We start from the raw sequence: 144,179 nt of genomic DNA, 5'->3' as shown, positions 1-144,179 counted from the left end.
TTTTCGTTAGAGAATGGAAGTTGAGGCAGAGAGAAATCTGTACAAACAGACCTTGTTAAAATAACGCCGATTGTCCTTTAATCTCCCATACATTTCAGTTACTTTTCTGCAATTGCTATTCTTTGTTCAACATAAGGTATATATATATATATATTTATTAATTAATTATTATCATTATACTTTAAGTTCTGAGGTACGTGTGCAGAATGTGCAGGTTTGTTACATAGGTATACACGTGCCATGGTGGTTTGCTGCACCGTCAACCCGTCATCTACATTAGGTATTTCTTCTAATACTATCCCTCCCCAATCCCCCACCCCCGGCAGACCCCGACATGTGATGTTCCCCTCCCTGTGTCCATGAGTTCTCATTGTGTTCAATGTAATATACAAGCATGTAGGCCTAGTTGCTTCTTTGGGTCTTCATCTTTCTTGTGAGGGCTCCCACGTGCACACAGGTTGAATTTGTGTGCTTTTCTCTGATTAATCTGTCTTATGTCAGTCCCAGCTGGAAGTCCTCAGAGGGTTGAGGAACATTTTCCCTCCCCTATAGGTGGATGTCCTCGTGCTGCCAGGAATGACACCTGGAGACAGTGTAGGTGCTGCCGAGGGTAACCTGCAGCTCACGACTACATAGGACTCATGCCCATCTATTGTTTTGCTTGCACAGTTCTCTTTTAAAAATTTTATTTAGTTGTCAACATTAAAAATTTTTTTCACAAAAAATCTGAATTCTCATGGAAACCTGGAAACCTGGCAGCGTGGGATCTGAATAGTTCCTGGTGGAAGTGAAGAATGTAGCTGTGTTGAACATGCACACACATCTGCTTCACTCCCTGACTGGGAGCCCTGTGGGCAAAGGCTGGGGGAGGCATTGCTGGCGTAGACGAGGGGCTGCCAGGCAACTGGAGCCTGGTCCATGCTCAGAGGGAGCCAGAGTCTAGATTTTCTGCTCAGAACCTGTGTGCCTGGAATCAAAAGAAAGTGACAAACCGCACCTGAGTAAATATGGTTGCACAATGAAGCCCATGTCAACACTTTACCAACTCAGAGGCTGTGTCACTCAGGAAGCTCTTCAGAGAGCCAGGGACAGTCAGTGCAGGGAGGTGGGAGGGTGGAGCTCAGGGCCAGCCTCACGGGCCTGCGTGGAAGAGCCTCTCTCGTGGTTTAATGGTCAGCTGATGTTGTCTCAAACTCACTGATACTTTCCCAAAGAGGGTCATTTTACACCGTGTACCCTCCCCAAACTATATAGCCAGTCCTGGCAAAATTTAACCAAAGCAGAATCTCCTGTGTTACCAAGAAGACAGCGTTGCATTTGGATGCTTTAAAGGGACTTAAATTGGGGGCTGGGCACGGCGGCTCACGTCTGTAATCCCAACACTTTGGGAGGCCGAGGAGGGCAGATCATGAGGTCAGGAGGTAGAGACCATCCTGGCTAACATGGTGAAACTACTAAAAATACAAAACTCTACTAAAAGCACAAAAAATTAGCTGGGTGTGGTGGCACGCACCTATAGTCCCAGCTACTCGGGAGGCTGAGGCAGTAGAATCACTTGAACCCAGGAGGCAGAGGTTGAAGTGAGCTGAGATTGCGCCACACACACACACAAAAGAGGCTTAAATTGGTGGTGGAGGCTGTGCAGCTCTCGGATTCTGAGCAGAGTGATTTCTTTTTTTCTTTTTTATTTGTTTTTATTTTTTTGAGTTGGAGTTTCACTCTGTTGCCCAGGCTGGAGTGCAATGACACAATCTCAGCTCACTGTAACCTCCGCCTCCTGGGTTCAAGCAATTCTCCTGCCTCAGCCTCCTGGTAGCTGGGACTACAGGCATGCAGCACCATGCCCAGCTAGTTTTTGTATTTTCAGTAGAGATGGGGTTTCACCATATTAGTCAGGCTGGTCTCAAACTCCTGATTTCGTGATCCACCTGCCTTGGCCTCCCAAAGTACTGGGATTACAGACGTGACAGAGTGATTTTGTGTAATACTGTCAGTGAAGTTAAAGAACCAGTCAATGGATGAGAAAGCTCCTAGGAGAAAGTGGGAACAGCTGGCCACATCCGTTGTTAAGTGATCAGAATGTTGCTGCCCTCACACGGAGTGAAGTGAATCTCTTCTTTGCTTTAAGGAAGTTTTGTGGACTGTTGGATGGGCCGGCCAGAGCCAGCAGGGACCACAGGTAGAAGAGCGCTGGCATGAGCGCTGTGAGGCCCTCAGATTGCAGTGAAAGCTTGGAAACCTCTGGGGAGAAGTCAACTTGGAGTTGCTGCTTTTCTTCTGAATTAATACAATGTAAATATCTGGCTACTGCTGCAGCAACTCAACCACATACTTTGAGAACTAAACTGAAAAAGGGAATATTTATGCAAGTATGTTATATTGGAGTCTTTGGTTAAATTTTAAAAATAAATTTAAGATAATTTTTAATTGACAAAAATTGCAAGTATTTATGGTCTACAACATAATGTTTTGAAATTCGTATACATTTTGAAGGGCTACATTAAGCTATTAACATATCCATTACCTCACATACCTTTTTTTGTGGTTGAGACACTCTTAGCGATTTTCAGGTGTACATTACATTGTTACTGTTACTAACTCTAGTAGTGATTGTACACTACGTCTCTTGAACTGACTCTTCCTAGTTGCAAGTTCGTATCCTTTGACCAACATCTTCCTAGACCTTCCCCCTGTGCAGCCCTGGTAACCACCATTCTATTCTCCGCTTCTGAGTTTAACACTTTTATTTATTTATTTATTCGACACAGAGTCTTGTTCGGTCACCCAGGCTGGAGTACAGTGGTGTGATCTCAGCTCACTGCAACCTCTGCCTCTCAGGTTCAAGTGATTCTTCTGCCTCAGCCTCCTGAAGAGCTGGGATTACAGATGTGTGCCACCACACCCAGCTAATTTTTTGTATTTTTAGTAGAGACGGGATTTCATCATGTTGGCCAGGCTGGTTTTGAACTCGTGGCCTCAAGTGATCTGCCTGCCTAGGCCTCCCAAAGGGCTGGGATTACAGCGTGAGCCTGAGTTTGACTTTTTTAGATTCCACATATGAATGAGATCATGACCTAGTTTTCTTTCTGTGCCTGGCTTATTCCACTTAGGTTAATGTCCTCCAGGTTCATCCATATCACAAATGACAGGATTTACTTCCTTTCTAAGGCTGAATAGTGTTCCATTGTGTATAAGTCACATTTCTTTATCCATTCATCTGTTGAATGGATATTGAAGATGAATATAGGTGTGGGAGTATAGATATTTCTTTATACAGATTTCGTTTCTTTGAATATATACCTAGAAGAGGGATGGCTGGATCATATGGCAGTTCTGTTTATAGTTTCTTGAAGAACCTCCATACTGCCTTCCATCACGGCTGTGCATTCCCTTTCCTCCACATCCTTCCCACTCTCGTTACCTTTTGTCTTTTTAGTAACAGCCATTCTAGCAGGTGTGGGGTGGCATCTCACTGTGGTTTGATTTGCACTGCCCTGAAGAGCAGTGATGCTGAACATCTTTTCTTACACCTATTGGTTCTTCATATGTCTTCTTTTGAGAAAAGTCTATTTAGGTCCTTTGCTAATTTTTAAACTTTTAACTGTTTATTTTTATGGGTACATAGTAGTCATATGTTTATGGGGTATACAAGATACTTTGATACAGGTATGCATGCATAATAATGACATTAGCATAAATGGGATATCTATTTCCTCAAGCATTTATCATATTTTATGTTACAAACCTCCTGATTATACTCTTTCTGATCGATTGATTGATTGATTGATTGAGACAGAGTCTTGCTCTGTCGCCCAGGCTGGAGTGTAGTGGTGCAATCTCAGCTCACTGCAACCTCTACCTCTGAGTTCAAGTGATCCTCCTACTGCCTCAGCCTCCTGAGTAGCTGGGATTACAGGCATGTGCCACTGCGCCTGGCTAATTTTTGTGTTTTTAGTAGAGATGGGGTTTCACCATGTTGACCAGGTTTGTCTTGAACTCCTGACCTCAAGTAAACCACCTGCCTCAGCCTCCCAAAGTTCTAGAATTATAGGCATGAACCACTGTGCCCGGCCTTCTTTCTGTTGTTTTTAAATGTATAGTAAATTATTGCTGACTGTGGTCACCCTGTTGTGCTATCAAATACTAGATCTTATTCATTCTACCTACCTATAGTGTTTGTATCCAGTAACTACCCCCAACTGCTCCCACCTTCATCACCTTCACTACTCTTCCCAGCCTCTGGGAGCCACTTATGCTCATTTTAAAAATCAGGTTGTCTTCTTGCTATTGAGTTGTTTAAGTCCTTTATATATATTGGATACTAAATGTATGACTTGCAAATATTTTCTCCCTTCCTGTGGCTTTTCTTTTCACTCTGTTGTTGTTTCCTTTGCTGTGCAGAAGCTTTTTAGTTTGCTGCAGCCCATTTGTCTATTGTTGCTTTTGTTGCCTGTGCTTTTGGGGTTACAGCCAAAATATTATTACCCAGACCAATGTCATGGAGCTTTCCCCCATGCTTCCTTCTAGTAGTTTTAGAGTTTCTGGTCTTATCTTTCAGTCTTTAATTTATTTTGAGTTTCTTTTTGTGTATGGTGTGAAATAGGGGTTTAATTTTATTCTTCGGCATGTGGACATCTAGTTTTCCTACACCATTCATTGAAGAAACTGTCCTTTCACTGTTGTATATTCTTGGGACCCTTATTGAAGATCAGCTGACTGTAAATTCATGGATTTATTTCTGAGCTTCTTGTTTCATTAGTCTTTATGTCTTCTTCATGCCAGTACCATGCTGTTTTGATTACTATAGCTTTGTAGTAGATTTTGAGATCAGGTAATGTGATGCCTTCAGCATGGTTCTTTTTGATAAAGATTGCTTTGGCTTTTCAGGGTCTTTTGTGGTTCCATATACATTTTAGGATTATTTTTTCTATTTCTGTGAAAAATGTCATTGGAATTTTCATGGGAATTGCATTGAATCTGTAGATTGCTTTGTGTGGTATAGACATTTAAACAATATAAATTATTCTAATCCATTAGCACAGAATATCTTCCCATTTATTTGTGTCTTCTTCAATTTTCCCTTTCCTTTTTTCCTTTCCTTCCTTCCTTTCCTCCCTCTGTCCTTTCCTCCCTCTCTCCCTCCTTCCCTCCCTCCCTCCCTCCCTCCCTCCCTCCCTCCCTCCCTCCCTCCCTTCCTTCCTTCCTTCCTTCCTTCCTTCCTTCCTTCCTTCCTTCTCTCCTTCCTTCCTTTTGAGATAAGGTCTCACTATGTTGCCTAGGCTGGAGTGCAGTGACATGATCATAGCTCACTGTAACTTTTAACTCCGGGGCTTAAGCAATCCTCCTGCCTCAGCCTCCTGAGTAGCTCAAACCTCAGGTGCACAACACCTGGCTAATTTGTTATCTTTATTTTTATTTTTTATTTTTGTAGAGACAGGTTTTCACTATGTTGCTCAGGTTGGTCTTGAACCCCTAGACTCAAGCAATCCTCCTGCCTTGTCCTCCCAATGTGCTGGAATTACAGATATGAGCCACCATGACTGGTCTTCAATTTCTTTCATCAATATTTTATAGTAATTAGTGAACAGACCTTTCACCTCCTTGGATAAATTTATTTCTAAATAATTTCTGATGCTCTTATAAATGGAATTATTCTGTTGATTTCTTTTTGGAATAGTTCATGGTGTATACAAATGTCACTGATTTTCATATGTTGATTCTGTATCATGTGTTGATTTCTGCAACTTCACTAACTTGTTTACTCTTTCTTTCCTTCTTTTTTTTTTTGAGATGGGGGTCTTTGTCACCCAGGCTGGAGTTCAGTGGCATGAACTTGACTCACTGCAACCTCTTCCTCCCAGGCTCAAGTGATCCTGCCACCTCAGTTACCTGAGTAGCTGGGACCACAGGCTCATGCCACCATGCCCAGCTAATTTTTTGAACCTTTGGTAGAGATGGTGTTTCTCCATGTTGCCCAGGCTGGTCTCAAACTCCTGACCTCAAGTGGTCCACCCACCTTGGCCTCCCAAACTGCTGGGATTACAGGTGTGAGCCACTGTGCCTGGCCTCATTTATTATTTCTAACAGTTTTTTTTTTTTTTTTTTTTTTGAGACAGAATCTCACTCTGTCGCCAGGCGCCAGGATGGAGTGCAGTGGCACAATCTCGGCTCACTGCAACCTCCGCCTCCCAGGGTTCAAGCAATTCTCCTGCCTCAGCCTCCTGAGTAGCTGGGACTACAGGCGCACACTACCATGCCCAGCTAATTTTTGTATTTTTAGTAGAGATGGGGTTTCACCATGTTGGCTAGGATGGTCTTGATCTCTTGACCTCATGATCCATCCGCCTTGGCCTCCCAAAGTGCTGGGATTACAGGCTTGAGCCACCGCACCCGGCCTATTTCTAACAGTTTTTTATGGAGCCTTTAGAGTTTTCTTTATATAAGATTGTGTCATCTATACACAAGACAATTTAACTTCTTCCTTTCCAATTTTAATGCCTTTTGTTCCTTTCTCTTGCCTTAAGGCTCTGGCTCAGACTTCCAGTACTGTGTTGAATAGAAGTGGAGAGAGTGGGCATCTGTATCAGTCTGTTTTCACACTGCTATAAAGATAAGTGTTTATCTTTCACACTGCTATAAATTACACACTGAGGCTGGGTAATTTATAAAGAAAAGAACTTTAATTGAATCACAGTTCTACAGGACTGGAGAGGTCTCTGGAAACTTACAATCATATGGAAGGCAAAGGGGAAGTAGGGCACACCTTACATGGCAGCAGGAGAGAGAGAGAGAAGGGGCAAGTGCCACGCTCTTAAACCATCAGATCTCATGAGAACCCACTCGCTATGAGAACAGCAAGGGGAAACCTGCCCCCATGATCCAAGCACCTCCTACCAGGTTCTTCCTCTACACATGGGATTGTAATTTGAGATGAGATTTTGGTGGGGACACAGAGCCAGACCATATGAGCATTCTTGTCTTGTTCCTGATCATAGAAGAAAAGCTGTCAACTTTTCACTGCTAGTTGTGGGCTTCTCATATATGGACTTTATTGTGTTGAGGTACATTTCTTTTATACCTAATTTGTTGAGAGTTTGTATCAGGAACAGATGTTGAATTTTGTCAAATGCGTTTTCTATATCTGTTAAGATGATTATACAGATTATGTCTTTCGTTCTGTTAATGTGGTGATGACATTTATAGACATGCATTTGTTGAAACATCCTTGTGTGCCTGGGATAAATCCCACCTGATCATGCTGTTTAATATGCTGTTGAATTTGGTCTGTGATATGGTTTGGATGTGTGTCCCACCTGAATCTTATGTTGAAATGTATTCCACAGTGTTGGGGGTGGGGCCTGGAGGTGATTGGATCGTGGGGTGGATTTCTCATGATTAGTTTAGCACCATCTTCTTGGTGCTGTCCTCATGACAATGAGCAGTTACAGCTTATCAAGATGATATTTCTATATCCAAATAGCATTTGGTGTCCAATTATCTTTAAGCTTTTTAAACAAATGAAAGGAGTCACGTATTTATTTGCTAAACCTTCTGCTTGCCAAATACCATGCCAGCCACAGGGGACACTGAGCTAATGTCATAAGCCAAACCCATTCTCTGTTTTCTTCTGAGATTTTATCATCTAAACCCTGTTGTTTAAAAACCTTCTTTTCAAGGCCGGGTGTGGTGGCTCACGCCTGTAATCCCAGCACTTTGGGAGGCTGAGGTGGGTGGGTCACTTGAGGTCAGGAGTTCAAGACCAGCCTGATCAATGAGGTGAAATCCTGTCTCTATTAAAAATACAAAAATTAGCCAGGCATGGTGACACATGCCTGTAATTCCAGCTACTCGGGAAGCTGAGGCAGAAGAATTGCTTGAACCTGGGAGGTAGAGGTTACAGTGAGCTAAGATCACACCACTGCACTCCAGCCTGGGAAACACGGCAAGACTCTGTCTCAAAAACAAACAAACAAACAAATCATCTTTTCAGCCCACAAATTTTCTGAAACCACTTTGACTTTATATTTTAGGTCTTTAAACTGTTATAAGTCAGTCTTTTCTTTTCCTTCAAGACGCTTCTCTAACATTCCTTCACCTCCACCTCCATACTGGGTCTAGGATCCATTAATAAGAAACCAGCTGACCTTCAGTCAGGCTCAAGTGATCCTGCCACCTCAGTTTCCTAAGTAGCTGGGACCACAGGCTCATGCCACCACGTCCAGCTAGTTTTTTGAACTTTTGGTAGAGATGGTATTTCTCCATGTTGCCCAGGATGGTCTCAAACTCCTGACCTCATGACAAGTGAGTTCTCATGAGATCTGATTGTGCAAAAGCATGTGACACCTTCACCTGCCACCCATTTCTCTCTCCTTCCTTTTTTCTTTTTTGAGATGAAGTTTCACTCTTGTCACCCAGGCTGGAGTGCAATGGCGTGATCTCAGCTTACTGCAACCTCTGCCTCCTGGGTTCAAGCTGGGATTACAGGTGTGCGCCACCACCATGCCTGGCTAATTTTTATATTTTTAGTAGAGACGGGGTTTCACCATGTTGGCCAGGCTGGTCTCGAACTCCAGACCCCAGGTGAACTGCCAGCCTTGGCCTCCCAAAGTGCTGGGATTACAGGCGTGAGCCACCACGCCCAGCCCCATTTCTCTCTTGCTCCTATTCCTTCCATGTGATGTGCCGGCTCCTGCTTCTCCTTCTGCCTTGAGTAAAAGTCCCCTGAGTCTCCTCCAAAGTTAGGCAGATGCCAGTCCCATGCGTGCACAGCCCGCAGGACCGTGAGCCAATTAAACCTCTTTTCATTATAAATTCCCCAGCCTCAGGTATTTCTTTACAGCAATGCAAGAACAGCTCACCACGCTTTGATGGTTTTTTTTTTTTTTGAGATGGAGTTTCGCTCTTGTTACCCAGGCTGGAGTGCAATGGCGTGATCTCGGCTCACCGCAACCTCCGCCTCCTGGGTTAAGGCAATTCTCCTGCCTCAGCCTCCTGAGTAGCTGGGATTACAGGCACGCGCCACCATGCCCAGCTAATTTTTTGGTTTTTTTTTAGTAGAGGCGAGGTTTCACCATGTTGATCAGGATGGTCTCGATCTCTTGACCTCGTGATCCACCCGCCTCGGCCTCCCAAAGTGCTGGGATTACAGGCGTGAGCCACTGCTCCTGGCCTTTTTTTTTTTTTTTTTAGAATTTAAGCCTCTGTGTCCATCAGTGACATGGGCCTAAAATTTTCTTTTCTTACAGTGTCCTAAAAAGAAGTATGTTTTCTTTAAAAAGTGGCTTAATAAGTTTTTATGGGTTGAATGAAGTCCCACCAAAAAATATGTTGACATCCTATTTCCCAGTACATCAGAATGTGGCCTTATTTAGACAGCATCATTGCTGATGTAATGAGTGAAGATGAGGTCACAGTAGACTTCGGTGGGGCCTTCGTCCAATATGGCAGGCGTCCTCATAGGAAGAAGAGAGGACACACAGCACTCGTGGGGAGACAACCACGGGACAACTCCGCCAAGATGGAAGTGCTGCAGCTGCAAGCCAAGGAATGTCCAGGATAGACACGCACCAGACGCCAGGCAGAGGCAGGGATTCCGCCCTGCAGGTGCCAGAGGGAGGGTGGCTCTGTGGGCACCTTGATTTTGGACTTCTGGCTTCCAGAACTAAGTGAGAATAAACTGCTATTGTTTAAGCCACCCAGTGAGTGGTACTTTGCTATAGAGCCCGAGGAAATGAATATGCAGGTATTTCTCATATTTTTTTCCTTCTTAAGTAAATCAAGTTCTTTCTGGATGTCAACATTTCAATTTTATGAAACAAGGCACCCCACATTTTTGGTTATCTGGACCTCATTTTAAGCTTCTGAGGTTTTTGCCTCACAGGTAAACTTCATTGTTTTTAACAGATACTGTGGTATACAGTACTAAGAAGTGATTCCATAGTGTTCTATGATCATTCCATTAAAAATCAGCTGTCATTAATGACTGTGTGGCCATTTCAACATTTGGGAATCCTGGCCTGGTATATAAACAGCAGCATCATTTTTGTCTCTTGTGGCCCTTAAATTCCTCTGTGGCCTTACCCCCATCCCCTGCTCAAGGAGAAAGCACTAGAAGCTTTCCTGGTCATTTTCTGGTTACTTTTAGCTGACCAGGTTCAATGCAGTACTTAATATGCTCAGATCAGTGTAATATTGAAGCTTGACTCCTCCTAAACTTCCTCTCTTCCTGCAGCTCCGACCTGCCTCGGCTCGGGACTGCCAGCTGTGATGGTGGTGGGACTGGCAGGGGTGTGGGGTGGGCTTCGCCCTCTGTCTCCACGCTGGGCTCTAGCTCTCCTCCCAGTTAGCTACCTCTGGTGTTTGGAGTTCGGGGCAGGAAGAGCAAGTAAGAGAAACCAGAAAGTTGACTTTTCATGATTAAAATGGCAGCTCCACCCGCTTGTGCTCACGGCTGCCTTTTCTCCTTAGAACATCACCTTCTCACACGCCTTACAGCCTACTCCTGTTCATTTGTTATGCTCACTGTTTAATGTCTGTCATCTCCCACTGATACAGAAGCTCTGCCAAGGCGAGGCCTCTGTTTTGTTCACTGATGTGTCCTAGGTCCCTAGAGGATGCTTGGTGTAGGAGGTGCTCAGAGAAGTTTTTTTGGAAGAATCCGAATTGAACAGAAAGATTGGCAGCACCTTTCTGGGCTTGGCAGGATGGAAAAATGAGTTTGTTCCCTGTGCCCTTTTGTGAGTTGGTGGAAGTCTCCTTGCCCAGCCCAGTGCCAAGTTCCTGTCACTGGGATCTCCGTTGTTGCTCTCTAACATGGGTGAAGAATCTTGATCGCATCTGGCTGGCATCGACTCCATAACCTCTGTCACCAGGAAGGCCTTCTTTAGCTGCTTTGTCTGAACCCTCCCTGGGGCCCCTTCGATTGGGATCCATGAGACGTTCTTTTGCTTTGCCCTCTCCCGGCCCCATCTGGTTCTCACTGGGGCTCCACACTTGGTTCCTGGGAAGCACTGGGAGGTGGCTGTCCCCATGCAGTGCCTCTTCTGCCTCTGTTGGCACAGCCGCCAGCCTGCCAGGTTTGTCAAGGTTTTCAGGCCTGGGTCAGACACGAGCTCCCTGTGCCCCCAAGTGCTATTGTTTAAGGTCCCCTCACAGCCTTAAAGTCAGGCACCTCTAACTCACCTCCCCTGGGGGTAGGACAGTGGGATGCCCAGCAGCAACCCTCTTCTCCCAATTCCTCCCAACTCATACCCTTAATGGGAAAGAGGGTTTAAGAGTAGCCTGATATCTCCCCACCACCTTTCATTTTGCATCTTACATGGTGGTCTCATGCCTTACTTCAGAAGGTGGTATCTATTGCCATTTGGAGTCTCAGTGAAATGTGGTTTGATTCCTGTTCTCAGGGCTTGCTCTGAGCCAAGTCCCATGCTCATCACTGTCATATACAGTCCATGTGCATCTTCTCATTTAACCCTTAGGCCACCTCCATGAGACAGATACTATTCTTGTACCCATTTATATCTAAAGAGACTGAGGCCAAGAGAAATTAATATCTTGCCCAGATCAACCAGCTACAAAGAAGACAGAGTCCAGATTCAAATCCAGGTTATCTGACTCCAGGGCCATACATGGATTACTGGAATACACACAATTTTTGTCTGTGAGTTTTTTATTTGTCCAGAATATGCCTGCAAAAAGAATTTTAAAATATTAACTATAAGGCTTCCTACAGTCTATATTGTCCAGAATAGTATCTTTTTATTGAAAGTGGGGAATAAGGTTCAGATTTCATCCATCATCTCATATCTCATTATGGAGCAGAGACTGCTAAGGGATCATCAAATCCATGTTTCCCCATGGCTGAGCTGTTTCCCAGACCCCTTGCCATTAGGAGTGGCCCATGGCCCTGAGTCCTTCCTACCCAATAAAATGCATGCAGAAGGGACAGATACCATTTCCTGACCTGGCCTAGGAAAACCCACCCATGCTGTTTCCGGGGCTTTCCCTTTAGTGAAGGCTTGATTTCAACACCCAAGGCTACCTTGAGAGTCACTTGACTTTCAATTTGAAGAGTTACAAGAACATTTTCCACCTGAAAAGGTGACGATAGCAGAGCTTTCCTGAGCCCGGGCCTCTTTGTAAGTGACTACATGGAGGAGGGCTGTGCACCTGTTTAGAACTAATATGTGAGCACAGAATAAACGTCTATGGTGGTGGAGCCTTTAGAGATTTTGGGTCTCTGCCATGGCAGTTAGCTTTTTCTAACAAATGCACACTGTGTTATGGACACAGAAGCAGGTGTATAAGCAGAACGTGGCCTGGCTTCCAGGCCAGATGGAGGTAAGCGCCCCATAAAACTGGGGCATGATCTGCTGATGCTGCTATTGATTTGCCAGAAAAATGAATGATTTTCAAATGTTTATTCAGAAATAAATGTTGAGCCAAGTTTTTCTGAATAGCTTTCAGATATTACTGAATGCAAATAAAGGGTCAGCTACCTAGCTACAGCCAGGGAGGTGTCCTGGGGGCAGTTTTAAGAGTCCATGAAAAATAGGATCCACATATTATCTTGACCACATCAGGTAAATAGTCCTATTAGCAAATTCCTTAAATCCCATTCTAATTTCTTATGTACACACAGAAAATATACTGTAATCTCTAGGAATTTTGGCTAAAGAAATCGTATTAGGCCTTTTTCACTCTGCTATAAAAAAGTACCTTTGGCTGGGTGTGGTGCCTTACACCCGTAATCCCAGCACTTTGGGAGGCCGAGGTGGGCGGATCACCTGAGGTCAAGAATCTGAGACCAGCCTGACCAGCCTGACCAACATGGTGAAACCCTGTCTCTATTAAAAACACAAAAAATTAGCTAGGTGTGGTGGTGGGCACCTGTAGTCCCAGCTACTTGGGAGGCTGAGGCAGGAAAATCGCTTGAACCCAGGAGGAGGAGGCTGCAGTGAGCCAAGATTGCACCTCTGCACTCCTGATTGGCAGCTGGGTGGCAGAATGAAATTCCATCTCAACAAACAAAAAACAAACAAAAAAACAGTAAAGAAAAAATGAAAAGAAACACCCGAGACTGGGTAATTTATAAAGAAAAGAGGTTTAATTGACTCACAGTTCTGTATGGCTGGGGAGGCCTCTGGACACTTACAACCTAGAGTTCTCCCTGCTCTTCAGGAGGAAAGGGAGTGTTTGCAAACCAATTAATTTAACTTATTTTAAAAGCTGAACTGCTTGTTTACTTAGATAGCTATCTTATCAGATGTCAAAATTCCCCTGGACCTGGCTAGCATAGTTGGGATTGAAAGGAACTGTTAACCACACAAGCAAGAGGACAGCAGTGATGGCTGTTTGCAGGACAAAGATTGATGACTTCCCGAATGGTGGAAGGGGAAGCAGGCACGTCCTACATGGTGGCAGGTAAGAGAGAGCATGCAAGAGCAGGAAAACTGCCTTAAAAAACATCAGATCTCCTGAGAACTCACTATCACAAGAACAGCACAGGGATTACCTCCATGATCCAATCACCTCCCACTGGGTCCCTTCCTCAACACACGGGGATTATGGGGATTACAATTCAAGATGAGATTTGGGTTGGGACACAGCCAAACCATATTGGGAAGTCATCAGTCTTGGTCCTGCAAACAGAGCCACCACTGCTGTCCTCTTGCTTGTGTGATTAACAGTTTCTTTCAATCTCAACCATGTAGCCAGGTCCAGGGGAATGTTGACATCTGATAAGATAGCTATCTAAGTAAACAAGCAGTTCAGCTTTTATAATAAGCTAAATTAATTTGTTTGCAAACACTCCTCCATTTCCTGACAACTCTAGGTTGCTGTCAATTACACCACAATTCACATCTTTTTGGGGGTGCACTTTTTTTTTTCTTTTAGAGGCAGAGTTTCACTCTGTCACCCAGGCTGGAGAGCTGTGGCAATTATAACTCACTGAAGTTTTGAACTCATGTGCTTAAGCAATCTTCCCACTTCAGCTTCCCAGGTACCTGGGATTACAGGTGTGAGCCACCACACCTGCCTCCGTGTTGTGAGTTTGATGATTCCCTGTAGCTGCCGGACTTGGGGAGAGACTGGGTGAGTGAGAGCTTGCTGAGTGTGAAGATCGGATTGAGGGAGGAGGCAGTGGAGGGCCAGAATTCAGGTTTGGAGGAATGTGAGGGGCCATGACCAGGAAGAACTTTCTGAGGAGCCTCCCTGGTGCTTCTTTGTCTCAGTGTGATGGCAGATGGGGGACTTGCACACAGTGGGCTCTTCGTAGACGCTGACTGGAGGAGCAGCTTCTGAGGAGAGGCTGCCTGGCACAGGGGCTGCCCTGGCTGGCTCTGCCCTCACCAGCTCTGTGGTCTGGGAGAGTTACCTGACTTCTTAGTGCCTCTATGGCCTCGACTGCAAAGTGACGTGCTGTCCTCAGGACTGAACAGTAGTGGATGTCAATAGAGCAGGTGTGACGGAGGCTGGCGTTAGGGAAGGCTGTCTAAGCATTGCCACTGTCCTGTGCAGAAGGATTCACGCCTTCCTTGAATATCAGCTTTCAGAATGCTCAAGTTATTCTCAATGTCTTCCTCTTAATAAACTGAGTGGAAAAACAACATTGAGCAGTTACAGCTTATCAAGATGATATTTTATGTCCAAATAGCATTTGATGTCCAATTATCTTTAAGCTTTTTAAACAAATTAGCATATGGAGTCACGTATTTATTTGCTAAACCTTCTGCTTGCCAAATACCATGCCAGCCACAGGGGACACTGAGCTAATGTCATAAGCCAAACCCATTCTCTGTTTTCTTCTGAGATTTTATCATCTAAACCCTGTTGTTTAAAAACCATCTTTTCAAGGCCGGGTGTGGTGGCTCACGCCTGTAATCCCAGCACTTTGGGAGGCTGAGGTGGGTGTGTCACTTGAGGTCAGGCATTCAAGACCAGCCTGATCAATGAGGTGAAATCCTGTCTCTATTAAAAATACAAAAATTAGCCAGGCATGGTGACACATGCCTGTAATTCCAGCTACTTGGGAAGCTGAGGCAGAATTGCTTGAACCTGGGAGGTAGAGGTTACAGTGAGCTAAGATCACACCACTGCACTCCAGCCTGGGAAACACGGCAAGACTCTGTCTCAAAAACAAACAAACAAACAAACAAATCATCTTTTCAGCCCACAAATTTTCTGAAACCACTTTGACTTTATATTTTAAGTCTTTTAACTGTTATAAGTCAGTCTTTTCCTTCAGGACGCTTCTCTAACATTCCTTCACCTACACCTCCATACTGGGTCTAGGATCCATTAATGAGCCAGCTGACCTTCAGTATATTTGTAGAAAGATTAATAATTCCACTCAAAAGAAAAAAGGCTGGGTGCAGTGGCTCACAGCTGTAATCACCGTCACTTTGGGAGGCTGAAGCAGATGGATCACTTGAACCCAAGAGTTTGAGACCAGACTAGATGGTGTTTCACATGGTGAAATATTAAATAAAAAACATTAAATTAAAAATAGACTTTTAGATTACTGGCATTTGAAAATGATTACTCCTCATTTAAAGTGTGCTATTTTGTAATCATTTTCACTTTCTTCTATAAAATGAAAAACAGAAAACATTTCAACATGGTAGAAGAGTGGGTGATTGTGGGAGCCACCCCTAGAATGTGGGTGTGAGGCTGTGGGCCTTGGGGGGCGCCCCCAGGGGGCTGGCAGTGCAGGCCATGAGGCTGTAGCTCTCTGCTCTGCGCTGATGGTAGACAGCAGTAATGGCCGAAGCCTGCTTCCTTCCTCACCCTGGACACGGCCCCAGAGCCCCTCTCCACACAGAGAGCTAAGTGGCCCCTGCGAAGCCATGTGAGTTGTCATTTGGGATGAAACTTATTTTCCTTGCCAATCTGTAGGTGGCCACAATGAGTAGCTGGGTGCACATGGCCCTGTGAAGGCTCTGCTCCCGGGGCTGGACTCACAAAGCACCACAAACTGTGTGGCTTCAAACGACAGAGATTTATCCTCTCATGGTTTGGGAAGCCAGAAGTCCAAAGTCCAGGTGTCTGCAGTGCTGCGCTGTCTCTGAGGACCCTGGGCAGGTCCTTCTTTTCTCTCCAGCTTCCACGGCTTCCCAGCAGCCTTGGTGTTCACTGGCTTGTAGACGTGTCACCCCCATCTCACCTCTGTCATCCCATGACACTCTCCACGCCTCATCACATTGCCTTCTTCTGTGTGTCTATGCTTTTGTCCCTTCTCTTCTGATAAGGACATCAGTCATTTGGGCTGAGGCCTCCCTACTCCCTGGGACCCCAGCCTAACTGATCACATCTGCAACGATCCTCTTTCCACATGAAGCCACATTCTGAGGTTCCAGGAAGTCATAGATTGTGGGCTGGGGGACTGTCCAACCCAGCCCAGGCCTTTGTCTTTTGTCATCATCACATCACTGGGTTAGCCCATTGCTAGGTGCCGCCTTGGTCCTGGAGGAGAAGGAAGAGGGCTGGCAAGGGGTGGAGAGGGCAGGGGAGGAAATGCGGCACTGGGGGCCCCTTGGGAAACTGCCGGCAAATGGCAGTGGTGGAGGGGCGGGACACCTGGAGTCCGCACCTGGGGAGGTGGGTGGCCTGGAAATTAGGAAGAAGGACATAGTTCACCCCCGGCCACTCAGCTCAGGCCAGAAACCAACCCTCAACTGCATTCCAGCATTGGCAGCTGCAGACGGCCCGGCTTATCCTCCCAGGTGTGGGGTCTGGCTTGTTCTTTGCGCCGCCTGTCTGATTTTAATGGACCAAACAGAAGAAGTAGCATAATAGGTAAATTAAACTCTTACTCGGTTTTTTCAGAAAGACTCCATATTCTTTGGTTAAACAGAATCAGAAACTTACTAGACTTTTTATTTTCTGAAGGGATGTCTGTGGTGACAATTACATTTCTACCATCACTGCAGTGACAGCTTGGGAGGTACCTTGAGGCTTATCCTCATTCATTACATGCTGTCGCATTTCTGGGTTTTCAACTATAAATTCTCTTTCTAAGTTCATCAGGGCTCAGACAGCCAAAGGGCATCTGTGGAATATTTTATAATATTCTTTTCCTGTGGGTTGGTTAGTTGGGGCAGAGGAGGTTAATGACACCTAGGACTTGAATCAATGGCATATTGCTTTGCGTCTACATGAGATACACCAGGTACGCTTAATGTTTGGTTTGTTTTCTAGGCCATAACGTTATTACTGTGCCATGACTTACAATGTTATAATGTAGTCTGTTTTTTCTCAACAGTATGTATGCAACACATATCAATAGATTTTTCTTTTATTTTAATTATAAAAGTTAAAAAGAAGTGTTTGGGTCATGGGGGGCGACTCCTTCATGAATGGCTTGGTGCTGTCCTAGCGACAGTGAGTGAATTATCTTCAGACCTGGTTTTTAAAAGTGTGTGGCACCTCCTTTGCCTCTCTCCCTCTCGCTCTTGCCATGTGAGATGCCTGTTCCCCCTTCACCTTCTGCCATGAGTGTTAGCTTCCTGAGGCCCTCACCAGCAGCAGATGCCAGCACCACGCTGCTTGTACTGTCTGCAGAATCGTGAGCTAATTAATCTCTTTTCTATATAAATTACTCAGCCTCAGGTATATCTTTATAGCAATGCAAATCAGCCTAATACAGTACTCTTAAGCTGTGTTTTTTTAAATTAAGTAACCAGCTTTCTTGGTGGCATGAGAGATTTACTCATTTACACAATTATATACTGAGATCTGATCCCTTTATTGTTCTATAATGAAGATTTTTTTTTTGCCTGTCAATGCCCACTCTTAATATTTTAAAACAGTTGGCAAATTGCTTTACCCATTTCAAATGGTGAGTGAAATCTGCATGGTGGCAGAAGAGTGTGTTTCTGTGGGACTGAGGAAGCACTGACTGGGGGAGCAGCAGCTGCTGGTCCTGAGGTTTCTGTGGACAGAGCCCAGAGGAGACAGCAGCTGGGTGTGGGAATGCGTGAGAGAGGTCTGGGAAGAGAGGGCAGAGCTTGCCGAGTGCACTTGTCACCCTTAAGACTGTTCCCAAATGGCCTGGAACAGTTGTCCTCAACTCTATCTGCACAGTGGGATCACCTAGGAACATGTATTTATTTATTTATTTTTGAGATGGAGTCTTGCTCTGTTGCCCAGGCTGGAGTGCAGTGGTGCGATCTTGGCTCAGGAGCAACCTCTGGCTCCTGAGTTCAAGTGATTCTCCTACCTCAGCCTCCCGAGTAGCTGGGATTACAGGTGCCCACCCCCACTCCCTGCTAATTTTTGTATTTTCATTAGAGATTGGGGCTTCGCCATGTGGGCTAAGCTGGTCTCGTGACCCTAGGTGATTCACCTACCTCGTCCTCCCAAAGTACTGAGATTACAGGTGTGAGCCACCATGCCCAGCCTCTAGGAACTTTTAAATAACATCAGTGCCCAGGTGAGACTCCCAGAGACTTTGACTTAATGGGTCTGGGATGGGCCCAGCATCAGATTACATCCCATGTGACAAGGGACACGGTACTGAACATCTGCCACATGCCATCTATTATTACCAATTAATTGTAGAGGGTTTCGGTTCTTAAAGCTGAGAAAAGGAAAGGATGAACCACCTTCATTAATTAGAACAAATTTGGCCTGTCCAAAATTGGAACTGAAATAGCAATCTTTGTGAGGGGAGGGCGAAATGTTCCTTGTGAGGCTGTCTGTACCCTGAGGCTCTCCTACAATGTTCCCAGACTCCACCAAGCCAAGCTAGAATGGAAGGTGGGGTGACAGGTTGCTACGTGCCCATTTAACCCTGCCATCAACACACAGCCCTGCCCTAAAGACCCTACCCCAGGACTGAGAGGGGGCACAAACATATAAGTTAGATTTTACAAACAACTAGGCCAGCAGATGAAAAAGGTCCCAGCTCCACTACTCATAAAATTTCAGGGTGGTGTTAGGGGACCACATACCTTCTAGTAGCTTGGTTTCCTTATCTTGCAAATGAATATAAAAACCAACCTACAGGTAGATTATCTTACAGGATTGTGGGAAAATTTAATGAGCTAGCATTTATAATAAAGTGCCTGACACATAAGAGGTGTCAGTGATGGGCAGCTTTTGGTATTATTAGACCCACACTGTTATCAGCCTGGGTCATCTGCTCACATATAAGCCCAGCTCAGGACCTTCCCGCCCTTACAGACCCTGTAAACCTCAGGATCTAGCCCTGGGTGTGGGCTGACTTCCTTGTGGAGACTGTGCACAGGCATGGTTGGGGCTAGACATCTCCTGCGAGTCTAATCACGAGGCCGCACAGTAAAATCACTTCTCCCACCTCCCCTTGGTGGTGCCTAAGGAATTCCAGCTTCCAGAAGGCCTCTTGCATCTCTGTATAATTGACACTGGCAATATCAGGCCCTTCATGGATACCCAGCACCCTGTTCCCTGGGACAGAGTCCACTGTAGCACCTCAAGACGGTGCCACCACCCCAGCAGCCCTAAGAGACCTAGTAGAACAAGGATGTCTATTTCAAAGGGTTCTTGAGGAATCCTCCAGACCACATGGCTGCAAACAGTGGGAAAACCACACAGCCTCAGTCAGAAGGTTCACATCTTTCTGGGTCACTGGGATCAGTTCTATTTTAATAAAAGATTTCTGGAGGAGGAAATCAAAATCAGTGTCTCATTTTCTCAAGCTGGAGGGCAATGCCCAATTATTATTGCTATTATTATAGTTATTAAAGTTTATAACCAGTTGTAAATTACACAATGAAAATTTTAGCACAGTGCTTTCCAGAGAGTGTGTCCTGAACTGCTGCTAGTTGGTGAATGGTTTATAATTGGTCCATGGTGAAGTAAGTTCATAAATGGAGAGTAGACATTCAGAATGTTTTAGAGAAATGTGACATTGTCATGAGACCAGTAGTATAGACTGGTCTCACAGAACAGGGCTCAGACCAGCCTGAGTGTTGTAGACTCACATGGTAGGTTGCAGGAGGCACAAGTCACACTTTAATGTTGTGCTCTAGGATCACGCCCTGCTTCACAATGAACTGTGAAACAACAAAACTGGTCCTTCGCTACAGATGGCCTTAGGTGGGAGCCTTCAGAACCATCCCTACTTCTGTGGATCTGAAATGACTGCTCACAGCCAGGTGAGAGTAGAGCTGGAATTACAATTTCATTTTATACCTGACTTCTCAGCCACTGTCTCATGAATGGCTCAAACCCACAAGGTATTGCAAAGCTGAAACTAAATACTGGAGGAAAAGGTGATCAGAGATTCTCTCAATCTCTCTCTCTTTATTGTTTTTGAGACAAAGTCTCACTCTGTCACCCAGGCTGGAGTACGGTGCAGTGGCACAATCACAGCTTACTGAAGCCTCATTTTCCTGGGAACCACCCCACCCAGATAATAAATAAAATTGTTCAGTAGAAGTGAGGTCTTTCTATGTTACCCAGTGTGTACTTGAACTCCTGAGCTCAAGTGATCCTCCCACACTGGCCTCCCAAAGTGCTAGGATTATAGGTGTGAGCTACTGCATCTGGCTGAGATTCTGCTCACGTGTAGGGCCCTGGAGGAACTGATGACAGTTGTCTTTTTGTTTACTAAGGAAACATAGTCAAACCCCAGAGCATCTTGGTAGAGAGAAAAAGTGTGACTTCCTATGATTTAAAATCACTACCACCCCAAGATCAGACCTATATTGGAGAGAGAGGAAAGAGATCTATATTTTTGTATATTTGCACTGTAGACTCAAGAGAAGAAATGTGTGCAGTCAGAAGGGAAGATGTCTTGCTCATTCACTAATTTAGGAGCACCTGCTTTGTGCTAAACACCATTCTTCTTTCTAAAATTATAATCAAATTAGTTGCATTCTGGTCTTCAGGAGTCTGCAATTTAATGGGAGGGACAGATGACAGCCTCCTTCTGTCCACAATGAGACGCTAGGTACCACTATTTGTCTCACACTGTTTTAAGAAGTGGAGATACTGAGGTGAACACTGACATCCCTGTCCTCATGAAGTTTGCCTTCTGGGGAGAGAGTAAGACAATGAACAAATACATATATAGTTTCCAAGATGTCATAAGAATGGGAAAGAGAAATAAATTGGGCAGGAGCATAGAGGGTGCAGATAGAAGGTCTGGAGGTAACATTTGAGCAGAGACCAGAACACACACAGGTTTCATGGGTGCCAGGGGTGGTGGCCAATAAGAAGCATGAGGGGGAAACCTCCCTAAAACTAGGGATGTCAAGAGAGAGTTTTGTCAGGGAGGTGAGGAGCATGTTCAGCCTGGGAAGATGGGTGTCAGTCCATTTGTGCTGCTATAAGCAAATACCACAGACTGGGTGATTTATAAAGAACACACATTTATTTCCTCATGGTTCTGGAGGCTGGGAAGTCCAAGGTCAATGTGTTGGCATTTTGTGTCTGATGAGGGCCTTCTTGCTGTGTCCTCATGAGGCAGAAAGGATGGAAGGGCAAAAGGGGAGAGGCAGCTCCTTTGCACCTCTTTGATAATGGCAGTAATCCACTTAGTCACCTCCTAAAGGTCCCTCTCTTCATCTGATCACATTGGTGATTAAGTTTCAACAGATGAATTTTTGGAGATACATTCAGATCATAGCAATGGTGATTTACATTTGAGTTGCTTTAAGTTTGAGGTGACTGCAGTCATTCAGGTGTTGGTGCCCTCTGAGTAAGCAGTTGGACATAGGCGTTTACCCCCCATTAACTGGGGCTTGTTAATGGGAGCAATAATTGAATTTGTTGCTTGGAGAGTTGGAGCAGGACCCCCATGGAGATGGTTTCCACTGTTCCCTTCCCATCCCTGAAGTCAAGTTATGCCCTTGGCCATAATTCCTTTGAGACGTTGCTGGAACCATGGTGAGCCAGTCCTCTTTTCTGTGTTTGTGGTCCCTCACCAGATAACAACAGGCATTGTCCTAGGTGCTTTATTCCCAGTAACTCACTCAGCCCTCACATACACCCTCACACCCAGGTACCACTGATCACACTGCAGCTGGAGAAGTGGAGGTACAGAGAGATTCAGTAACTTGCCAAGGTCACTCTGTGCCTCAGTGGCAGAGGGTGAATTTTATCTAGGCAGCTGAGATCTGGGTTTGTACTGGTGACCACCACAATACATTTTTTTCTCAAGCTGGAGTCTCTCTCAGTTGCTGTCTTCTCATCTTCACCCTCTGGGCACTCTGGAGGGCATTCCTGAGGGAGGGTGGTGACCCAGCCAAGGTGCCTCTTAATGTCAAGAATATATTTTTTCTTTGGTTATTCTGTGGCACCTCCAGGAGGTAACATGCATGCCTCTGTCAGTCATTTGGGGTCAAAGTTCTTCACCAGAACCCTGAATAACTTAATAATGGTAGAATGAGAATGCCTGGGGTGCTGGGCATGGTGGCTCACACCTGTAATCCCAGCACTTGGGACGCTAAGGTGGGAGAACTGCTTAAGTCCAGGAGTTCCAGACCAGCCTGGGCAATATCGGGAGACCCTATCTTTACTAAAAGCAAAAAGCAAAAATTACAAAACAAAAAATTTAGCCAGGCATTGAGGTGTGCACCTTCCAGCACTTTGGGAGGCTGGGAGGTGAGAGCTCGCTTGAGCCTGGGAGTTAGAGGCTGCAGTGAGCTATGATCAAGCCACTGTACTCCAGACTAGGTGACAAAGCAAGATCCTGTCTCAAAAAAAAAAAAAAAAAAAAAAAAAGAAAGAAAGAAAGAAAGAAAGAAGAATGTCAGGGTTATCAAAAACCATCCTGGAGTGTGCTATTAAGACAAAGGAGAACCAGGATTCATGTTATAGGTGCACTGACAGCTGCCAGCAGTGGTTTGAACAGTGAGCTTTTTGCAAGAGTAAGTCGAAATCCTTTTGTGGGTTAGGACTCACTTTAGTAGGCTGGGACCAGCATTCTTTAAATATAAAGACACAGGGTGGATTGCATAGGAAGTGTCAGAGTGTATCACGTATGGTGTGGCTTTGCATCCCCACCCAAATCTCACCTTGAATTGTAATCCTCAGATGTTGAGGGAGGAACCTGGTGGGAGGTGATCAGTTCCTGGGGGAGGTTTACCCCATGCTGTGCTTGTGATAGTGATTGAATTCTCACAAGATCTGATGGTGTTATAAATGTTTGCCAAGTTCCTCCTCTCATTCTCTCTCCCACCGCCTTGTGAAGAAGCTGCCTTCTTCCCCTTCTGCTATGATTGTAAGTTTCCTGAGGCCTCCCCAAGTTATGCGGAACTGTGAGTCAATTAAACCTCTTTTCTTTTTTTATTCTATGGCACCTCCAGGAGGTCACATGCATGCCTCTGTCAGTCATTTGGGGTCAAAGTTCTTCACCAGAACCCTGAATAACTTAATAATGGTAGAATAAGAATGCCTGGGGTGCTGGGCATGGTGGTTCACACCTGTAATCCCAGCATTTGGCAGGCTGAGGTGGGAGAACTGCTTGAGTCCAGGCGTTCCAGACCAGCCTGGGCAATATAGGGAGACCCTATCTCTACTAAAAGCAAAAAGTGAAAACTACAAAACAAAAAATTTAGCCAGGCATTGTGGTGTGCGCCTTCCATAGTATGTCACATGAAACATGGGTGATATGGTTTTTAATTTTCCTAAATTACTCAGTCTCAGGTAGTATCTTTACAGCAGTGTGAGAACAGACTAATACAATGGGTAAGTATATGTGTGCAGGCATCTATTTGAGTCATGACCTAAAATGTTTGAAAAACATTGTGCTTGAGCACTATTTATTGTGCTAGCCACCCATGACATATATATACATACATACATATACATATATATATGAACAAAACATATATATATATACATGTTTTATTTTTTCATGAATTGTTACAGATATGTACTGATTTACTTTAAATATAAACATGTTTGTACAGTGTGTTGGCACTATATGTGGCATGCCGCAGATCTAAAGCTCCTGCCATAGATCTGCTTGAGGTCATGATTTGAGGAGTGTGTGGCAGGTAGGTGGGAGTCAAAGCTGCAGGATGTTGGAGCTCTGGCAAAAGCACCTAGGGAGGCTGTGAATGAGCAAGGAAAGAGCCCTGGGCAGAACTTGGGAACCACCCACCTTGAGGGCAGGGATGTAGGAAAAAGAGCTCACAAAAAACACTCACTGTGATGCAATAGATCAAGGGGTAGGAGGAAAACCAGGAGGGTGTTGGTACCTGGAGCCAAGGCAGGAGAGAGTTTGAGGAAAGGTTCAAGATTGTTAAATGTGGCAGGAGGTCAAGTTAGATTAGCACTGAAACTCGCACCTGCACTTGAGCAACATGGAGCTGGCTGGTGACCTTGGTGAGGGCGCAGGGCTTCTTGATGAGATGGGAAGACCTAGAGACGTGGGGGAAAGGACATCTCCTCCAGAATGTTTGCTGGTAAAAGCAGGGAGCACAAGAGGCCATTGGCTAGAAGGAAGGATAACTTGCTCCTCTAGAAACAAATTTGAACTTAGTTTTCCAGAAGGACACAATACGCCCCACAGGTTAGGCTTGCTGAAATGGGCAGAGATATTTAATCTTTGTTAAAGGGGATGAGATAAAGCTATGGATTTTTTTTTCCAGCCTTTTTTCAACCTGTCTGAACAGTGAGGTGAGAACTTCTGTTAGTTTCTGAGACAAAATTTTAGGCTTGCAACAATGACTGCTGTTGCTGTTTTTTTTTTGTTTGTTTTTTAATGCAAGCAATGACAAAGTTATTTTGGAATTGTGATCCTAAATTGATCACAGCCTGATACAATCAAAGGTCCAGAATTAGAAGGAGAAAAAATAGAAGACGAAACAGTAGCCAAAAGAAAAACTACATTGATATACAGTCAACAGCTGTGCTGTTACCACTCTGTAAAGAACAATGAAATATTGGCATGAAAATGGAAAATGCTGTGGGTAACCGTTAGAATCCCAAAGGTCAGATCAAATTTCTTCAACATTTATAATGAAAACCAGACTGAAAATCATTTTTGATGTGTCTTTTTGCTTTATCAAATCTTGGAGAGAATTCGGATATAGGCACCTTATCATTTGACATTTGTTACTCAAGATAAGAAGATTGTGTTCTGGTTTGTGGGCCTCCAGGACGTGATTATAACATTGTCAAGGTAGATTATCAGGTGTTGCATAATTATTGTGACATTTAGTCTATAAGAAGTAAGGAAATTTGCATCTGAGTATAAACATGTGTATTTAATTATTTTCCTGGGGGGCGACAAAAGTTCTGGGGCCCCTGATTAAGTCACCATGGTGTCTAACAACCTTTAGGCATAAAGATCAGATTCAGAGATAAAGGACCTATATAATTCCTAAACAAACAAAAAACTTTGTCCAAATCAGGAAGCAAGTAGAAGAAGAAGATACTGACAAATGAAACAGCCTTAGGTTGCTCTCTCACAGCAGGGAGTAATTGCCTTCAGGTGAAAGTGCATCCCAGCCCATTCAATTCACTGAAAACTATTCATTGTCTTAAATTAACCGGCATCTAAAAACACTTGTCTAAATAGGCTAGCAATGAAAGTGTTTTCCTTGAACAAATGTATATATTGGTCTTGTAGATGAGAAGTATCACTGGTTTTGCCGAATTTAGATAGTCAGCTATGTAAAGGGTCTCTGGACTAGGAACATTTTTTTATTCCTAAATATTTTGGCTTCAATATTTGAAATTTGCAAAACCAGTATTTCTAGCTGTCAAAAAGAGGACATTAAGTTTTAATTATTCAAACCTGGAATGAAGTGAATGAGAGAGAGAGAGTGTGTGTGTGTGTGTGTGTGTGTGTGTGTGTGTGTGTCGGGGGATAGAGGAGATGATATGGAGTTCACTTTGAATATAAATTATGTACTAAGTGGAGCAAGTGGGACCCTGGTTCAACTCTACTTGCCAGTCAGGGTGACTCACTTGAACATCTGAAGACCAGCGTACCTGTGGAAGAGACTATCCTGGATATTCTTCTGTAAGTTAAGATGCCTAAAACCTATGTCTTTTGGTATCTGTCATTTTTTAAATTGTAAGGGAAAACAGAGTTTTAAGCATAAAGAAGAAAGCATCTTATGCAGTGAGAAAAAAATTGACATCAGAATTTCTCAGAAAGAACTTAGTGAATTTTTGTAAATTCTTTGATGTTATCCTTGAACGAGTGATTTCATGGTCCAAAGATTCAAAGGAAGAAGTCGGAATTCCCCAGTCTTTGCCAAACTGCAGGATCGCAGGCACGATTTTCAAAACAATAGGATTGTCAGGTCCCAGGGCCAGAATGAGGTAGAGATTTTATGTAGTTTCTCCTTTGTTAATAACATTTAAGCTGTTTTCATTTTGATTTGCATTCTCCTGGTTAGTGCAGTTGGTCAAAGCTGGTGCTAGCAGACTTGGCCAGATATCTGGAGCCACACAAGCTGATTTTGTGTAGGAGACGCTGGGGCTGGTTGCCATGCTCCCTTCCCTTCCTCCTTGCAGACAGAGTCCCATTTCATTGAGGCATTCACCCTCTTGACTGTCTGTTCAGGGTTTACAATGACCCACCCTAAGGGCAGAGGTGGTGCACAGACTGGTCATTGGTCTTTAGGGGCAATGAAGGTAATTCTGTCTCCCTTGTTCCTGATAGGCTTAATGTAAAACCTACCTTCTGAAGGACAGCTGGCCTCCTCTAGCAGGCAGAGATAGTCCAGCCTTGACCAATGTAAAACCTACCTTCTGAAGGACAGCTGGCCTCCTCTAGCAGGCAGAGATAGTCCAGCCTTGACCCCCTTGCAATTATGGCAGGAGTCCAGGGCCCACACCAGTCACCCTATTTCAACAACACAGATCCTTCCCTTTCACATTGTGAGGCCTGACATGTCCCTATGAAGAGCCGCAGGCGTGGAACACTTTGGGAAAATCCCTATTGAGGCTCTCACGGGAAAACCCCAGACTGAGGGAACAAAGGCGTTCCTAAGCCTGGGTAGAGCAGAGCTGGGCACTGGTGGATGGCAGAACCTGAAGCCTCAGGAGAAACTGGCTGGTTACTTTTTTTATTTTCTGTCTTTATATGTGTCAGTCTAGAATCCCATACAGGATCTTCATCATAGGAAAGTGTTTCAAGGAAATTGACTTTGTATCTATTTTGTCTCTAAGAAACTTCTTTGAGTAGCTGCCAGTAACCTTTATGGCTCTTTTATAAAAAACCGTTCATAAGAGCTGCTTCCTTGTATTTGGACGTCTCTGTGGTTTCTGTCAGTTGCTGAACAGGAATGTGTTGTTATGTACAAGAAGACTATGTTACTGTCTCCCTAATGTTACACAGGCAGCTTTCTGTTTACAACTTCACTCCTCACCTTATTGCCCTAACCCTTCTGATCAGCTCCTTCGTGTGTAACTAACTACTCGGCTGTGATGTTTTACAGTAGAGTCAGGCAGTGCTGTTGCCGTCCTGGGCAGAAGGGGTTGTTTGGAATGGCACTCAGAGAAAGCCGGCAGTGCAGGGAACGCAACACCAGATATGTGAAACCAGGACCCTGTCGCCGACCCTTTTAGAGAAATGTTTACTGTCTGGATGCCCCAGCCGCCTTGCTTGAGCGGGCTTTCTGCCCTCTGGATATGAAGATATCCGAGTGCGCTGCCTATGATTAAGCAGATGCTTAGTAAGGGAAGAGACACTGGTCTGGAAATAATTTCTCAAGCTCCGTGACTCGCTTATTGCACAAACATCGCCTCGTCGATGTTTCTCACAATCCAGGGAGGAAGTGGCATCCATCGTGGCATGAATAGGAATGTGTGTTTGGAGCCGCGGGGCGGGGCTAGGAGGGAAGGGGACACTATCCAGCCACCCGAGGAGACGGTGGGGCGAGGAAAACCTCGGCGGGGAGCCTGCTGCGCGGTCCTTTCCCGCGTACCCTTCGCGGCGGGTCCTGCCTGGGGCTGCGCCAGGTGGAGGCCCCGAGAGGCGGCGCGTTTCCTGCGCTCGGGGACTGTGGGAGACGCGCGAGTCCCTGTCTCCGAGACAAGAGGCCACGGACACCCGCGCAGAGGAGCATCCCCTGGCACCCCGCCCCACGCCGGTCCCTCCGGAGTCTGCACACCGGCGACCGCCCGTGTCTAGGCGCACACATTCCCAGCCACGCCGCGACTCCCACGCCCCGAGCCTTCCGCCACCGGCGCCAGATCCCGCCTCCGGGGGCTGGACCGAGAGGGTCCTCGGCGGCGTCTTTAAGGCTGCGATCCCCGCCCAGCCGTCCTCCCCGCCCTCCTCCCTCCCGCCGCGGCTCCTCCCGCCCTCCCAGAACAGCCTGGCGGCCGGGCGCGCGCGGCGCGGAGCAGGTGCTGGGGAGCCCTTCGCATGCGGCTGCCGGGCCGGAGGTGGTAGCGGCGCCGGGCGCGCTCCGCCCGCCCCTCCTCCGGGCCGCACTCGGGCTCGGGCGCGCAGGGACATGTCGGTGGCGACAGGCAGCAGCGAGGCGGCCGGCGGGGCCGGCGGCGGCGGCGCGCGGGTTTTCTTCCAGAGCCCCCGGGGCGGCGCCGGTGGCAGCCCCGGCTCCAGCAGCGGCTCGGGATCCTCCCGGGAAGACTCGGCGCCCGTGGCCACGACAGCCGCTGCCGGGCAGGTTCAGCAGCAGCAGCAGCGGCGCCACCAGCAGGGAAAAGTGACAGTGAAATACGACCGTAAAGAGCTTCGGAAACGGCTGGTGCTGGAGGAGTGGATCGTGGAGCAGCTGGGACAGCTCTACGGCTGCGAGGTACCTGGGCGCGGGGCAGGGAGGGTTGGGGACTTCTCTTGCCCTTCTGTGCCGGCGCAGGAATTCTCCTGGGCTCCAGCTCCGGGGCGCCCGTGGCCCTGACTCCCGGGAAGAACCAAGTGCCAGGAGCGAGGCGCGGCGCCTTCTCTCCCCTCCCCTCCCCCGGTGCCCTCTGGCGTCGGGCTCTGAGGTTGGGACGCCCCTACCTGGGTTCAGCTGCTGGTGCCCGAGGAGCTGCGGGCCCTCTTGGTGGCCATGGGGAGGGTTGGGTACTGCGGAGCGCATTGCTTTTCTCCGAGCTCCGGGCTCCTCTGGGCTCCAGCTGCAGCTGCGCGAAGCGGGGCTCAGAGGGGCTTACTCCAGCTGCGCCTCAGCAGCGGTTGAGGAAACAGCAGCCTAAGAGAACAGCGCTCACTGCTGGGATCCGGGGAGCCCCGATTTTTGTGGAGAGCGAGCAGGGAAGGGATCTCTTTGAAGCTGCCTCGTGAAAAGGAGAGGTTCTGGATATCTCAGAGGCTCCCTTGGTTCCTAAAATTTACCGTGAAAATCCTGAGATGGAACGCTTTCCCCTTTCCAGCCAGCCCCGACGGTGTCTCCATAATTCATCCCTGCATTATCAGAACTGCACACGTTGTGCTTTGTTGAGGCTGTTGTTTTTCCTCTCCCAGCTCAGTTACTCCCATTGATGGGCGCAGAATGAGCATCTGGGTAACCTCGATGGGTGCCTCAGTGGAAGGGCGGGAGCCCTTCAGGGAGCCTGCAGGATCCTGGGATCTGTCAGCTTCAGGCTCCCAGCTCTTTCCTCCACGACATCATGACTTCCCACAGTCCAGGGACTAGGACAAGTCCCTGGACATACACAAGTCTCAGGGACGTGTATACAGTTGATGTAGGAATAAATCTATAGAATAAACTGCAGCAAACATATACTAGAAAAACGACCGAAGTCAAAATGATCTCTCATGAGCATCTTGAATAACAGTAATTAATTCTAAATGAATGCCCTCCTCTTAAGGGAGTGGAATTTGGAAAGGGTGGAAGCATGAAAGGGTTAATAATTAAGGATGTGGCTTCTAAGCTAAGGCTAGGTTTGTGTCCATTCAACTGTTGTGCCCTTCAACAATGATGATAACCAGATGAACTCACGGCCTTTACCATTAATGTTGGGTATTCTGTATTTGACACATTTCATGGCCTGTTGTGAAGACACATTTTCTTTAACATTCTCATTGCACAAGGAAATGGCATGCTCATTACTGACTACTGATGAATGATTATGATATAATGAAGCTTGACTGTATGACTAATGGGCTTGTAAAAATGTGTTGTTTCTCCAGCCCAGCTCTTACAAAAAGCCAATTTAATTGCCTAAATAAAAACTGGCAAACATAAGAAGTGCTCATGAGATTTGTATAGGAAGTTGGCAAAACTCTGTAAAGAAACAACATATTTGATGTAGATGGGATTACTGTTGGATGAATGGATGTGCTCAATCTTGCCTCTATAGAATCCAGTGAATTTTCATATATTTTATACCGTTCCCCCTCCCCCCCATTTGGTGTTTGGAGAAGATTTGAGTTAATAGAAAAAGTATTGTTGAAATTAACAATACTCCAGCATGGTTCTTTTTGTAGGAGACTAATTAGACGTAGCTTGGGAAACTGGAAAGAGCTCTACGTACTGAGTAGGCTGATAAATAATATATTTTAAAAATTCTTAAGAATAATTAGAAAAGATGGAGGTTTGATTGTTGCCTATGTTGAACATGTAGGTTAGGTATGTATTTTAAAGGGTAAACATGACCTTGAATCTTTTCCTTGTATTGTACTTTCCTTCTTGGCTTTTAAATCTTTAGCCCATAGCAAACAGCTAGACATTTGAAAGAGAGGTTTTTATGGTGAAATAATACAAGATACTATGCTGCCTGCAAGTCATTACATGTGGCAAACATTTCTCTTCAAGTTGTTTGTTCAGTCATCGTAGGCTGAAGGAATATAAATCATGAGAAGGTTGTTGGCAAATTGTAATCACTATGCTGGTGGTGTACCTCCATTTAATAATAAAGAAATGTGGGCAAGTAAGTAGCCAAATAAAGGCTTGTCCCTTTGCATCTATTTCTCTGCTGATAGGGCTCTATTTTTAGCATTGAGTTCTCTTGTTGAGTAACCTTTCTTTGTTGATAGCTTCAAGTATTTCAGCCTCTGGTTTATGAATCAAGAAGGACCTACTCTGGCTTACAGCTCTGAACTTCATGCATATGAAGATTAGGAAATGTCCTTTTTACACGTAAAAGTGGTAATTCTTTCAAATGTTTAGCACATGAAACTGACAGGTCCAATTTCCCAGCCTTCAAACTTCAAACCTGCCAAAGGCTTGAGTTATCTGCTGAGTTGGTATAGAATATGAACACATCTTTAATTTCAGAAGAACTTGACCCAGGCAGGTCAGCAGTCAGATGACTTGACCTTTTCAGAATAGAAAATAATCTTTTGGAGCGGCATACAGCAATATATTTAAAAGGAAAGAGGAAGAGGAAAGAAGAAATACAGAACCACTTTCTATCTGTGGTTTTATCTGGAAGTGTGCAGTGACTAATCAGTTTTGTATGAGAATAATGTCACAGGGGAATTTATTACCTACCTATTAGGTGACTAGGTGCTGTTCCAGGTACTTTGGGCTAATTCATTTAGTCTTCACAACCCAGTAAAGAAGATGTTCTCTTTATCCTTGTTTTAATGTAAATGAAGAAATGAAGACTCAGAGAGGATTAAGAGGCTTCTTTAAGCTCATATATAGCTGGTGGGTGGGTTGAGGTTGGGGATGAACCCAACCTGAAATCTGAGTCCACTGTGTAACCACCAGGCCTGCCTGTACCGTGCAAGAGAACAAATGAAGGTCTACAGGGCTTCTGTCTAAATGTTTAAAACTTATGAATTAACAACATTTATATAAAGTTTCTTCTACCCACTGACCTTGACAGCTACAGCTTCATACTGACTTGGAAGGCTAGGTTTGACTTTTGAATTCAAAATGTAGCTTCCCAGAGTCGTGAGCTGAAATGCATTTGGGAGATCCTGCCCTGGCCCAGGTTTCTTCCCTTTTGCTTTCCATCCTTGGTACAGTCCCACCTGGTGAAGGGCACTGTGTCCACCTGCACTCCCAGTCTTGGTATGCACCTGCCACTCCTTGACCAAGATGCCTCCGGCACACACCAGTGGTTATGTCCCCTTGGGTAGGACAGATCTGAGAGGAGCTTGTTCATGTCCTAGAAGCTACTTGGGATTTGGGGAGGGAATTCCAGGAACCTGAATCACAGACTAAAACCAGGTGGAGGGACACTGGTTCTGGATAGGTAGGTCCACTTGGTACCAGGAAGTCTTCAGGAAGACAGGTGATGGCAGGAGTGGGGCCCGGGGATGTGATCCCCTCTTACCCAGTCTAAAGGCAGCATTGTAAAATACCATGTCAAACAGCCTTTTGAATACATAGGTAAGTGCTTTTACTGGAATCTGAAATGATTAGTTATGTGCTTATAGTTCTTTTCCATTTCATCTTCTCATGGGAAGGCTTATACAGGCAAATTTTCAGCTAGGAATTTGGTTATAATGTAACCGTTAGACTAAATGTACATCCACATTTAAGTATCTCTGTTTAAAGATATTTTCATATCTCTTCCCAACCCTGGTGGTTTTTAAGAGCATTTGAAATCTGGCATAATATCTACTTTAACAAGTACTACAAGATGACTTACTGGATAAGTCATATGAATATTTCCAAGTTTGCCCAGCATCAAGATAACATCTGTACTTCCAGTTTTGCAATTCGATTTGCTTTGGAAATAAAAACATGTTGCTAAGCTCAGATGATTGCAATGCCAGTAGCGTCCTGGCCATAAACAGACTTGTGTACCTCGGGTACTTGCTGTGTTATCCTGTCAACTTAGGGGGTCTTTCCCTTTGCTTCCAGTGTCTGCTTTTTATAAAATGGTTCCTGATTTATTACACCTTTCAGTCTTCCCTGATTCCCTACCATCCCCATTTTATAAAACTGTCTTTTGAGAGATGTTGGTGGTGACACAGACAGAAATATCCTGTTGATTGCTGCCTGTTACATGTGGATATATAGATTGCTGTCTGACACATGGATACACAGAAACAGAGAATCATAGGGCACCACTTAATCTTACTGTCTGCTAAGGAAAAATATAAAAGTAATCTGAAATGTAATGTCATTAATGTTTAAATACAATGTTTTATTCTTCACTTTCTGAAAAATGATAATTTTATTTTTCTAAATTTGTCTCATAATGCATTTATGGATTGTGACCTGCAAATTTAAAAAATACTACTTCCGAAAGGGAGAAGCCTAAACATATGTAATAGAGTTAGCAGATACTGGCTGCGTACCTAGCATGCACTAGGCAAGTTTCATGTAATCCTGCCAACAACCTCTGAGAACCCCATGTTGTGAAGATGGAATCTGAGGCACAGAGAAGTTAAGAAGTTGCCCTAGGACTCTCAGCTGGGATGTGACAGAGCAAGGCTGTGGCCAGGGAGTCAGGCACACCTTAACCAATGCCCTGTCCTGCCCCCTGAGACAGGACAGAGCCTGGCATTTATGTGAACCTCATGGTTCACCTGTTCCCAGATGCTGCCGTTGTACCTTGTAAGTGGACTGTTAGTGCATGTGGGGGACCCACTGTCAGCGGGTTAGTTCTTGTACCTGAATGAGGCCCCTCCTTTTACACAGAGGTCCTTCTTTTACATATACTTTCCAGGTGCAGCATCACATCAGCCGGCTTTGCTACTTTGTTAGCGCCCAAGCTGGGAGGTAGAAACTGCTGCTTAGAATTTGTCTTGTGGATTGTTTGGTAAATCACCATTTGTTCAAGTATTTGAGGACGGGCTTTTACACAACAACAAAAACCAAAAATCTCCATAAACTCAACCTGTAAACTACTAAGGGATAAATGACATAGGCGAAAAGTCAGTAGATAAGGCCAGGTATGGTGGCTCACGACTGTAATCTCAGCACTGGCAGATGGCTTGAGGCCAGGAGTTGGAGACCAGCCTGAGGAACATGATGAAACTCTGTCTCTACAAAAAGCACAAAAATTAGCCAGAGATGGTGGCATGTGCCGGTGGTCCCAGCTACTCAGGAGGCTGAGGTGGGAGGATCACCTAAGCCCAGGGAGGTCGAGGCTGCAGTGAGCCAAGATCACACACTGTACTCCAGCCTGGGCACCAGCCTGCCAGAAAAGAAAAGAAAGGAAAAGAAAAGAAGAGAAGAGAAGAGAAGAGAGGAGAAAGGAGAAAGGAGAAAGGAGAAAGAAAGGAAAGGGTCAGTAGATAAAAGAATTCTAAATTGTCAAAGGAAGAAAAGAAAACTATTTAACACATTCCCTTTGGAACAGTGGTTAGGGAAATGTGATGTGGAAGCAGTGGTCACAATGTATGCTTTGAAGGAGATGAATCTGAATTCACATGTGGCCCTGTCATTCAGTGGGTGTATGTGATTAGGCAATTTCCTTCACTCCTCTGAGCCTCACTTTCTCCATATATACCTGGAGAAATATATGTATATATATATAATATTTATATAATATATAGAAATACATATTTTGAATAGATATATATTTATATATCTCTCAATATTTGTATATATATTTGAGACAATCTCAATATTTCAAATATATGTCTTTCAAATATATGTATATTTTTGAAATATATATATTTGAAATAATTGAGATTGTCTCAAATATATATACATATATTTCAAATATATATACACACACACACACACACACACACACACACATATATATATATATATATATATATTTTTTTTTTTTTGAGACAGTCTCACTCCTGTTGCCCAGGCTAGAGTGCAGTGGGGCTATCACAGCTCATTGCATCCTCGACCTCCCAGGCTCAAGCGACCTTATTTTATTATTATGTTTTTTTGGTTGAGACAATGTCTCACTATGTTGCCCAGGTTAGTCTCGAACTCCTGGGCTTAAGTGATCTGCCAGCCTCGGCCTTCCAAAGTGCTGGGATTATAGGAGTGAGGCACCACGCCTGTCGGCTTTCTCTATATGTTTCAGGGAATCATCCTGATGCCTTTGCAGGACTGTCGGGAGGACTGACTGGTGAGACACCAAGCATAGTACTTGTGGCAGGTCAGTGTTGTGATTGGAGCCATAAGCTGCCACTAACTGTTGGTTATTCTCTCTGATGTGGAGAGGGAGGAAAAAGGAGAAGAAAACAAGGTATTCACGTCTGTTTGGTGCCAGAATTTGGGGAAGAGTATATGGTTACTTTAGGGTTGGGGTGTTGGTGTGTGTTTGAACTTGAACATGGGCAAATAGTCTCTGGACTGTCTCCTGTTTCTAGAGCCTTCCTCATTCTCACTGTTTCAGTGGATTTTCACAGATGTGTAGGGAAGTTAAACTGTAACAACATGAAGGCAATGAACTGTTTTATAATTTTCATCATTTAAAAGTTCCTAGCAGGACATAATTCTTCAACCTTTAACACATTTGCTTGAATGAATGAAAAAGGATTAATGTTCAGCAAATGTTTAAAATTCATTGATGTTTTCGTATCTGAATTAGTTGGTGGTATTCCTTTATCATAGACATGGCTAAGGAAAAAGTCAATCTGTATTTTTGTTACTATAATCACATCATATCCTGCATCCTTACAGTTTTATGTCAGTGCCGTTGGAAGATACACCTTTCTTCACTGACTGACTTGCTGCACACGGGAACTGAAAGGTGGTAGTGGTAGCCAGTTGACTTTGAAGTTTAGGTTGAGAGAATTCCTTTGCAAAAATGATCTTCCCTGAGCCTGTCCACTGTCTTTTCCTTCACTCCTAACGCGCCCCCGCCACACTGGTTCGCCTGCCATTCTCGTCTCTGTGGGTTCCTGTGTGCTTTTGCTGTCTTTTTGCTTTTCCTCCCAGCCTAAAACAACCTGGCAGCCCCTGGCCTCCCTTGTTTAGCCCACAGCTCTGCAGCAAGAAGTCTATTTCTAGAAGAAGGAAAGAATAAAATCTGAATTTTGTTTTCCATGTGGCACCTGCCTTGGTCGCCTGGTCTGGTTTGCAGTGCACACTCTTGCTCTTGTTTCCTGCACTGGGCTAGTTCAAGCCTTCCCCTGACCATCCAAGGCACCTCTTCTGTTCTCTGCCCTCCATGGTGCCCTCAGAGCAAGCTAGACCAGCCACCGTCCAGGCACTTCATTCATGACACTCTTCTCCTGGTGGAGTTTTCAACCTCTCTGTCCCATTCATTTCAGCATATACACAAGTTGAAGTCTTTCTCTTCTGTTTAAACCACCACCTTCCTCCACTACTACACAAATAGCTTCCCCTCCTCCGCCCTGTATTCCCCCACCCCACGTGGCACCCTGTCTTTCTCCTTCCCTCAATGGCTGTTTTCCCAGAAGATCTTTCTCCCCGAAGGACACACTCCTCCTTTACCCGCCACAAGCTGTGTCTGCTCCCACCAGCTTCCCTGAGGACCTTCTTGTTTCTCAATTCCGTGGTGATGTTTGCATCTTTCTTTGACCCAACCTTGGCAGCCTTAAGCACTCCTCACCCTCTCCTTTTAAAGCCCTGTTCCCTGGCCTTGGGGGCCATCCAGTCTCCTGATCTCCTCCTCGACTCTTTCTACCCTTCCCGTCCTCAACTTCTTTCTGGGTTTCCTTTCTTGCCTGCTTGTCAATGATGAAATTTCTCTGTCTTCTGGTCCTAGCTCTCTTTTCTGTTTTTTTTTTTTTTCTTTTCTTTTCACTCCTGCATGCTCTTTCTGGATAACAGGACTCTTCCTGCTGTCCATATGCTGACAACGTGTAACTCCATATTTTTAGCCCTGATCTGTTTTCTGAGTGCCAGATGTATTCAGACAGCTTTGAAATGGACAATGCCACTTAGTGCCTCAGGGAAACCTCATATTCAACTGGTCTGAAAATGAGTTTCTCATCTTCCTCAGCAAACTTGCTCCTCTTCCTCACTTCCCTCAGTGGGTGACAGGCACTGCTGTCCACAGTTGTCCCAGCCCAAGATTACATGGCACGCTTATCTCTCGCCTCCTCCTTGCTGTCACACCCAGGAGTCACGAAGTCTTGCTGATGCTCCTGCAGCTCTGGAATCTGAGTCCCAACTGCTCCCACTGCCTTAATCCAGTTACTTGTAACTTTCCACTTGTATTACAGCAATGGTCACTGCAGTCCAGTTTCTTTCAAATTACGGTGGCTACTCCTTCTGCCACTGCATCCCCCACCACTGCTGCTATTGTTTCTGCTGCTTCTGGAACTAACATAGCTCTCAGGTGACAGCCAGATTTATGCATCTTACCTCATACCATCAATCCTCCCAACAACTTTATGTATGAAGGAGATGGTATTATTTTCATTTCTTCATTTTTTTGGAGCAAGCAGCTGAGATCCGAGAAGTTGTCACTTGTCCTTGTCCAAGGTCACACTGATTCCAGAGTCACTTAGCCGTGCTGCTCCCATTGCTCCCAATAGCTCCATTTATGAAGTGCTGATTGCAAACCCCGTTTTTCATGGGTGCTAATTTAATCCTCGCAGTGCCTCTGCAAGGTAGGTGAAGAAACTAAACTACAGAGAGCTTGAGCTGCAGGCCCCCATCAGAGGCCATGTGGCTGGCAGGTGGCAGCGTCTCCGGTTCCTGGGCTGGGCCTCCCCCTCTGTCCCTGCTCCAGCTCCCCACAGTGCTTCAGAGCCACCTCCATGTGCTGCAGCTGGTGTGTTAAATCCAGATGGGATCTCGTTCCCCACAGCCTTTAGGATAAAGCAGGAGCCCCTTAGCACACATCCAGGGTTCAGGGGTTTCCTTGCCACCATCTCTGGACTTGTCTCTGGCCACCCTGGCCCTGCTGCTTTAGCTGTCAGCTGAGTCCCTAAGGCAGCTCAGCAGGAATCCCTCTGCCAGAATCACCTCCACCCACTCTCCCGCCCCCACTCCCTACCTGTCTAGCTGGTACTTGTTCTTCAGCCTGGCACTTGGCAGTGCCTCCCTGGGAGCTTCTCTGATCCATCTCCTGCTGTCAGGCTGGCTCTGAGGCCTTTCCGAGGCCCCTCTTTCTGTAATCCTGTCTCCCACCCTCGCTGCAGCCTCCTGAAGGCAGAACCTTGTACCTTTGCGGCCCTGGTGACTCTCACACGCCTGGCTGCACTTGGGTGTTCCTGCTGTGGACTGAATGTTTGTGTCCCCCCAGGTTTACAGGTTGAAACCCTAGTCCCCAGAGTGATGGTATTTGGAGGGAGGACTTTGGGGAGGTCATTGGTGTTAGATGAGGTCATGAGGATGGAAGGCTGTGATGGGACTAGTGCCCTTACAAGGGGAAGAAGGGACCAGAGCTCTCTCTCACGGCCATGCAAGGGCACAGCATGAAAGCACAACAAGAAGATGAAAGATAGCCACTGGTAGACCGGGAGGAGGATGGCCGGCACCCTGATCTCAGACAACCAGCCTCTAGAACTGAGACAGAAATGCTTGTTGTTTGAGCCACTCGGTCTGTGGTATTCATTTGACTGTCACTGAGGGACAGCGGCTGCATCTTCTGGTTTCGTGATGTGCACTTCAGAAATATGTTCCCAAAATTAAACACATGAATATAATTTGGCTCTGCTTGTATTGAAAACCTGCTCTTTCACTGTCAACTTCAAGTTATGCTTCTTCTTCCTGGTTATAAATTAGAACTATGGAGTCCTTTGAACCTCTGAACTAAAAGGAAGTTGTCGTGGCATCAGGCACAGATGTATGGGGTAATGAAAGTCTTTAAAGAAAAGGATCACAAGTTACTGCCATCCTCTGTAATTTTAAGTCTTCAGCATGTCCAAGAATTTTGTTTGCATAGGAATTGCTTATTTCTATGGGAGTAGAAAGGTTTGTGCAAGGAAGTAGTGAGTGCTTTTCCATCTGTGGAGAAGACTCGGAGCAACAGGCTCACACAAGTCTTCATAGAACAAGAATGAAAGCCTGGATTCCTGCCTCTGCTTCAAAGTTGGGACCAACACATTCTCACCAAGTTTTTCTTAGTCAGCACTGGCATTTTGGAAATCTGTTCCACTGAGTAAAAGCTTAGAAAAAAGAGAAGACCAGAGTGTGGGTGGGTGTCTAAATCATCACTTTATGGTTGAGGAATAAAATGATTAAGAAACAGCTTCTTCATTTTGAAAGAACCCATGGGGACAACTGTGGAAGGAGCTGTGTAGGGCTGGAATATTCATTCATTCATTCATCCGTTTGTTTGTTCAACAGATATTTACATAGGGAAGAAAAGGTGTTATAAGAAGCTTCACCCTTTTAAACTGTGTAAGGGAAAAGTAGAAAAAGTAAAGGAAACCTTCCCATTATGGCAGAATGGAGGAGTCCATATGATTGAAAGCTCTTTGGGGCAGGGATTCTGTCCTGTTCACAGTTGTATTAGTACATTCAACACAGTTATTTAGTACATAGTGGCCACACATTTCTTTACTCAAAGCCTGTGTTCAGGAAAGGATATGGTAACTTCACTGACATTATAATGCAAATGACTAAAAACAATTTAGTTACCTTTCATTTTAATAGGAAGTCAGATCTTAAGTAAGAGAAAGTAATCTCTTAAGAGCTGGGCTTCAGGAATGAATAAGCCAGGGCAGGATGTATGCTTTGCGGCTGTGGGAACCTTGCTGGCATCTGTGAGATTAATTCCTGTTGGCCGTTCCCAGTGTGAGGTAGTGGGCATGGCCCTTGCCTGTGAGCTCCATCCTAGCCGGGCTAGATGAGTTTGGCAAGTCATTTTCACCATCGGAGTTTGTTTTCAGGTTTTCTTTCTTCATCTGAAAAAAATGGAGGTCTGGGGCTTTCCAGCTGTCACCTTTAGCAATTCTATGCTAAAGCCAGGGCCACACTGGTGAAAGTGAGATATATCAAAGACAGAATGATATTGAAAGCAAGAGAAGTAGAAGTGTCTTCCCCTTTGAAGCAAACCTGAGACAAGGATTAGACCAGTTCACCAAATGGCCAGCGAATTTGCGAAGCTAATTTCCTGTAGCTGAAGTGGGAGTGTATCCATCCTTCCCTGGGCATAATGTCTTGTGTGAGTGGCTTGGGTAGGGACTAGAATGAAAGGATTAGATTAAGAACCCTTTTAAAAAATCATCTTTTCCTCCCTGGAAACCCCTCCTTAACTGTTGGCTTTCAAGTTAAGTTTGAAATCTGACAGCACAGATACTTACAGCCACCATAGCTGCTTTTTCTTTGCATTTAATTGGGTTAACCTTTAAGAACTGGCCATGTTTGACTTAAGATTTTTAGGCATATAACCTATAATATTGGCTTTGGGGGGTGCTTTTCTGTTCTTACTATTTTTCCTTTACCTTGGCACCTCATAATTAACTAATGGTGGTATTTGTTTTAACTTGAGGGGGGTTCGTGTTGAGATAAGAAATGAGCATCTGGGAGGGAAAATCACAGCAGCTTTAAGGAGCAAAGTTTAACAAGGTGAAATGTACAAATTAGCCTGAATAAGAACATAACTAAGTCTATACTAAGCAAATTACTTTCCACTGGGAAGTTTATTCCTGGAATGTTACTTTATAGTTAGTTTTAGGACTAATAGGATGGGATAACAAGAAAAATATAAGATTTTTCTTTTTTTATGGACAGTTCTGGCAGGAAGTGAAAAGCAGAATTTATTCTTTGTAATATTTGTTTATTTTGTATAATGACAGAATCATAAAGCACCATCAGATAATCCCATTTGACCCACATGAATACTCTGTGATATAAGTAGTTACTCCATTTTAAAATGAGAAAAGGGGGAGGCTCCAGGAGGCTTAGTAACATGCCCAAGTTCAAACTGCCAGTAGGAAGAGGAAGACTTGCTTCCTGGAAACTGTGAACATCAGTTGCACCATTTCCCCAGATACCTTCCATGTATTCTAGCATGTTTGGTCAATAGACCGAGCAAATTGTTTTTGTTTGATTTACTTGATACATTTTCAAATATGCTTCATCTTAGTTAAACAATTTACAGGATTCTGTTATTTCTTAAGTGAACCATTTACAAGATTCAGCCACTTCTTAAGAAAAATGCAAATCTTGGCCAGGCGCGGTGGCTCACACCTGTAATCCCAGCACTTTGGGAGGCTGAGGTGGGCGGGTCACCTGAGATCAGGAGTTTGAGACCAGCCTGACCAACATGGTAAAACCCTGTCTCTACTAAAGATAAAAAATTAGCTAGGCGTCGTGGCAGGCGCCTGTAATCCCAGCTACTTGGGAGGCTGAGGCACGAGAATTGCTTGAACCTGGGAGGCGGAGGTTGCAGTGAGCTGAGATCATGCCATTGCACTCTAGCCTGGGAGACAGAGAGAGACTCTGTCTCAAAAAAGAAAAAGAAAATGAAAAATTCAAATCCATTAGCTCTGAAGGAGACACCCCAGTGAGTGTTCTTTCTTTCTTTCTTTGCCAGGTTTGCATGAGCAGTTGGTCATGGAGTGCTTGAGCTCTTGGTCTATCCATTTAGATGTAATTGACTCCATGCTCAATCTCTTTTAAAAGTTAAAAACTCACTTTAAATAAGCCAAAGGATACAGAGTATATATTTTATCTTACATATTGGAAGGCAGCAGATATTATCATTGACATGGTGGAAGTAACATAATGCTTTTTCTAAATACAATGTAAAAAACTCTTAATAATTTGGTTTGCTTATACTAAATGATGTTTTCGCTCAAATCCTTAGCTGCTGCAGCTAATCTTTCTCTTATATTTGTGTGTCAATAGAACAACTGGCATAGCCATTTCATTCATTTCTGCTAATATTAATGGAATCAAATCTGTTTCAATCCAGGTAGGTAAGGTGTTGAGTTTTCAGATTGGCAGGGATGGCTTTTTTGTTTGGTCCTTATGAGCTAGTACTCTATATTACAATTCAAATTAGGCAACTGTTTTTTCTCATGTTTGTCTTGGGATGTGGCAGCTCTCTGACAAGTCAAAAGAAGGTGAGTCATTGATTTGGTGCTAAAATATGATTATGCTTGCTTTAATGAAAACACCCTAGAAATATTACAACTAAAAAAAACACCACGTACTACCTCTGGTTAAACAAGTGCCTTTTGTTATGGTAAGATATTCCGTGTCTTCATCACCCCAGATGGTTCAGCATTTACTGATCTTATACCAGAAGCAGTTTACATGGGGAGATGTTTAGATAATGAAAACTTGTCTGTATTTAGGTAAATAGAAAGGTTGTCACCTAAACTAGCCAGAGATGCCAAAGCATTTAGCTGCCAGTCATGCCTAAGATCTTGGGAACATCCCATGTTAGACTTAGATTAAGAACTCTTTTGGGGGTTCAGAGGTGATGGGCTGTATTCAATGGTGAATGATACCAAGGTTAAGTCATCACTCTGAAGAAGAACAAAATAAGGAATTAGCTTACTTACTTTACTATTGACACCTTACTATAAACTCTGAAGGAGGGCAAAGAATGAGATACAGAAAATGTATAAAATATTTAGTAAAATGAAATTCTCATGACAGCTGTTACAACTACAACTCCAAGGATGTGAGAGGGTGTGGTCTACACAGGAGGGGTGGGGTTGGTGTGGACCTCAGCCTTCTGCTCCAGGAATCCATGCTTGTGAATGTCTTCCTACCTCTAGCCCCACTTTACAAAATCAAAACAAACAGAAAAGCTCCTAAGCGTGGCTTCTTACTGGGTGGTAGGAAACAATTTGTCTCATTGTCTCATTTCAGAGATACCTACTGGTTACACTCACAGGTCCTTTTCACATCATTTATGCCCTGATTGAGAGGATATCGTAGTCCATTTTGTGTTGCTGTAACAGAATACCTGAGACTGGGTAATTTATCAAGAAGAAGCTTATTTGGGGCTTGATTCTGGAGACTGGGGAGTCCCAGAAGCATGGCACTGCATCTGTTTGGCTTCTGGGCTTCTAGGGAGAGTCTCATGCCATGTCATAACATGATGGAAGGTCAAAGGGGAAGTGGACACATGTGAAGAGGCAAAACAGAACCTGCCCTGGTGGGAACTAATCTGTTGCCTCCAGAGCTAATTTAGTCTCACAAGAGCAAGAACTCACTCACTGCAGTGAGAACTGCACCAAGACACCCAGGCCCAGAGGGTGGAGTCTCTGTGACCCAAACTCTTCTCATTAAGTCCCGCCTCCTAAGTTTGTTTCCACCTCCCGACATTGCTGCACTGGGAATTAAGGTTCCAACGTGAGTTTTGATGGGGACACTCAAACCGTAGCAGAGACATTGCCTTCTAATATAGACCCTCCCATCTTCCTGGGGTCGGGGAGCTGGCTTGGTCTGCCTAGAAGGATGAGCAGGCTGCCCACTACCTGCCTTTATTAAGAGTAATTGTCAGTCGTCATCCTTGGCTAACCTTAATTTCCACTTTTAAATCATCTAATCTTTTCAGAGAAATTTTGAGGATCAATAATATGAAAAACCATCCCCCCAAGCCCAGAATATTTATGAAAGTATTGTTAGCAATATCTACTATGCTTTTGCTGTAACGAACTCTGCCTTGTTAATCTATGTATTCAAATTAAAGGTGTGTTCTCTGACCAATGGGGAGCAGAGGCTTATGAGATTTTTTTTTTTTTATTATGGAATAATTTTAGTGGAGTTTCTACCTTGATTGCAAATTTGGCCACACACCAGGTTTTAGGAATACAGAATAATCTAACCAGCATACCAGAATGAAAAATCTTGTTGGATTGCTTCAGGAGAATTACCTTTTTGTGACATAAACTCTATCACATTTGAGTAAAGTAATAATAGATAACATGTATTCTAGGTAAAACTCCTTTTTTCATAGGATATCTTTTATATGTACCTAGAAAAGAGATTTGAATGATACAGATAACTATTAGCAGTGCTTTTTTAGTATCTTTATGGGTAATTAATTTTGTTTATCTGTTTTGTGCAAGGCACATGTATTTCTCCTGTAAGAGAAGAACTTCAAAGTTGTTTTTTTAGAAGGGGTGGGCTTGGGTATCCCACCATTTTATTGTCGTGGGTAAGAAAGGGGTACAAGCCCTCTCCTGCCACAGGGCTTTACAATGTTTGGAATAGCTTGACTGGTGTTTCTTCCATCTTCTCTTTTTGAGGAAGACAGACTTTAAATTTAAAAAAAATTATAAGTAAGGGGAAAAAAGCCAGTAAATTTGTTCATATTAGATTTTTTCTATTTTCAGAAGAAGCAGCCATAACACTTTGGGTATGACACATAACATTTTGGAAGATTCCTTTGATGTCTTCATTTTTAGGGGGCAGAAATGACAGTCTCTGAAGGGGAGGATGGTGCTGCCACCCACAGGACAGAAGGAAAGTAAAAAGGAAGATTGGATGACCCTTCAACTTCCTTCTTGAGCACAGCCCCTTCCACCTGTTCAGGGGCTGATGTCTCCTGTATCGTCAACCATTCCTTTGTTTTAAGAGTCATAAACTGGATACTGAAATCTGTGCAGTTTATGATATGTAAATTACACCTCAGTAAAGTATTAGAACACAAATACACACAAAAATCTTTCTCTCTTTCTCTTCCTCTCTTCAGCCAGATTGGACAGAGAGATTGTCTATATTCTTTGTTCCCATTTGTCAATTTCTGTGCCCGTCTTAGCCACTGCTGCGTGACTTGTCCTTTTCCACCCAGAAGGCTCATGACCTCCATGTTACTAAATTCCAGTTTTTTGTCTTGTGCGCTCTCAGCTTTCTAACCCACTCTATCAATTATCCTTCCATCAGCCATCCCAGCATCTGTCCATCCTTCCATCAGCCAACGTGCTGTCCTTCTGTCCCTCCTTCCAGTATCCACCCACTAGTCCCTTCGTCTACCTCTGCCAGGCATTCTTTGTTTTTTTTTGAACAAATAAGTTTTATGTTTTAGGTGGTTTTAGATTTACAGAAAAATTGTGAAGACAGAATAGAGTTCCCATATACTCTGCAACAGGTTTTACCTGTTAGCAACATATGTGAGACTTATACATTTGTCACAATGAATGAACCAATATTGATACATTATTGTTCTCTAAAGTCCATACTTGATTCAGATTCCTTAGTTTTTGCATAGAGTCTGTTTTCTGTTCCAGGGTCCCACCCAGGACACCACATTGCATTTACCTGGCAGGTCTCCTTAGACTCTCTTGGCTGTGCCAGTTTCTCAGACCTCCTTTGTTTCTGATGACCTTGACAGTTTTGTGGAGTAATTTTTAGGTATCTTGTAGAATGTTCCTCAAATGGCATTTGTTTGATGCTTTTCTCAGGATTAGACTGTGTTTATGGGTTTGAAGGAGGAAGACCCAAAAGGTAAAGAAACATTTTTATCACATTCTGTCAAGGTACATCCCGTCAACATGGCTTATTACTATTGATATTCACCTTGACCACCTGGCTGAAATAGTGTCTGTCAGGTTTCTCCACTGCATAGCTACTCCCTCCCTTTCCACACTGCATTCTTTGGAAGAAAATCACTATGTGTAGCTCATTCTTAAGGAATGGGAAGTTATATTCCACCTCCTCATGTAGCTACATAATTTACATGGAATTATTTTGCATGGGAGATTTGTCTCTTCTTCCTCATTTGTTTATTTAGTCAATGCTTTTTGTCAGTAGGGCTCATGGATATTTTGTGTGCTTTTTTGTGTGGATATTTTGTGGATATATTGTGTGCTTTGTGTTATAATTCAATATTACTTTATTTTATGGCCCATATTATTCCAGCTTTGGCTACTGGGAGCTGTTTTGATTGGCTCCTGTGTTCCACATACTTCTATGACTCTGTGTGTGTGTGTGTGTGTGTGTATTTAATACTGCTTTACTTTCTAGCACTGCAAAATACTCTAGGCTCATCTTGTATGTTTCCTGCTCCAGGTTCAGAGTCTGCCATTATTTCTCCAAGGATCCCTGGCACCTTTTATTAGAAAATGGTATTAGAAACCAAGGTATCGTCAGGCGTCGTGACTCGTGCCTGTGATCCCAGCACTTTACGAGGCCAAGGCAGGTGGATCACCTGAGGTCAGGAGTTTGAGACCAGCCTGGCAAACGTGGCAAAACCCTGTCTCTACTAAAAATACAAAAATTAGCCAGGCATGGTGGCTTGTGTCTGCAATCCCAGCTACTCAGGAGGCTGAGACAGGAGAATCACTTGAACCCATGAGGTGGAGGTTGCAGAGAGCCAAGATTGTGCCATTGCTTTCCAGCCTGGGTGACAGAGCAAAACTCCACTTCAAAAAAAAGAAAAAAAAAAAAAAAGAAACCAGGATAAGGGATGCCAGGTGTACCTGTTGCTACTGAAATGTCATTGTTTCTAAGATCTCTCATGTGACAGCAAGAAAATATATGTGTGTATTCTAATTTGTGTATATATACATATCTACAAATATATCCATATGTAACCATCAGCATCTATATCAAGCTAAACATCAGCTCGTCTGATGTCTTCGATTCTAATCCATTACCACGTGGGTCGTGCTCGCCTCCTTTCTTTGCCTGTCTTTAAACTCCTACTCCAACAGAGACAAACCTGTGGTTCCCACCATCCATTCCCTTAATTGTTCAGTTGTAGTATACATGTACAACAATATCAGAATTGTTAACTCAAACCCTATAGGAAACAACTTTATCAGCTAGAATACAGTGCTTACGTGCGCTCCTTTTGCATTTGGTTTTAACAGACTCTACTTTTCTAGTTACTTAGGTCAGTAGCCTTTTCTCCTATACCCTTCAGTGAGATTGTTGCATGTATTTGTAATATGGGTAGATTGTTTTGTCACATTCTGCATTCTGTCCTGGGACCCCCCAATCTCCTAAATGATTTTTCAAATTTGCATACATTGGGATTCGTTCTTTGTGCAGTCAATCCTATGGATTTTGACAAATGCATAGTGTCATGTATCCACCCTTACAGTATCATACAGAACAGTCACACCCCCTAAAATATGTCCTGTGCTTTACCCATTTAACCCCCTCAATTTCTTTTTTCTTTTCTTGCTGTTTTTTTTTTTTTTTTCGAGATGGAGTCTCGCTCTGTCTTCCATGCTGGAGTGTAGTGGTGCGATCTTGGGACTATGGGAATGCACCACGATGCCCGGCTGATTTTTGTATTTTTAGTAGAAATGGTTTCACCATGTTGGTCAGGCTGGTCTCGAACTTCTGACCTCAGGTGATCCACCCACCTCGGCCTCCCAAAGTGCTGGAATTACAGGTGTGAGCCACCAGGCCAGGCCAACCCCCTCCATTTCTTCCTGAACCACTGATCTCTTTCCCATTGCTATAGCTTTGCCTTTTCCAGTATGTCATATAATTGGAACCATACAGTATACAGCATTTTCAGACTAACTTCTTTCACTACACAATATACATTTGAGATTCATTTGTGGTTTTTCGTGACTTGATAGCTCAATTCTTTTTATGGCGGAATAAGATGCCATTGTACAAATGTGCCACAGTTCATCCATTCGGCTCTTGAAGGACATCTTGGTTGCTTCGGTTTTTGATGATTATGAGAAGGCCTGGTATAAACACTTGTAGGTGGACTTTTGTTTGGATATAACTTTGAAATTAGTGAAGTCAAAATGCCAGATACACTTTTAGGTGCTGGGGACACAGGTGCTTGGGATACAACTGCAAAAGAGTCCCTGTGCTTCTAAAAACAAACACAAATTAATAAATCAGAATGGCCTCAGCTCATGAGAAGTGATAGTAAAAACATAAAACTAACAGGATAATGAGCGAGAGAATGTGGCCAGGTTAGTGAGGCCAGGAAGGGCTTCTCTGAGGAAGTTCGTTGCATGTGAATCTGGGCCTGTGTGATAAGAGATGGCACCAGCTGTGCAAAGCCCTGGGGGACCATACTGGGCTCAGTTAATTCAAACCCCCTCAGGCAGGAGGAATCTTGGCATGGCCAAGTGACTAGGAACAGAAATAACTGTGAGGTAAAGACATGAATGAGATAATTTTCTTAAAAACTTTGTATTGTAGGCTGGGTGCGGTGGCCCACGCCTGTAATGCCAGCACTTTAGGAGGCCGAGGTGAGTGGATCATAAGGTCAGGAGATTGAGACCAGGCTGGTCTACATGGTAAAACTCCATCTCCACTAAAAATAAAAAAATTAGCTGGGCATGGTGGTGTGTGCCTGTAATCCCAGCTACTCAGGAGGCTGAGGCAGGAGAATCACTCAAACCCTGGGAGGTAGAGGTTGCAATGAGCCACTGCACTCCAGTCTGGGTGACAGAGCCATCTCAAAACAACAAAAACAAAACCCAAAATCTTTTTATTATAGTATATCATACAACATCTATAAAACCGAAGTGCAAGTGCACAGTAGATGGATTTTGTCAAATTGAACCCACCCACCTTCCAGATCAGGAAATGGACTGCAGAGGTCCCTCGTGTGTGCTTGTCCCATTATTAGCCCCCTGCTCTCCCTCCAAGGTCATCTGATTAATTTTGCCTTCTTAAAAGCTTTTATGTCTGTTTTGTTTGTTTGTTTGTTGTTGTTCAACGTTAGATGTGTGAGATACACCCACATTGTTGCATGTCATTTAAGGTTTGATCGTTTCAGTTGCCACATAGTACTCCACGTATGTGTATACCACAGTTGTTTTTTATTGATTCCACTTTTGATGGACATTTGGGAGGCTTTCAGTTTTGAACTATTCTGAATTGAGCTTCTGTGAATATTATTGTATATGTCTTTTGGTGAACCTGTGTCTGGATTTCTGTTGTTTACATACAGAGTGGCAAAATTGCTGGCTTATAGAGTATGTATATATTTAGCATTGCTAGGTTCTCTCAGATGATTTCTTAGCACCAATGAAAGTTCTGATTGTTTCACATCCTGACCTATACTTGCTATTTTCTGACTTTTTCATTTAACTGTCTGTTATGTAGATAGTGGTGTTGCATTATGGTTCAAATTTACATGTACCGGATGACTTCAAGTCCTGCCCCTTTTCATGTGTTTATTGGCCTTTGGGTACCCTCTTTGTGAAGTGCTTGTGCAGTTCTTTTGTTCATTTCAAAGAGAAAAACAACAACTTTGGGTTTGGGTTGTCTGTTGTATATCCTGGACATTGGTCTCTGTAGAGTCTAGATATGAGTCCTTTGTCAGAAATATGTGTCCCACTTTGTAAATTGCCTTTTTCACTCTGTGAATGGTGGCTCTTGATGCACAGAAGTTTTTGATCTTATTATTTTCCAATTTGTCAGCTTTTTCCTTTATAGTTGGTACATTTTCAACCTGTTTAAGAAATATTTGTCTGCTCCAAGGTCATGAAAATGTTTTTCTATTTTATCTTTTTGATGCCTCATTATTTTACCTTTAATATATAGATCTGTAATCCATCTGAAATTCATTTTTATGTGTGGTATAATGTAGAGATTAGGATTCATGATCCTTTTGTAGTTCGTGGGCATGATGATTGGGTGCTCACGCACATGTGTGAGCTGTGCCACCCTTGAACCTTGTTACTACATTGGCACATTACCCGTCTGACCTGAATTTGGAAAAAAAAAAATTCATTTTTTTCTACTTGGACATCCAGTTGACCCAGCACCATTCCTGTAAAGATCATCCTTTCTCATTGCACTGTAGTTACAAATCAGGGGATACCACAGACTGAATGTTTATATCCCCCTAAAATTTCTATGTTGGAATTCTAAGCCCCAATATAAGAGTATTGGGAGAGGGGACTTTCCGAGGTGATTACGTCATGAGGGTGGAGCACTCATGAATGGGATTAGTCCCCTTGTAAAAGTCAGAAGAAAGCTCTCTTTCTCTGCTCTCCATCATGAGAGAACACATTGTGAAGTTAGCCATCTGCAAACCGGGAAGCCAGCTCTCACCAGACATGGGGTATGTGGCACCTTGATCTTGAACTTCCCAGCTTCCAGAACTGTGAGAAATATATTCCTGCTGTTTAAACCACCAGTCTGTGGTATTCTGTGAAAGCAGCCCAAACTGACTAAAACAGGAGACCTTGTATGTGTGGCTCCACATAGATTCTAGTGAGTATGTTCTAATATTAGGTGGAGCCTTTCTGTCTTGCTCACTCCATCTGCATTTCCTGGCAGTGGCCCCTGTGCTGTAAATATTCAATAAATATCAGCTGGTTGTGGACAGGTCTAAACTTGCCTTTAGGCAAGAGTTTTAAAATCTTTGGGCTCCCATTCCAAGAAAAGATACTCAGATTTCATGTTAGAGAAGACTTGACTTGCTTAGTTAATTATATTTCTTCTCCAGGCCCAAATATGTTTCTGGACCAGTTCTGCGGGCTTAAGTCCTTGGGGAAGGCTGGTTGACCTCAGATTGTCTAGTTGGCAGAACTGTATCTATTTAACCATCCAGCCAGTCACACAATAAATATTTTTTAGGAGCCTACTATGTGGCAGGCATAAAGTAGAACTAAAATAATAGGATTATTTCCAGAGTTTCTATTTTTGGATTTAGAGCATTTGTTGTTTCTTTCTGTACAACTTAAACACTCAGTGTAAGGAGAGTAATGTTGAGAATTTTCCTCTGTTTCTGGGGTAGCTTTATTTTTCTATTACAGTTATTTAAAATTTTTGTGACAGCCTGGGTAAATAGGCAACAGGCCTAAGAATTAGAGCTTTTATGTTGCTATCAGACTATTTTAGAACAAACAACACCCTACAAAGAAAAAGAGATGTAAATAAATTTAAAGTGCAGCATTTCACACAGTGATTTCAGTGAGCAGTTAAGTACTTTTCTCATTTTCAAAATTTAGTGCCAGACCAAAGACCAAGTTTAGAAAAATAGACGAATGAATTTTCAGGAGGTTGGTGTGTACTCTGGATGTGCCAGTCAGTGCCAGCACACCAGATGGCATAGTGAGGGGGCCACGTGCCACATACCATGTGTCACATGCCACGAACCAAGTGCTGTTCTTCTTGGAAACTGCCTACTGGGGGACAAAAGAGCCCTAGAGACTTCTCCCATGGTGCCATCTTGCTTGGTGACACCAGGGCCTGGGGTCATGTCCCAGGGTCTCTTTGTTCCTTCTTCCCTCTCAGGTTGTAAACAAAGAGGGACAGAGGATGAGCAGATCCCCAAAGTGGGGCCAGCTCTAGGCAGTGGGGCTGCCTCTGCCAGCACTTCCTATCCACCGCTGCGCATGCCTGGTGGTTGCAGTTTGAGCTGCTCCGAAGCCTTCTGAGGCCACTGGGAGAGGCAGCCTCGCAGCTGGCCCGCCTCAGGAGGAAGAAGCAGATTGCTAAGGGAACAGGGTGGCTGGTGCTTGTGAATGTTACTTCTGTGATCGGACTATGATTCCCTTTCTTATTCAGTTAATGTCATCTCCATTTTCCTTACTTTTCAGCTTGTTTCAGTTGAATATTTTATATATTTAGTGAGACCTCACCAACCTTGAAGTCATGAATTTTGTAAATCCAGTCATTTGGAACTGAGTGAGAAGCCTGAAGGAAATCGGAAAGAGGCTGGGCACAGGGGCTCATACCTGTAATCCCAGTACTTTGGGAGGCTGAGGCAGGCGGATCACTTGAGGTCAGGAGTTTGAGACCAGCCGGGCCAACATGGCAAAACCCCATCTCTACTAAAAATACAAAAAAATTAGTTGGGCCTGGTGGTGGGCACCTGTAATCCCAGCTACTCAGGAAGCTGAGGCAGGAGAATCACTTGGACCTGGGAGGCGGACGTTGCAGTGAGCCTAGTTTGTGCCATTGCACTTCAGTCTGGGCGACAGAGCAAGACTCTGTCTCAAAAAAAAAAAAAAAAAAAAAAAAAAAAGAAAAAGAAAAAGAAAGAAAAGAAAGAGAAAGAAAGAAAGAAGGAAGGAAGGAAGGAAAGCAGAAAGAGTAGAAAGAGTAGCTCTGAGACCCTAAAGAGATATTCTGGGGCTGTGTTTTGATTCATTACAGAGGTCCTTGGGCTTTCACGTACTGTGTGTGCTCTTACGTTAGCCACATTTCTAAAATGTTTGGTTTTCTGCCTTCTTAGTTCACTGGATTTAGAAGCAACAAACTAGGCTGTTAGGTATAAGTCCTGGGAGAACATCTGGAAGTGACAGCTGCCAGCCTGACAGTAAGGGAGGAGACAGAGCATCTATAAAAAGCTCGGAAGACCAGAGCCGTCTTACACACTGCGTAAGGCGGAGAGAGCTCTGAGCCTGTCTGCGGTCTGGAGCATGTCCCAAGAGGCAGTGCCACAGGACGTCTGGCCACGGGAGGGATCTGAGCCATTCAGAGCCCAGAGGCAGGCAAACGAGGAATCCCCTTAGAGAGATTTGCAGACAAAGAGTTGAATACTAATTATCTGAAATAATTTACCTATATAGAACCCTTGTTTTTCTCGGGATACTAACCACATAAAATATTTCCCCCTTCTCTCCTTATCTCCCTTCTCTCCTCCCCTCTTCCTCTCCCCCTTGCTTTCCTCTCACCCTTTCTCCTGCCCCTTCCCTCCCGACTCTCCTTCCCCTCCTCCTCCTTCCCCACCTTGCTGTCTCCCTTTCTCTTTTCACTTCCCCTTTTCTTTCCTCTCCCTCTCTCCTTCTCCTCCCTAACACAATACAGTGTCCCATTGTTTTTTTTTTTTTTTTTTTTTGTCTTTGAGCTTCACATATATGCAGTGAGTTGCTGGTGAAAGTTTAACAACTGGCTCTTATGAGAGAAAAAAAACCTTGATTCACAGCAGCCCGATTTCCTTGGTGTAAGTCCTCGCCATGGTTGATTTCTGGTGACCACTGTGAAGTCCCTGGGGAGGAGCAGGGACGAGTACTTCCTCCATACAGATGCAGGAGATGGAAGTAACCTTAAGAGCATAAGGATAGGAAAATGGCATCAAATAATTAGAAAGTGATGTTTTGAGTATTTACAACTTTATTATATAATTACTTTTCTTATACAATTATATAATTTAATTAAAAATTTTAGTAACATATTTAACTCAATATATAAAAAATATTATTTTAACATTTGATCAATATAAAATTATTATTATTATTTATTTCTGTTTTTTTGAGACAGAGTCTCACTCTGTAGCCCAAGCTGGAGTGCAGTGGTGCAATCTCGGCTCACTGCAACCTCTGCCTCCCGGACTCAAGTGATTCTCCTGCCTTAGCCTCCCAAGTAGCTGGGGCTATAGGCGCACGCCACCACGCCTGTCTAACATTTTGTATTTTAGCAGAGATGGGGTTTTGTCATGTTGCCCAGGGTGGTCTCGAACTCCTGACCTTATTATGATCTGCTCGCCTTGGCCTCCCAAAGTGCTGGGTTAGAGGCGTGAGCCCCCGTGCCCGGCCTCTAGTCACTGTTCTAACAAGACTTCAGGGAAAAGGAATATAGATTTTACCTTCTGATGGGAGAAAAGTCAGGGGAGATCACCTTGTGAGGAAGGGAAGTGGAATGGGAAATATCGTTGAAGCCAGTTTTGGAAAATACAATCTGCCACACAAGAGAGAATAAGAAAATATGGGTGATGAGAACTGAATTCAACGCATGTTCGTTACACTTTTGTCATGTGTTAGTTACCTTTTAGCCACCTGTCATATAGACGTAGACAAAAGAGACGAGCCACTTCCCTTGCTTGTGGGTTTTACATTCTAGTGAAATGAGAGAGAAGAGTGATAGGTGATGAGGTTAGAAGAAACAGACAGAGCCTTGTAAGAAACAGTACGACTTTTTTTTTTGACGGTGAGAAATTTGGATTTTGATTCCAAGTATGATAGCTTTTATGCAGGGAAGTGATGTAGTATTTATTATTATTATTATTATTATTATTTGAGATGGAGTCTCACTCAGTTGCCTAGGCTGGAGTGCAGTGGCCCTATCTCAGCTCACTGCAACCTCTGTCTCCCAGGTTCAAGTGATTCTCCTGCCTCAGCTTCCCGAGTAGCTGGGACTACAGGTACCCACCACCAGGCCCAGCTAATTTTTATATTTTTGGTAGAGATGGGGTTTCACTATGTTGGTCAGGCTGGTCTCGAACTCCTCACCTCATGATCTGCCAGCCTTGGCTTCCCAAAGTGCTGGGATTACAGGCATGAGACACTGTGCCTGACCAGTCTTATTATTTTTTCTGACTACAAAAGTTAACTTTTGTTTAACATGTTTTTTTTTCAAAATACATCTAAAAATTTTTAAATTTGTATTTTAGAGCAGTTTTAGATTCACAGGAAAATCGAGAGGAAGGCATCTTTCCTATGTACTCTCTGCCCAGTCCCTCAACACGGCCTCCCCACCAACTCCCCCGGCGTGACCCCCCATCGGGGTGGTACATTTGTCACAATCAGTGAACCTATGTTGACACGCCATTATCACCCAAAGTGCATAGTTTACATGAGGGTCCACTGATGGTGTTGTACATTCCATGGGTTTGGACAAATGTGTAATGGCATGTATCCACCATGGTAGTGTTACAGAGGAGTTCCACTGACCTGAAAAGCCTCTCATTATTGTGTTTGACAGCTGGCTTGTAAAATTCCTGAAAATTTAACAGTGGTCTCCAGTGAGCTGGTACAAACCAGCTCCATCTAGCATACCATTGTACATACCTGATATGTTACAGTTGAAGGATTCTCTGTAATTTTATTTGAGCATAAGAACAATCTAAACTCTATTATAAGGAGAATCCCAGAAGCTCACAGTTAAAAGAGACCTGAGAGATCTTCTGTCCTGACCGCTCTGCCTGACGCATTGATTCCATCTGCAGCGTGGTAAAAGGATCTTCCAGGGCTACTGCTGCTCAGATTTCTCATGTCTCCACACAGAATCCGTGATTGACGCACACATCTGAAAGTTAAGGGATTTTCTTCAGGCTGCAAACTGGGACTAGAATTTCATCTCCTTCTCTTGTTCCTCTCTATTTTATTCTCATGCAAACACCCTGATTTCTGATTTCATAATTTAGCACAAGACCTATTTTATTTAAGTAGGGATGAATTTAAAGATCACAGAACCACGTCATTAAATAAAATCAACAAATGTTTAGCAGCATTCAGAATCTCTCTTTTTCTTTGCTGAAGAACGTATTCTATGGATTCATCACCTGTCTATAAAATGTGTCCATTTGCCTAATGAAAGACATCTTGGTTGTTTCCAAGTTTTGTCGATTATTATTAAAGCTGCTATTTATATCCAAAGAAAAAGAGAGTTCTAGATGGTAACCCTTTGCAGATGGGTACTTTATCATTAGATGGGTTATAGATAATCACTCTCTATATTCATTATGTGGTATTGACATTTAGAACTAATGGTTAAAGTCACTATAGATGGGAAATATTAGATTTGTTCCCTAGGCCAGGGAGACTAGACAGTTTTCTAGAAGATCTCTGTAACCCCCCATGTTGGTGCTTTTATGACAAGGTGAAGCTCTTTTGTAAAGCTGCGCTTTTATGTGTGTTTATTAATGCATTAGAGCATTCCTGGCCTACTGTGTGAGGCCCTGTGGTGCAGGTGGGGAGGAGGGTAGAGTTAGAGAGCAAGGTACAGCTGAGTGTACAACCTCAGCTTTGAGCATCACTAGGTGTGTGACTTACTCAGTTCATCATTTGGATACTGAGAGCTGATGTTGGACATAATTTGTCTTTTCTTATGAAGACTTGGTTTATCTTGGGCCTCAGAATAGAAGCTTTTTGGCCTGAAAATAAAGTTCTTTGGAAGTGATATCTGACACCTCTCCTGGTGGGCAGAGTTGCTAAAACCGGAAGCAGGGGGTTTAAGGGGTGCTGTAACTGGCATGGGGAGACTGACTGGGGAAAAAGAGTGAGCATGGTAACAGGAGATGACTTCTCCTCCCCAGGAGACTGGATGCATCCAGAGGCCTCACATGGCTGGATATGGGTTACAAGGTCGCTCTTGCAGTCAAGGTGTGAGCATGGCCTTGGTCTTGCCATCAGCTATGCTGCCTTCTAAGCTGCTCAGTCAGCTCCCCATCTACCCCCAAACTGCTGCCTGCCTGGCCTCCCTCTTCATTAATGATGTGACGAGTCACCCAAGTAGACCTGGAGTTTTTTTTTGTGTTTTGAAATAATTTTAATGCAAAGAAAGCAGAGAGTTTTTCCCATGTACCCTTTGCCCAGCTTCCTCCAATGTTGACATTTTATATAAGCTTGTGCATTTCTCTAAACTAAGAAATGAGCAATGGTACAAGGTAGCTAATGACAATCTTTATTGAGATCTCCCCATTTTTTCTAAAATGCCCTGTCTCGTCTAGCACCTCTTCCAGGAAACCACATTGCATGAGCGGAGTGCGTTTTTAACTCCTCTCATTTTCTCCCACACTTGGCGCCACCTAATCCGGTCTCTTATCCTCACTGTTTTTTTCCATCCCTATGATGAGTGTCCACGCCCAGCCTTTCCCACTCACCTGAAGCCTCTGGCACCCTCTCCTGGACCCCCTTTCCCAGATTCTCCCACCTTGTTGTGTGTGTGTGGGCTGCTCAGAGAGGCCACCATTAAAATGACTCTTCCCAGGGGGCTCGGATCTCTCCCTGAATGAAGTCTGGGCTCCCTACAGCCCTCCTTTGTAAATTTCCAACTTGGTCTTGCACTACTTTCTAATTTCAGCCTTCTTCTGCAGACAGGTGGGTCTCTTGGCAGACAGATGAGTCTTATAACTCTGCTTGATACCTGGTGATGGCTGATTCTCCCTGTGTGTTCCTTACATGCTTTATCTTGTTTACTCTCCAGAATAATGCCGATGCCAGCCAGCACTAGGAATTGAGGCCCGCAGAAGCTTATGGAACTGACCCACAGTCATTCAACCAGGACGTGGTAGCCTAAGACTGAGATCTGAGGCTCTTAGGCACCCCACTCTCTCATCTTAAATTCAGGATAGCGTCGAGAGTTCTGCTCACGCCATTCCCAGGATCCCCTATCCTCAAGGCTTCCTTTCTCTCAGTCCTGCCCATCATCCAAAGCCCAACTTGAATCCCATCTCCATGAGGTCTTTTGTTTCAGGCTGAAATCAATTTGCTTACTCAGCACATCTCCCTCCCAGATTTATTAAGGTATTATTGAAAAATAATAATTATATATTCTTGCAGTGTACAGGCATGATGCTTTGATATGTGTATACATTGTGACATGATAAAATCAAGCTAATTAATATATTCATCACCTCACATGCTTACCATTTTTTTTGTGAGAACACTTACTAACTTACCCAGTACTTCTTGGTATTTGTAAATCAATTAAAAAGAAATGCTATGGCATCTTGGCGGGCACTTGCCATAGTTGCCTATGGTATGGTTTCTTACGTGTGTGCATTTTTGTCTTCTCAGTTCTACTGTAAGCTCCTAGAGGGTAGGAACATTGGCTTATAGTGTGTCCTCTGGGAAACCTGGCATTCAGTGTTCAACAGTGTGTTTTAAGTAAGTATAATTTCCTGGAAGATCATTTAACAATAAATAGTGAAGAGGATGTTTCTTTTTTGCTCTTGTATTTGAAACATATGATCAATTGGCTTGAACATTGTTTGTGATACCTCTATGACATTTAATCCCTGTTGACCAAATAATAAACCAGAAACAACAGTAACAATAGTGGCTCACATAGTGCTTATTATGTGCTGGGCTCTATTCTAAGGCTTGCCCATGTTAACAAAACCCTTCTGGCCCAGGGACACTGATCCACAAATCCACAAAATAGCAGTAGAAAAGATGCAGATCACGAATTAGACCAACAGTAGAAAGACACAGATCATAGACTAACAGCAGTTCCTTCAAATAAGCTCAGGAAGTTCTCACCTTTATTGAACCCTGAACTTATCTGGTATTTCAAGTAAGACAGCAGCAAGATGCTCCTTCTCTGTCCTCTCTTTGCCGCTAAGACATGAAGGGGAAAGTTCAGCCTAATCCGAAAGGCATTGCCTGGAAGCAGGATTTAACCTGCGAGGTGGATGCCATTTCTGGTCCCATTATAGGGATGGAATCAGGCAGGAAGAGGTCCAGTAACTTTCCAAGAGCCGTGGAGAAGGTGGTGGAGTTGGAAGGGGCCTCTTCTGAGCTGGGTCTCTTGGGTCCACTTCAGTGGGATCTTTGCAGCAGTGGTCACACGTGGACCCAGAGGTTGCCTCTTTTTTGTGTGAAATTACAGTGTTCATTTACTAAGGATGCAGAGCTTTCATATGCTGAATGTGTTTTTGGGAAAGGGAGTCTGTTAATATTGTGAGTCCTTATAAATATTTAACTCCCTGCTCTTTATGACTGGTTAGTAATTTCCTTTGTAAAATATTGCTTCAACAATAAAAAGCACAAATAAAGATGAACTCCTGAGCATGGAGCTGGCGAGGCCATTTCCAAATGCAAGGAAGTGACTTTGACATCTCCCAGGTGGTGCCTCGGGCAGCCCAGGTACAGACGGTGGGTAATTACCAGAGCTGTTGCTTTGGGTAATTTCCCTAGTCAAAGGCTTAATATTTTACAGCATCTAACCATGTGTTATTGGGTAACGTAACCCGTGGCTCTTGACTGGGCTAGGTTTGAGGCTGGTGTTTTCTCAGCAGAACCAGTTAAAATGAAACCTGGATGTCACACCCCAGTCTGGCCTATTTTGGAAAATGCAGTTTGAACCACAAGCGCAACATACCTGTGGTGTTTTCTAACACTGTTTGGTTGGCCAGTCTTATTTTCTTCAGTGGGCCCTGAATATCTTGTACTTCTCTTGCTGGTAACAGGATCTCTAAACGGCCACACCTGAGTCATAAGTGTCTCTGCTAAAGGAGAATTCAGAACTCCGTTGGGGGGTATCTAGAACAGTGGGGGGATAGGGTCTTGTGTTATTTTTCCTTTCTTATGGGGTTATTCCTTGATTAATTACCTGTCTTTTGGAGAGAGAGTGTACTTATAATGGGGTGAACAGGAGGGCCCTAGTGGGCACCACGGGGTGAGGGAGCGTGGGGCATTGCAGTGGAGCCAGACGGCACTTGCAGCCAGCCCTACTGGCTATCTGGACAGGCCAGCCCTGGAGGGGTTCCCATCTTCTTCTCAGCGGGGAGTGCCCATGGCTTCCTGGAGTTACCAAGCTGGGAACTGCTTCTAAAAGTCGAGTTGGAGGCAGGGTGCCCATGGCACAATCTGTGTCCGGCTTTCTTGGCAACTGCCTCTTGTCTTGTTTCCTGCTTCCAGGCAATGCCTTTCGGATTAGGCTGAACTTTCCCCTTCATGTCTTAGCGGCAAAGAGAGGACAGAGAAGGAGCATCTTGCTGCTGTCTTACTTGAAATACCAGATAAGTTCAGGGTTCAATAAAGGTGAGAACTTCCTGAGCTTATTTGAAGGAACTGCTGTTAGTCTATGATCTGTGTCTTTCTACTGTTGGTCTAATTCGTGATCTGCATCTTTTCTACTGCTATTTTGTGGATTTGTGGATCGGTGTCCCTGGGCCAGAAGGGTTTTGTTATCATCTTGAAGCAGTCCACATTTAAACAAATCCCTTTTGGCTCACAGAAGGGAGATTTTTTTCTTTAAGCTGTTATGAGTGAGGCCCAGGTAAGGGCAGTGCCCTGCCGTTGCTGCAGGTGTCTGGGTTTTGCAGAGGGCTTGAAGGAGTGGCTTCAGACGGGACAATCCTGTTCATCGTGTGGGAGACCCCGTGGGCAAGGCGATGGGTTTTATACGGATAAGGCCACTCCAGGAAGAGGGAGGAGAGATCACTAGGAAAGGCCAGTTATTTAGGGCCGATCCCACCCGCCGGTGATCTGGCCCCCCGCCTTGTGTCTCTCTCTGCCTTCTGGCTGCCTGTGTCCTAACTCCATGTCCTGTTTGCCACCTTCGCCTTACCAGAAATCCCAATACCTACAGCTCAGCCTGGCTCTGGTTCCAGGCAGGTGTCTTGCTGGGTAGGTCTGTGGCAGATGCTGAGGACACTGAATGGCTCTCTGGGCACAATTCACCCAGTCTCTGTTCTCAGTGGAAGTGGCACAGCCCTTCCCTGCACCATGTGACCATTTGAAAACAGGGGTGCACTTGACAATTCCAAAAAAACTAAGATAGACTATGTCTTTACCTGTCGTTTCTGTGAAAGGATCTGGGGAGAAGAGAGGGAAAAAATGAAGTGATAGTTTCAGAGCCATATAAGGGTCTCAGTGGAGTGAGTGTTGGGGCCAGGTTTATACTGGGAAGGGAACTATCTTGGTAGATAAGAAGTGAACATTCTTGCTGGTGTGACCAAAGTCTGGCATCTGTCTGTTGACAGCAGAGAAGGCAAGTGAAGGGTCATGTGTAGAGTGTCCTCAGACCTGGGCCTGGGGCCTGTGGAGCTTCCATGCAGATCCAGTGGTCACAGATAGCCCTACCGTCCTTTCCCCCCTCAATCCTTCTCTGTCTCTCTCTCCCCAGGAAGGTTCTTTACACACATGTCTGTGGGTGCAAATACACAAGCAGCTCTGAGTCAGTCTTCTTTCCCTCCTTGCTGTTCCCAAAGCCCCACAATCTTGTGTTCTTCTTGGAGACCAGTTTGATTTAGCACCCTGTGAGGCCTGGGGTTCAACTCAGGACAGGTGTCAGGGAGGCAGGGAGTGGGACAGGAGCCGCTTTGTCTGGGCCAATCAGAGCTGCAGCAGAACCGCAGCGACTCTCCCAACGAGAGGCTGGGACAGACTCATCTCCTGAGGCCGTGTCGCCAGGCGAGGAAGATGGGCTTCCCTGTGGCACGTGTGTTTTCCCTCGTTACTGTGTGGTTAGCCCCAACTGGGATATAAATACTGTCCAGCTGCTCGTTGGTTCATGTTTCACCTTGCATGAGAATGTGCTGTTCCCAGGCAGCTGTGTGTCATAGCCACAGTCTCTTAGAGGGCTTGTTCGTGTGTCTCCTGGAGCCGCAGCTGGCCCTCACCCCCCATGCATCCTCCGTGGGGCCTTTTGTGCAGAGCCTTGCCCTTGTGTGTGCCCTCCTACTCCGTCTACACCCTGTCATCAGTTGCTGGCACCACATCAGCAGAGTTTACCGTGTCCTTTCTTGGGCTCATCTGGGAGTGGTGGTAGGAGGTCTGGACCTGGGGTCCCACAGGTCTTTCCCACAACCCAGCCTGTGTAAGAGGCTGGAGGAAACCCCAAGTGCAGGCAGAGCAGCCTGTCACAGAAGCCCCTGGGGACAGTGGCCGCTGGCCGTGTGGGCTGACTGAGGAGCAAGATCAGCTGGAGCCTGCCAGGGGATGGTGGGTGTGACTGGGAGGAAGGGGTCACAGCAGGGAAGGTTGTGTCCCTCTCCTAATACGCAGGGCCAGGCTTTAAAGTTCATTTCTTCAGTTCAGGTAAAGGCAATACCATTGATTTCTAGATCTATAGACCTACGCGAGGTATCCCAACTAAAGAGATGTTTGTCTCCAACCGAAGCACAGCTCCAACTATTTTATTTCTCCCTTTGGTTTTTGGAATCATTAAAGATAAAATTATTCCCAGCCATCACAATTGTCATGCTGACATAAAATACTGCATGAGTATTTTATATACTATGTTTATATTATAACAAGGGTCTTTATACTGTTGTTAATTTCATTACTCAAAATGAAAATGACGATCTAGGGCTGGGCGTGGTGGCTCACACCTGTAATCCCAGCACTTTGGGAGGCTAAGTTGGGCAGATCACAAGGTCAGGAGTTTGAGACAAGCCTGACCAACATGGTGAAATCTGGTCTCTACTAAAAATACACAAATTAGCTGGGTGAGGTGGCACACACCTGTAATCCCAGCTACTCAGGAGGCTGAGACAGGAGAATTGCTTGAACCTGGGAGGCAGAGTTGCAGTGAGCTGAGACTGTGCCACTGCACTCCAGCCTGGGTAACAGAGTGAGACTCCGTCTCAAAAAAAGAAAAAGCAAATGACAATCAAGGTGAAGAGATGGATTTGGTTTGTCTCAAATGTTATCCAGACCTGGGTTGAGGAAACGTCTAGGTGTAGATTTTCAGATCTCACAGGGCACTAATTTCTTTATCTGCAGAGGAGGAAATAAACAGGATCTGTGTAGCTCTTGGATGACCGGCTGCATACATGGATGCTGGAGGTGAAGGGAGCTCTCCAGGGAAAGTCCGACAGCTGTGCTTGTTAGCTTTCTATACTCTCCCTGTCATTATGAATATGGAAGTGCTTTTCAAAGCTCTGTTCTACTTCCTAAAATACCTTATAATGTATTTCCTTTTGGGAGGAAGGGAGGCCTGTGGTGTCTGACTGTCTTGAGATTAGAACAAACCTGGGAAGGCGTTGAGGAAACCCAGGGAGGAAGGATACTGTGGCCTCCAAGCATGGTGGCTCACACCCATAGTCCCAGCACTTTGGGAGGCCGTGTTGGGGGTACTACTTGAGCCCAGGAGTTCAATATCAGCTGGGACAACATAGCAAGACCCTGTCTGTACACAAAATAAAAATTTGCCAGGTGTGGCGGTGCTAGGCAGGAGGATTGAGGAGGTTGAGGCAGGAGGACTGCTTAAGCCCAAAGGTTCAAGGCTGCAGTGAGCTGTAATTGCACCACTGCACTCCAGCCCAGGTGACAGAATGAGACACCAACAGAAAGAAAGAAAAGAGAGGAAGAAAGGAGAGGAGAGAAAGAGAGAAGGAAGGAAAGAAGGAAGCAAGGAAGGAAGGAAAGAAGGAAGGAAGGGAGGGAGGGAGGAAGGAAGGAAGGAAGGAAGGAAGGAAAGAACATTGGCCATGAAGCCTTTATCTATATAGCAAGGGTAACAGATAGCCCAGGTGTAGAGAGTCCAGACAAGTATCTAGATTTTTCCACATTGGCCTATCTTTTTAAATGGAAACTAACTCTGCAGACTTGCCCTTCGTTAGAATCAATCTGAATCCCCAAACACCTGCCTCATGTTAAATCTCAGCCATTGATTCATGGACTGTTAAAAAAAATTGGATAATAGCCATGTTGGCTCTCTTATATAGGTAACATGAAATAACATTTTTTTTCAAGTACAGCTGTGACAAAACTGAAGAATAATATCCATGGATAGAATGAGTGAGAAGGACAGGGGTTTGAGTCCCAACTATGCCACATTACCAACTGTGTGACCGGAGGGAAGTTACCAAGTTCTTTGGTTTTCTCATTTGTAAGATGTGTATTGGGGGAACAGGTAACAGAAGGGATGTTGTAAGAATGTAACTGAGATGGGCTGGGCGTGGTGGCTCAGACCTGTAATTCTGGCACTTTGGGAGGCCAAGGTGGATAGATCACCTGAGGTCAGGAGTTTGAGACCAGCCTGGCTAACATGATGAGATGCTATCTCTACTAAAAACACAAAAATTAGCCAGGAGTGGTGGCGTGCACCTGTAATCCTAGCTACTCAGAAGGCTGAGGCATGAGAATAGCTTGAACTTGGGATGTGGGGGTTGCAGTGAGCTGAGGTCGTGCCACTGCACTCCAGCCTATGTGACAGAGTGAGACTTCATCTGAAAAAACAAACGAAAAAGAATTAACTGAGATGATCCATGCAGTAAAGCATTTAGCATAGTGTCTGGTGGATAGGGTGCACTCAGTGGATGTTATATTTGAGACAGAATAGTATAGTTATATTTGAGACAGAATATAATAATATGCTATTATTTTATTTGAGACAGGATAGTATGGATTGACAAGTGTCGGCTTCAGCTCTTGCTGTGTGACTGTGGGCAAATAACTCCCTGAGTCTCAGCTACTTCATCTGTAAGATGGGGACATTAGTTGCACGTGCATGAAACAGTGGCTATGAGCCATACATGGCAGGGCTTGGGGAAAGTAGTTCAATGAAATCTAAGCCCTGTAAGATTTAATACGTCCGTGTTTCATCCAGCATTGAGTGAGGAACTGCAAACGTGGGGACATCTCACGAGCTCCTCAGTTTGCCTCCTGTTGTTTTCTCTGATGTCAGTGTTGTCACAGACATTCTTGGAAGAGTTGTTTTAAGCACGCATCTTGAGGTCCTTCCTGTGGTCACTTTAGTGAGTGACACAGGAGAGGCAGTCTGTGAATTCCCCTAAGAGCATGGCTGGGGTGGGGGTGAGTGAAGCGTGATGGCCTCAGATTGTATGCCTTTGAAGGGCCCCTGGTGCTGAGTTCTTTGGAGAGATGATTTTTTACTGCTGAGTGATGACCCTGGACTACCTCAGCAGGTCTAAGAGGAGCTCTGGACAAAATAAAGAGAGGATGTGGTGCAAATCTGCATGGTCACCGGAAAAATTAATGTCCACATTCTTCTCACAGTGCATCCAACATAGGGACAGGATGACAAAGTGTAGGCTGATTTGGGTGAGAGGAAGGTGGAGAAACTATAGTTCCTCCCTTAGGTCAGATTTAAACTGAGTGGTTACCGACGTCTTTTTTTAAGTGTGAAATTTAGTGGAGCTGCCCACCAGCTTCCTGAAAAGCACCCTTGAATAATAATAACCTCCAGAGAGAAGTTGAGCACAGGCCAGGCCAGGTAATCCTTACCAAGAACACCTTGCAGAATGCCAGCCTCACCTGAAACACTCAGCCACGCTGGACAGACAGACTAAAGAGGGGACAAATACCACTGTAGTTTCTCTCCCTTTCTCTCACCCAAATCAGCCTACACTTTGACATCCTGTCCTTATGTTGAATGCACTGTGAGAAGAATGTGGATACTAATTTTTCTGGTGACCATGCAGATTTGCACCACATTCTCTCTTATTTTGTCCAGAGCTCCTCTTAGACCTGCTGAGGTAGTCCAGGGTCATCATTCAGCAATAAAAAATCATCTCTCTAAACAACTCAGTACCAGGCACCCTTCAAAGTCACACAAACTGAGGCTTTCACACTTCACTCGCCCCCACCCCAGCCATGCTTTTAGGGAGCTTCACAGACTGCCTCTCCTGTGTCACCCACTAAAGTGACCACAGGAAGGACCTCAAGTGCAGTATTTGTCCCCTTTCTTTTTCTTCTTCTTCTTCTTCTTTTTTTTTTTTTTAAGACAGAGTCTTGCTCTGTAGCCCAGGCTAGAGTGCAGTGGTGTGATCTCGGCTCACTGCAACCTCTACCTCCTGGGTCCCGGTTCAAGCAATTCTCCTGCCTCAGCCTCCCAAGTAGCTGGGATTACAGGCACACACCACCATTTTTGTAATTTTGGTAGGGACAGGGTTTCACCATGTTGGCCATGCTGGTCTTGAACTCCTGATCTCAGGTAATCCACCCACCTTGGCTTTTCAAAGTGCTGGGATTACAGGCGTGAGCCACCGCACCTGGCCTATCTCCTCTTTAGTCTGTCTATCCAGAGTGGCTCAGTGCTTCAGGTGAGGCTGACATTCTGCGAGGTGTTCTTGGTAAGGATTACCTGGCTTGGCCTGGTGCTGAACTTCTCTCTAGAGGTTATTACTATTCAAGGGTACTTTTCAGGAAGCTGGTGGGCAGTGGTGGGCATTTCTGCTCTGGGATTCAGGTTGTCCTTAGAGGAGAAGTTCTAATAATCTGGTAGAACATTAAAACAACGTTGTCTTGAATATTTAACTGTTAGCTATCAATGTTCTTTTCTGTTGCCTTGACTCTTTGCTTATTTCTTGTTCCCCAGGTAATCCACTTCTCAAATTGGCTCCTTGCACATAATGTTATTTTAAAACAATTTTTTGCTGATACCTTAATTAGGAAAAATGTCAGCTCTGCACATGGCCTTCTTGTTTCTAAACATAGTAAGATGCCTTTGTCCTTCACCTGAATGATACCTTGCTGCAGGAGCTAAGCTGTTAGGTTTGCGTCGAGTGTATGTGAGCTGTCTTTTTGACAAACGTAGTGTACTTTTTGTGTATATTTGTTAAGATCTTTCATTAAATGTGCCTTGATTTATTTATGATTTTGGGCTACGACAGGTTTTCTTTTTCATTGCTTCTCAAATTTGCCTTGAAATGGAATTACTTACTGTGGTAAACGCTTTGCCGTATGTTTATCCCCTTCTTCTTCGTCTGTAGCAGCTGCTAGTTGAAGTGGGAAATAGGATTCAGTGGTGGAATAAGAATTAGTTTTCTTTGGATATGCCAAATTTCAAATTGACTATATAGCTAACTAACTTGTGTGTAAAGGATATTTGAAAACCATAAAACTTAATCTTGTCATTTGACTAAATTCAGCCATTTTCATGAAATGAGTATGCATTTATGGACTTTCAGGTTATGGTCAGCAGCAGAACAGCTTGTCTGTGTAGTGGTCAAGGGTAGCAGCTCTCTATCCAGACCTGCTGGGTTTGAATCTGACCACCCTATTTCCAAGCTGTGTACCTTGGGGCTAATTATTCAACCTCTCTGTTTTAATTGGTTCAGGCTGCTATAACAAAATACCATGGCCTGGGTAGCTTAAACGATATAGATGTGTTTCTAACTGTTCTGGAGGCTGGGAATCTAAGGTCAAGATGCCAGTGTGAGGGCCTGGTTCCTGGTTTGCAAATGGCTATCATCTTGCTGCATCCTCACATGGAAACACAGAGATCATCCATTCATGAGGCCTCCACTCTCATAACCTAATAACCACCCAAAGGTCTCACATCCTGGTAGCATCACTACGGGGATTAGGGCTCACCATGTGAATTTAGCGGGACACAAACACTCAGTCCCTACTAGCACTCTCTATTTGCGCAACTATAAAATGGGGATAAGAAAGACGTGGACTTACCTTATAAGGTTGAGGTGAAGATTAAATGAGATAACACATGTGAGGTGCACAGTACAGTACCTATCACCGAGTAAGTTCAATAGCCAGCCATGCTTTGCTCAGTGGTGGGGATGTGTTCTGAGAAATGCATTCTTAGGCGACTTTGTTGATTTGTGAATATCACTGAGTGAGCTACACAAACCTAAATGGTACAACCGACTGCACACCAGGGCTCTATGGTACAGCCTCTTACTCCTAGGCTACAAACCTGTGCAGCATGTGACCGTCCTGAATACTGTTGGCAGTTGTAACACAATGGAAGCATTGTTTATCTAAACACATCTACACACAGAAAAGGTGCAGTAAAAATACGATATTATAATCTTATGGGACCACTGTTGTATATGTGGTCCATTGTTGGTGGAAATATTGTTATGCTGGAAATCCATAAATATCCACTCGATACAAATAGTAAAAATATTCTGTTGTTTTTTAATTCTATCTTTCATGATTACTATGGCAAATTAGACTTTTCATATTTGAAAGGGATTATTTTTGTGTTTCTGTGTGTTATCTTGGACTATTAGCAAGCAATTCTGGCTGATGTTAGTCATAAAGTTTACTTGAATTTTCTGTAGTACAACCAGCCCTGAAATTATAAAGAGGAAATGAGTGGGTGAAAATGGGTATGTAAATTCAACTTTATTGCTCCACCTCTACAAAAAGGAAGTAGAATAAAAAATAAACATATTTTGTGTTAGGGCTTCAGGGAAATGCAGTGTTCAGAAAAATGCTTCCAAACGTCATAGAACACAGACAGTTATTATGCACCTGGTTACGGGTTCTACCCAGTCACCAAGCTGGGGCATTTCTTAAGACGAGCAAGTGAAACAAAAATTTCAGTGGTTCATGTAGAATCCCACGTTGATGTATATTTATAAGCATATTTATTTCAAACATCTGAGAAAAACAGCAGAGACTTGCTATGGTATAATGCTTACTTTCTGACACTTCACATATTTCCCAAGTTGTAAGGAGTTCCTTTTGATGGCGGGTCAGTGATTCTTTGGGTTTTTGAAGAAGGGTTGGTTGTGACAACCCCGTGAGCTAACTGGGCAAGTTGAATGTTATCTTCTTCTCTGTCACAGATTCAGAAGTTAATATGTGGGTTCTTCAGCAGCTGATTTGTAGGTGTGGTCACACAGCCAAGTGTGCCTGGAGAACGAGTGTCCCGGGTAGGATGTGATGTGAACATAGGAGGGACTCAGCCTTTGGCCAATCATGGCTTCGTGCCCAGGAAGGTTTTCTGTGGAGTATGGAGGGGCCATCTCCATCATTACCACCTCCTTTTGCTCCCAGGCAAGCCTGACTTCCCATGGAAGGGTGTATCCAGCCACCTCCTGGTAGATGGTATCTAGCGAGACAGTCACGTGCTGCACAGATGTGTGGCCTAGAAGCAATAGGCCATCCCTACAGCCTAGGCATGGAGTAGGCTGTACCATCTAGATGGTGTTAAGTTCACTCTGTGATGTTTGCACAATGACAAAATCACCAATGGATGCATTTCTCAGAACATACCCCTTTTGCCTCCTCCCCCCATCCCATCCTCTTCATGGCCATATGTGTGTTTTGTCATTATTGTACCTATATCTTGGAGAGAGCAATTTTTAAGCATATTTTGGACTCCTCTCTGCCAAAAATACGGACAAGCGACCTCCGTTCTGCCCTCAGTGGGTCCTTACTCCCGGTCTGTCTACTGTCTCCCCTTAAATGAAAGGCTCCTTGAGAGCAGCCGCTGCACGATTTTGTTGACTGTTGTGTCCCAGAGTGTGAGCCACAGTGCTTTTCACAGAGCTGGTGCCCAAAAATATTTGTGAATAAGTTGGTGAATGAATGAATGATCTATTTGAACAAATCAAAGCTGGGCACACATGGGTAGCTGCATAGCCTGGCTGAGATACGCTTGATCATGAGGTTATGGCTTTATTCATATGTTGGCAGTGGGATTGACTAATTCTCCCTTCATTCCCTCATGCCCATGGTTGGGTAGCCAGGATCTTCTCACCTAAACATACCATCTATTGTTGGCTCCTGACTATCACAACAGGGGGAAAGTTACAGGTCTTTCCCCCTTTTAATTCCAGGCTGTTATTAATTATACTCAATTTCTGATGTAGTCGTATTCTCACTTCCTGCTTTTCAGCATGGCTGGGTTGCATTGGTCTATTATTTTACTTAACTTCTTTCTGTATCAATTTCCTCATCTATAAAATGTCAACAATGTTATTGCCTCTCTTATAGGGTAGTTGTGAGGATAAAGTGGTTACATGCAGGTGAAACACTTAGAAAAGTTCCTAGCAATAGTCAGCCTGAACACTGACAGTGTCTCGTGAAGGTCACACGTACTCGCAGAGCTGCTTCTGCAGGGCCTCCTGCCATCTGCCCTTTACTCTTTGTCCTTGCCAACTACCTCACCGATTTCCTGACTCTGCTCATCTTGCCTCGGGGACCATCCTCGCATTAACCACAGGAATTTCCAGCAACAGCCCACTACCATATTCTTAGCACTTAGCACAGAGTCTGACAGATAATGTGTGTGATTGGAAGATGCTGGGTTCCTGCCTACCCTTGCTGCTGGCATGGCTCAGGGCTCCACAGAGTGAAGGCTACCTCTGCATAATTGCTCTGCAGCCTCCCTGTCTGTGTTAAGAAGCTGATGATCATTTATCATTCCAGCAAGCAGTGACAAATCAGCTCTCTGTATCCGTCAGGATAGGCTCGCGTCTGTTACGCTCAGGAATGACCCAAAATTTCAGTGGCTTAAACCAAGCAAGTCATATTCTTACTCATGCTGTGGAGCTTATGTTGGCTGATGTAGGGTTCTACCCTCGCCGTCACTCAGGGACCTAGGCTGGTGAGGCTCTGTGTAGACACATGTGGCCATAACTGGCAAGGCAGGTGAGAGTCAGGCATGGCACCCGTCGGCTCCCAAAGCTTCTACCAGGAAGTGCACACATCACTTCACGTCACAGTTCATTGGCCAAAGAAAGTCCCATAGTCACACCCCACTTCAGAGGGGCAGCCAAGCACAGCCCTACCCTGTTGCTGGAAGGAGGCCACCAGAATATTCGTGCCTGGACTTCGGCGTCTCCCGTGACCAAGGAGGGATTTTCGATAAATGGAGTGCTGCCCTATTTGCCTTGGGGCTTCTAAAAATGAATGCTTCTTGCCATATCTCCGCCCTCAGTTCAGATAATTAATTGTTTTATTTAATTAGGGAGAAAAGACATTAATTCCAGGAAGCTTAGCAAACAGGCTTTTCCTCTTGGTATGGTCTTCAAAAGCCCTCAGGAGCAATTTTTCCATCCAGTTTGAAGGATATGATTCCACCGTCGATCTGAAGACAAATGCCGTGCGTAATTTAGAGCTGGGCCTCAGAGGGGAGTGTGTCACCAGACAGGACAGTCCCCTCAGAGCACTCAGTTATTCCACTGGGCTTTTGCTGAGCCCCGCCATGTGTTTGGAGTTGATGTGACCTTCAGTACTGACTCATCTGTAGGCTTGTCATTGCATAGGTGAGCTCCACGTCCTGTCAACTTGATTTTGACAATCTGAAGCTGGAAGCATGAAAAGCTTTGGGGAGCAGCCTCTCTGCTTAGTGTGCCAGGACCTGGGCTTCCGGGGCTCCAGAGTGGCTGATAAACAGCATGGCGGCTCAGAGCAGGAGAAGCCAGTGGACGGTGTTTGCTAGAGGCCAAGTTGGGGTCAGGACCTGCAGTGGGGGATGACCTGAAGCTGGGGACAGCCTGGGCCAGGAGGTGGCCGACTCAAAGACTGAGCTCTGAGAGTCTAAGGAAGAAAGGGGAAGAATGTTCAGGAAATGGATACCAGGCTGGGTGACTGCCAAGCCTGAGGCAGAGCTGGAGAAGTTGCTGGGGCCAGGAGGACCTTGTGGGCCAAGCCAGGGAGTCAGAATTTTCAGCTCAGTAAGGAACCATGGAAGCAGGGGTGTGGGGTGGTCAGGTTTGATTTTTATTTTAAGTAATGCTTGACTTAATCTTTTTTTTGAGATGAAGTTTTACTCTTGTTGCTCAGGCTGGAGTGCAATGGCACAATCCTGGTTCACTGCAACCTCCACCTCCTGGGTTCAAGTGATTTTCCTGCCTCAGCCTCCCAAGAAGCTGGGATTACAGGCACCTGCCACCATGCCTGGCTAATTTTTGTATTTTTAGTAAAGACGGGGTTTCACCATATTTGCTAGGCTTGTCTTGAACTCCTGACCTCAGGTGATCTGCCTACCTCAGCCTTTCTCTCTCTCTCTTCCTCTCTCTCTCTCTCTCTCTCTCTCTCTCTCTGTGTGTGTGTGTGTGTGTGTGTGTGTTTGCATGCTTTTAAATTCAACTTTTAAGTTTGAGGTTTGTTATATATGTAAACTTTTGTTATTGGGGTTTGTTACAGAGATTATTTTCTCACCCAGGTATTAAGATGAGTACCCATTGGTTGTTTTTCCTGATCCTCTCCCTCCTCCCACCCTCCACCCTTAGGGCCTCAGTGTGTGTTGTTCCCCTCTCTGTGTGTCCACGTGTTCGCATCATTTAGCTCCCACTTTTGAGAACATGTGGTATTTGGTTTTCTGTTCCTGCATTGTTAGTTTGCTAAGGATAATAGCCTTCAGCTCCATTCATGTTCCTGCAGAGGACATGATCTCGTTCTTTTTTATGGCTGCATAGTATTCCATGGTGTATATGCACCACATTTTCTTTATCTAGTCTATCACTGATGGGCATTTAGGTTGATTCCATGTCTTTGCTATTGTGAACAGTGCTGCAATGAGCATACATGTGCACATGTCTTTATAATAGAATGATTTATATTTTTTGACTACAGGATCTTGACAAGATTTACATTTCTTGAATACAGTTAAGTTGAACTTGACTTAGTCATTCTTTTTTATTTTTTACATGCTTCTTGACATGGTTTGTATTTCTACAACTATTTTCACAATATTTGTTTTAATCTCAAAGATATATGTTATACTGAATAACCACATCACATTTAAATCTGGTCCTTTTCAATATTTTTCACTCATACAGAAGACTCAACAATATAAAAAAAACTGAAGTAGAATATTATATTCTAACATAGTTTTAGTCACTCTTGAGAAAGGTCTATTTATTATCAGGGTTTCTTTATTTTATTAGGTGGTTGTTCTAATTTGTTGTTTTGTCCAAATTTAACTTTGTATTTATGTGCTTAAAACATTAAGGATCTCTAATTTAGAACAGATTAACCTTCTAGATTAATTAGTCTTCTTCCAGATTTGCTAGTTCGATGGTGAAATAATGTATTTTCATGAATCTTGTTTTGGTAATAGCTTAATTAAATGATCAGACAAATGTTTACAGAACACATTCTAAAATCATACATTTTGTTCAGAAGAGGTCGAAGGTGAATTGGAATTGAAAAAAAACCCTCTGTGCTCAGGGCGTGCCTTCCTGGTGGGCGGGTCCTGCAGAAGATTGATTGGTGTGGTAACAGAAGAATAGGAATTACCTTCTTATGGAACATCTTTTTTCTTACAGGATGTTTTAATTAACCTCTGTTCACTCACTGAATTCCCCCTCTTGTAAGTTCTTTTTTCTGAACAGCACTGAAATCAATCCTTGAGGGCCTGGGTACTCCCTTCTCCCCAGAAGCACCAGGTGAACAGTGATGCATTTAAACAATTTGATAGCACTCCCCACCCCTCACAGCCCATTTCTTGATCTATTTCTGTTGACACAGCACCACCCCAGACAGGGATCATAATGCAATAGAGCAGATACTAGTGTTCCTTCATGACTTGCTGGACATTCTAGCCCCATTTCTCAGGGCCACTGTTATTGGATTTGAGCGAGACTCTAGCCTCTTGATTGGATAAGGAAGACACCTGGGTGTCCTTGATTGCATTTGGAAAACATTCTGCTTTTTTTGTGGAAGATTGAGGAAATACTCTCATCTCATCTGCAATATAGTATTATGTCATTTTTTATGTTGGAGGCTTTCTGTTGATGGTTAAACTCATCATTTTGATATTGATTGCTTTTGCTTTTCTTTCAGTGGGGCACGTTTCTGACTTTACATTCTAGGATTGCTCCCATTTGAAACCTTTCTTCAGACTGATATAGGATGCTTTATTATCAAGCACACCTCTGGATAAAACTGTGGATTCCTTGGCAACAACAACCGGTTTAGAATCTTGACCCTGAGTAGTTCTAACCGAATCCAGCAGCATCTATCCCTTTCTGTTCTTTTAAATGAGTCACATAAATCTGTCCCCAATCCCCACAACACAGAACCCCCTCAGGCATCTACAGGAAGATGAAAGCCAAGACAGTCACCCTTCAGCAAGACCTTCTTAGGCGCTTAGCCTGCCCTTGATTCCAACTTGTAGGTTAAAGGCGGGAAAGGATGGTTTTGGTCAAATTTTTCCTTGACGCCTGACCCAGGGCAAATCATGTCACCTTTCTTATCTGTCTACATGCTATCTTTTGAGGCTCTTAGGTAGTCTCATGGCTTAAAATGCTGTCTATATGCTGGTGAATCACAAATGTATATCTCTAGCCTGGACTCGTTTATGAAACTTTATTCTTACATCTCCAACTTCCTCTTCAACATCACCTCGATACTTAGTAGGAAGCTCAGCCTTAGTACCCCCAAAGCCCAGCCCCTGATCTTCAACCCTGCCCTTCACCACGGCTCTTCCTCCCCACTTTATGCATATTGGGAATGGCAACTTTATCCTAACAGTTGCTCAAGACAGAAACCTTAAAGTCATCCTAGATCTCTGTATTTTGCATTCTATAGTCAACTGGTCAGCAAATCCCATTGGTTCTACCTTCAAAATAGACCCAGAGTCTGGCCTCCTCTACCTTGGTCCATACCACTGAGTTCTCTTGCTTGTATTACTTTTGCAGGCCCTACCTGCCCTCCATGCTTCCTCTCTTTCTCCCTATTCTCAAACTGGATGCCAGAGTGATCCTGTTAATTTAAGTTGAATGGTGTACGGTGGCTATGTTTTTACATTGGTCTATACCACCTGCGTGATCTGACTCCCCCACTCACCCGCTTACCTCACTAATCCCCCACTTCTTTGTCCTTCACTCTCTCTGCTCCCCACATTGGCCTCCTTGGTCTTCACATGTTTCCTCCTCTGGGCTCTGCAGCTTGCTGTTCCCTCTGTCTGGAACGTTCTTCTACATGGTTCCCTCCCTCACCTCCTTCAGGGCTTTACCACACATCAGCCTCCCAGTGAACCTTCCAGGATCAACTGTTTTTTAAGTGGCAGCAGCCTCCACACTTCCCGGCTCCTTTTCCTGTTTTGCTTTTCCCTATAGTGCTTATCTCCTGCTAACGTTATTTTGCACATCTAAAAGCCAGGAGTGCAAAGATTCTGTCCATTTTATTTCCTACTGTATTCCCAGCACCTGGAACAATGCCTGGCATATAGCAGGCATTCAGTAGGTATCTGTGGAGTGGATTTATCCACCGGATGTTTATTTATTGACTGTGTGCAAAGAACAGTGCTCGAAATTGGGAGAGACGCAAGTACGTCAGATGTGTGTGTCTCTCAGAGCGTCCGCAACAGCGTGAGAGAGGGCAAAGACCGTAGCACCTGCTCCTAGAATCTTCATTTAAGTACCACAGACCCTTGATTGACTTTGGAAACATTCTGCTCTCCTTGTGGAAGTTTGGGGAAATATTCTAGTCTCATTTGCAATATAGTATCAAGTCATCTTTTATGTTGGAGGCAATATAGTACCTGTATATTTAACCACTTGGTGGTGGATGTTTGCTGTTCTTTAGCATCTCAGCAAGTACAGGGGAGGTCTGCTTGTTTGAGTATTTATGTACATTTAATGCGGTTATTGACATGAAATTCAAACGTAAGACTTTAAAAGAGGGAAACGTTACCCTGCTGACTATTCATGAAGGAAATAGTTTCAGACACGAGACTGGTCTCTGAACTGGGATTTGAGATGTAGATGGGGAAAGAAGAGTGTCCAGTTGCAGATGACTGTGTGCGCAGAGGCTGGAGCTTGCTGACTCAGTGTCTGGGAATGAGCACCATTCCAGATTCTGTTTGTTTCTCAGTGTCTCCCTAAAGGGTACTACAGAATGCTCTTCTCTGGGTCCTGACACAGCATGAAATTGGATGCATGAGATTTGATTGGCTGCAGGTTTAGGCTGGCCCGTTTTGACTTTTCCCCTTTGTTCTGTGGGCTTGATCTGGATGCTGACTGGGCTGCCTGGTTATTTTGTTTACTCCAAATCCTGGCCCAGGTTATCTGTGTTGTTCTCGAGCATGCTAGAGCAGTGGTCCCTGAGCTTTTTGGCACCAGGGACCAGTTTCATGGGATACAATTTTTTTCACAGACCAGAGGGTGGGGGGCAGATGGTTTCAGGATGGAACTGTTCCATCTCAGATTATCAGGCGTTAGATTCTCATAAGGAGTGCGCAACCCAAATCCCTTTTGTGCATGGTTCACAATAGGGTTTGCGCTCCTATGAGAATCTAATGCCACCACTGATCTGACAGGAGGCGGGGCTCAGGCGGTGATGCTTTCTCACCCACGCTGTCCTACTGTGTGGCCTGGTCCCTAACAGGCCATGGACCTGTACCACTATGCTTTAAAGGAGACTCAGATTGGCAAATTATCTATCTACTCCAAGTGTCTGTTGCTGCATGCCACAAACCACCCCCTAAATCTCAGTAGCTTAACACAATATGTATTATTTTATTTCATGATTCTGGGAGTTGATTGGACTCAGCTGGGTCGTTCCATCTTGGGCTCCTACACAGTTGCAGTCAGATGGTGGCTGACTCTGGAATCATCTGGAGACTGGACTGGGCTGGTTTTCCACAATGGTTCCTTCACCTACAGGCCTGGCTTCTTGGCCTCTCTGTTTCCACACATTGTCTCATCTTTCAGGTAATAGTCCATGGCCTGGGGGTTGGGACCCCTGTGCTTGAGGATGACCTGGCACAGTCATACATTTGGCTGGCCTTTTAGTGGGAGGGAGATAGACCGTAGAATATTTTGAGGGATCAGTTCTCTTTTCCCAGTTATCTTTTTCTTACCCCATTGTCTAAGTACAGAGTATATGTCATTTTTTTGTATAGGCTGATTCCCGGCAGATATGGGCCCAGTTTTGATTCATGGAGAGAAGGAAGCTTAGAGGTTACCAAGACCTGTGCTTCCCAAATCTCCTGATTATCCAAATCACCCAGAGAGCTTTAAAAAGTCACTCAAATCTTGTTTAATCAGCATCTCCAGGGCACAGGAAGAAGGAAAAGAGGAGGAGAAAGAGGAGGAGACAAGGATGTCTCAGTACGTGGGAAAATCTCAGAGACTGCTACGCTAGGTGGAAAGTTGTCTATGTCAGTGGTCCCCAAATGCCACGCTACTCAGAAAAACAGGAAAACAAGAAAAAATAAGTACATTTTCTTTATTAGAATTGGAGTGTGTGGATGTCTGTATCAGAGTCTGCATTTTCAAAAGAATTTCCAGGAGTGAGTAAGAGATAGGAAGACGAAGAAGAAGAGAGTTATGATGGGGAAGAGATAGGAAATGAGAAGATGGCCTTGGCTTGCATCCTGCAGATAATGAGTAAATGCTGAAGTGCTTGATGGAGGGCCAGGCTGGGGGAAGGGGAGGAGGGAAGTGGGAGGTAGCTGCACACATCTGGAGCAGGGAGGAGATGACATCTGCCTCTGCTGGGTCACTCAGATCTGGAATGTCCTTGCAAGGCAGCCCATTCTGATTTCGAACAGCTGCTCTTGATAAGAGCTCATTCCACATTTCCTTCTGCCATTTATAGGATGTGGGTCTGGAATCCCCTGTCCTAAGCCTCCTTATCCTGGCTGTCATCCATTTCTTTGGTGGGAATTTATTGATTGAATGCCTAATATGGGTAACATGGTTTGACTGTGTCCCCACCCAAATCTCATCTTGAATAGTAGCTCCCATAATTCCTAGGTGTTGTGGGAGGGACCCTGTGTGAGATCACTGAATCATGGAGGATGGTTTCCCCAATACTGTTCTCGTGGCAGTGAATAAGTCTCACAAGATCTGATGGTTTTATAAAGGGAAACCCCTTTCACTTGGTTCTCATTTCTCTCTTGCTGCCACCATGCAAGAAGTGGCTTTCATCTTCTGCCATGATTGCGAGGCCTCCCCAGCCACATGGAACTGTGAGTCCTTTAAACCTCTTTTTCTTTATAAATTACCCAGTCTTGGGTGTGTCTTTATCAGCAGTGTGAGGACAGAGTAATACAGCAGGCATGGTTTTCTTATTTCTTTTTTTCTCTAAATCCCTCTTCCATTTCTTTTATCTTTCACTTATCCCAAGAAATGGTTACTCAACAAATTCAAAACCCATTTAAGGATTTGGACACAGCTTGAGCTAAGATGTATCTTTGTTTGGCAACCCCTGTTTGTTTTATCTCTTGAGAGTATGTACAAAATGATACTGTAAACAGGATTTTAAGTGGTGTGTGTGTAATTTAGTGAAGAGAACCAAATAGTGTTCTACCATGATTTGTATGCCAATTATAAATCATTCTTTTCCACGAATTAAAGGAATAGCTCTTTGATTGTCTACCAGTAGGATGCAAAAATGATTAAATAGTGTTTTATTTAAAATATTTTACATTAAACCACCTTGGCTTCTGACTACTCTTGACTCACCTCGCCTTTAGCACAAGCAGCTCTGTCCTTTGTAAACCTGATAAAAATGATTTGCTTGTTTTGCTGTAAAACATAAAAGCGGCTCTTATCATTTGTTGCATAGTTTAAGACCCTGTTTGGTTTATTTCACCACTGCTTGGGGGTTGATGTTTGTTGTTCTCAGTGAGTACAGGGGAAGTCTGCTTGTTTGAGTACTTACACATGTTGAATACAGTTACTGACACTGATTTAAAGGTGAGATTGACTCAGTTCATAAATATGACAGTTGATCCGGGAGGCATTCTGTCCAGAATAAATTGATAAATAAAGGCAAAAGTTATAAAAAGATTATGCATCTGCTTCTGTTTTTTACTTTACTTACATACCTAGAGCAGTTACTAGTTATGGCCCTTTTAATATAACCTGTATGACCATCTTCGAATCTGTGCCAATTTCAAGTGGAAGTTAAGTACTCATGCGATTATATGGGTTACACTCATTCTTCACTTGAACATTTCAGAAAATGTGTTTTATGGTAGCTTTAGGCCTAAGCATTTTACATGGGAGAGAGCTTCCATTTATTCACTCAATAAAAAATTGCAATATATGTATGTGCGGTTATCATGTTATACATGGGGGCTAAAAAAAATAAATAAAATGTAGTTCCTGCCCTCAAGGGTCTCTTAGTTTGCTAGTGGAGACAACTGATATAGATCTTGATGTTTTTTGTTTTTGAGATAGAGTCTTGCTGTCGCCCAGGCTAGAAGGCAGTGGTGCGATCTCGGCTCACTGCAACCTCTGCCTCCTGGGCTCAAGCTGTCCTCCCACCTCAGCCTCCTGAGTAGTTGGAACTAGAGATGTGTGCCACCATGTCTGGTTAATTTTTGTATTTTTGTACAGAGGGGGTTTCTCCCTGTTGCCTAGGCTGGTCTCGAACTCCTGAGCTGAAAGTGATCCGCCCACCTCAGCCTCTCAAAGTGCTGGGATTACAGGCATAAGCCACCATGCCCGACCCCCCCCTTTTTTTATTATAGTAAAATACACATAATATAAAATTTAACATTTTAGCCATTTTTTAAGTGTACAGTTCAGTTACATTAAGAACATTTACTAACTTTTTTTGCAACCATCTCCATCATACATCCATTCATCTCCTGAAATTTCTCATCTTCCTAAACTGAGACATTGTGCCAATTCTTGAAGGGTTTTAATATGCCTAGGACCACAGAGCTATGGGAGGCCAGAGGACAGGAAACTCCCAGTGCTAAGGCAGTGTCACGTCACTGGCAGTGATCGGCCTGAATGCCCCTTGCCCATCTCCTGCTGTGTCCAAGGACTGAAGACCTGCCACTCTGCAGCCTGGTCACTGTCTGGGCTGAAGAACCTGTCCCAGTGAGTGGGGAGCTGGGATTCTCCTCTCTTGTGTCAGAGAGACTAAAGCTGTAGTCCTAGTTGACCTCTCACCCCTTTCTATAAATAGGAGCATCAATGGGGCCTTCCAAAGGAAGTCATTGAAATCCACTGTTGTTAAGCCTTCTCAGCTTTTAGCTGGACTGCCTGGAACAGCCTCGAAACTGGCAAAGATTTACGGTCACTGGGGGCAAGCGGGCAGCCATAAATCTTCAACCCTGCTTGCCTTTACAGCGTCTGAGTAAGCTTGCTGGTTCAGAGCCACTGGGACTCAAAGTAAATCATTCAGTCAGTCACTCAGCAGATAATTATGGACCGCCCACTAGGTGTGAGACATTCTGTTTCTCCTTTCTTTTATGTCAATATTTAGCAGAAGTAGTAGCAAGGCATCCAATTCTTGAATCTAGTTTCTCTTCCAAGGACTTTTTTTTTTTTTTTTTTTTTTGAATCTCTAAGGTTGCTTTGAATATGTCCTCCTCAATCCAAATTGTTCCCTGCTCAGGAGAAAATAAAGCTCTGGGGAGAACCTTAATCATTTAACCACGTACCATTAACACCTCTTTCTGGGAATAGAAACAGAGATCAGCGTAAAGAATTTGTCCCTTTAGTATTTGCCACCATTTTTCCTTCGAAAAATAAAGATGAAGTTCAATCACTTCATTTGTTAAAATTAAAGCATGGCCTCCCCTTCTCCCTGTCCATCTGCAGTGACTTGTGATCCAATTCCAGTGTCTGTTCCAGTAGCAGAAGCAACAGAGGTAAATGAGACAACAGTTTGCTGCCTTAATGGAAACTTACTTTATGACTGAGTCAGAATAACAAAATTGGGGTTTTTTAAATTAATTGGAATTTTATTCTACACTAATTGTCTGGAGTCTAAGCTACAAAGCTGTTGTTGTAAGGGTGAAAATCTAGCCTCATCAATGCCAATGGCATTTGCAGAAAATAGCCAGAAACTTCCTGGATCTCAGGAAGGCAGGAATGTGTTTGTCCTCCCTCCCTCCCTCCAACAAACACAACCTTCCACCCTCCCCTCAGGCTCAACTGCTGCTGGCTTCACCCCTTTAGATCCTTGAGTTTGAGAGTTGGCTGGAGTCTCTGTTGAAGGATTGTAGAAGGTTACAAGGATTGTCTCTGCCCCTGCCCCTGCCCTCCTCACGCCTGCCAGAGGTGGGGGATGAGGGTCTTTGTGAAAGAGGAAAGAACTGAGTAGAGTCCCATGTGAGAGCCTCGGCTCCCGCCTGCTGCACTTCCTGTGCCTCTGGTCCAATTCACGGGAACAGCTGGGCTTTCTAGCCACTGTCGTTGGTCTAGGAAGTTAAACTGTGGTCCTCTTACCTGCTGCAGTCACTCCCAGAAGGCAGGCTCAGAACTCTTGCTCCAGAGGGCATTTGTCTTGCATGAAGAAGTAAGAAATGCTTGAGTTAAATAGAATATTCGCTGCCGGCGTGGGGTCTTGTGAGATTAGTGAGAAGGGAACAGGTGGCCTAAAAGCTAACGGGATGCTTTATGGTTGGCATACGGCTGATTTCCAGGCTGCCGTGGGAAGGCTGGTGGTGGGTATCCAGGTTGCTGTAGCGGGGTGGAGAGAAAGAGCCTCCTGTTTTCCAATGTGGAAGCAATCTGGCCATGACATCTGTGCCCCTGCCCACCACGGTGAAGGAGGGCCTGGAAGCCCAGCTTCGTGTGCCCTGCCCTGACTGCGTGCTTTTCAGGTGGCCATCCTCTCCAGGGATGGGAAAGCTACCTCCTTTGCTGAGGGAGGGTGTGCATGACTCATTCCCCTGCCACAATGTCCCATTCCATGACATTTTGACCAGTGTTGCCACATCCTATGGGTTAAGACCTGGATGATTACAAAAACCATGGAAGATGGTTTTTCTCGACTCTTGTTTCAATGGAGGTGGCAGCAGGGGCTGAGAAACACTAAGGGACCTCAGCGATGCCATCTGTTCTCAGAGGGGCTCAGGAAAAGCAAAGATGAGCGGTGGCCGAGGAATGGTGGCCCTGACGTGGTCCGGGCAGCACCGTCGGCACTCACGCTGCTGAGCTTGGCTTCCACGGCCAGGGAGCAGGGTGCGGTTCTGTAGCAGCCATCTGCCTGCTCATCGTTACTTGTGATGGTTTTGTCTCACCCGCCGAGGGGTAGGTCTTATGTCTTGCAGATCTTTGAATCCTCAGCACTAGCACAGCGTCCTGCCTGCAGTAGGGGTAGCATAGCCAGGAAATACAGCACTCGTGATCGTTTTCTCTAAAAGATGTGCAGAAATTGGTGACGAGACAGAAGTGCTGGCCTTCCCCCTCTTTTTAAAAATTGTCCCCATCTATAATGGAATGGCATCCCTTACTTAAACTCAACCCCTTCGGAAGCAGTGGCTCTCAGGGGTTAATGCCTGTGGCTCCCAACTATGGCGACTTGTGACACCTCACTCAGATATGACAGTTCAGCGGCTTGCGGGGAGTTCTCAGGAATCTGCATTTTTACAAGTTCATGGGGGTGATTCTGGGACAGGTATCTCATGAACGTGAACATAATTTGAAAAAGAACGCTTCAGGCTTTCAACTGAGGCAGGCTATTATTTGAATATGTCCCCTCCAAAACTCAGCTGTTGAAATTTAATGGCTAATGTGATAGTATTAAGATGTGGACCTTTAAGAGGTGATTAGGCTCTGAGAGCTCCTCCCTCGTGAATGAGATCCAGGCCCCTGTAAAAGAAGTCATGCATCGTTCCATTTCACCTTCCGCTGATCTGTGTGAAGACACGGTGTTCCGGAGTGGCAGCAAGAATGCACCATGTTGGAAGCAGATGCCCGGCCCTCACCACACAATAAACCCACCAGCCTCTTGATCTTGGACTCCAGAACTGAGAAAAAAATTTCTCTTCATGGCTAGGTATGGTGTCTCACACCTGTAATCCCAGCTCTTTGGGAGGCTAAGGTGGGAGAATTGCTTGAACCCAGGAGTTCAAGACCAGCCTAGGCAATATAGTGAGATGCCATCTGTACAAAATTTTATAACATTAGCTAGGCTTAGTGGCATGCATCTGCAGTTCTAGTGCCTTGGTAGGTTGAGGCAGGAGGATCGCTGGAGCCCAGGAGTTCAAGGTTACAGCGAGCTATGACTGTGCCACTGTATCACAGCCTGGTGACAGAGCGAGACCCTGTCTCTTAAAAAAGAACAAAAATCTGTTCTTTATGCATTACCCAGCCTTTGGTATTTTGTTAGAACACCACAGAGGGACTAACTCAGACAAGCTCTGGAAGCAGATTTTCCACGTGAGGAATAAATAATGAAGAAGTTAACTCTGTCTCATTTCCATCACATTTTCACACCTGTGGTGTTTCACACTTTAATTTTTGTTGTACACTTTAAAATTAATCTTGAAGTACACCTTAAATTTTTGGTAACATTATTGAAACCAGTTGATATATTAATATTTGAGAGCTTTTATAGAAGGGTCATACACACACACACACACACACACACACACACACACACACACACACACGGCTCTCCTATAAAAGCATATATATATATATATGGCTATACATATATATAGAGTCATATATATATATAGGTTTTTATAGGTGAGCCATATGTATATATATATACCGATGCTGTAGGATGTACAATTAAAAACCAGTTAACTTTCTGATGTACAGGCTCTTAAATAGACTCTACTTGAGCCCTGGAGATTGGCAATATCCTCAGCTACCCATCATGGTGCTGGGGTCTGAATTACTTGCCTCTCTGGGACAGTTGCCTTTTCTCCCTCCCTTGTGATCTTGCATTGAACCTTTCCTTAACCAAGTAAGTCCTCAGACTTAAGTTCTTCCTTCTCCTCCTAAGGTGAACCTGTCCAGCTCCCGTTCTCAATCTGGGGAGTGCTCCTTTTCCACTTCTGAGCGAAGGCTGGAGTGGGAGACACAGTGATGGGTCTCATGGCCCTGCCCCTGGCTCCCTTCCCTTTGGACACGCTCCGACATGCAGCTGTGGGCTCCTCTGTAACAGGTCTGCGGAAGGGCAAGATTAGAAGCAGCCACATCCACTATATTTGTAGCAGGAGAGGCCCAGGCCTCCAGCTGAGGGATTCACATGTTCTCCAGAAACAGCTAGTCATTCCCAAACTTGCCTCTTTCCTTCAAGTCTTCACTGAGAGCCTGAATCCATTCATATCTGTCTCACAGGGAGTGTGGTCCCCTGAGTGTGAAAGCTGTTGTCATCCTGTAAGTTTCCATGGAGTTTCCTGGGCTCCAGCTGGCTGTGTGCTATGGATACCAGGGCCTCTTTAATGAGCTGGGTGTCTGGAGCTGCATGGCTGAAAGGGCTCTGCTGTCGTCCCTTGCTGCTCCAAAAGTCACTGAAGTCAAAAGGGGGAAATCATTTCCCCAGTCATGCTGCATCCTGAAAGGCACATAGCACAAGTTTTAGGGGCCATACATTGTGAGGTCAGATGGTCCAGGTTTGGAACCAAGGAAGCTATCAGCTCCATTGGGCAGGATACTCAGACGTTGCCTCTGTAAATAGAGTTGATGACAATACCCACCTCAGGGAATTGTTATTTTATTTACAAAATGATTATCGGGGCTGTGTCAGGCACTCTACCAGGCACTGCTCTTGTTCCTCCAGTTTAGGGAGGGAGACTGATCAATGTACATTTAGGTGTATGGAAAGTACAGCAAAAGAGAGGTGCAGGGCATTGTGAGTTTCCAGGGCTGGGAGGTTGACCTCTTCACAAGTCTGGCGAAGACGTTTTGCTTTAGGAAGTGATGGCCGATGTAAGATAATGAGAAGAGTGTCCTATGCATGCACCCAGTATGTGCAAAGGCCCCATGGAGGTCTGACAGGGGAGTGTCCTGAGGGATCGGAGGAGACCAGCAGAGCTAGAGCTCAGAGAGTCGGGGTGAGGCGTTGAATGGAGAGGAGGCTGGAAGCTCAGCAGGCGAAGCTTTCCAGGTGGTGGTAAGAATGTTGGTTCTAAGACTGGTAGGAAGCCACTTGTGGGTTCTAAGCTGGCGAATGACAGATCTGTGTTCTTAAAGTTGCTACTCTGGCCACAAAGTGGAAATTGGGATGGAGGAGTAATGAGGGTGGGTTATGGAAACCCGTTAAGAGGCTCCTGCTATAGCTTATGCAAAAGATGACTTAGCTTTCACTAGGGGGGCAGTGGAGGTGGTACAAAGCGCAGGCTCAGGAGACATTTAAGCTATAGAACTGATAGTTATGGTGATGGATTGGATGGTGGGGACAGGGAGAGGAGGGGTTGGGACTGAAGTATTCCATGAACCATCACGTGGCCTACATAAACACTCATTACACGTAAACGATTATGGTAATAATTTACAAAGAAGCCTGCCCTTTGGTCTGCCCATTTCACAAGGCAGCTCTGGTTAAATGACTTTTTATTTTGGACTGGCCTTGTTCCCTAAGACCAAAGACAGCTGGGCCCATGTGCCCAGGCAGCCTGCCCTCTGACCCTGGTGTGGCCCTTGTATCAAGCGTGAGCTCCTCTCTCCCCTTCTCCTGTGCACTGTGAAGGAGGTAGTGCAAGGAATGTTCTAGCAAGTTTCTGATCCTCATGCAGAACATCCCTGGTGGGTGCCCCCACCCCACAAGGCTGGCCAGCCTTGACTCTGTTAGTCTCTGTGTCCCTCCCCTGTGCCCTGACTCTGCCACACAGACTGGATCCACAGAAGAGGCACTGCCTGGCTCCAGCTGACTTTCCCCAGATCAAGCCCACGCCTCCTTGCCTCAGGCTGTGCTGCTACCTGGCTTTGCTTCTCCCTCTCGCATTTGCACCCTTGCTGTTCTTAGGTTTAGTGCAGGCCCGTGTCCTGTCAGCAGCAACCCTGGCTCCTCTCAACCGGGAGTTGGAGTCCCCACTGGGCAGAAGAGACTCTGGCTGACTTTGCTGCTCCTTTGCCACTGGGACAGCCCTGCAGGGTCCTCTCTGGGAGGTTCCCCATGGTGCCTGCCCTGGTCTCAGGGCTGAAGCCGAAGACCTGGGTGTGGCTCAGTTGGTGGAACGTCATTGTGTGACTCACACCTGGACCGTTTGCCCAGCCCTCAGCCGCAAGAAGAGCCAGCAGAGCCAGTCACGGGGAGCTCTGGCCCTCACCTTCCAGGTTCAGCCGCCACGAGCTCATTAGTCTTGCTCTTTTGTTTTGTTTTGTTTTAATTTAATAACTTATTTTTTTTGAAGCATTTTAGATTTACAGAAAAATTGAGCCGAAAGCACAGAGACTTCTCATCTACCCCTTTCTTTCTCATTCCTCCATTCCAGTTTCTTTTTTTCTTAACATCAAGCATTAGTGTGGTGTCTCGGTTACAATTGCTGAGACAATCTTGATACATTATTGTTAACTAAAGCCCATCATTTCCATTCAGGCTCACTCTGTGTTGTGCATTCTGTGAGTTCTGGGGTTGTGTGTCATTTTTCTCTAATTGGGTTTTGACAAATGTATGATGACATATATGCACCCTTACAAGATCATACAGGTTTTTTTGGTCTGAAAAATGCCCCATGCTCTGCCCTGGTCATCTCTCCCTCCCCGTCAGCCCCTGGCAATCCCTGATGGTTGTACTATCTCCGTATTTTAGCCTTTTCCAGAATGTCCTGTAGTTGGAATAATGCAGGATGGCACCTTTCCAGTTTGGCTTTGTTCACTTAGGGATCTGCATTTAAGGGTCCTTCGTGTCTTTTCATGTTTGATAGCCCATATCAGCAATCGCCTTTCAGACTCGAAGCGCCACGTGTCTGCTCACCAGCGGGAGGCCTTGCGATGATGTCTCAGTGTCTTCCAAGCGGCGTTTCCATATCATCTTCTCAGACTTCTGTGCATCTGCCAGTACTGGACGTATTTGACCACTGCTGATCTAGGAGCCTTCCCAAGACAGGAGGTGGATCGGTCTGGATTTTGTGTTCTGTGGTAGGAAATCTAACACTGCAGCAACCCCGAATGTCTCATTCATGAGCAGTTGATAGTGCAGGGGAACCGGCTTCTCTCCAGGAATTGGCTGTAACAGGCTTCTGCCCACTGCTTTTATTTCATCCTCAGGTGACTTAAGTGTTTCCAGTCTAAGAGAATTTTGCTTGGCTCTAAGCATTTCCACTGTAAATGTGGATGTGGACCATCTTCTATCAGAAGACAGCTCAGGCTCCATCACTAAATTAACAGGAAGCAAGACATAGACAGGTGTGACTTCTTAGAAATAGGCTGGACTGCTACTGCTTCTCTGACCTTGGGTGGTGCCAGTCCTTCCTTTATTCTTTCCCAGTGTCCTTATCCATTGCCCGTGGCCCAGGACCAGCCTGTAGCTTCCGGTGGTGTTCCTCTCCCTCCCAGGATCTTCATGCAGGTGCTGCATGGGGAAGGGAGGGTCCTGAGGGGAGATGCTGATGCTGATGCTGCTGTCAGTCACACAGGAGCCATAAGGGTGGTGGCCATCTGGCCACTGTGTCCAGTGCCTTCAAGGTGTTCTCAGTGTCCTCATTTATGGCACGGCTTAGAAGGTGGTCCTTGCCATCTTTATGAACTGTCTCAGCCGTGACTTCTTTTCACCTGCCTCATGAGGAACAACCTGCCGACTTTCTCGTCACTTGGGCATTGTCAACAACCAGCTGTGCGTGGTCAGTGTTCATGTGCAGATCACTGTGTGACTGTCTCCAGGAAGCTCTGCATCTGCCTTTTTTTTGCTGACATTTTCTTTTTTTCTCTTTGAATCCTATGGTTTTGAATGAGCTGGTAATGTGATAAGTCTTCACTACGATTTTCAGGCATCAGGAGTACAAGATTCCCTGGAAGAGACATTTACATGGAACATGTATGTATTTATTTGAAGAGGAATCGGATATGCCCAGTCGACTTAGCATCCACTGAGGTCCTGTTGCCATTGGTTGAGTTTACATATGTAAACTTTGTGCCAGATTTTTATCCAGCCCCAAGAATTAGACAGTGGTCTCCATTTCACAGGTGTGGGAACTAAGTCTTAGGGGATGCGTTGCCCTGCCCCAGCTCTCATGGGTTGTCAGAGGCAGAGATGAAATTGAAACCTGGGCCTGCATCTCTTCAAACCCCATGCTCTGGGCACACCACCATTTGGTCGCTACCCAAGAGACCTCCTCCGTGCTGAGAAGCAGGGCTGCCTGGGTCATACAGGGATGTCGGAAGCTTCAGTCACTTTCTTCCCATGCTGTGCTCTGCTCACCAGACTCCCTAGGGTCCTCTCATCGCAGAAGGAAGTGGCCTCTTGAGCCCTTTGAGACCAAGGCTGGGCTTAGAACACCATTCTGCCCCAACTCAGAGTCCTTTTTTTTTTTTTTCAAGTTGTGTCTGGAGCACTTTGATAATATCTCCAGAGATAATCATTTTCTAAAATGAATTTCTAAATGTAGGGGAGAGATCTGGGGGATGAACGAGGCCTGCCCTGAGTGCCAATGATACTGGCGTAGCCCCACAGAGGAGGCGCAACCTCCCTGGTGTGTGGGAAAGAGACTCCTGCCTGGTAGGTGGGTTCAGGACCTAGAAAAGACCTCCTCAGCCTCTTTTTCCTTGCTGCTTTGCCACCGCCCCGAGGCAGTTCAGCCTGGGCATAGTCAGCGTCTAGCATCCTCACTGAACTTCTGGGATCAAGAGTCCTTGGGCACTTCTCTCACCACCTGGTCTGCATCGTCAGTGGCTCACACCCCTGTCACACTGGTCTGCTGCTGCTGTTTAATAGGTGTGAGCTTGGGACTTGCCATCTCGCAAAGTGCCAAATGGCTCAGCCAACTGCAGTACCTGGTGGAGCTCTTGAGACACCAGTTTGCTCTTTGAGGTTTGGATCAGCGGTGACCCAGATGAGAGCTCATTTGTAAGAACAAAATATATATGATACTTGGGAGGCTGAGGCGGGTGGATCACTTGAGGTCAGGAGTTCGAGACCAGCCTGGTCAATATGGTGAAACCCCATTTCTACTAAAAATATAAAAATTAGCCAGGCATGGTGGCAGAAGCATGTAATCTCAGCTACTTGGGAGACTGAAGCAGGAGAATCCCCTGAACCTGGGAGGTGGAGGTTGCAGTGAGCCAAGATCGTGCCACTATACTCCAGTCTGGGTAACAGAACGAGACTCCATCTCAAGAACGAAAAAGAATATATATTATGCTACCCTCTAGTTGAAGCGAATGTTATCTCTTATCAGCTTATTTCTGTGGCCTCTTAAGTGGTCTTTTCACATATGCCCTCCTTTCTAACAGGTAAATTATAACCCATTGTCCCTCTGTCCAAACCCACCAATGGCTTTTCTCTTGCTCACAGTACAAGTCAGAGGCTTTACAGGGGCCTCTGAGTCTCCACATGCTCTGTCCCTTCCCCCACCATGGCCCCAACTCTGCTGGAGTGACCCCGGGCTCCTGGCAGCTTCTCAGACACAGCCTGACATTAAATGTTTTCCCTTAATGCTGTCTTCAATCAGACATATGTCTCACTGAGCCTTACCCCGTCACTGCCTGATTTAAAATTCCAGGCCCCCTACTCCCTATCTCTCTCCCCTGCCTAATTTTTCTCCAAAGTATCTGTCACCGTTTGCCACACTGATTGTACTTATTTATTATCTGTCTTCCCCTAATAGGGTTTAATCCCACGAGAGCAAATGTTTTTGCCAGTTGTTCATTCCTTATCCCTGACATCTAAGACAGCACCTGACAGGTAGTAAGTGCTCAGTACATCAGGGCTGCATGGGTTTGCCTGGTGTTCTGAGATCCTGATATAGATGTGCCTAGTTCTAGAACAATCTGACCTAACCCAGGATGTGAATCTTCACGTCTGAGAGCTGGTATTTGTTTCACAGTGTTGATTTGTGAGATAATGCCACTCCTGCTCACTCGTGTTGGGTGTGTCTTCATGAGCAGGAGGAAAGGGAGGCTTTCTATGTGGGACGCGGGGATGGCCCCTGCTGGGAGCTCTCCTTTCTGCAGCTGTCGTTAGCATCTGAGTCAGTGGCCCAGAAGTGAACCTTCATAGGATATAGGTAGGTCAGGACCTGCTCTCCTGGGCGACAAGAACGGTGATTCCTTTAAATATTATGCAAAATATTCCTTCACTTCACCATGGAGTCAGGTTCAGTCAGGCTATTTTGATGTTTTTAAAGGGGGCTTTGTGAGGACTTTGCTCTCTGGCTCTAAGCGAGCGTTGGCCATTTGTTTAACTTCTAAAACAAGTGTGTATTAGGGAAATACTGGTACTATGGGATCCCACTGGAAAGGCATATGCTTGTTTACCCATGCTACTTCTGTTAAAGGCCCAAGGTGAGGCCATCCTACCCCAGCCACTCTAAATGGCCAGCCACCTGTGCAGATGGGTGCCCAGTGGGGCTGGGCCCTCAGTTGGCATCACAGGCTCCTCTCCACGCCTTGCATGCTCCCCAGCTTGTCAAGCCTCCATCTGCTTTGTTCTTCACTCTGGTGTCCCATGTACCTTCCTCAATCTCGATTTTGGGACATGCCCTCTGGCCTTCATGAGCCACAATTGTAGAGGGTATAAGAAAATCAAACTTTATTTCTCTATTTTGCTGGAGCACTCCTTCCCAAAATGGGAGGCAAATATATGAAGATGTAGGATCCAATGTGTCTTAAAATGTCTATGTTTTTTCTCTATCCTTGATAGACAGTCTGGGAATGTCTTAGGTTCCTTTTCTGTTGCTGTGATAGAAGGCTACAGACTAAAAGAAATTTATTTCTTTTAGTTCTGGAGGAAGATAATCAATGTCAGCAGGCTTCCCAACGGAAGCCAAGAGCAAGGATTACAGAGTCCCAAGAGGAAACAATTTCCAACCTCAAGGCCTGGGGAGTTCAAGGTTGAAGGGTCACATCTGGTTGGTTTCTGGTGAGAGCCTTCATGCCGTGTCATAGTGTGGCAGAAAACCGGAAGGGCAGGTGAGCCTTGAAAAACGAGATGGGGCTCGGCCGGGCGCAGTGGCTCACGCCTGTAATCCTAGCACTTTGGGAGACCGAGGTGGGTGGATCACCTGAGGTCAGGAGTTCAAGAAAAACGAGATGGGGCAAAGGGGACATACCCACTTTTAAACAACTAGCCTCATGAGAACCAACCCAGTCTCTAGAGAACGGTGTTAATGCATGCATGAGGGTGTGCCTCCATGACCTAATCACCTCTGAAAGTTCCCACCACCTCTCGCTCAATACTGTTGCACTGGGGACCAAATTTCACCCTCAGTTTCGGAGGCATCAAACCACATCCAAACCACAGCAGGGAGGATGCAGGCCTTGAGGAAATGCTTGCCTCTTGGGCTTCTGGAATCCTTGCTGTTGGCTTCCATGCTCTGTTGCTATAGGGAAACCCCCTGACATTAATCCTCTGTCTTCCTTGTGTGGCCTGGTTTTCTTCTGGAAGCTTCCAGGATCCTCCTTTTATCCCCAGGGTTCTGACATTGTATAGTGATAGGTCATAGGGTAGGTTGGGCCCCTTGTTAAGTGGAAACTTTTTTTTTTTTTTTTTTTTTGCAGATTCCAGGGCTGATTTAGATATTTAATGTTATATTATTTAAATACGTACCACTTAAAACTGGATATAAATTCCTTATGCTATGGTTATAAAAATCACATCAAAATTGCAAATTAAACATAGTACCCAGCTGATGAAACTCAAATGCACAACATCCATTCGCTGTGGTGGCTGAGTTCACTCCTTTTGTCACAGGAATGAGGTGCAGATTGCTGTAGCTCAGTGTCCTTTGAGTGATAGCGTGTGACTTCACTTGGTGTAAATGAGTCATTTATATATTAAATCTACCCTGTGGCTTTTTTCTCATTAGCCACAACAGTCAACATAACTCTGCCTGATGCCAACGTGTAAACATGGAGCAGCCCAGCACAGCGTGGTTATAGCGCGGCTGTCCAGACTATTCTTAGACTGCGCTTCTTACAGGAATTATTTTGGATTGTCATTAAAATGAAAACATGAGATGTAAATATTTTCATAGAGAGCTCACATAATCCCAAGGATTCAGTTCCTTTTATATTCTTCCTATGCCAGTTTTCTCTTATAGGCTTGTAGAAAGGTGAGCTATAAGAAACTGGCTATTTATCAGATGAGTGTTTGAACAGCCCATAAGAAGCTGGCATTTGCCACTCCCTACCCCTGCCACCCCATGTTTCTCTGTCAGCTGCCACAGTTTGCACGGGAGTTTAATCCCATGTGACTTCACCATCCGTATTTTGAGATGGAGGCAGATAAGAACCATTAGCCACAGTCATTGAGAAGCCACAGTCCACAGTGTGCAAGGCGCTGTGTGTCAGCCACAGTGAGTCCCTGGCCCTGGGAGATGGGCTGGCTAAACCCAGCTCTGACAAACACAATGGCATGCAATGGCCCCAAAGCCACAGACAAACCCAAAGTGTGTCTGTGTGTGGGTGTATGAGTGGTGTGTGTGTATTTATGTATGTGTACATTTGTGTTTGTATATGGATGTGTTTGCATGTGAGTGAGTGGTGTGTGGGGGTGTGTGATTTATGTGTGTACATATCTGTATAATTTATTTGATTATTTGTGCATGTGTGTGTGTGCATGTGAGTGTATAAGTGGTGTGGAGTGTGTGTATTCATGTGTGCATGTGTGTATATATTTGTGTATGTGTGTATATGTGAGTGTATGAGTGGTGTGGAGTATGTGTATTCGTGTGTGTGTGTATGTAAGTGTATGAATGTGTGGAGTATGTGAGTGTGTGTATTCGTGTGTGTGTACATATTTGGGTATGTGTGTATATGTGAGTGTATGAGTGGTGTGGAGTATGTGTATTCATGTGTGTGTGTATGTAAGTGTATGAATGTGTGGAGTGTGTGAGTGTGTATATTCATGTGTGCATGTGTGTACATATTTGGGTAAGTGTGTGTGTATGTGAGTGTATGAGTGGTGTGGAGTGTGTGTATTCATGTGTGTGTATATATTTGTGTGTGTGTGTGTGTGTGACTGTATGAGTGGTGTGGGAGGTGTGTATCTTTATGTGTGTGTATACCTGTGTGTTAATTTGTATGTGTGCGTGTGAGTGTATGAGTGGTGTGGAGTGTGTGTATTCATGTGTGTGTATATATTTGTGTGTGTGTGTGTGTGACTGTATGAGTGGTGTGGGAGGTGTGTATCTTTATGTGTGTGTATACCTGTGTGTTAATTTGTATGTTTGTGTGCGTGTGAGTGTGTGAGTGGTGTGGAGTGTGTGTATTCATGTGTGTGTATATATCTGTGTATGTGTGTATGTGTGTGTGTGTGTGTGCATGTTGTCACTGCAGGCCAGCTGTGTTTCGGACTCTGCTTTGCTTGCATTTCTGCATCCTGGTGCCTGAAGCCATTCTGAACTTCCATCCATGGCAAGCCCAGCGGCAGGTTCTGCGGCGCTTACCTGAGTGTGGCAGTGTGGGGATCCCGCTTCTGCTTGCAAGTTGGGGCAGGGGGCTGGTGATGGCCAAAGCCTGCATTGCGTCCTGGTTTGTGAGCTGTCTTCAGGGCCCCGGTGTGCTCCCGTCATTGCTGTCTTTCTCTAAAACCTCTCAGGCTCAGAACCCGGATCTTCTCTTTACCTTTTCTTCCTCCCTCATTCCTCATCCAGTTCCCAAACTCCGTCTGTTTATTCCTCCCTATTATCACTGTTTTAAAATCTCCTTTTTATTCTCGCCAGGATTGCCTTCAAGGCCTGTGGCTTCGCACCTGAGGCGTGGCCTTCCCACAGCCTCCTGCCTCCTCCCTGTTAGCCCGGGCTCTGCAGCAGGCCAGCTCTTCCTTCTGTCCTTCCCCTCTCTTGTTCTGGAGCCATGGAGCCCTCAGTGGTGACAGTCTCTGCAGGACAGGGGAAACCCCAGTCCATGGGCCAGTGGGTTTTGTTTATCCTACACAACATTTTAAGAAGTTGCCAGACAGCTTTAAAAGTTGGAATGTTTTACATTAAAAACTCTGTTTTTAGTTATTCCTGAAAACCCAGAAAATCCAGCAGCACTGAGCGCATATTTCTAAAAGGTGACAGGAGTTGGGAATGGAGTGTTCCCTGCTGCTTTTCCATGGGCTGTGTTTTCTCCAGTTTGCTGCACTCTTCACTCTACTGTATAGCCCGCAGCCTGCCCCATTTCTGTCACCTTTCTGGCCCTCATCGACATTCATATTTGCAGCCCAGGGCTGACTGGCTTCCAGGCCAAAGACCTTTCTACACCCATATTTAGAACTCGTCTTGTCTTTTTGCTTCCTGCTACCATTTTGCTCCTTGGGAGTGCTCTCCCTTCCCTCTAAACCCGTCCAAATCCTGTCACTGCACAAGGCCAGCTCACCTCCTCCCTCCTATGTGAAACCTCCCCGCCTGCCTACAGCAGAGTTTTCTCTCTCCCTTAATGACTAAAGCACTCGGGTTTGTCTGTGGTGTTGGGGCCAGTGCTTGCCATTGTGTTTGTCAGAGCTGTGTTTAGATGGCCCATCCGCCAGGGCCAGGGCCTCACTGTGGCTGACACACAGTGCCCTGCACACCGTGGACTGTGGCTTCTCAACAAATGTACGACCAGAAAGATGCCTAGAGGTGATCCAGGGCCTCGTGCTATGGCTCCCAAGAGGGCCTCTCACTAATGTGGGGTAGGGTGTAGCTGGTAACTTTCCCCAGCAGCTCTGAAGATAGTTGTTTCACTTTTTGTCACCAGAGCCACTGTTTAGGGACACATCTTTAATGTGGGAAAATGCCCAAACACAACTAAGCTCTGGGACATCGTGGTGGGCCATGGGTGTGTTCACTCCTTCGCAAGTGATTTGATCTATCACTAAGGTTTTTCAGTGATACTGCTCCAAAACCAGCATACAGAAGAGGAAGTTAAATAGAACTTCAATTGAATTTAGAATATTTCCATACTTCTCATTAAGAATATTAATTACCAATCTACAGGAATCTCTGCTTGGTACTAGGTGCTGTCTTTGTTTCCTAGGACTTTCCCTCGAGAGCCTCTGGATCTCTGTGTTCTTCTCACCTGGGTTTTGTTTCAGCCTCACTGGCATTCAGAACACCCGGGGTGCATGCTGAGCTGGGAGCAGGATGCCTCTCTCCTCCTATGCCTCTGATAAATCAGGGTGGGCTTTCTGAGAAGCGCATAGGTTGGTAAAAAGCGCCGATGCCTAATGACTGTTGTGATTACTCAATCACTTGAGGTTTTCCCCAACCCTTGAGATCTGGGCTTTGTTGGCATCAGCTTTCTGGCTTGTAAGACCAAGCTCAGGGTTTGTCACCACATGCCCTTGGGTAGTGGGAGTGACCTTGAGGTGCCTGGCATTTTTTTCTTTATTCCTGCCAAGCCCCTTTGAGAGGGGAAGGGGCTTTGCTTCCCAACTTCCTCAGCCAGAGTGTGAGTGTACTCCAGGGCAGCGCTGTGCTATAGAGCTTCTGCCACCGTGCAGGCGTTCTCCATCCGTGCTGTCCAGCGCAGCAGCCGCTTGCCGCATGTAGCTACTGAGCACTTGAGATGTGGCCATTGCGACTGAGGAACTGAATTCTGAATTGTCTTTCATTTTAATGTATTCAAATGCGCTTACCACATGTGCTTACCATATTGGACAGCCCAGATCTCAAGGGTTGGGGAAAATGGGTCAGTGCAATGCCTAACAGACAGCGTGCATAGTCCTAAGGAGAAGATGCCTAATTGAAGATGCCCACTGTGTAGGGTGAGGCTCTATATGGCTATGCAAGTCAAAGCCTGTTTGACCAAACTTGGCTGGCATCAAAACGATCTGAATAATGTTTGCGGGGAAACCATTGCTGCGCTGTTCTGAGGAGGGCTTTTACTAATTGTTCTTTCATTTCCTTTAAAAATAGCAGACACCGGCTGGGCGCGGTGGCTCATGCCTGTAATCCCAGCACTTTGGGAGGCCGAGGTGGGTGGATCATGAGATCCAAAGATCCAGACCATCCTGACCACCATAGTGAAACCCCATCTCTACTAAAAATACAAAAATTAGCGGGGCATAGTGGTGTGTGCCTGTAATCCCAGCTACTTGGGAGGCTGAGGCAGGAGAATTGCTTGAACCAGGGAGTTGGAGGTTGCAGTGAGCCGAGACTGTGCCACTGCACTCCAGCCTGGCAACAGAGTGAGACTCCATCTTAAAAAAAAATAGACATTAATCTCCTTTTGCTAAGATTTAAGGAGCCACATTGGTATAGCTTGCGAGTGTAGTCATGTACCATTTAACAGTATTTCAATCAACCATGGACTGCATATATGACAATCATCTCATAAGATTATAATGTCCTATTTTTACGGTACTGTTTCCATGTTTAGATGCACAAATACTTCCCACTGTGTAACCGTTGCCTACATTATTCAGTATAGTAACATGCTGTCCAGGTTTCCAGCCCAGGAGCAACAGGCTGTGCCACACAGCCTAGGTGTATGGTAGGCCAGGCCATCTAGGTTTGTGTACGTTCAGTCTGTGGTGTTTGCACAGCGATGCTCCTAGCCACTGAAAGGTCATCCTTCAGCTTTATTATCATCAAAGCATTTCAACTTCCTGTTTCTACATCATCAGCTTCTATTAATAGCTACATGATTGTTAAGTACAGTTATGAAGATTATGTCAAGGAGTACAAAATCTTTCTTTTATTAGGCAGAACTGCACAGATGAGATGTTGACGAATACTGCTTTTGAAGTGAATTTTCCCCTTAAGAGCCAAGCAAAGGATCTAAATAGAAATTCTCCACAGAAACAGGAATAAGTCACTAGGGAGGTTGTTTCTGGAACTTTCTTGCCTGTTGAGGGCCTGCCCTTGGAGCTGATGTCAGCAAGGATAGTGCATCATATTTCTTGACTTCCTCAGTATACTAGGGTCCTCATTTTTGTGTTGTCACACACACACACATGCACAGACAGAAGGTTGAGAACTATTAATGAATAAATGCACTTTAGTAGGAAGGAAACATTCAGAAAGTCAGCCTGGGAAGCCAAGACAAACAGCTCTTGGAGCCAAGACTCAGAGAGGCCATGCCCAGGGAATTCCCAGGTGTCCCCGGGGTCCCCACACACACCTCTCTCTAGCTCTTTCCTGCAGATGCTCCTCAGCCATCCCTGTGGCTGGAAGGAGTTGGGCTGCAGTGACTCCTGATGAACTGCAAAATTGCAGGACTCTCTTAAATACAATTTTATTTTGACATTTTAAAATGCTATTCTGAGAGGTATAGAGAAGACTTAGGTAACAGAAGAGACGAGAAATAGCCAAGGTCTCCTTTGAAGATCAGATTCCAAATTAGTGAGGCCTTTCACCAAATCCAGCTGGCCCTTCTTCTCTGTTTTCTGAACTGGATGTCTTTGGTGGCAGGAATATTAAACTAGACCCACATGGACTGCAACAATGAAAGGAGTTGACTCACTCACCGACAAGCAGGCTTCAGAGGTGGTTTGATGCAGGGATGTGGCGATTTTATCTAGAACCCTGTTTTCTTATTCTCTTCAGCTCTGCCCACCGTGGAGTCAGCCTCATCCTAAACTCAGCCTCTCTTCAGGGTTGTATGATGGCCACTGGCAATTTCCGGTGCCACACACTTCCTCGGTTCAGAGGGTGTGAAGGGGACATTCTTGTTGAAAGAGCGCCTTTTCCCAGAGCTCCCTTAGTTCTTAGTTGGACCACGTGTCGTCTATTAAATCAGTAACTGGGGCTAAGGCAATGCTGATGCCCCAAATCCCATGGTGAAATCAGGTTTTCCATAGACCCAGAGCTGTGAAGGAAGATGTAGACCTCCAAATAGAGATTGGGGTAATCACCCAGCAAAGGGTAGCTGTTAGATAGGAAACTGGAATCTCCCAGCTCTTCTGTCATCTGCCAATCTCCCATTATATGTTTACAGATGCAGCTTTCTGCTAGAAAGGAGAAAATTCTCATTTTTTGCAATATGACTTTTACCGCTTTGTGACTCTTAATTCTCCTTTGTTCCCCCTCCTCCCTCTTGTCCTTCCTTCCCCTCTTCTTTTCCTTCCTTCCTTCATTCCTCTTCTCCCTCTGTCCCCATTCCTTCTTCCCTTTTCCTGTCTTGTCCCCTCTCCCCCTCTTTACCCCTTCATCTGTTTCCCCTTCCTCTCTTTCCTCCTCTCCCCCAGCCTCTTTTCTCCCTGCTTATCCATCAGCCCCTCTTGATTGATGATCTAGTTGTTTATTCAGTTTAACCTAATTGGTGGGGTACAGTTAGGTTTCTAACTAAATTAAATGCCTTTATATCCTCCTGCTGCCCCCCAGGAAGAAGAAATGCCAGAGGTAGAAATTGATATTGATGATCTTCTTGATGCAGACAGTGACGAAGAGAGAGCTTCAAAGTTACAGGTAAGCAGTTTTCAAAATTGAGAACCTTCTGATCATGGATACTTGTGAGTCTGCTTGGGTCTCCAGAGCTTGGCATGAACTGATTCTGCCCTGTGGCAGTGTTCGCACCAGGACTTGGACCATGGCTGTCTGCAGAGAGGAAAGCAATGGGCAGCTAAGTGTTCAGCCTCTTAAACTGCCTCTCTGATGATAAAACAGCTCTTGACTATAGTCAGTTCTCAAAGCGCCTTATGGGCATCACTTTCTCCAGCCTCATTTTCTTGGGAGAAACAGCTGATTCTGCTTCCAAAGATCCCCTTGCCAGGGAAGGGAAGTGATGCCCCACAGTTGTGTGAGAAGAGAGACTGAGATAGCACTGGAATATCCAAGCCCAGGGCTCTGGTCTCACAGTTGTGGACTGTATCATTCATGAAATTAATTTCTAAATATGGTTGCTTAGGACATACTTCTATTTAGTAGACTATCTTCTCGTAGACAGTGCTCACCTCATAGCATTCCAGTACAGCGATGGATATTGAGATGTCTGATATTTCCTTAGTGGAGAGCAATAAAGTGCAATACTCATTTCCCTTCCCACAGGAGGTCAAATCTATCATTTTAAAATCTGCATTTGGGTGTTTCTAAAACCAATTAACTTTGACTTGCCATTGTTCTTAATGTCCACTGATAATTACTGTTAATGGCTGTTGGTGACCACAAATGGCAAATGGTCACTATGGCAATCAAAGGGCACATTTTAATGTATTAATGTGCTTAATGTATTAGGCATTACTAGTGTCCCTTGAGTGGTAAACAGTCTCAGTTATGACAATTATTTCTTCTTGGTAGATTTAGCTGGGAGGCAATGGCATCTTAGTTATAAAATTTTAAAAAGATAACGCAGGTATCCGTTCTGTGGAAAATGTAATGACATAACAAAGTTTTCTTAAAATCGAGAACTTGAAAGGAGCTTTTTAAGCTATCATCAGCCCCCAACCCCAGTTCCCAGGTGAGGACCCAAGCTGTTTATGACTGCAATGCACTTAAACCCCTTGCTTCCTGAGTGCAGTGTGGGTGCCACCATCTTGCACAGGCTGGCCCAACTTTAATATCCACCAAGTTGGCAGCCAAAGGAAAGATGTGTGCATGTGCATGTGCATACAGAGGAGGTACAAAGTCATTGACCAGAGGAGTGGGTTTGAAACCATCTGGATCCTGCCAGGTTAAACCCAATTAATTAGAGGAAAACTGGAGAGGGGGATTTGGTTCCTGTGGAAGGCCATCCTGGATTTGAGCTACTAAGTTAGTTCGCATCTCACTGAAGTCTACAACCTGATGGATGCTTGCACATCCCTGTCCTTCTTTAAAAGAAGCTTTTTTCTCCAGCAAGGCATTCAAAACCTGGTCAAGAGGCCAGGTGCGATAGCTCACGCCTGTAATCCCAGCACTTTGGGAGGCCAAAGTGGGTGAATCACCAGAGGTCAGGAGTTTGGGACCAGCCTGGCTAACATGGCGAAAACCCATCTCTACTAAAAATACAAAAATTAGCTGATCATGGTAGTGTGTGCCTGTAGTCCCAGCTACTCAGAAGGCTGAGGCAGGAGAATTGCTTGAACCCGGGAGGCAGAGGTTGCAATGAGCTGAGATTGCACCACTGAACTCCAGCCTGGGCGATGGAGCAAGACTCTGTCTCAAAACAAACAAGCAAACAAACAGACAACAACAACAAAAATGATAAAGGATTATATTTTGTTTTCAATGCTATGGTAGCATAAAAAATAAATCTTTTCCTGTTCAAAAACTTTTCATGTAGCACATGTATGTGCAGGCTGAAGAATTTATTAAGGTAGTCTTTCTTACATCTTCAGATGACCAACTGGTGCTGAAATGAAGTATGTTTCTAGATAGTTTGAAATCTTGATTTACCGTTATAAAATAATACTACGAATATAAAATGATTTTTAATTTTGCTTTAAAAACAATATTGAATTTTCAAATAATAAAACTGACCTTCTGTGTGTTTAATTCTAGGAAGCTCTTGTAGACTGCTACAAACCAACAGAGGTAAACAAATTACTTTTCCTAAATGTTATGTTTGAACTGGTGTTTTGTTAAATCAATTTGTCTATTTTTAAAGCAAACCATAATTAGTGGGTTTGACTGAGTGTGTACCAATTAGCAATTATTATCCATGAGTGCATATGTTTGAATAGTTCTAACTTCATCATTTCTAAGTCTAAATGTGTCTGGTTCAGAGATACTTAAAATTAATGGAGCAGAGTGTGTTGCTTGTATTAGATAAAAGCCAAACTTCAAAGGAAATTGTGAGAGGGTTTGGAATCATTTTAGTAAGAGTTTTAGGTTTATAACTGGTTTATACATTCTATCAGTTTATTGGTATGTATTTTTTAAAAGCTTAAAGTCAGTTCTGTCTTTCCAAAGAATTACCTTTATTGGGAAAAAATGTTATGCTTTATTTAGATATTTATCAAGTATTATGTCTAAATATTTGCATACAAATGGATATCAATGTGATTAGACTAAAGCATTTAATGTAGACTCTCATGACTGACAGCAGAGAGTAGAAATTAAGGTTTTAATTAGTTAACGAAATATTAGTGAGAGAAGGACTTTGTTCCTGTGATAAATTGGAGAAATTATAAGACCCATCAGATGTTTTAGAGTCTATTTGTAACATCAAAGCAATGGTGGTAAGACTTCTGATTTTTGAAGAGGTCTAATTAAAAGGGGGAGGAACGCATCCTTTTACAAGTTTCTGATTTCAATGACTTGGTTTGGGACTAGTTACCTATTTGAGTTTTATTATTCCAACCTCCAGCTTTGATTACATCTTGCAGTCATAGAGATTTTTAATTTTAATTTTAGCCATCAAAATATATACTTTTAGACCAGGCTTGGTGGCCCACACCTGTAATTCCAGGCCAAAGTGGGAGGATCACTTGACCCCAGCAGTTCAAGACCAGCCTGGGCAACATAGCGTGATCTCATCTCTTAAGAAAAAAAATTATATATATATTTAAATTAATGTAATACAAATAAATATTAATACATCTGAACCCCCCCTCCCAAATTCTAAGGCTTATTTAAAAAGGTAACAGTGACCTTCTCCACCCTTCAGGCCCCTTCCCTGTTTTATATTATATTTATGTATTATATTTATATATTTTAATAAGCAACACTTTTGCACTTAGGGCTGTTTCCCTTCCCTACTATTTGTTCTTTTATTTATTTCTTTCTTTTCTCTCTCTCTTTTTTTTTTTTTTTTTTTTTTAGAGACAGGGTCTCATTCTATCACCTAGGCTAGAATGCAGTGGTGCACTCATAACTCCCTGCAGCCTCAAACTTCTGTATTCAAGCAGTTCTCCCACCTCAACCTCCTGAGTAGCTAGGACTACAGTCATGTACCACCACACTCAGCTAAATTATTTTTATTTTTATTTTTTTTAATAGAGACTGGGTCTTACTATGTTTCCCAAACTTGTCTTGAACTCCTGACCTCAAGCTATCCTCCTGCTTCGGCCTCTCAAAGTGCTGGAATTACAGGCATGAGCCACTGTGCCTGGCCTATTTATTATTTTATTCTTAAATATGCAATTACTACTTTTTTTCATTTATTGACTTTAGAAGAAAGATAATCACTCTCTCACTCTCCACATAATTCGTTTTCATCTATACCCTCATCAAAATTACTTAACAGCATTTTGCTAAATTAGTAGTCAAGATTTATAACATTATGATTTAAACCAATGTTTTTCACTGTTAAGCCAACAGTAAAATATGATCATGGTTTCTTTTTGTATAGCCCTTTGTTTCTCTTGGAGTTGATAATCCTTGTCTTTATTTTTATTATTATTACTATTACTATTATTTTGAGACAGAGTCTTGTTCTGTCCCCCAGGCTGGAGTGCAGTGGTAGAATCTTGGCTCACTGCAACCTCTGCCTCCCAGGTTCAAGTGATTCTCATGCCTCAGCTTCCTGAGTAGCTGGGATTACTAAGCCCAGCTAAGTTTTGTATTTTCAGTAGAGACCGGGTTTGGCCATGTTGGCCAGGCTGGTCTTGAACTGCTGGCCTCAAGTAATCCACCCGCCTCACGCTCCCAAAGTATTGGGATTATAGGCGTGAGCCACCATGCCCAGCCATAACCCTTTTCAGTTTTGTCTAATACCAATTACTATTTTTGGTGAACTCTCCACTGTCTTTGTCAAACATGTAATGCATCTCCTGACTGCTCAAACACATCATTACCATCCCCCTGCCCCAAGACTTTTCTCCTGGAGCCCCTATATAACAATCTGGAGAAGTTTTTTGTTGTTTTTATGTTTAAGATTATTCTACTCTCTGCATTGATTCTGTTTTCTCTGACTCTTACCTTTTTCTGCCCATTTTCATGTCTTTGCTGATTTTTGGCAGCAGACTCACATTTGAATATGAGGAGACAGTAAGTGGATTTGCATTTGTGCGTATAAGAACAGCTTGTTTTTGTTGTTGTTGTTGTTGGTTTTGAACAGAGTCTCGCTCTGTCACCCCAGGCTGGGGTGCAGTGGCGTGATCTAGGCTCACTACAAACTCTGCCTTCCAGCTGCAGAGATTCTCATGCCTCAGCCTCACTAGTAGCTGGGATTACAGGCGTGGGCCACCATGCCTGGCTAATTTTTGTATTTTTAGTAGAGGCAAAGTTTTGCCATGTTGGCCAGGCTGGTCTCAAACGTCTGGCCTTAAGTGATCCACCTGCCTCAGCCTCCCAAAGTACTGGCGTTATAAGCATGAGCCACCGCGCTCGCCCAGGACTGCTTGGCTATTGCTGGGTCTCACTATGGAGTGACCAAGTTGCAAGCCAGATTTTTTTCTTAATCTGTTACGTATGGAAGGGGGTGGGCTCCACAAAAATGTCAGTGTTTGGTTCATTTTCTCTGGAGAGATTTGGGTTTTTTAGAGTTTGACCCTCAAATTCCCTATCTGAGGGTTGACAGTCTGACTTTAGGCTTTCTGGAAGCAGAAAGGAGAAGGCAGGAGACTTTACTATTTAGCTCTTTGGGGACTAGAGCTTCTTTATTTATTGGTAGTTGGGGAATTAGTATAGGAGTTAATTAGATATTAGAAAGCGATTTTAAATTGTGTGATGGGTTAGACATGAATAACAGAATTGTAGTCAAGAAAAATGATGAATTATGCAGGTGAATGGGCACATAATATGGGGGTGGAAGGGGTTGCTGCAGAGAGGAAGCCCAATTGGTAGCTGCTGACATGCATTCACTCATCTTATCACTCCTTTTTTCCTCAGTTTTCCACCTAAGTGAAGAAATTCATGGCTTGGTTATTTGGGTGAGAAAGTTTGGACTGGCAGATTTCTCTTTTGCCCAGCTTGGCAGCCAACAGTGAAAGGCACTGCATTTTCTCATGGAAATGAGCCCGTTCTCTCTCTAGTTTCTGCAATGTCTAGGGAACCAAATATTTACACTAATTAAGAGCCATGCAGTTCAATGAAAATGGTGGGTCTTGCCCCCACCCCACACCCCAGCAAAAATATTTCTCATCTGGTTTCTACATGGAGGCTTAGGAGATGAAAGAATGTAGTATTTGAGTAGTCTTCAGAGTTCCACAAACAGAAAAAGGAGCTGGAGTCTCTAAGTGAACATCTCTGTGTTCTTTTTTTAACTCATGTTTCTAGGAATGGAAACGATGTAAAATGCTGAGGAATTTCATTCAGGTTCACTTATCTGCTAACGGATCATTTCAAAAAGGCTGGACGCTTTTTGAGTTTATGTTAATAAGAAACAGATTTTACTGGCACCTGGATTGTGGTAATGACAATTAATAGCTTATATTTTTCCAGAGCTCTGTCGTTCACAGTGCACTAACATGCGTTACTTTATTTAATCCTCACAATCGTCACTTAAAGTAGAGAGGGTTTGGGTAGCTTGCCCATAATGTCAGAGCAGTGAGCAAGAGAGTCAGGATTCAACCGGAGTTTCTGACACCTGATCTTGTGCTTTCTTTCCAATCTGCCAGTCTTCCTAAGCTACTTGACTCAACAAGAGGTTCAGTACTTTATAGGACTTTGCCCTATCTGAACTAAATGCCCATCAATTAATGGTGTTCTGTTCTAAGTAGCCATCTCTAGAGGTGCTGTTTTTGATCAAAATTATTTTACATACAATAGTTACGCCACTTGGAAGTTAGAAATGTAAGGAAGATGTTTCTGCTGATTCAGATACTTTTATTTTATAACTCCTCATTGCAGAGGTAGGATGAGTGATGGAAAGAATATTGGAATTTGAGTCAAAAGTCTTATGCCAACGCTAGCACTAACTGTGTGACTTTAAGCAATGTTCTTAACCTGTCTGAGTCTCCCTTTTCTTCTCTATAAAATGGAGGTAATAATAACTGAATCTCTGCATGTTGGTAAGGATTATTTGCTATGATAATTTTAAAATTTTATTTTATTTTAATTTTTTGAGAAAGGGTCTCACTCTGTTGCCCAGGCTGGAGTGCATTGGCACAATCACAGCTCACTGCAGCCTCAACCTCCTGGGTTCAAGCAATCCTCCTGCCTCAGGCCCCCAGGTAGCTGAGACAACAGGTGCACACCACCACACCCAGCTAATTTTTGTATTTTTTGTAGAGACGAAGTTTCTCCATGTTGCCCAGGCTAGTCTCGAACTCCTGAACTCAAGCAATCTGCCTGCATGGGCCTCCCAAAGTGCTAGGATTACAGATATGAGCCACTAAGCCTGGCCCACATGATAATTTTAGTAATAGTAACAATAGCAATGATAATAGCTAAAAACATCACTAGGCATTTAGTAGATGCCAGGCGCTGATCTAATTACATCTCATGTATTAACACATTTATTCTTTTTTCAGAAAATTTAAACATTTGGTAAATTCTTCATAGCTTTTAAAAGAAAATTTTAAGTAGACTTCATTTTTTAGAGCAGTTTTAGGTTCACAGTGAAATTGACTAGAAGGTACAGATTTCCAATATACTCACTCCCATCCACCTCACACATGTACACAGCATCTCCAATTGTAACCATCTCCCCACAGAGAAGTACATTTGTTAGAACTGGTGAACCTACATTAATACATCATTATCCTCTTGGTACTGTAGATTACGGGTTTGATTGAATTCATAATGACATGTATCCACCATTATAGCATCATACAGAGTAGTGTCACTGCCCTAATAATCCTCTGTGCTTTGCCTATTCATCTCTCCCTTCCCCTTTCCCGCAGGCAATCACTGATCTCTTTATTGTCTCCATAGTTTTACCTTTTTCAAAATGCCATATAGTTGGAATTATACAGTATATAGCCTTTCTATTTTCAGAATAACCACAGCATGAAAATTTATACCCTTTTCAAACTGACTTTTATTTGTTTATTTTTGAGATGGAGTCTTGCTCTGTCTCCCAGGCTGGAGTGCAGTGGCATGATCTTGGCTCACTGCAACCTCCACCTCCCAGGTTCAAGTGATTCTCCTACCTCAGCCTATCAAGTAGCTGGGATTACAGGCATGTGCCACCATGTCCAGCTAATTTTTGTATTTTTAGTAGAGACAGGGTTTTGCCATATTGGCCAGGCTGGTCTTGAGCTCCTGACCTCAGGTGATGCAGCTGCCTTGGCCTCCCAAAGTGCTGGGATTACAGGTGTGAGCCACTGCGCCCAGCCCAAACTGGCTTTTAAAAAATTTGATTTCAACAGTTAGCTACAGACTGGCTTCTTTTCCTTAGTAATATGCATTTAAGTTTGCTCCAGGTCTTTTCATTGCTTAATAGCTCATTTCTTTTCAGTGCTGAATAATATTCTATTGTCTGGATGTACCAGAGTTTATCCATTCATTCATCTACTGAAATACTCTTGGTTACTTCCAAGTTTTGGCAATTAATGAATAAAGCTGCTATAAACATTCCTGAGCAGGTTTTTGTGTGGACATGAGTTCTCAAGTCTTTTGGGTAAATACCAGGGAGTAGGATTATTATATTGTATGGTAAGAAGAATATGTTTAGGTTTTGTAAGAAACTGCTTAACTGTCTTCCAAAGCAGCTGTACCATTTTGCATTCTCACCAGCAAAGAGAGTTCTTGTTACTCAGCATCTTCACCAGCATTTAGTGTTGTCATTGTTCTGGATTTGGGCCATTCTAATTGGTGTGTAGTGATATCTCATTATTGTTTTAATTTGCATTTCTCTGGTGACATATGATTTGGAGCAACTTTTTATTTGCTTATTTATCATCTATATCTTCTTTAGTGAGGGGGTCCATTAAGGTTTCTGGCCCATCCTTTAAAAGGGTTTGTTTTCTTTTTGTTGAATTTTAAGGATTCTTTGTATATTTTTGGGTAGTAGGCCTTTATCAGACATGTTCTTTGCAAATATTTTCTCCCAGTCTGTGGCTTCTCTTTTTATTCTCTTGACAGCATGTTTCAAAAAGCAGGAATTTTTATTTTAATGAAATCCAGCTTATCAATGTTTTCTTTTATGGATCATCCATTTTGTGTTGTATCTACAACTCACTGTAAAACATGAGATCATTTAGATTTTCTCCTATGTTACCTTTTGTGAGATTTATAGTTCTGCATTTTACATTAGGTCCATGCATGATCCATTTGAGTTAATTTTTGTGACGAGTGTAAGGTCTGGGTCTGGGTTCATTTTTTTGCACCTGGATTTCCAGTTGTCCCAGGATTTGTTGAAAAGCCTACCTTTGCTCCATTGAATTGCCTTTGCTTTTTTGTCAAAGATCAGTTGATATTTATGTTGGTCTGTTTCTGGGTCTCTATTATATTCCAATTATCTATATGTCCACTCTTTCACCAATACCACACTATCTTGATTATTGTGGCTTCAAGTATGTCCTGAGGTTGGGTAATGTGTCCTCCACCCTTGTTTTTGTCCTTCAACATTGTGGTGGCTATTCTGGGTCTTTCGTCTTTCTATATAAACCTTAGAATCAGTTTGTTGATATCCATAGAATAACGTCCTGGGGTTTTTACTGGGATTTCATTGCATCTGTAGATCAATTTGGGAAGAACTGACATAATGACCATATTTCGTCTTCCTATCTATGAACATTGAATACCTCTCCATTTATTTCTATTGAGATATCCACAAGCTTAGAGACACTTTCCTCAGCTGTGTGCAGTTTACTAATGAACCCATCAAAGGCATTATTTCTGTTACGGTATTTTTAATCTCTAGCATTTCTTTCTGATTCTTTCTTAGAATTTTCATCTCTCTACTTACATTCTCCATCTGTTCTTGCATGCTGTCTACTTTATCCATCAGAGCCCTTATGATATTAAACAGAGTTGTTTTAAATGCCTGGATGGATAATTCCAACATTCCGGTTGTATCTGAGTGGTTCTAATGCTTGCTCTCTTCAAACTGTGTTTTCCTGCCTTTTACTATGTATTACAATTTTTTTTTTGATATCTGAACATGGTGAACTAGGTAAAAGGAACTACTGTAAATGGGCCTTAAGTAGTGTGGTAGTGAGGTGTGAGGAGAGGGGAAGCATCCACAGTCCTGTGATTAGTTCTCAGTCTTATAGGTGGCCTGTGTTCCTGAACTGTGAACTTCACAAGTGCTTCTCTGTTCACCCCCATACCCCTGTAGGTGGAAAGGATAGCTGGAGCCAGCTGGAGTTTGGTGTTTCCCTTCCCCCAGGTCACTTAGGCTCTAGTAAAACCCTGGCAGGTTAGGCTCTGGTTAAATAGTTTCTTCTCAGGACAGATCTTGTTAAATAAACTTTTAGACTTTGGAAAAAAAAAAAGAAGAAGAACAGAATGCTCTGGTGTATTTCAGAATGGTTCCTTTTTCTCTCATCTTGCTGGAAGTTCAAGGGAATTTTTCTCCATTGTTCACTGTGAGGACCTGGTAGAATTCTTAAAAGTAAATCTCATACAAAGGTATGCTCCTACCTCTGCCCGTGACTGGATCCCCATAGAATTTTAATCTCTAAAACTTGTCCTCTCTGAGACTCTAGCAATTTGTCAATTCCAGTTCAGGTTTTTCTACCTATCCTTTGGTTCCCCAAGGTTGTTACTTGTGAGTTTCTGTTCCAGGAAGTTGTGATTTTCTGTATTCACCTGTCAGCCCCTCTACTTCTGGGGCATTTGTTTGCTCAGCAACCTCACTTCTCTTGTGGATCTAAAAGTAGTTGTGGATATTTGAGTTTGTTCAGCTTTTTACTTCTTTGTTAGGATGGGGTGGCAATTTCCAAACTTCTTACATACCTGACTGGAAACAGGAATTCTCATTTAATCTTCACAACAAAGCTAATAGATCGACACCATTGTTGTCAGTTAAGGAATTTGAGGCATAGAAGTGTTCTGTAATTTGTCTAAATTCACACAGTTAATGAATGGAGAAGTCAGGGTATGTATTAAAGCACATGACATAAAGCTTCACACATAGTAGGTCCTTAGTATGGTAGTTGAATCTGATTCTGCATAAAGTAATGCTTCCCTATCACATGTTAAATATGCAAAATGTCCAGATTCACCAATAATGATATTCTTGGATTATTTAATTTAAAGAGTTGGCTTTAAAGAATTTGCTAATTTCCCAGAAGTGATACTGTTTTTGGTGTGTCACCTTCTGTCATATACTTTGGGTCTGTGGCTTCATCCTTAGTGGCCCAATAGGGAAGGGACTTGTGTGCCCCTATTATGATTCATATGCTTTTTTTCCCCCAAATCCATAGCTGACCTGATTGATTCATATTCCGTCTGTGGACTCTTGTCATGTAAATCTTCCTGACCTGGACAGTGAATATGATTTCTGGGAAAAACAGCAATATAACTGTGGCACCTCACTAATGTATGAGTGATTGATTAGTAAGAATGGTGATTTCATTTTTTTTCCTTGAGTAAATGCCATTTCTAATGTAGTGAATATTAAAATTGATCTGACTTAAGGGTAGCAAAAGGATGTTTCCATATAATGCAAGAGGCAAAAAGGTAATTTTATTTTGGATATTACTTGTATTTGTGGACATGGTAAAAATCAGAGGTGGGGCTTTGGAAGCCTGCTAGCCAGACTTGAGAGGAACTTCTTCTCCTTTTTCTCACTCTTTGAACAGTTTCCAGTTTTGGGATTACAAACTAGGAAAACCTCCATTGTACTGGGAGGATGAATAGAAAATGCATTTAATCTGGGCTTGAGGGCATCTGCCTTACCGTCTGTTCAGGAGTTGTCTAGTCAATGAGCTTTTTAAATAAATTTTCTTTTTATAGTTGACAATACCTATGCAATTGCCCTTTGATAAATGTCAGGTTTTTCTTTCCTTGAATTTATTTCATTTTTTGAACTAGAGGTTTTGATAGAACCTATCATTGTATCAAATGAGACAACGATCAACAATATCAAAGCCTATACATTGATTGGCATCCGTTCATCCAGGATGACTAAGTCTGAGAGTAGGTGGCAAGAGGCATTTCTGGGTTCCAGTAATCTAACAGGTAATGGAAATGTCATGTTCATGCACTGGTGCCAGAAAGCAATGTGTGATCTGGTTTGTAAGTAGAAATCGAGCAGTATTTTCTGAAAGGCAGGTCTGCTCTGCTGTTCTTCTCATGTTGGCAGTAGGAAGGCAGAATCTCCTTCTGCCATGATTTCATGGTAACTGTGACTTTCTGACTAGCTTTGGTGATGGCCGTTGTCAACCATTTATTTAGTATTTAACCTGTCTTTTAGAGTCATTGTTCAGTTTATGCATACATGGAAGTACATTCCTTCTGCACTGAAATGTTTACAGTGGAGAGAGAATATAAATGGTATTTACAACACAGAAAAACCATGTGGTGACTGAAAGAGACACAGCTTGGTGTTTTACAATCTTCTATTTATTCATTTGTTCAACAAATGTGTATCAAATATCTGTGTGCCTGTAACTATTCTAGGAACTGAGACCTGGCAGGGAACTTCTACATCCATTTTTAAAATAACCTCTTGGAAAGCCACAGTAAACTATGGTGGGAATTTAAATGCTCAAAGAATATTTAAATAGGAATAAAAGGACAGAAATGTCAGTCTGCTAGCTTATTCAATGGTTCTCAAAGTTAGGAAGCAAACTGCTTGACAGAATGTGCTTTTTAGGGCATCCGAACTTGCTAGAGGAAGGAGTCATATTATTCATTTTAATGGGTCTGAGTGTGTATCCATAGGCAGGGGAACTCCTTTCTTATGTCAGACCCTTTTCATCTGACCTCTCATGGGGTTTCCTCAGAAAAGACTGAAATCTTTGGCAAGGATGAGGAACAGAACTTGAATGCTGGATTCATGAGTTGAAAACACACCTTTAAAACGTTTAGAACAATGTTTCTGAATAGAGAAGGAATTGAGAAAGCCAGACCAGAATCAGAGGAAAACTATGTTTTAGTAGTTGTAGCCACTGGCTGCAAAAGCCTTATAATGTTTTAGTGTCATTGGGCAGGCAAGTATTAGAGGATTGGGGTTTACTAGCCAGAAACATGTGTAGCTTTTCTTAATAGCCCAAAGTATTTTGGTCCCAGTATTATAGTTGCTCATGTGTAGGACTCTATGCACCAGACCTCATCTGCTCAAGGTAAAAGTGCTGTACATACTGGAGCTGGAAAAGGACCCACATTTGAGTCCAAATCCTATGCTCTGTCAACTCCTCACTGCCTTTTTCTGAATTTTTACTAACCGAGCACAAGCTCTACTTTAGAATATTTATAAATCTGATTAAGATTATTTTCAATGGGGAAAATCAGTGTTACCCAGAAATGTTAGATAAGCTTGCTGAAGACAGGCAGTCATGAAGCAAAACTTTGCATTTATTTCCTGGCCTTCATTCTTTGTAAAGGAATGTGCTTCATTCCGGGCACTCTTTGTAAAGTTAGGGAAGTGTCCAAAAGACTGCTCTCACTTGTGACACCAATCACAAGTTCACACATCCTCAAAACCAACTTTCGGTTTGATAATTTGCAAGAAGAATTCAAGTATTTCATACTCATGGTTCTGGTTTATTATGGGGAAAGGCTATAGTCAAGGGAAGAGACACGTGGAACAGAGTCCACAAAAGTGACAAATGTGAAGCTTCCACTTGTCTCCTCCCTGGGTAATGGACAGCATTCTCTTAGCAATGACATGTGACAAATATGCAGAGTATTGGCAATCTGAGATGCTAACCTGGGCCTGGGTGTCCAGGGTTTTTACTAGGGTTTGGTCACATAGACATAGTTGACTACTCATGTGGCTGACCTTGTCTCCAGCTGATACCACATGATCCAAAGTGTCTACTCTAAGTCACATCATTAGACTATATAACTTGGCACCCTAAGTAAACAAAGACTCTTTTTTTTCAGGCAGATGTTTTAAGGGCTTAGAGCTCACCTCTCAGGAGGTGAAGGCAGGTTAATATTTTACTGTACACTCTTAGAAGCAGTTTGACCATGAGATAGTGATGACAACAACAATAATAACAGTGATCAGAAGAAACTAGATGGCATTATAGGAAAAGCCATGTGGGCCTTGCTTTTGGGTGTCTCCTTTCTCCTGATAATTAATGATTGTTATTTTTATGAGACATAATAGAGGAGGCACAGCTTTAAAGGGCAGTGGACCTGGCTAGCATTTTCAAATGATTGATTGTATTTTATGGCCTTTTCTTATGCATTAAATTCAGAATGACCAATCCTATATTAAAAACAGATCCACACTCTCTTCCTGTACTTAGACTAATCTAGACAAAAGAAAGAATATAAAATAAAGGCAATGTGACACATGACTTTAATTTCTATGTCTATAACAAAGAGAGTTATAATCAAAAACAAGTCCCAAAAAGTCAGGAAATGGGCTTCTTTTATTTATGCAAGATTCGGGTGTTTATAGCAAATAATACTCTCCCTCATTGACAATGAGAATCTTGATGAAGTTATTTATACTTTAGTTTATCAGTGACCAAACTGGGAGATTATAATTTTGCCAAATTTATTCTATTGATTATTTACTGTGGCTGGATGATACATGTGAATTTTTTTTACATTGCCCAAATTGAAAATGTAAAGATTCTGAGACACCAGTTAGTAAGTGAGGGGAGAATTAAATGCTGTCGGATTGAATCTAGGGGAGGGTTAATAAACCGTCTGCTGCATACAAATAGAGGTTGGAATTTGGGTAAAAAATAAATTAGTCCAAGAACAATGGACTGAATCTCTAAAATAGATTAATGGGACTTATCTCACAGTGGAACAAATTACTATTTAAAGACAGTCAAGAAAATAAATGGACAACATAGTGTCAGTGGTTTTAAGTTAAAGGAGGGGGAAAAAAGCAGGATGTAGTTAAGACCTTCAGGAATTTATGCTGGCAGAAGTCATTATAACGGCAGCAGCCACAAACCCCTACCCATAACAGATCCATAAGCCTCTTTTCAGATAATGAAAAATAGGATCAGTTCTGGTGTGCCCTGCCAACAAATGCACCTCTTGAAAGATAAAAACACCCCCCCACCCCCAAAAAGAAGGGGGAAATTAAATGTGTCAGTGGTGAGTGATGATGGGCGAAGGGGCTTGCTGTGGAGCTGATTCCTGCCTGGGACTTCCGGGAGCAAATCACAGTGTCACACTGAGCTGGGGAATACCCCAAAGCCAAGCTCATCAGTACTGATTCATCTGCCTGCCTGTCTGGCCTCATCCAGGAGTTTTCAGTGTGATTTTTAAATGCTTACCTGGTTCTTTGGGTGAGGACATTTTGCCATTTGGAACAATTTGCAGGTGTTATCCTCACCTTTTACAAGAGACACACACCACCTGCTCATTTTCCTCACTCATCTAAACTTTGAAGATCTGGAAATTCTTCTCTTCCCACCACCCCCTTCACACCTTGCCTGATTTCCACCCGTCTGCTAATGTGAGACTTTTTAGAAGAAGTGTCTGGTAGCTGCTTCAAAGGAAACTTGCCATTGAATTGACTCAATTTGCTTTAAGTTGGCAGCCAGACTCCAGGCTGGGGCAGATGGCCCCTGTGAATATGCACCTTGAAGGAAGTAACTGGTCAGGGGCACAAAGAAGAGGCAACACATGGGGAGTTGCATGACCCATGTGGATCCCAGCCTTTGGAATCCTCATCTGCTGTTTCTCTCCCCTGTCCCCCTACCCTCTGCATAAGGAGTGGATGGTTTTTGTTATTGTTGTTGTTGTTTGGGAAAATCAGGGTGAGCATCCAGAGTTCTGGGCACCCTTTATTAGAGCATATAAATGTACACAATCACTGCCATTGGTGAGACTGTTTCCTGAGCAGTGATTTTAAGCATTTCTTCTTTTGTCAGGAAATATGTCCAGTGCAAGGGCTACTGCATAATATCCATTTATCTTGTTTAGCTTTTTAAATGACTGAAAATGCTTAAAAGAATGACACAAGTACAGGTTACGCACAGAACAGGGATTTGCAGTGATATTGTGGTTTCCCCTTTTCCTACTTTCCAATGGGCCCATCTTTCTTAAGCAGCACATTGTCATCAAAGAGAGCAACAGATGAATTACTTTGAATGACTAGGGAAGGCTACCAGATAGCTGGCTATGGTGATAATTACAAAATAGGTGTCCATCTGCCACCACTGGTGCCGGCTGGAGCAGGTGGGGTGCTGGGGATGGAATATGAAAGCCACAGGGCCCAGGATGGACTAGTGCAGCAGGCATAGCTCAGAGTAGAGGGTGGCCACTGTGATGCCACAACCCTGTGACAGAACCACGTGGCAGAAACTCCAGGGAGAGAAAGGTCCTTCTGTTTTCATGACCACTCCCAGATCCCCTCAGGAACATGCTTGGACTTCTTTCTTTCTTACAAGTCTCTCAGCAGCATGTTGTATAAAGTCCATTTTCCAAGCTCCCTGGAAATGTGGCTTGGCTTTCTATTGCTTCTTCAATGTCTCCTCTGTATTACTGTGTGTGAGTGGAAAGGAACATCCCTGGCCCTTCCCTCCCCTAACACTCTGTGTCTTCCCTCACCCCCACCCCAAGTCTGGCTAGCTTCCAGTTCTTGAAGAGCACCTCTGGAAACTTCATAGTTGCTGGGCCAGTTGACACTTTGTCTAGTTTTTTTTCTCACTCAATTGGCATTTGAAGATTTCAGTATCCCCTCTCTCTTTTTCTTCACTTTTATGCCAGAGTTACAGGAATTAATTCGTTCATTTGTACAATCCTTTACTCTGCAAACCTTTGAGAAGCACCTGTTGTTTCTTAAGCACTCACTATTCTAGGAAAACAAAGATGAGTGAGACTCTTAGAATCATCTGGGGGTGACAAGTATGCACGTGGATTATTTTGTATGCATCGTAACTGTGTGAAGAATACTTTGCAAATGTTCTTTTTCAGCTTGTGTATTCAGTTGTGTATTTTGCCCAACATTAGATGTCTGACATTTATCCATGTTAATACAGAACGCTGTCATTCATTCATTTTTATTACTGTACAGCATTTCTATTTATATACTGTAATATGTTTATCCATTCTTCTGTTGATACGCAGACTGTATTCAGTTTTTCATTATTATGAACAATAGTGCAATAAAGTAACTATTATTGACCTGTTGCCTTCCTTGTGTACAAGGCTTTATCCAAAGAATATATAAGAAATGGAGTTGCTCTTAAATGTTTGCAGCACTGTGCATGCCCACCAATAGGATATAAGAATTCCCTTTTGACCTCATGATTTCCACACCTAGTATTGCTAAGTGTTAAAGATTTTGCCAATCTAATGCTATTCCATTGTTTCATCAAAATTTTTCCTGACTGCTAGTAAGGTTGAGACTTTTTTTTTTGTCCTACATGTTTATTGGGTGTTCATGTTTCCTTCTCTTGGAATTTCCATTTTGAAATCGTTGCCTACTTTTCTTTTGAGTCGTTGGTGTTTTTCTTGTTGATTTTTAAGAGTTATTTATATATTCTAGATGACAATCATTTGACCTTATTATAGGTTGCAAAGTGATTTTCCCAAACTGTGCAGCTTATTTTCATTTGTGTTGTCTTTTGTGTACAGAAGTTTTTAACTTTTAATTGAAGCCAAATTTATTAATGACATCTTTGGCTTGTGCTTTAAAAAAAAAAAGGGCTTGTTTATGAAATTTTTCATGACTTTAAGATCTTAAATACAGTCTTCTTTATATTTGCTCTGAAAGTTTTCACTTACACTTTTTACACCTAGGTATTCATGAGGGTTTCCTCATGACTTTGCTTTTGTGTATAGTGTGAGGTAGGGATCTAATTTTATGTTTTGTCCTATTGTCCCACTTATTGAGCAGTCAGTTCAGTGTACCCTCACTGCTCTGCAATCCACTTCTGTTGTATGCCAATTTTCCTTATAAGTAGGGATTCCTTCTGGCCATTTGTTTACCCCTGCATTTTGTCTCAATTTCTAGGGTTTTATAATAAGTTCTTAGTAAGGGTCCAATAAGCCTACTATTTTCCTATTCACAGTATCTTATCTATTCTTGAATATTTGTATTTTGACTAGAATTGTATTAACTTTATAGGTTAATTTGGTGAGAGAAGAGATCTTGATGATGATTTGTTCAGGACACACAAAAATGGACACTCTAGGGCAGGGACATGTTGGAGGAAGGGATGAATAACAGTGAGTTAGTTCACTTTTGGTCATTTGAGATCGATCTGCCCATGGGACATCTCATGGAGATCTTTGGTAGCTACAGAAAATGTGGGTCTGGTTGTCAGGGTGAAACCTGAGCTAGAGATGAGATCTGTGTCACTAGTGTGGCTGGTAAGAGGGAGTGCCTCAAGGGGCCTGGGAACAGAGCTTTGGAGGCTAGCATTTAATCAGCAGGTGGTGGGTGGGAGTGCAAAAAGCGGAGTGAGGAGTGGCAGTTAGAGACCCAGGTATAGAATATACAGCAAGTCTTAACATTGTCGGTAGGTTCCTGGAAACTGAGATTTTAAATGAAACTGCATATAAGCAAAACCAATTTGACCGCAGGCTAATTGATATAAGCAAGAGTTAAGTTCCTACGGCATATTTCTGGTCTCAAAAACATTTCCAAACTTCTAAATAAAGACCCCAAAACACTTCTTTTTTTTTTTTTAAGTTAAATGTTGCACTTCATTTTTATTTAAACATTTATTGTTATAAAATATATTGCCACCTCAATATGAATTACAAACAACATGTTTATAAGGATAAAAGTTGATTTAATTGGGCCAGAGTGGTGGTATGGCCAAATTAATCAGGTAATTCCAAAACACTTCTAATATTAAACATTGAAATAAATGTGAGCTATATAGACATTTAAGAAAGACTAATAAAATCAAATTTGATAATTATTCACCCAATTTGTGGTGAATCTGTAAGTGATAGTGATCATACCAGCAGCAGTGGGTTAAATCCAGGAACAAATGTGTGCAATGTGAAAATTGTAAAGAGCAACTCCTCCCATCACGTGGTTCAAAAATAATCAGTAACCAGTATGGCAGGTTGGCCAGGCACTTTCAGACTGCATTATTTATTGTCATGCCTTTGAGTGATCATCATATTCTTTATGATTTTTGTTTTACGATAATTTGTGTTCATTTATTTTTCAACCTTCTTTTTCCATTTCAGTGTTGCTAGTGGCTGGAGCTCATCCTGACAGCTCAGAGCATGCACCAGGCAGGAACCAGCCCTTCACAGGAAACCACCCCATTGCAGGGCATGCTCGCACCCACACCCACATTCACTCACTCTGGGATGTTGTAGACAGGGCAGTTCACATAACACACACAGCTTTGGGATGTGGGAGGAAACCAGAGGACCGGAAAAAACTCAGGCAGACATGGGGAGAACATGTGAACTCCCATACAGACAGTGGCTCTGGGGGGAAACTATTTTCTTTCCCCAACCTTATAGCAAAACAATGTTGACAAACCAATGTTCTTAGAGGCCCTGCTGCACAGGGAAGTAGACAAACTCCTTGAAAAACTCCCCCCAAAATCTTACCACAGTACACCCACTAGAGTTTGACTAATATGAAAAATACTGACAACACCAAGTGTTGGGGAAGATGTGGAAGAATGGGAAATCTCCCACCAGCAGAGTGGGAGTATAAAATGGCACAATACCTTTAGAAAACTGTTGGTGGGGGGGTTCAGAAAAAGTTAAGCATACACACAACACAACTCAGCTATTGCATTACTGAATATGTGCTCAAAAGAACAACAAGAAAAGCCCATAAAAATACCTGTACAAATATATGTATAACAGCTTTATTTGCAATGGTCAGAACCGAAGATATTTATCAGCAGATGAATGGATAAACAAATAGTGGTCTAGCCATACAATAGAGTACTCCTCAGCAATATAAAGGATCAAACTGGTTGGGCACGGTGGCTCATGCTGTAATCCGAGCACTTTTGGAGGCCAAGGCAGGTGGATCACTTGAGGTCAGGAGTTTGAGACCAGCCTGGCTAACATGGTGAAACCCTATCTCTACTAAAAATAAAAAATTATCTGGGCACAGTGGCATGCACCTGTAGTACCAGCTACTCAGGAGGCTGACGCAAGAGAATCACTTGAACCTGGGAGGCGGAGGTTGCAGTAAGCTGAGATTGCACCACTGTACTCCAGCCTGGGCAACTGAAACTCTTGTCTCAAAAAAAAAAAAAAAAAAAAAAAGGATCAAATAGCACACAATAGTATCTAGTACAGGTGAATCTGAGAAATATTAAGTGAAATAAGCCAAGTAAAAAAGAATACATAAGAGGAATGATTTTATTTACATAAAATGCAAACTACTTTATAGTGACAGAAAACTGGGTTTGGAACCAGATGAACTCTGAAGGGGAATAAGATGTCTTCATTGGTGATGGAATTGTTTTTCTCTTTTCCTTTTTTTTTTTTTTAATAGGCAGGATCTCACTTTGTTGTGCAGGCTGGAGTGCAGGGGCATGACCATAGCTCAGTGCAGCCTTCAAATTTTTGGGCTCAAATGATCCTCCTCAGTGTCCTGAGTAGCTAGGACTATAGGTGCTCACCACCACACCTGGCCAATGTTTTAAATTTTTTGTAGAGGTGGGATCTCACTTTATTACCTGGGTTGGTCTCAAAGTGATCCCTCTGCCTTAGCCTCCCACAGTGCTGGGATTACAGGTGCGAGGCACTGCCCCCAGCTGATGGAAATGTGCTGCATCTTGACAGTGATGGTGGTTTCCTGGGTATAACCCATTGTCACCACTCATCAGTGACACACTTTAAATAGATGTAGTTTATTGTTCATAACGTATTCTTCAATGAAGTTGATAAAGAGAAAAGGAAAGAAAGCGGTACTTAGCAGTGTCAAGGCACCTGGCTGGGGGCACTGGACATGCCGATGAGGAGAGCCTTGATGATTCTGGGGGTTGCCTGGGCAGAATTTCAGTAAGCAAAAAAGTCAACATTCTCCTCCCTCTCTTCTTCCTTTCTTTTTTTCCCCTCCTTCTTTCCTCTTTTTTCCTGGCTTTCCCTCCTTTTAAAATTCTTCTTTTCCAATTTATAAGGTAGCTAGAATAGGAGGGAGTTACTGGGGGCTCTCAAGATTTTTATTGTCCCCTTGGGAAGAGAACTGGAAGGAAAGGTTTGTCATACTCAGAGGAGAATTTCCAGTCTTGTTGTAGACACTGTTCTTTGCACATCTTTCTTCCCTCCTCCCTTATTAAAAAATGAAGGCATTGCTGTGTTGACCATAACGCATTTTTGGTCATTTTAGTTTAGTTTGTAATTGGACTACAATAACCTAACCCAGTTGCTTAATAATAAAGATAACTCACCCCTAGCAGCATTGTGCAGACAAAGGGAATTGTGCTCTCCCCACTCAGGATGGTGATCCCAGGTCCCTTTTGCCTTTATATGAACCTATGCTTTGAATTTTGGTCTGACTACTGAGCCACAGCGTGACCTCAGGCAAACCTCTAAACCCTTCTGAGCCTGGTTTGTAATACTTGTAATGATCAAATGGGACAGTACGTGAAAATAACTAGAGTGCCTGTCACATGAAAGGTGCCCAGTAAGTATATGCTGTATCTGAATCCCTGACATATTCAGTGTCCATGAGAGCACGGTACTGTGCCAAGCAAACTAGAAATGCACACACATGGGAAAGAATAGTCTTGGGCCTGGCCAAGATGGTGAAACTCCTTCTCTACTAAAAATACAGAAATTATTAGGGCGTGGTGGTGGGTGCCTGTAATCCCAGCTACTCAGGAGGCTGAGGCAGAGAATTGCTTGAACCCGGGAGGCAGAGGTTGCAATGAGGCGAGATTACACCATTGCACTTCAGCCTAGTGACAGAGCAAGACTCTGTCTCTCAAAAAAAAAAAAAAAAAAAAAAAAAAAGTGCATGTGGTACATCACTCTCAGATCCCAAAATAGAGCCCAGGACTGAGGTGAGTGGTAGGGGCCCAGGAGTTCATTGAAGAGAGGACCTTTTCATTGGTTTTGGTGGGAGGATAAAACTTCGCCTGCAGTGTGACAGTGGTCACGTCCAAAGACTCAGAGGAGCCGGCAAGAGGAGGAGGAGCTAAAAGCAGAGGGAGGTGGTTGGTGCTGCCATGTGTAAGTGTGTGTGTGTGTGTTTGGCCAGGAGGGAGCTGTTGGGAAATGCCACCGAAGGAATGTTTTCAAGTGCATTTTGAGCACTTCATGATGAGAGGGGAAGTCACACAGTCTGGGTGGCTCTGGAGTGTTGATTTTGGTCCTGGGCTGTTGCTCAGGCTGTGGTAAGGTGCGGCCCCAGGCAAGAATCTGAGGAAGGAGCTACAGGGACCATGGCCTGTGGCCAGGTGAGATGGAGAGGCTGCTGTGGATTTTCTCCGCAGTTAGAGTCTCTGTTATCTAAAGCTGGGAGAACTGACAATCACTGAGGGAGAAACATTGGCAGGATACTGACAGCTTCCTCAGAAGCTGCACATGTGTGCTGCCCCCAGCCTGATGTCCATGCCCCAGCCTGAGCTCCCATGGTCGCACCTGGTGTCACACAACATACTTCTCTGCCTTCAGTGGCAAACCTTTCCCATGGTGAAAATGGGCAGGAGTCGGGGGTGGGGAGAATAAGCTACATTTTTCTTTTTTTTTATTCTCTTAGATGGAGTTTTACTGTTGTTGTCCAGGCTGGAGTGCAATGTCTCCATCTCAGCTCACCACAACCTCCGCCTCCTGGGTTCAAGTGATTCTCCTGCCTCAGCCTCCCAAGTAGCTGGAATTATAAGCATGTGCCACCATGGCCAGCTAATTTTGTATTTTCAGTAGAGACAGTGTTTCTCCATGTTGGTCAAGCTGGTCTCGATCTCCCAACCTCAGGTGATCCACCCTCCTCAGCATCCCAAAGTGCTGGGATTACAGGCGTGAGCCACCATGCCCGGCCTAAGCTACATTTTTTTGGTGTGGTCAGAGTAGCACATTCTTGATTTGAATTTGTAGACTGGAAAGTTCAGTGTAGTCTGATGATGATGATGATGATGATGATGATGATGACAGCACTTACTACTATCTAAGCACTTTCCCGAACATGTAACCTACAGTAAATCATCTCATCATTTAATCCTTACAGCATCCTTGAGGGGAGGTCTTATTGTCATTGTTCCTGTTTAGAGGTGAAGAAAACTGAGGCATGGAGAGAAAATGATTCATCTCTAAGTGGTGCAGAAGGATTTGAACCCAAGTCATCTGACTCCAGAGTCTCTCTCATAGGCATGTGGCTATTCTGCTTCTTACTGTGTGTGTATCGGGTGACTCCTTCCTTACAGGAACAAATCCATTAGGTTTTTTAGGCATCGGTTTCGAATGTTCCTGCTATATTTGTAATCCAAACCTTTTCCTTCTGTTTCTCTGCTTCTTGCATCATTGTACAATCCATAGTCCTCAGGACACAGGGCCCCAGCCTCATCACCAGCAGTACATGTGACGATTTGTCCACCTGCAGTTCTGTCCCTGCCCAGGGCTGGACACAACAGCCCACAGAGAATGCTTCTGCTGTGAGGTAGACTAAGGTGTGGACCCCGATCTCTTAGGTAGGATTTTGAGATGCATTTATTTGGACAGAAGCTACTGAGGCAGTGTGGAAAACAGAGACTGCTTATCCTGAAAGCTGGGTCAAGGCAAATGTTTGTTTGTCTTTTAAAAATTATGGCAGTTAGCTGAATGTATTTCAACTGCTAGGAAACTAGAATGGCCAGATCTTAGAAACTGGTGGAGAGGCAGTCAGTTAATAAAAAAATTTCCCTGGAAGGAGTGATGGGGGGAGGAGAGAAGAGGGAGGGAGGGAGGAAGGAAGGAAGGAGAGGAGCTGGCTCTTCCAGAGCAGTCATTCTGGAATCTGTAGCCTTTAAAAGAGCACAGAGGTCTTTTGAGGTCTCTCAGAGCTCTGGCTGCCTTCTGCAGTCTTTGGTTGTGAGAGGCAGCATGGGAGGAGCCTGAATTGGCCTGGCAGGGGCTGTCGTTTGCCCGCAGGGCACCCATGCACCCCCAGCTGCAGCTCATGCCTTATGTTGGCAGGGCCTGTGTTTCTGTGTCTTCTTTCCCAGCTGGCCTGGGAGCTCCTGGAAGGCAGGGCCTCTGCCACCTTCTGCTCTGCATCTCAGCACTTGGGTAGAGTCTGGCATAGACTCTACTTAGGTTAGAGCGTGAGCTCAGTACATATTTATCAAATTCAATTGGCATCCAGAGGCCTGGATTCAAATATTTGCTTTGTGACCTTAGGGAAAAGACTTGTGATGAATGAGAATATCCGTATTTTTGAACTGTAAAACCTCTACTACATTGGATTAAATACAGGAACATGTAAAGAGGCCACACAGGGGAGGCCTTCAATCAGGGTTTCCTTCTCTTTTTTGGCGGTTGAATATAAGCAGTGCCAGATCCCCATGCAGAAACCACATCCGCCAGGGAGTTCCTCATTGATCCTCACCCATCCTTTTAGCTGGGGACCAAAAGTTCAAAAAAGAGTGGATTCCCTTTTTAGAATATTGCAAAAGATCACGTCCTTCGTGGTTAGAGAATTGCTTTAAATAACTTATCATTGTCACTTGAATATTCTGCAACAGGGGAAACACTCGTGTTCATCCTTTCTTTCAGCACATTCAATGCATGTACAAGTTACATGGGAGGAGGGTGTATAAAGGTTGTGGTGAAACATTGACATGGAGACAGCCTGGTTTTTAATAACATGCACACACAACTTTTATGAAGACAGATTTATTCTGGGACGGAAAGCAAGTCTCAAATTTAAAAAGATTCAAACCATACAAAATATGTTCTTTGACTACAGCAGAATTACATTAGAAATAAGTAACAGAAAGATTATCTGGGAAATCTCCAAATACTTAGAAACTAAATGACACATTTCTAAATAACTCACAGTCCAAAGAAGAAATTAAAAGGAAAATTAGAAGCTGTTTTAAACGGAAGGAAAATAAAAGCCCATCATATTCAAATTTGTGAGATGCCACTAAAGCAATGCTTAGTGCTGCTGGGGTGGGGGGAATATGTAGCAGTAAATGTCTACATCAGGAAAGGTGTCAAAGCAATGGCCTGAGCTTCCACCTTAGGAACCAGGAAAAGAAGAGCAAATTAAACCCAAAGCAAGGTGGAGAAAGGAAATAATAAAGATAAAGCAGAAATCAGTGAAATAGAAAATAGAAAAACAGGCCAGGTTCAGTGTAATTACATGCTTGTAATTCCAGCACTTTGGGAGGCTGAAGCAGGCAGATCACTTGGGGTCAGGAGTTCAAGACCAGCCTGGCCAACATGGTGAAACCCTATCTCTACCAAAAATATAAAAAATTAGCTGAGCATGGTGGTGCATGCCTGGATCATGTGACTGCATTCCAGCCTGGGTGACAGTGAGAGAATCCATCTCAAAAAAAAAAAAAAAAAAAAAGAAAAAGAAAAACAATAAAGAAAATCATAGTGGCTCTGCCTGTAATCCCAGCACTTTGGGAGGTCGAGGCAGGTGGATCACGAAGTCAGGAGTTCAAGACCAGCCTGACCAACATGGCGAAACCCCGTCTCTACTAAAAATACAAAAGTTAGCTGGATGTGGTGGCACATGCCTGTAATCCCAGCTACTCAGGAGGCTGAGGCAGGAGAATTGTCTGAACCTGGGAGGTGGAGGCTGCAGTGAGCCAAGATCATGCCACTGCACTCCAGCCTGGGCTACACAGTGAAACTTCGTCTCAAAAAAAAAAAAAAAAGAAAGAAAAGAAAATCAGTGAAACAAAAGCTGATTCGTTGAAAAGGTCAATACAATTGATAAACTTCTATCCATAATGATAAATGGAAATAAGGAGAGAAGACAAATTACTAACATCAGAAACCAGCAAGGTGACAATACTACAGATTCTATAGATGTTATGAACAAGATTGTGCCAGTAAATCCAACAACTTAGTTGAAATAGGCAGGATATTGTTACCAGTGGAGAGTGTCTAGGGTCTTGTGTTTTGAACAAAGAATTGGACAAAACACACAAAGCAATGAAAGAATGAAGCAGTGAAAGTACAGATTTATTGAAACGAAGGTACACTTGACAGAGTGGGAGTGGACTCGAGCAAGTGATTCAAGAGTGCTGGTTACAGAAACCTCTAGAACTTTCCCACTGGTTACTTGGTTATACCTTATGTAAATAAAATAGTGGCCTGCGACCAGTCTGATTAGTTGCAGAAGTGAATTTTTCAAGTTACACCCTTATGCAGATGAAGACTAGGCCTGCAACCAGTCTGATTGGTTGAGAGAGGGGACCTATCAGAGGTACCTTCCATTTTTCATCTGCAATGCAGGAAGTGGGGAAGGTTGCAAAGGGAATAGCCTCTTATCCATTTTTTACATGGGTGTGGAAAGTTGGGGTTTTCCTTTTGATTTACTTCTAGGCAGTCTGCACGAATCAGCCTTAGGTTCCCTGCCTCCAAATGGTATTCTCCTGCCTCAACATTGTAATATAATAAGAAATACATGTTTGCTGTCTGCTCCAGGTCCTTGGCACAGAGCTCCTAAAACTCTTATAATTTCCTGGGCAATCAGGTGCTATGTACATCTTTTGTTCTAGCATTTCATCTTTGACCTTAGCTCTTGACCCAGATATCCTAATCTGTTGGAATTTCCTAGGTGATAGGAATGTCTTTTGTTCTAATGAGGCACCTCTTGGTGGGCAACTAAGTGGGTGTTGGTCAGCAGAAAGACCAAGCCATGATTAGAAACTTTCAGCCCTATCCCATCCTCCAAAAAGAGGAAGGGGGCTGGAGATACAGTTAATAATTGATCATGCCTATATGATAAAGCTCACATAAAAATCCCTGAACTATGGGGTTGAGAGAGCTTCTGGGTTGCTGAACATATGTATGTGCTGGGAGAGGAGCTTGCCCAGAGAGGGCATGGGAACTCCATGCTCCTTCCCCCATGCCCTGACCTGTGTGTCTCTTCATCTGCTGTTCATCTGTATCTTTTATCACATCCTTTATTAATGCAGTAAATGTAAGTGTTTCCTTGAGTTCTGGGAGTTGCTCTAGCAAATTATTGTACCCACAGAGAGGGTCATGAGAACCTCAGTTCATAGCTGGTCAGCCAGAAGTATAGGTGACAACCTGGGACCTAGAATTGGCATCTGAAGCTGGGGTCAGGCTTGTGGGACTGATACTTTAACCCGTGGTATCTAACTCTAACTCCAGGTAAATAGTGTCAGAATCAGCCAGGCATGGTGGCTCACGCCTGTAATCCCAACACTTTGGAAGGCCGACGTGGGTGGATCACTTGAGGCCAGGAGTTCAAGACTAGCCTGACCAACATGGCAAAACTCCATCCCAGCTACTTGGAAAGCTGAGGCACAAGAATCACTTGAACCCAGAAGGCGGAGGTTGCTGTGAGCCAGTATCATGCCACTAAACTCCAGCCTGGGTGACAGAGTAAGACACCCAGAATTGAATTGAATCATAGGATACTCTGCTGATGTCTTCTGGAGAATTGCTTGATATGTGGGGAAACCCCCTTCCCCCCACCCACATTTTGGTGACATGAAGTATTCTGTGTTGAGTGTGGGCGTAGGAAAAAGAGTTTTGTTTTTCCTACCTCATACAGGAAAATTTCTCTATAGATACAACCTTTCAAAACCTCCCCTCAACCACAAAACAAAACAAAACAACAAAACAAATAAACAAAAAACCTCTAGGCCCAGATGGCTTCAGTGGGGAATTTTACCAGACATCTAAGGCAGAAATCCTACCAACTCTACATAACCTCTTCCAGAAACCTGAAAAGGAAGGAATACTTCCCAACTTATGCTGTGAAGCTGGCAATCTGATACTAAATATAAAGATATTACAAGGAAATAAATGTACAGACAAGTATTTTACATGAACATGGATGTGAACATTCTGTCAGATTGAATTCAACAATATGTAAAAATGACATCATGATCAAGTGGGGTTTGTTGCAAGAATGCAAGATTAATTTAACTTCAGAAAATCAATGTAATTCACCACATTAAAGAACTAGGAGGGGCCGGGGGCGGTGGCTCACGCCTGTAATCCCAGCACTTTGGGAGGCTGAGGTGGGCAGATCACTAGGTCAAGAGATCAAGACCATCCTGGCCAACACAGTGAAACCCCGTCTCTACTAAAAGTACAAAAAATTAGCCGGGCGTCGCGGTGCGTGCCTGTAGTCCCAGCTACTCGGGAGGCTGAGGCAGGAGAATTGCTTGAAACTGGAAAACAGAAGTTGCAGTGAGCCAGGATTGCGCCACTGCACTCCAGCCTGGCAATGGAGCGAGACTCTGTCTAAAAAAAACAAAAAAAAAAAGGAAAGAACTAAAAGGAGGGAAACCTTCTAATCATGTCAGTAGATGTAGACAAAGCATTAGACAAAACCCAGCCTCTATTCCTGATACAAACTCTCAGCATGCTAAAAATAGCAGAGAACCCCCTTAACTTGATAAAGAATACCTGCAAAAAGCCTACGGGTAACAGAGTTTGTGGTGAAAGACTGACTGCTTCCCCCAAGATCAGGAGCATGATCAGGGTATTCATTCTCACCACTTTTATTCAACACAGTGTTGCAGCTTTTAGCCAGTACAGTTAGGGGGAAAAAAAAAGAAAGAAAGAAAATAAATACAAGGCTTCTAAATAGGAAGATGTAAAATTGTTTTCATTCATAGACAATATGGCTGTGTAGAACATTCAATAGAATCTACAAAAAATCTCCTAGAACTAACATGAGTTCGTCAAGCTTGCAGGATACAAGATAAGTACATGAAAATCTATTGTATTTCTCTATACCAGCAACAACTGGAAATAAAAATATACTATTTACAATAATATCAACAATATTACGTACTTAGAAATATTAGAAATATATCTGACAAAAGATATACAGTATTCATACACTGAAAACTATAAACCATTGCTGAGATAGGTTAGTTCTTAACTGAGAGTAGAGATATATCATGTTAGTTGGTGAAAGGATTCATTATTGTTGCGATGTCAATTCTCCCCAAATTGATCTACAGATTTAAGGCAATCTCAGTCAAAACCCCAGCAGGGAAATTTACAAGCGATTCTAAAATTCTGTTTTTTTTTTTTTTTGAGTTGGAGTTTTGCTCTGTTGCCCAGGCTGGAGTGTAATGGCACAATCTCAGCTCACCGGAATTCCGCCTCCCAGGTTCAAGCAATTCTCCTGCCTCAGCCTTCTGAGAAGCTGGGATTACAGGCACCTGCCACCATGCCCGGCTAATTTTTGTATTTTTTAGTAGAGACAGGGTTTCACCATGTTGTCCAGGCTGGTCTTGAACTCCTGACCTCAGGTGACCCGCCCGCCTCAGCCTCCCAAAGTGTTGGGATTACATGCATGAACCACTGCGCCTGGCCCTAAAATTCTTAAGGAAATTTAAAGGACCTAAAATAGCCAAAACAATTTTGAGAAAGATCAACAAAGTTGGCAGACTAACATTACCTGGTTTCACAATTTATCATAAATAAATCTGTACTTTTCAAGACAATGTGGTACGGGTATAAACATCGACAAATAAATAGATCAGTGTTTCAGCCATTCCACTCTTAGATATTTACACAAAAGAAATTGAAGCATGTTCCATACAAAGATTTGTACATGAATGTTTTAAACAACTTTATTTATAATAGCCTCAAACTGGAAATAACCCGCATTTCTGCCAACAGGTGAATAGATAAATTGTGGTATATCTTTATGATCGATGCTACTCTGCAATAAAATAGGAATTAATTATTAATACGTGGAGCAGTATAGCTGAATCTCCAAATAACTGTGCAAATTGAAAGAAGCCACACTAAAAAGTACAGTGTTAGGATTCTGTTTGGGTAAAACTCTGGAGAAGGAAAACTAATCTGGAGTGACAGAAAATAGGTCAATGTTTTCCCGCGAAGGGGAGGAGAGGGGGATTGCACAGGAGCATGAAGAAGAAACTGCTGGAGGTGTTGGATACGTCCATGATGTTGATTATGCAGATAGTAGGCTGGTGGTGCTTGTCTGCCTTAAATATGTTCAGCTTATGGCATTTCAATTATGCCTTAATAAAGGTGTTTACAAAGAAAAAGTCACTGGGAACCTTGTAGCCACTTCCCCAACCATTCTACTCAAACTTCTCTCATCTAAGACACACTGGCCCTTTCTTGCCCAATCCTATATATTTGTCTGTGTCCTTGATTCACTTAACCTCTCATTGCACTTGACTTAGGTGAACACCTCTTTCTGCTAGAAACACTTTTTCCTCTTGGCTTCTGAACAGCACATTCTCTTGGCTATTTTCCCCCAGCTCTTGTGGCTCTGACTCCTCCACCAAACCTCACTAGGGCCTTTGACCTTATCTTCCTCTCTGTTTATATTCAACTCCAAGGTTATCCCACCTAGGCCTGCGACGTAAAGCAGCAGCGTCTGTACATCCCAACAGAATTTTCTGGGATAATAGAAAGAGTCTCTATCAGCATTGTCCATGTGGTAGCCACTGGCCATCTGTGACTGTGGAGTACTTGAAATGTGGTTAGCGTGACTAATGATGAATTTCAAATTTTACTTACTGTACTTAATTTCAATTTAAATAGCCACATATGGTTACTGGCCACCATACTGAATAGTCCAGGTCTAGATCACCGTGTGTTTACAAACTGGGTAGGAACACATTTGCTGGTCCTGACTTTTATTTTTTCAGAATAAGTTATATTTTTCATAAAATTTTTGTTTCAGGCTGGTATCTCTAGTGCTCACATATAGTTTTTTTTGGTTTTGTTTCATATGTAAGTTGAGAGGCACTGATCTAGATGCCGATGATGTCCATATTAATGTTTTCAGCCATGAGCTGAGACCCCGAGTCATATTTGTCATCCTGACATCTCATCACAAGTCTGTAAGCCTGCTGTTTTTCCCTCCAGTTATCCCACAGCTCAGCAACTGGCACTGTCTTTCCTCCAGTTGATGAGGAACAGTGACCTTAAATTTCTGCTTTCCTGTTCCCCCTCCCCGCCACACCCTACTCACCACACCATGCTCCCTCTGGCATTGGTCCATCACACTCACCCTGGCCATTCTGTGCCAGAGACTTCCACTTCCTTGTTTATTTATCTGCAGGGCTCTGCACATGTGTTTGTGACCTACACCCCCCAGCAAGATCTATTGGCTCTGCATCCTAAATGGGTTCCAAGTCCACCCACTTATTTCCATTTGGGTTTCTATCCACATACTCTAAGGCCCTGGCATCTCTTGCCTGGAGTACTGCTGTAGCTTTAAACTGGTCTGTGATTCATTCTTATTTTCATAAGACCCACAGTGACCAAAGGAACCTTCCAAAGCCATAAGTCAGATGCTGCTGCTCCCCTGCTCCACAGCCTCTAGGGGCTTTCCACTGTGATGCTCTGTTGTCGCCTTACTGTGCCTACGAGGCCCTGGTGACCAGGCTCAGCCCCCTGGCAATGGTCCATCACACTCACCCTGGCCATTCTGTGCCAGGGGCTTCCACTTCCTTGCTTATTTATCTGCAGGGCTCTGCACATGCACTGTGACCTAGGCCCTCCAGATCCTCCCAAGCTGGCTCCTCTCTGTTAACTCAGGTCTTAACTCAGAGGTGATTTCCTCAAAGGAGCAGCCCTTCTCTGACTAAATCAGTGCCTGTAACCCAAGTCTAAGTGATAGTATTTTAGGAGTAAGTGAGATACATTGTTACTGAAATAGAGTGCTTTTGAGTAATAGGAGCCAAGAGCCATCAAAGTATTCTTGACTAGAGATCCTTGAATTTTCTTTGCAAATCATCTGTAATCAACAAAATCCTTCTGTGCAAGCAATACTGCCAAGTTTCTGTGTGGAGAATAAATATTGGTCTTGCTATTTTTTAACTTACTTGACTGAGCACCCCATTATGCAAATTTAATGAACAGTTTAAAATATGCACATTATGCACAACATAGTGTGTTAAGATATAGATGTATAAATTATGTTAATATAAAATTTAAAATGGGAGTATTTCATTAGTGGGAATATATCATAAGCACAAGGCAAATAGCATTTATTTAAACTTTTTAATCTCTGAGATTTATGTACATCATGGTTAGCTTTGTGAGAAAGTTTGAATTTGATTTAAATTACCAAATTTGATTTTAATTATCCGAATGTAAATTTAAATGTCTTGAAGAGAAAGGTCTGTAGTTTAGGGTGTATTATTCTTTATGTAAATTTAGTTCTTACTTTGTGAAAATGTGCTATTAAAATAGTGCAGAAAAATTACCAATTATTAACAAAATAAATTACAGGGTTTGTGATTTTGACCTTTGCTTTTAAAAAAGAAAGCTTACATTCAAATACTGAAACTTTTTATAGTAGTCCTTTGCATAACAGATTCCAAAAACAACGATACTGAAACTGTGTGTGCAGAATACTATGTACTGATTAAACTACGCAACACAGGAGGCAATAGGAAATGCATTTACATTTACATTTGCACAATAAAAATTGAATATAAACAGGAAAATATGGCATGATTTCACCCTAGAAAATTCTTTAAATCATAATAGACAGTGTTTAGAAAATTAAAATAAGGCCTCCATTTTACTTCACTTGTATTCATTCCATTCTGTACAAGTTCAGAAATGGTGGTGATGAAAATAAGTCACTTTACCTTCTTCTGGGATAGCTCTCCAAAGGGAATAATCCAAGCTACAGACAAAGGTTTATGCACAAAACATTAGTTATGCATTGTTTTTGATTTTGAAAAGTCAGGATCCATCCAAATATCCAGTGGTGGGGGGAATTAAGCAGATCATATAACATCCTTACGAAAAGATGATATAACCACTGGCATTAATTTTTAGGAAGATTGTTTAATGTGGGAAAAATCTTCTGACATAATGCGAAGTGAAGAAAAAGGATATATTTATATGGTATGATCTTAATTAGGTGAAAACAATATCCATAGAAGGAAATATAGTAATGGTAGTTAATTCTGAGGACTGCACTGTTGCTGGTTGTATTTTCCAGGTTTTCTAGAAAAAAACACATATTACTTTTATAATAGGGAAAAGATTATTCATAAAAGAAATTTTGGTACTAATAAAATGTTGAATGCTTAGGGTTACTGTGTTTTAGAGCCAGAGAGTAATGCAGGGCTCATTTAGTCTGGGAGCTCATGACTGAGGGTTGTAATTGGTAAGGGAGATTGAGAGCTGTTTTTCAGATGGCTCCATGGATAGCAAAGTTTCTTGGTGTTTTTGCTCTCAGTCTCTGATGTGCTCAGTTCTGTCACTTATTGACTGTCACTTGCTGATTAGAAAGTCTGACTGGCTGTCAGCTTTGTATTTGATAAATATAAAATAGGAAGACCTGACTGGACAAGGAAAATGTGGCACATATACACCATGGAATACCGTACAGCCATAAAAAATGATGAGTTCGTGTCCTTTGTAGGGACATGGATGAATCTGGAAACCATCATTCTCAGCAAACTGACACAAGAACAAAAAATCAAACACCACATGTTCTCACTCATAGGTGGATGTTGAACAACAACAACACAGGGACACAGGGAGGGGAGCATCACATACTGGGGTCTGTTGAGTGGGGCAAGGGAGGGACAGCAGGGGTGGGGTGGGTGGATCAGGGATGGATAACGTGGGGAGAAATGCCAGATGTAGGTCATGGGGGATGGAGGCAGCAAACCACATAGACATGTGTGTACCTACGCAACAATCCTGCATGATCTGCACATGTACCCCAGAACCTAAAGTACAATAAAAATAAATAAATAAATATAATAAAATAAAATAGGAAGACCAAGCAATTGTTACCTAATAAATATGACTTATTTGGTGGCCAAACATTTTAAAACAGGAGGCAACAGTGACAGATTCCTGATGCTGTAAAGTGGGAACCATTCTGGATCGTTTTTCAATCTTCAGGTTCTGATCAATGGTCATAAAATCCTTCTAGTGAGTCTTCCACAGCATTCCCTTGTAAACGAAATTAGAGTAGAATAGAAATACCAGAGTGCATGGCATGTAGTAAGTATCCTGTAAGTTTTAATTTTCAGGTGTGTGTTTGTAGGTACTAGATTGTAACATAAAGTTTTTTGTTTCAGTTTGGTTTGGTTTTTTATCTATAGTCTGCAGTCAAAAGAGTCCAAAGAATCTTAGTGTGAGCTACACCAGTGGTGTGCAGTGTTCTCCAGTGATTAGTAACATCAGTGTCACTTGGGAGCTTGTCAGAAATGAACTTTATTAGGCCCCACCCAGATCTACTGAATCACAAACTCTGGTGGTGGGTTCCAGCACTGTGTGGTTTAATGAGTTCCTGTCTTAGTCTGTTTTCTGTTACTGTAAGAGAATACCATAGGCTGGGTAATTTCTTAGAATAGAGGTTTATTTAGCTTACAGGTCTGGAGGCTGAGAAATCCAAGAGCATGGCACTAGTGTCTAGCGAGGGCCTTTTTGCTTCATCATGTCATGGTGGAGGTTATCACATGGTGAGAGGACAAGTGTGTGCCAACTCAGAACTTTCTTCTTCTTATAAAGCCACCAGTCCCATCTTGGGGGCCCTACCCCAATGACCTTATCTAATCCTAGCTACCTTCCAAAGGCCCCACCTCCAAATGCCATCAACATATTAATTTGGGGGTTAAGTTTCCAATACATAAAATTTGGAGGACACGTTCAAACCACAGCAGTCTCCCTGGTGATTCTGATGCACACTCAAATTTGAGAGCCACTAGTCCAGCCTTGCTATTGTTGGTGAGGTTCAGGGACTAACACTGGCATCACCTGTGAGCTAGTTGGAAATGCAGAATCTCAGACCCCAACCTTGACAGGCTCACTCAGAGTCTGTGAGATAACCAGGTAATCTGTTTGCATGATAATGTTGAATAGCTCTGATCTCAACACAAATGCCTCAGGGACCAAGTAGGTCATGTCAATAGTGAAAGTAGCCTGGTTTTCCCCTAAAGAAAGTAGAACAATAAGAAGGCATTGTGATGTGAAGTTTTAGTACTCTCTATTTGTTTAAGAAATTCTTGTATTATACCATTGGGGGTTAACACATCCAACCAAATTCATTAACAAAGGTTAACTGAGGTTGAGATCAATTACTTTAAACAGATTTTTAAACACAGAATTTTAATAGTGACCCTTCATATTAACTTCTTCTGATCTCTTTTAGGAATTTATCAAAGAGCTGCTTTCTCGGATAAGAGGCATGAGGAAACTGAGCCCTCCACAGAAGAAGAGTGTATGATTCTGGAACAGGGTGGAACTCTCCCGGAGACGAAGAGGGTCCTGGGATTTGTACTTCATGAAGACTTTTGTGAAAGAATAGGTGTCCTTATGAACAAAGTTTTTTTTGGTGTGAAGGTGGGGGGGTCTATTAGACATTTATTCAAGAGTGTTTCTTTTTTGGTTTTAAAGGTTTTTGTTAATGTAATATTTTAATAGCAAAGATATTATGACTGTGGCCACAGCCCAACCAAGGATTATCAAAGCAGGTGGACACTCAAGGAAGGGTCGTGCCAGGCTGCATTTTCTGCAACGACTCAGATGTTTAGTACCTTATGATACAGGGAAGATAGTTTTCTTACAACTAGTTTGGTAATATTTTTTTCTTAAGTTGTACATTTGACTCAGCTGTCAAATTTCTTGTACTTGTATATATCTACACAAAATTAAGTTAAAATGTTGATGTGAGTTTTATTTCACATGGATGGAATAAACTTGTGGTCATCCTTTAACTGGAGGTCACAGCACATGTGTTTTTAAGAGGCCACTAGGCATTCTTCATTGAGTGCTGCTGACTTCAACATTCACTTTATGCACCAAAGTGAAAGAATTCAGTGTATCCGTTATTTTAATGTGCTACACTACAGAAATGTTAAGTTGGTCAAGGGCTTAATTTATGAAATGTCTGTTATTTCATTGGTTGGGATGCTTTGCCAGGTCATATGCTTATTGCCTCATCTGTGGTCTTTTAAAGTTTTATGAACCCTTCATTTGAAGAACTAACTTGATTTCTAGAGAAATGCCCACACTGTCTAAGTGGTATTTTGCATTGGAAAAAGGAAGCACTGTGTGGCAACGAATTGTCTGCTTTCAACCCAATACTGTGTATTATTCTCTCTCCAGGAAAGCAGATCAAAAGGAAGTTAGCAGATTGAGTGTGTTCTTCCTTAGAAATAGATTCTGGTAGCTTCCGTGCCTGGGTTGCATCAGACCAGTGCATGTAAACTGAGTGTTAATATTAAGGCGAGAAAGCCTCACATTCTCTCAAGACAGTTGCTATAGGAGCCGACATTGCTGGTTTGAAAGTGTGGTGATTGCATTTCTGGCTTCTCTCACTGGCTTGTGTTGAGGACTCTGGGTGCTTCTGGCCCTAATTGTGCACCCTGATCCCCGTGCTTGGAGCTAGGCCTGGTGGTGTGCTCTAGCCCTCTCAGTTTCCAGCTCTTTGGAGAAGGATACAAATTCAGATGGGATGTGGGATGGGTAATAGGTGAGAGTAGAAACTCTTCCTTCGCTCCAGGAGGCCCCTGCTGCCTCCCACAGAAACCCACCTACCGTAAGATGTCTCCAGGTGGCCTTGTTCAAGGACGGGGGTCAGGCATTTTATATCAAGGGTGCTCTGAACATATTTTATTTTTTAAAGAAACTATGTTTGTGAATTCTGCGTATACTGGCAAGCTTTTGAAAATGTATTTAATTTTGTATTGTTTACCAATGATTTATTTACAAGCTATTTACTCAAATAAATGGAGCTGCTTACAAGTCTGTTGACATGTGTGGCTTACACAACACGTTAACATGATGGTTTTGCTTTGTCAGTTTCTCTGTGGAGGTGGGGACCAAGCACCTGCGTCTATCTAGCTTTTCATTTTCAAGGTATTTTTAGGCATGTAATCCTGGCCCTCTCCTGAGGCATCTTCAGATCAGGTGGTGAAAGCAAAGAAGCTGGGCCACATTCTTGGGATGAGAGAGAAGACGAGCTCTGTGCTCAGCCTGGCACTCTCCTAGGCCATGCCTCTTAATTAAAACTCCCTGTTTCTTGTCAGATCTGACAAGAACCCTCAAAAACATTTCAAATTAATAAACGATTCCACTTATTGTTAGAATGCTTTGCACCATGGAAGTCAGAAAAATATAGAATGGGCAGGATTTCTATTAGACTTGATTGACCAGCCCATGTGATGGTCTCAGATGAAGAAAGAGCCGACTTTTCCTCCAAAGGCCTCTGTGCCCAGCACACATCCCCTCCCCACCTTCCCTCCTGCCATTGTCAGCGCCTGGCATCCCCTGATCCCCATGAGTGCTCCAGCCAGAAGTTTGGGTTTCTTCCTTGACTCCCCAGTATGCTCCCAGTCATCCAGCTTGTCCTCTGTGAATACTTCTCAAATATAATCCATGTCCAATTTTCCTGGATTGCTGCCACCACCTTGGGTGGGAGTCTCCATGTTCAGGCTTGTCTCCCTCTGATCCATCCTCCACTCCGTTGCCAGAATAGTCTAATGACTCCACCCTCTGCTTGAAACCTAAACCCCTCTGCATGCCTTATGAGAAGTGTTGTCTCTGTCTCTTCCACCTCATCTTTGGGCCTTGTACTAATGCCCCGTTCTTCCAAATTCCTTGGAGTTTCTGGAGTGTTCTATGTATTTTCTCCTCTAATACTTTGTAAAATTTGTTGCCTTGGCCCGGAACACCCTCTCTACCAACAGGATCTATCCAGAAAGCTGGGTTAGATCCCCTCCTAGGCGTGTTCCCCCTCAGCTCCAGCCTGTACCCCATCATAGACGCTTCCACAGTATCTTTGTTGTCTATCCACTTGTTGGTGTCTTCTGTTAGAATCTAGGATGCTTAAGGCTGGGATCTGGACTTCACCAAGCATCTGGTCCTAGGCTTGGCCCATTAAAGAGATTGATGTGTGTTTGCCAATTGAATGAATGTGACAGAAGATTAATGAAAATTCCGCTGTTTTCTTCCCAGCTAGAGTTGTGGTTCTTAGAGCTGAGTGTAAATTTGAATCACCTGGGAAGCTTTAAAAACCCAAATAGTCCTGGAGAATTGTTACTAACAACTAGTCTCATTTCCTTGGGGGCTTAGAGTACAGTCCACTGTGTGTTTGTAATTTGCCTGTGAAAAATGGAGTGGCTTCTCAGTCTTCTAGGAGTGAGAAAAAATAGTGCAGGCTTCATGGAGTTCCCTCCCACCCCCTCACAGAAAGAGATGCTGAAAACACTTCACTTAATAGCCTTCTCGTGCAGCCATGAAGGTCAACCAGTTCTCTCTTGTTGACTGGCACATCTTGCCTGGGGATGAATTGTTCTTTAAAGACTGGATTGTTCTCTACTTCTTGTGGCTCTCTGAGTGTCCCCATCACAAAACATTAGGCAGACATTTCCATAAGGTACTGATATTAGAACAGCTACAAATGAAGTCCTTGAGAAACCTGCTTTTCTGGTGTTTTATTGAGTCAACTGGATAAACAAGGCCAGATTAGTGTCTGGTGTGTGTTTCCCTCACGCTCAGTCTCCTCAGTGGGGTGTAAATGAAACTAGCGGGATAGCCTTCTTTGGGCTCACCTTGTTCTAGTGCATTCTAGAAGGTAAGTAGTTCCAGCAAGCACAGATTGTAAAGACGAGTGCATTCTAAACATAGGTGCTGCATAGACTTAATCAAAATTCAGTGTTCAAGTTGCTGGGAGACATTTCTACATGGGTCTCATGTCTCTGCGTGTCTTGTGAGCAGAGACTGCCTTTGTTCCAGACCCTCTCTCCAAGAATGTTTATGTGTCTAGCAAACAGCCTTGGAAGTTAGAGATTGTATCTCCCCACAGAGCAAAGCTGTCTATTATAAGATATTTGGGTTCCCTAAGTGTTGAGTCCCTCTCCTGGGATTCGACCCACTGCATGCACAGGTGTCATCTGTTCTTTGCAACACCCTTGGAGAACTGGGGCTCAAGAAATGCCACTGCTTTAGCCACTGCTATTGCTGTGAGTAACTGTCCTTCCTCTCTGACTCAGGAGTGTAGCATCTTCTACCAGCATCCATGAAACTGACAGGCTAATTTGTTAGCTTATAGCACGGTGAAACCTCAGCCCCTACACAATGGTCAGTTGTCTTGGTCTCTTTCAATAGGACTTGAATCATTTTTGTCATTAATAGACATTTTCTGACATTCAGACTCTGACTTGATTAATCATTTTCAAATACACAGGGTCAGAAGTTTCCTTAAAAGAGATTTCATGCCTGTAGGTAGTTGTTCTGTGGAAGGAATTTACTTTCACAAAAGCCACCGTTTCTTTTCCTCCTTGTTAGCAACGTGAAGCAAATGCTGCCTGGGGTAAAAAGACTCATGAAAGAGAAATGGAGAGATGTACTGTCCCAGAAATTTACAGTAAAATTACCCTCTAGAGTGAGGCAGAGAAGACAAGCAAAGATTCTTGCCTCAAATCTTTCCGTTTAAAATATGCGTCTAAATAATATGAGTAGTGCATCGTCACTTGCTATTTTGAAATTCCCCAATTAATCTCTAGAAGCAGTTTTGTGAACTTGTTTGCAGTATCACGGTCCACCCAGTGGTTACCGAACCCAAAAATAGAAACTGAAGTCAGGTATATCTGATGCTACCAGATTGATTCTTGTCAGGTCGCTAAATGATTCACATAAAGTGTAACCCAACACACCCTCTGGGTCACGAGATGCTTGAGGGTGAGTGATTTACATTTGGTTTTCTGTTGTTAGTAGCACAAAATTACTCCTTCAGTGCTGATTAGATTTTTTTTTGAGACGGAGTTTCACTCATGTTACCCAGCCTGGAGTGCAATGGCACGATCTTGGCTCACCGCAACCTCCACCTCCTGGGTTCAAGCAATTCTCCCGCCTCAGCCTCCTAAGTAGCTGGGACTACAGGCACGTGCCACCACACCCAGCTAATTTTTGTATTTTTAGTAGAGATGGATTTTCACCATGTTGACCAGGATGGTCTCAATCTCTTGACCTCGTGATCCACTGCCTCAGCCTCCCAAAGTGCTGGGATTATAGGTGTGAGCCACCGTGCCTGACCTGATTAGATTTTTAAAAGAGAACATTCCTGACCCAGACCTCCTTTCTGATAGCTCATGGATAAGGGACAAATAAGATTGTCTTTTCTTAAATATCTTTTTATAGCACTTAGGACAGCACCTTGCTCTTTTTGGATGTAATCTCAACATGGGGAATCAATATGTGTAATCTGTAGTGTAGGCTTGTTTCGTCCTCACAGAATACCCCAGAGCTGTAGAGAATCACCTCTTTCTGTAACTGGTGATGGGAGAATTGACCAAACCTATCAAACTGATTTAAAAAAATAGCACAATCTTTTCCCGACCTTATTTTCTATCTCAAACATCTGTGCTCCTTTTAGAGCTGGGAACTCTCTATTTATATCTTTAATCTAGGAGGTCTTAAAATTATGTTCATGTGGACTTAGTGAGGTCCTCATAATCTCTGAAACTGTGTGGGAGATAGAACTTACAGAGAGAGAAAGAAGAGACAGATTGAGGTGAGCCACACATAGAGCAACAGAGAGAGATCCCAAGACAGGATGCTGGAAGGAAGAGAGCTAGAGAGCAGCAGAAAGGCATGACTATATGTGGGAGGGCCCATGTCACACTGGGGTCTCAAAGTGTCCATACCTTGAACAGGTGAAGAGCCAAGACCTAGAGCCTTGGAGTCCAGGCCCACAGGACACTGCAGCCACCCAGGGAGCCAGGGCTCGGGTGACCCAGGAATAGCCAGGTCAATGAGAATGCCTCCCATTCTCAGCCTCAGCCCCTCACCCTGATTGGATTTCCTGGTCTCCTTCCTTCCCACATCATCCACTCTGCTGAATTCCTTCCATAGATGATCACTTCTCCCCAGGACGCTACCCCAGGAGCAAGTAACAGCCTGTCTGGTAGGGAGCCTTGCACGGGCCCATCCCCACCCACTGACAGAGACACAGTGGCTTGTTCAGGAGGTGTTCCAGCTCCCTCCTTCCTCCCTGCACTCCGTGATGGGTTGCTCTGCCTGTGGGTCTCATGCTCACAGCCCTTGGTGTAGCTTTGCCTCCAACCCATTCAGCATCATGCCAACTTCTATTGCCAATGCCCTAACCCACTCATTTGTGCTTCCATCATCTTGTTTAGGCTCTCAGACAAACAAATTAAGACAGACATGTGAATACTGCTGCACAATACAGAGCAATGGATGGGAGGAAAGTCCATACTTTGTTGCCTTATCCCTGGGAAAAAATGAAGGTGGGAAGAGTGAGAATGATGCTCTGTTCCTTGACAAAACACTCTGTGCATTCTTTTATTGTGTCGTTACTGTGCAAGGAAACAAAGCTATTGCATTCTATTTGGCTGGAAATGTAAAATCCATAAAATATTTTATAACTTTTGGAAGGAAATAGGCCTTAATTACTCTTTTTCCTAGTGTCTTATCACAAGAGTCGTTTAATCCAAGGTACTGCTCCTTAACTTACACTTTTTATTTGGAGGAAACACTAAAGATACTTCTCAGAGCTATTGTACACAGAAAGTAAGTTGCACATTTAACCTTAGGAACAGAAACTGCCCTTGCTTAAGTACCGCTCACCCTTTCAGCACTTGAGATGAAGAATGACAACCATATGATGAAACAGGCAAAGCCATGTTTCTAATGAGGCCAGAGCCTGAAGGCAGAAACCCTTCAAGAGCTGAAATTCCCATTTTGTTGCCAACAACAAATAAACTCAGTGTTCGTTCAATGATGATTAATCCGGGAAAAACCATTCAGAAATGAAGGGACTTTAAAATGATCATCATTCATCAACCCAACCATCTCCCTCGGATACTCACTTCATTACTAAGAGAGTCATTATTTTTGTGTTGTCACTTTTAGGGAAAAGTCCTTGAGGGTTATTCATTGGTAATTGGGAAAATAAAAGTTAATGTCTTCTGTGGATTAGGAAAGAATGTTTTATGACTAACTGTTCAGATGCTTCTATTAAACTGCCTGAATTTAGAAGTTTCATTGGTTTTCCACCCAAGGCTTCATAAAAGCTTTCAAATTATCTGTGGCTGTCAGAGAGGAGTCTCTTCAAGGGGATGGACAAAGCTTGCTTACTACATGCAGGTTTTATCATGAATCTTTTCCCACCTGGGCAAGGTGGCTCATGCCTATAGTTTCAGGATTTTGGGAGGCTGAGGTAGGCAGATTGCTTGAGCTCAGGAGTCTGAGACCAGCCTGGGCAACTTGGCAAGACCCTATCTCTACAAAAAATGCAAAATATTAACTGGCATGGTGGTGTGTGCCTATAATCCCAGCTACCTGGGAGGCTGTGCTAGGAGGATCACCTCAGCCCGGTGACTGAGGCTGCAGTGAGCTGTGATTGCGCCACTGCACTCCAGCCTAGGTGAGTAAAATCCTGTTTTAAAAAAAAAGAAAAGAATCCCCAAGTCCAAGCTGCAAGTAATGGGGCCATCAGCTACCTTTTATTGAGTGCTTACTGTGCCAGGTACTGTGCATTTGAGTATATTGTCCACAGAATCTTCACAGTTACACTTGCCTCAGGAGGGGATCATTATTCCCATTATATAGATAAGGAAACTGAGGCTTGGAGAGATTAAGTACTATGAGATCATATATTCAGTAGATGATAATGCTTCTGTTTCAAGGCCAGCTATCTGATTACAAAGCCAATTCTGCTAAACTGTGTATAGCTAGTGCTAATACATGGAACTGAGACTCCAAGTTAGACTGTTACAGGGAGGCATGGGTGATCATGTCTTTTGCCTCCTATCTTGTGATATGTATATTGCATTAGTCCATTTTCACACTGCTGATAAAGACATACCCGAGACTGAGTCATTTATACAGGAAAACGGGTTTAATGGACTTACAGTTCCACATGGCTAGCAAAGCCTCACAATCCTGGTGGAAGGGAAGAAGCAAGTCACATCTTACATGGATGTCAGCAGGCAAAGAGAGAGCTTGTGCAGGGAAACTCCCCCTTACAGAACTATCAGAGTTCATGAGACTTATTCAGTATCACAAGAACAGCACAGGAAAGACCTGCTCCCATGATTCAATTACCCCCCACCGGGTACCTCCCACAACATATGGGAATTCACGATGAGATTTGAGTGGGGACACTGCCAAACCATGTATCATATATGTATTAAGGCAAACCCTAAATTAGGTGCTAGATTAAGCAGTCTGTGATTCTGGTACATTGATCTGAGTATTTCCTCCACAGAACACATTAATCAAGTCATGTAGATATTGCAGGGAGGGATCTTGCCCAGAATACATTGCAAGAGGGTTAGGGGCAGGGGAGTCAGCTATGGTCTTCATTGTGATTTCTGTGGGCCTCTGGTGGACTACAGGTGATTGACAGAGTGAAAGAATACTTGGGCCTATTATCGCTCAGCCTGGTGTCTGAACAAGTGATTTAATCTGTCTGGACTTCCTGGATTTTCTTTATCTAACTTAAGAACATTCGCCCTGGCAATTCCACAGGGTAGAAAGGCTCAAATGAGCAATTAATGGGAACAGGTTCGGCACAGCGTAAACTTATACAGGGGAAAGGTCACGTTCATTAGTTTGGAAGCTTGAGTAGCTACAGATGTGGTGCCAATCAATGAATCCATCAATCAAAAGGAGTGATCTTGAAATCTGAATCTAGGGCCGGACACAGTAGCTCACACCTGTAATCTCAACACTTTGGAAGGATTACTCCTCACCTCAGGTCAGGAGTTTGAGACCAGCCTGGGCAACACAGTGAAACCTCATCTCTACCAAAAATACAAAAATTAGCCAGGCATCATGGCACACAGCTGCAGCTCTAGCTACTGGGGAGGCTAAGTCAGGGGAATCACTTGAGCTCAGGAGGTGGAGGTTGCAGTGAGCTGAGATCACGCCATTGCACTCCAGCCTGGACAACAGAGTGAGACTCTGTCTTAAAAAAAAAATCCAAATCTAGCTCCAACCCTGCTTTTACTTTCTATGTGATTCCCAGTGCTGACTTGGGTACCTGCCCCTTGTTTTCTTCGTCTGTAAAATGTAAACAATAGCAAGATTAGAGTTCATGTGTATATAAGTGCATAGATATATGAAGCACCTTACTACTATTACATAGTTAGGAAGATCCTGCATGCAGTTACTTAGAATATTTTCTTACTCATAGTCAGTTTGAAAAATAATGACCACTACCCTAAAGTCCTTCCTTTTTCTCCTGTTCATCCTTCTGGGGCTGTTTCTATCATTTATCTGATCTGATAAACCATGAGTGTGAAACCAGTGGAAGTTCAGTGAAGCTGATGGCACACCTTAAGTCTGTGACACCACGATTAGATTTCTCTAGAAGCAAGACTAGAGCATCTGCCTTGTAGGACAAGTGTCTGTACCCTAGAATCCTCAAGCTCTCAAATTCCATAGTTAGGAGTTTGAAGGATTTAGAAAAAAAACAAAAAACAAAAAACAAAAAAACAAAACTTTGTTGTCTGTGGGTTACACTTGCTACTTTTTGATATTGAAATGTGTTTGTTTGTATTATTTCTCCCTCTTGGGGTCATATTTGGCCGGGGGGTGGGAGTGGTAGTTGAGCAAGAATCCTAAATCCAATAGCCATCCCAGAGGGCCAAATTATAGGTGGGAAAATGGCCCACTATATCTTAGATTCAAAGGACAAGAAACCCACCTACAGAGGCACACGTGTTTTCTTCAAGCATTTCTCAGGGACAGTGCTTTTTAAATCTAGGACAAGGTTATGGAAGATCATCTTTAATTAAACCTGCAGTCAGTCCCTTTGGGGCTGTGTGCTGTGTTCACCTCTTAAATTCAGGACTCCAATTAGCAGAATCCTTGCTCCTGGCCCCGAGGCTTTATTTGCAAGTCTTGTCATTCGGTGGTAGCTGTAATCTGCTCGATTTTGTCTGGAAACACCCGCTCTGCTGTTTCTTCCTGTGCTGTCTCAGGGTGCATATTTTTTTCCTTTCTCAATGTGTCTTTGTTGTTGAGATTGCTACTAGGAGCAGAGCCTGCTCTCTCTTAAAGCACCACCGCCTGCTTCTCACCACCCACTGGAATTCTACCTTACCCCGAATCTGCCTCCATCTGTCCAAGTATTTAATAAAGATTCTGACTGGCATTTCCCAGTCTTCCAGAACCTTATGGAAGTGATGTTACCTCCTATAATATAAGAGGACATCTTGCAGAAGAGATAGAGGAGGCTTCTCCCCTGCTGACCCTTCCTCCAAATCAATTAGCAAAAGTCAGTTGATTTTTTAAAAAATCTTCATCACTTTATACACCAATTATTTAAAAAGACACCAGAAGCCTGGATGTGGTGGCTCACGCCTGTAATCCCAGCACTTTGAGAGGCCAAGGTGGGCAGACACGAGGTCAGGAGTTTGAGACCAGCCTGGCCAACATGGTGAAACCCCGTCTCTACTAAAAATACAAAAATTAGCTGGGCACAGTAGTGGGCACCTGTAATCCCAGCTACTCAGGGGGCTGAGGCAGGAGAATTGCTTGAATCCAGGAGGCAGAGGTTGCAATGAGCTGAGATCATGCCTCTGCTCTCCACCACTGCACTCCAGCCTGGGTGACAGAGCCAAACTCTGTCTTGGGGGGAAAAAAAAGACACCAGAAAATATGGAGCTTCTTCTTATTACCCGTAAAAGACTTCAGCTTCTTGCAATTAAGAGCTATAAATTACTCAGTAATTTTTTTTTTTTTTTTTTTTTTTTTTTTGAGATAGGGTCTTGCTCTTTTGCAGGCTCACTGTAGCCTCAAACTCCTGAGCTCAGGCAATTTGCCCCCCTCAGCCTCCTGAGTAGCTGGGACTACAGGTGCACATTGCTACACCCGGCTAATTTAAAAAATGTCTTTGTAGAGATTGGGTCTGGCTCTGTTACCCAGGCTGATCTCAAGCTCCTAGGCTCCAGCAGTCCTCCTGCCTCAGTTTCTCAAAGTGCTAGGACTACAGGTGTGACCCACTGTACCTGGCAAGCAGTAATAAAAAAAAAATAAAATATTTTTGGTGTACAGAAAAATCTAGGGAATAATATTGAAAGATGTCTCTATTTCTCTCTCTCTCTACTTGACATTTCACTTAAGAAATGAAACATTAGGCTGGGCGCGGTGGATCATGCCTGTAATCCTAGCACTTTGGGAGGCTGAGGTGGGCGGATCATGAGGTCAGGAGTTCTAGACCATTGTGACCAACATGGTGAAACCCCGTCTCCACTAAAAATACAAAAATTAGCCAGGCATGGTGGTGTATGCCTATAATCCCAGCTACTCAGGAGGCTGAAGCAGAATTGCTTGAACCTGGGAGGCAGAGGTTGCAGTGAGCCGAGATCACACCACTGCACTCCAGCCTGGGTGATAGTGAGACTCTGTCAAACAAAAAAAAAAAAAAAAAGGAAGAAGGAAAGAAAGAATGAAGAAAGAGAGAGAAAGAAAAGAAAGACAGAAAGAAAAGAAAGAGAAAGAAAGGAAGGAAGGAAAGAAAGGAAACGTTACAGATGAGACCAAAACCCCTTGGTACCTGTCCCTGACCCTTTCCTCTCTCTCCATAGAGGTAACTACTAACCTGAAGTTGATATGAATCCTCACTATGCATCTCTCTTTTTTTTTTTTTATTCCTTCTGAAGGGTCCATGCCTGTGCATTTGAAACTTCATAAAACAGTATCATACGTTTTGTGCCTACCTGCACCTTGCTTTTTACACGTGAATCTTCCTTGTTAAGCACTGTGACCATCCACTCTGTTCTAAGGGAGAGGCCTGATCCCTCCCGGATGGATGCGTCGGCTTCTCCTGATAGGATGGACCTCCGAGATGCCTCGCATCCACAGCAGTGAGAATTTGCCTTCTGGCAGTACTTCCCAAACTTACCTAATCCTAGGACCCCCGGGGTGGGGGCATTGTTAAAAACACAGATCCCCGAGCCTACTCCATAGTAGATCCACCACCCACGAGCCATTCAGTGCCCACAGGTGAGTCTTAAGATGACCTTGCAAGTTTGGGAAACTCCACAGCAAATACTTTCTGCAGAAGGCCAGATCATAAATATTTTAAGCTTTGTGGCTCACATCTGGTCTCTGTCATCCCTTCCCCACCCTCCTTCTTTACAACCCTGTAAAATATTAAAAATCATTCTTAACTCTAGCACTATCCAAAGACAGGCTGCTGGCTGAACTGGGCCAGCACAGTGTGTCCACCCTGCTCTGGGAATTGCTGAGGTGAGACGCTCTGTGTCTCTACATTGACTAAATATTGGCAGATGCTCCCAGGTGATTATACAGCTGCAAAGTCTGTCCCCTCCCTCTTCTCCCTGGTTGTCTGACACCTTTCCCACCGCTCTCACTCTGCCTTTTTCTGACATGCAGTTTGCACATTGCACCATTTCTTTATACTACAAGCACTTCTTGCTTGAACTCAGATTGTATTGATTGTGTTTGAGAAGCTCCATGCCAGAGCCACTCTCTCCATATAAAACCCTTCTACAATGAGCTCATCACCACTTCCAGAAACCCATGTGGCCTTGCCAGGCTGTCCAGTGTGGGAACTGTGCTGCCTCCAGGAGTTTCAGCTCCAGAACAGATGCCGTTATCAGGACAGACGTGATAGGCAGCTCTCACTGAACACATAGCCAGAGCATGCTGGAATTCCTAGGCATACTTTTGGGAGATGCTAATTAAGACTTCTGGTTTTTATGATTATCCAGGGTAGAGAATGTGTAGGCAATGGAGGCAGTCCTGAAAAACCAAGAACATGTTGACAAAGCCTTGAATAAAGCATCAATATTTGTAAGGAAAAATATATATAGTCAGACACTTTCAAAAAATGAAATAATCCAGGTTGTTGGCAGCGGGGCCTCCAACAAGCTCATGCCGCTCACATTGGACAATGTTTAAGTTAGAATAACGGGAGAGGAATGGGTTGGCTCTGTTTGG

General features: G+C 43.7%; 1 protein-coding gene and 1 non-coding gene across 2 annotated transcripts; both read left to right on the top strand.

Annotated features, from left to right (window-relative positions):
* Positions 1 to 28,263: 28,263 nt before the first annotated feature.
* Positions 28,264 to 133,031, top strand: PPP1R14C (protein phosphatase 1 regulatory inhibitor subunit 14C). Its single transcript, XM_064360575.1, has 4 exons — positions 28,264 to 28,718; positions 96,672 to 96,755; positions 98,766 to 98,798; positions 131,392 to 133,031. The coding sequence occupies exons 1-4, from the start codon at positions 28,413 to 28,415 to the stop codon at positions 131,464 to 131,466; spliced, it is 498 nt and encodes a 165-aa protein (XP_064216645.1). The 5' UTR covers positions 28,264 to 28,412; the 3' UTR covers positions 131,467 to 133,031.
* Positions 49,162 to 49,265, top strand: LOC135268589 (small nucleolar RNA U13). The gene has a single exon (XR_010336893.1). It is a non-coding gene; the product is annotated as a small nucleolar RNA U13 (small nucleolar RNA).
* Positions 133,032 to 144,179: the final 11,148 nt, after the last annotated feature.

This window comes from Aotus nancymaae, unplaced genomic scaffold (genome assembly GCF_030222135.1).
Source record: "Aotus nancymaae isolate 86718 unplaced genomic scaffold, 86718_ANA_hifiasm-v0.15.2.pri h1tg000040l, whole genome shotgun sequence".
Classification (NCBI taxonomy): domain Eukaryota; kingdom Metazoa; phylum Chordata; class Mammalia; order Primates; family Aotidae; genus Aotus; species Aotus nancymaae.
Note: the sequence above shows the minus strand (reverse complement) of the source record. Positions and strands in the feature narration are given on the sequence as shown.

Coding starts and splice junctions, on each gene's coding strand:
- PPP1R14C (XM_064360575.1), top strand. CDS start 28,413: ATGTCGGTGGCGACAGGCAGCAGCGAGGCGGCCGGCGGGGCCGGCGGC. Junction 28,719..96,671: donor GACAGCTCTACGGCTGCGAG/GTACCTGGGCGC, acceptor GCTGCCCCCCAG/GAAGAAGAAATGCCAGAGGT. Junction 96,756..98,765: donor AGAGAGCTTCAAAGTTACAG/GTAAGCAGTTTT, acceptor GTTTAATTCTAG/GAAGCTCTTGTAGACTGCTA.